This window comes from Salmo salar, chromosome ssa08, assembly GCF_905237065.1.
Source record: "Salmo salar chromosome ssa08, Ssal_v3.1, whole genome shotgun sequence".
NCBI lineage: Eukaryota > Metazoa > Chordata > Actinopteri > Salmoniformes > Salmonidae > Salmo > Salmo salar.
The window spans coordinates 19,233,360-19,377,538 of NC_059449.1; the positions used below are offsets into that span (position 1 = coordinate 19,233,360).

Sequence of the window (144,179 nt, forward strand, 5' to 3'; positions counted from 1 at the left end):
CCAGAGGTTGTTGGGCACGCCCATGCGTCTGTAGTCCGCCTGCAGGTCTAGGAAACTCCAGGACTCCTCCCTCTCCTCCTTGTTGGCGTTGGGGTTGATGGACAAGCAGTAGAGCTCGCTATATTTCTCTGGGCGAAACAGATAGAAACAAATTATCATATTTGATCATTAATCATGTTAAAATCAGCTAAAATCATGTTGGGATTGTATTGAAGGACAGAACAGTAGAGCTCACAGTAAATCTCTTGTGGACAACAGAGAAACAATACAGCAGTCTATCAAAGGATCATACTATGATTCAGATTCATTTAACCACTACACAAAAAATGTATTGGCAGCCTGGGCTGTTTCAGTAAAGTTTAACTGAAGTCACAGAAACAGGTCACTGCCATCGGCATCCATTGAACAAGTGAGTCATTCAAACAGAAGGACAGAAACCCATTTCATCAACTTTACTATCCCACTGGGGAAAGGTTTTCTTGCAGTACCGCAGATATAGACAACAAACAGCTGTTACTGCTGTTACTAGGCCACTGGTCCAACTAACCCTCCCCTTATGCCCATAACCTTTGAGGTGAACCTAACCCTGAAAACGTACAGTACACCCTCCTGACCACACTAAGCCCAGGGTCGTGATCAGCAGGGCAAACTGATCCAAGAGCATCCTGACCGCTGCTCTCTTATGTACCAAGCTACACTCTGCTGTTAAAACAACAATTCAGGTAGTATGTTTTTTTATTGTACCAGGTAAGTTGACTGAGAAGAACAGCAACGACCTGGAGGATAATTACAGGGGATGAATGAGCAATTGGAAGCTGGGAATGATTAGGTGGCCATGATGGTATGAGGGCCAGATTGGGAATTTAGCCAGGACACTTATGATCTTTAGTGACCATAGAGTAAGGACACCCGTTTAACGTCCCATCCGAAAGACGGCACCATAAACGTTAAAAGTTCCGGAACTCCAATTTGAGCAGCAGCAGCTGAAAAATGAGCTCCTACAAATATTGAAATTTACATGGTTTTTAGAGTGAAGTACATCGGAAAAAAGCAAAAGAAAACTGCAAGACTGAATAGGAGAAAAAACAAGCAACAAACAAAGAAGATAGGCTTTTGAAAAATAACTATTTTTCATAAAATTGTAGTTATCTTAGCAAGCTGAATTGTTTACCAGTTGCTAAGCAGTTGCTAGGGACTCTTTTGGAAGAAGCTAGCTAGCTAACGAAGAACAACAAAGAATATCTAGTTAACAGAAGAAAAGAAAGTGAAAATCAGGACAGAAGAAAAAGGATATCAAAGTGAAACAGTTCTCTAAAGACACAGGAGACAATAATACAAGAAACAACACTTCTGTAGCTTGTCAACTATGTGTCTGTCTATCCCTGTTCTCTCCTCTCTGCACAGGCCATACAAACGCTTCACACCGCGTGGCCGCTGCCACTCTAACCTGGTGGTCCCAGCGCGCACGACCCACGTGGAGTTCCAGGTCTCCGGCAGCCTCTGGAACTGCCGGTCTGCAGCCAACAAGGCTGAGTTCATCTCAGCCTATGCTACCCTCCAGTCCCTAGACTTCCTGGCGCTGACGGAAACATGGATTACCACAGATAACACTGCTACTCCTACTGCTCTCTCTTCGTCTGCCCACGTTTTCTCGCATACACCTAGAGCATCGAGCCAGCGGGGTGGTGGCACTGGAATCCTCATCTCTCCCAAGTGGACATTCTCTCTTTCTCCCCTGACCCATCTGTCTATCTCCTCATTTGAATTCCATGCTGTCACAGTTACCAGCCCTTTCAAGCTTAACATCCTTATCATTTATCGCCCTCCAGGTTCCCTTGGAGAGTTCATCAATGAGCTTGACGCCTTGATAAGTTCCTTTCCTGAGGATGGCTCACCTCTCACAGTTCTGGGTGACTTTAACCTCCCCACGTCTACCTTTGACTCATTCCTCTCTGCCTCCTTCTTTCCACTCCTCTCCTCTTTTGACCTCACCCTCTCACCTTCCCCCCCCTACTCACAAGGCAGGCAATACGCTTGACCTCATCTTTACTAGATGCTGTTCTTCCACTAATCTCATTGCAACTCCCCTCCAAATCTCCGACCACTACCTTGTATCCTTTTCCCTCTTGCTCTCATCCAATACTTCTCACTCTGCCCCTACTCGGATGGTATTGCGCCGTCCCAACCTTCGCTCTCTCTCTCCCGCTACTCTCTCCTCTTCCATCCTATCATCTCTTCCCTCTGCTCAAACCTTCTCCAACCTATCTCCTGATTCTGCCTCCTCAACCCTCCTCTCCTCCCTTTCTGCATCCTTTGATTTTCTCTGTCCCCTATCCTCCAGGCCGGCTCGGTCCTCCCCGTCCTGCTCCGTGGCTCGACGACTCACTACGAGCTCACAGAACAAGGCTCCGGGCAGCCGAGCGGAAATGGAGGAAAACTTCGCCTCCCCTGCGGACCTGGCATCCTTTCACTCACTCCTCTCTACATTCTCCTCTTCTGTCTCTGCTGCTAAAGCCACTTTCTACCACTCTGAATTCCAAGCATCTGCCTCTAACCCTAGGAAGCTCTTTGCTACCTTCTCCTCCCTCCTGAATCCTCCTTCCCAAGCCCCTCCTCCCTCTCTGCGGATGACTTCGTCAACCATTTTGAAAAGAAGGTTGACGATATCCGATCCTCGTTTGCTAAGTCAAACGACACCGCTGGTCCTGCTCACACTGCCCTACCCTGTGCTTTGACCTCTTTCTCCCCTCTCTCTCCAGATGAAATCTCGCGTCTTGTGACGGCCGGCCGCCCAACAACCTGCCCACTTGACCCTATCCCCTCCTCTCTTCTCCAGACCATTTCCGGAGACCTTCTCACCTCGCTCATCAACTCATCCTTGACCGCTGGCTACGTCCCTTCCGTCTTCAAGAGAGCGAGAGTTGCACCCCTTCTGAAAAAACCTACACTCGATCCCTCCGATGTCAACAACTACAGACCAGTATCCCTTCTTTCTTTTCTCTCCAAAACTCTTGAACGTGCCGTCCTTGGCCAGCTCTCCTGCTATCTCTCTCAGAATGACCTTCTTGATCCTAATCAGTCAGGTTTCAAGACTGCGCATTCAACTGAGACTGCTCTTCTCTGTGTCACGGAGGCTCTCCACACTGCTATAGCTAACTCTCTCTCCTCTGCTCTCATCCTTCTAGACCTATCTGCTGCCTTTGATACTGTGAACCATCAGATCCTCCTCTCCACCCTCTCCGAGTTGGGCATCTCCGGCGCGGCCCACGCTTGGATTGCGTCCTACCTGACAGGTCGCTCCTACCAGGTGGCGTGGCGAGAATCTGTCTCCGCACCATGCGCTCTCACCACTGGTGTCCCCCAGGGCTCTGTTCTAGGCCCTCTCCTATTCTCGCTATACACCAAGTCACTTGGCTCTGTCATATCCTCACATGGTCTCTCCTATCATTGCTATGCAGACGACACACAATTAATCTTCTCCTTTCCCCCTTCTGATAACCAGGCGGTGAATCGCATCTCTGCATGTTTGTCAGACATATCAGTGTGGATGACGGATCACCAGCTCAAGCTGAACCTCGGCAAGACGGAGCTGCTCTTCCTCCCGGGGAAGGACTGCCCGTTCCATGATCTCGCCATCACGGTTGACAACTCCCTTGTGTCCTCCTCCCAGAGTGCTAAGAACCTTGGCGTGATCCTGGACAACACCCTGTCGTTCTCCACTAACATCAAGGCGGTGACCCGATCCTGTAGGTTCATGCTCTACAACATTCGCAGAGTACGACCCTGCCTCACACAGGAAGCGGCGCAGGTCCTAATCCAGGCACTTGTCATCTCCCGTCTGGATTACTGCAACTCGCTGTTGGCTGGGCTCCCTGCCTGTGCCATTAAACCCCTACAACTCATCCAGAACGCCGCAGCCCGTCTGGTGTTCAACCTTCCCAAGTTCTCTCACGTCACCCCGCTCCTCCGCTCTCTCCACTGGCTTCCAGTTGAAGCTCGCATCCGCTACAAGACCATGGTGATTGCCTACGGAGCTGTGAAGGGAACGGCACCTCCATACCTTCAGGCTCTGATCAGGCCCTACACCCAAACAAGGGCACTGCGTTCATCCACCACTGGCCTGCTGGCCCCCCTACCTCTGAGGAAGCACAGTTCCCGCTCAGCCCAGTCAAAACTGTTCGCTGCTCTGGCACCCCAATGGTGGAACAAGCTCCCTCACGACGCCAGGACAGCGGAGTCAATCACCACCTTCCGGAGACACCTGAAACCCCACCTCTTTAAGGAATACCTAGGATAGGATAAAGTAACCCTTCTAACCCCCCCCCCTTAAAAGATTTAGATGCACTATTGTAAAGTGGTTGTTCCACTGGATATCATAAGGTGAATGCACCATTTTGTAAGTCGCTCTGGATAAGAGCGTCTGCTAAATGACTTAAATGTAATGTAAATGTAATAAACAGGGCAATGTCCCTGGGGCATTGGGATAAAATATGTTTTTTTATATATTCAGTGCATTCGAAAAGTATTCAGACCCCTTGACTTTTTCCATATTTTGTTACGTTAGTCCTATTCTAAAATTGATTAAATTGTATTTTTTCCTCATAAATCTACATACAATACCCCATAATGACAAAGCAAAAACAGTGTTTTCAGGATGTTTGCATATGTTTTAAAAATAAAAAACTGAAATATCACATTTACATAAGTATACAGACAATTTACTTAGGACTTTGTTGAAACACCTTTGGCAGCGATTACAGCCTCAAGTCTTCTTGGGTATGATGCTACAAGTTTGGCAAAACTGTATTTGGGGAGTTTCTCCCATTCTTCACTGCAGATCCTCTCAAGCTCTGTCAGGTTGGATGGGGAGCATCGCTGCACAGCTATTTTACGGTCTTTCCAGAGATGTTCGATTGGGTTCAAGTCCGGGCTCTGGCTAGGCCACTCAAGGATATTCACAGACTTGTCCCAAAGCCACTCCTGCATTGTCTTGGCTTTGTGCTTAGGGTTGTTGTCCTGTTGGAAGGTGAACCTTCAGCCCAGTCTGAGGTCCTGAGCGCTCTGTAGCAGGTTGTCATCAAGGATCTCTCTGTACTTTGCTCCGTTCATCTGACTTGTCTCCCAGTCCCTGCCGCTGAAAAACATCACCACAGCATGATGCTGCCACCACCATGCTTCACCGTAAGGATGGTGCCAGGTTTCCTCCAGACGTAACGCTTGGCATTCAGGCCAAAGAGTTAAATCTTGGTTTCATCAGACCAGAGAATCTTGTTCATCATGGTCTAAGAGTCTTTAGGTGCCTTTTGGCAAACTCCAAGCGGGCTGTCATGTGCCTTTTACTGAGAAGTGACTTCTGTCTGGCCACTCTACCGTTAAGGTCTGATTGGTGGCGAGCTGCAGAGATGGTTGTCCTTCTGGAAGGTTCTCCCATCTCCACAGAGGAACTCTGGAGCTTTGTCAGAGTGACCATCGGGTTCTTGTTCACCTCCCTGACCAAGGCCCTTCTCCCCTGATTGCTCAGTTTGGCTGGGCGGCCAGCTCTAGGAAGACTCTTGGTGGTTCCAAACTTCTTCCATTTTTAGAATGATGGAGGCCACTGTTCTTTTTGGTACCCTTCCCCAGACCTCATGGCTTGGTTTTTGCTCTGACATGCACTGTCAACTGTGGGACCTTACATAGACAGGTGTGTCCCTTCCAAATCATGTCCAATCAATTGAATTTACCACAACCTGTTTCCGCTTTGTCATTATGGGGTATTGTGTGTAGATTGATGAGGGAAAAAAATTATTGAATCCATTTTAGAACAATGCTGTAACGTAATAAAATGTGGAAAAAGTCAAGGGGTCTGAATACTTTCCGAATGCACTGTATATATATATACACTGCTCAAAAAAATAAAGGGAACACTTAAACAACACAATGTAACTCCAAGTCAATCACACTTCTGTGAAATCAAACTGTCCACTTAGGAAGCAACACTGATTGACAATAAATTTCACATGCTGTTGTGCAAATGGAATAGACAACAGGTGGAAATTATAGGCAATTAGCAAGACACCCCCAATAAAGGAGTGGTTCTGCAGGTGGGGACCACAGACCACTTCTCAGTTCCTATGCTTCCTGGCTGATGTTTTGGTCACTTTTGAATGCTGGCAGTGCTTTCACTCTAGTGGTGCATGAGACGGAGTCTACAACCCACACAAGTGGCTCAGGTAGTGCAGCTCATCCAGGATGGCACATCAATGCGAGCTGTGGCAAGAAGGTTTGCTGTGTCTGTCAGCGTAGTGTCCAGAGCATGGAGGCGCTACCAGGAGACAGGCCAGTACATCAGGAGACGTGGAGGAGGCCGTAGGAGGGCAACAACCCAGCAGCAGGACCGCTACCTCCGCCTTTGTGCAAGGAAGAGCAGGAGAAGCACTGCCAGAGCCCTACAAAATGACCTCCAGCAGGCCACAAATGTGCATGTGTCTACTCAAACGGTCAGAAACAGACTCCATGAGGGTGGTATGAGGGCCCGACGTCCACAGGTGGGGGTTGTGCTTACAGCTCAACACCGTGCAGGACGTTTGGCATTTGCCAGAGAACACCAAGATTGGCAAATTCGCCACTGGCGCCCTGTGCTCTTCACAGATGAAAGCAGGTTCACACTGAGCACGTGACAGAGGTGACAGAGTCTGGAGATGCCGTAGAGAACGTTCTGCTGCCTGCAACATCCTCCAGCATGACCGGTTTGGCGGTGGGTCAGTCATGGTGTAGGGTGGCATTTCTTTGGGGGGGCCGCACAGCTCTCCATGTGCTCGCCAGATGTAGCCTGACTGCCATTAGGTACCGAGATGAGATCCTCAGACCCCTTGTGAGACCATATGCTGGTGCGGTTGGCCCTAGGTTCCTCCTAATGCAAGACAATGCTAGACCTCATGTGGCTGGAGTGTGTCAGCAGTTCCTGCAAGAGGAAGGCATTGATGCTATGGACTGGCCCGCCCGTTCCCCAGACCTGAATCCAATTGAGCACATCTGGGACATCATGTCTCGCTCCATCCACCAACGCCACGTTGCACCACAGTCTGTCCAGGAGTTGGCGGATGCTTTAGTCCAGGTCTGGGAGGAGATCCCTCAGGAGACCATCCGCCACCTCATCAGGAGCATGCCCAGGCGTTGTAGGGAGGTCATACAGGCACGTGGAGGCCACACACACACTACTGAGCCTCATTTTGACTTGTTTTAAGGACATTACATCAAAGTTGGATCAGCCTGTAGTGTGGTTTTCCACTTTAATTTTGAGCGTGACTCCAAATCCAGACCTCCATGGGTTGATAAATTGGATTTCCAATGATTATTTTTGTGTGATTTTGTTGTCAGCACATTCAACTATGTAAAGAAAAAAGTATTTAATAAGATTATTTCTTTCATTCAGATCTAGGATGTGTTGTTTAAGTGTTCCCTTTATTTTTTTGAGCAGTGTATTTAAAAAAATAATAATTTACCAGAGGAAAAAGGGCCTCCTACTGGCCCTCCAACACCACTTCCAGCAGCATCTGGTCTCCCATCCAGGACCAACCCTGCTTAACTTCAGAGGCAAGCCAGCAGTGGCCAGGTGGTATGCTCCTGGCAGTACCTCCTTGTTCCATTCCAATTCAGAGTTTTCTCCCTACTGAACAGGACCCAGGTGAATGGGTTCTTAGAGGTGATAGTCTCTCTCACCTGGGTGAGACAGGCGTGCGAGCGAGGCCTGGACATCCATGGCGTCCCTCTCCTGGGGGATGAGCAGCTGAACCACCTGGAAGTTCTTAGTGTGGACGACCAGGTGGCTTCCTGAAGGGGTGGTTGGCGGCCGCTCCACACTGGCCACCATGCTGTGGAGCACCTGTCAATGACAACCGAGAACTCTCACAGACGGTCCCAATTGGCTCCCCTCCCCTTGGCAACAACTAACCCTTTGACGTTTGCAGATCTGTAAGGGGATGGCAATATGGTGGAAGCTCTACCACTACACTGCTGATACCTATCCAGATCCCTCAGATCTGCAAACATCAAAGGGTTAGGGCCAATGGTAAGGGGGCCGGCTGTCACAGTGGCATCTATTGCTAAGTTGAAAACACAAGTTCTGGAAGTGGAAGGGTAGGCAAGTTTTTCTTTAGTTTTTACTTTTCACTCAGATTACTCAACCACATCAGTCATCTGTCAATAATGGACAGCATACATTATTACATAAGTATTTGTTTAGTGTTATCATAAGCAATGCATTTAATAACTGACAAATGACATTTTTACTAAACTATAGTTTTCATGAGGCTAAGAGAACATGTTGCAGTTTTAAAGCAAATTTCCTGCATTTCTACACTTTTTTGGCTTGGGGCTGGGAAGAAAATGTTCTATTTTATAGCTCATCATGCCTTTGTTCATATTATGCCATGAGGCTGAGAATTTGTTTTTCAGTTTTAAAGCAAATTTCCTGCTATTCTACACATTTGTCATGAGGCTGAGAGACAATTTAGATGATTTTAAAGCTGATTTCCTGTAATTCTACAAATGTTGCTATTATATGCTATCTGGGGGCCCACGACCTCCAGGGGGGCCCCAACCATCTGTGCCTGTTCGGGAATCCGGCCCTGAGAAAAGGGTTCCACTCCTGTTCACTTCAGTAGGCCTAAATACACAGACAAATCTCACATCATGTGTATGAAGGAGATATCCATTAAAGAGGAAATGTATTGGATGCGGTCCATTGACTTGAGGTGAGTCTCCAAAGTGCCCCAGCAAATCAATACTATCTTTCTGAGAAGGCAGGAAGGAAGCCACACACAGGGTAGATAGGGGGGTTGTGTCAGAACAGTGTCAGGCCAGACGACTTGTGATAGGTCTCGTGTCAGAATGGGGTCTGTCTAAACAACTGGTATCACTTCCTGGCTCCTACCCAAGTCTCTCTGCGTGTCTCTGGGTTGTTCTCCACGAAGATGGTGTGTGTGGCGGAGAGGTACAGCGTCCCCACCGTGGCTTTCCTAGGGGCCGTACGGTCAATCAGGCGGACATTCTCCACCTATAGGGCCACAGACACAAAAACACACAAGTATAAATGGGGTCAAAACGGCATGTAATCATATCTATAGGCTATAAGTGTGTGACTGACTGTATTGGTGGAGGCATATATTCTCATAAAAACAAGGTTATTATAGAACTACAGCTTCCCTGTAGAGCATGGTGTTTGCAACGCCAGGGTTGTGGGTTCGATTCCCACGGGGGGCCAGCCCAGAAAAAAAATGTATGAAATGTATGCATTCACTACTGTAAGTCGCTCTGGATAAGAGCGTCTGCTAAATGACTAAAATGTAAACTCATTGTTTACACATGTTGTCGTTGTAGATATGAATGTCTGAGATTCTGCAATGTTCTAACTGTTTCATTGAAGTAACCTACCGCAGGATTCTGTAACAATGTGTCCTTATTGAGGCCTATTGCCTTTATACTAGAATCCACTGTGGATAAATGCCCGCGGCAGACTAGAATAAACATCAAGAAGCCAGATAAAGAATGAAACGGATTGTGCAAATTCTAATGTCAAGATTTACAGGCATGCCATCATATGAGCAATGTTTTTGAGTGTTAATTTTTGCAACAGTTTAACCAGGAAAATACATTGCGGAGAATATAATGGTAATCTTTTCAGGAACCCTGAATGTACGGGCCGTTGGTGGATACATGAGAAAGGGGATGGCACGAATCAGCAACGTTGTCACATCTTTAGAAGACGCAACTGAAATGCGGTTTCATTTAGGAATAGGACTAACTATACTCAAAGAATAGGATGGAAATGAAAATATAGGGTTTGCTTACCTTTGGCGTTCGGATGTGCTCCATCATGGACCGCTTCGATCAAAATGGTGCGCGTGGAAATAATCCGAGGTCCTGGTTTTGTGTTTTAAAAATAGAGGATCTTGGCTCAGCACAAAAATCGCGCACAATTCATATTCTCTGTGCGTTGGTTATTAGATGGGGCGCCTCGCAAGTATGCCATGGTTCCCCCTATCCTATTCTGTACAATAGGAGAATCACCCTGCATCCACTCGGGTACGGTCGTCACTAGTTACCACAGCCACAAAGTCATAAACCCCGCCTATTTCTACAATTTATCTGATTAAAATGTGATTTTAAACTTGACCTTAACCGTAACTTTAACCATGATGCTAACCTTATGCCTAACCCTGACCTTGAATGAGGACCAAAATGCTCATTTTTGTTTTCATACATTTTTACGATATAACTTTGTGGCTGTGCTATCTAGTGGAAACCCAACAACACAGATCTTATTGGCAAGTATTGGCCGTGTTCGAGAGCATCAAAACGACTGCAGGCGACTGCCGACTGACTTATCTACAAATCACGTTTCATCATAAATAACGACTCACTACTAATTGTAGATCATTCAGTCGATATTTACCCATGATACATTGCGATGTTGATCCTCTCGAACACGGCCATTACCTCCCAACGGCGCCTGCGCACATCACATCACTATACGCAATCTTTGGGACGTTCCTACCCTAAATCCTTACCTTACCCTAACCATTTTAAATGTAAACTTCGGAGGGGATCAGCTCATATCCCAGGGCGATTATTATTAATTTTTTTTAAAATAAAAGTATTCTAAAGAATACCTTTACATTTTGAGATGAATGACCCAAATTTAAATGTGAAATGTATCAATATATTTTGCCGTTTAGCCTATTTAATCTTTATAGTTACGTTATTCAAATATTAGCCTGTCTGTGTGTGTACACGTGTACGTGTGCATGCCTACGTGTGTGTATGTGTACGTGTGTGTTTGGCCATGACCTGCTTCTGCTATCAGGTTGATTGTTTACGTGCTTTCAGGCGTTGTGGGAGAAGCACATGCTTTCATGTGGAAGTGGACGAAGTCACACACACCCAGAGCCGGCCTTGAGTACTACAAATTCAGATAGCTGGCTAGACTCATTTTCCAATCTAAAAATTGTTCGCTGACATGGCTAATTTGAGTGACTGTCCGTTTTTTAAATATATATATTGTAACGACCCTGGGTTTATAAGCGCGGAAATCGACTCTGCCGCTCGAGCATCCTTTTGCGGCACAGTCGATAGCGCGCCGGACTTCGGGTTTGAAGGTCGAGGGTTCGAGACCTGCTCCCTGCTGTTTCATTACATTGGTGTCAGAAGTGGTACAATACCTTTATTTAAGTAGGCAAATTAGTTAAGAACAAATTCATATTTACAATGACGGCCTACCTTTGACCAAACCCGGACGACGCTGGGCCAACTGTGCACCGCCCTATGGGACTCCCAATCATGGCCAGTTGTGATACAGCCGGGAATCAAACCAGGATCTGTGATGACGCTGCTCGCACTGAGAAACAGTGACTTAGACCGCTGCGCCACTCGGGACTGTCAATGACCTACTTAACAGGAGAAAAACTGCTGAGGCACAGCCAGATTTAGAACTACCACTTTGTGTATTCTGCTGTTCTAACTCAACAGTACATTGAGTTCCTGATTATTGTTTATTTGTTTTTTTGCCGGACAGGGACACTAGTGGCCGGGGCCCTACCGTTTATGTCGCTTATGCCTGGAGGCCACCCACACCCAATATGTGTTACATAACATGTTATTGGAATGTAAACCTGCTCAGAAACAAAGTTATTACATGGAACTACAGTCTATTATGTCATTTTAGCCTGTGATCGGTTGGAATTTTGGAGGAATTGGGGACGTTGTATGATTAGATTAGATATATCTTTTAAAGTGTGATTGGCTCACAAGATAAGGATGTGTGCCAATGACTAGAGAGCATTTCTACATATTCCATGAATCTGATAAAGATGCACAATTTATCCAACGGTTAGATCCATGAAATATACATTTTTGTATGATGGTTAAGCCTTTAACCCTTCAATTGCAATGCAAAGATTATTCTCCAATAGAACAGTTCAACATTTCTATTATTTCACCTTTTTATTTTTATGGGGAAAGCCATGCTTGTATTATCTGTAATCCAGTCAACTCTATACTGTATTCTGACCAATGGCGCTGATTTGACACGGACTGTATTTGTCCACTAGATGGCAGCCGAGATCGAGAAATGACCTCTGCCTGCAGCATAGCATACCGCATACCACCACCATAAGAGGCTGCTACACCAACTTTTCAGTTCAATATGCCCGGTTTTTATCAACTTTTTCTTATTACTGTAGGACGTCACCTACTAATCTATAAAATCCTGCGTTTTTATCTGAATTCCGCGAAGGTTAAAAGGTTACAATGCCGCCATAGTCTGCACAGGTGAACAGTGCAGAGAACGGATTCCATGACTTTGTCATTTCTCTGGCCGCTGTCTTGTCGTGGAGTCTCTGGTAAGTTTTGCCCATTTGAGTCAAAAGTTTTGACTAACGTGCTGTTGTAGCGTTCAGTTGTAATAAAACTCTTGTTATTTGTTAGCAAATGTTAGGAAATGTTTTGTTTTCAGTGCCAAACTGATAGAAATGTTCATGGGCTAATGTGTGTTTATTACTGTGTAACTTGGTTCAAGTCTATCTGTCATGGCTTGTCTTGAAATGGAGACACTTTCTTGGAGCCACTGTGTATGTAGCCGACAGTTAGTTCACTCTGAGGCTGTGTGGCGGTCTGTTGTCCTTAGGAGCTGAGTAGAAACAGATATGGGTTGTGCTAAGTAAATTTGCTCAATAAAAATACAGCATTGAATGTGTTTTGCTAAAATGTGCACTAGTAACCCAGCTGTCTGGTGTGTGGTGTGTGTGTGTGTGTGTGTGTGTGTGTAGCTGCTTGTCCTCTGTCTAGTTCTACGCCCCTGTTCAGCAGTCTACACCCTTTGGTGGTATCACTTTTGTCGTCATTAGTGAATGAAAGTATTAAAGTGATTCCATGCCCCACTCTTTGATCACAAGATGTCAAACACTCACCTAACTAAATAGTGAAATGTCAAGAGCATAATGGTTTTGAGTTAAACACTACATCTGGAAAGATGATCCTACTATAGCCTTAGATAATCTAGGCCTGTCAGGAGATCTACAATACAATATGCTGCCAGTGGCAATAAATAGATTATTGACTTACAGTATACAAAAGTAATTAAGTAAGCCTTGTATAAGTAAGCCTTGTCTGAGCCAGAACGGCCCGAGGGGCTGGAGCCTATCTCCTCCTGTTTCAGTAGCATGAGGCAGCTTGATGTACGAGTACACCCTCTGGACAGGACGCTAGTCCAGCTCCTGTTTCAGTAGCGTGAGGCAGCTTGATGTACAAGTACACCCTCTGGACAGGACGCTAGTCCAGCTCCTGTTTCAGTAGCGTGAGGCAGCTTGATGTACGAGTACACCCTCTGGACAGGACGCTAGTCCAGCTCCTGTTTCAGTAGCATGAGGCAGCTTGATGTACGAGTACATCCTCCGGACAGGACGCTAGTCCAGCTACTGTTTCAGTAGCATGAGGCAGCTTGATGTACGAGTACACCCTCTGGACAGGAAGCTAGTCCAGCTCCTGTTTCAGTAGCATGAGGCAGCTTGATGTACGAGTACACCCTGTGGACAGGACGCTAGTCCAGCTTGATGTACATTAGTGTTTGGAGCCTGGGTATTCAAAAGCTCTATGTTGACATTGAACCTTCTAACCTGCTACCTGAACATTCACTATGTACAGTCAGTACCCTTCCTTTGGCAGTGAATACATTTGTGCATTGACGTAGAAGGTGTGTTATGCCAAGCCTGGTTTTATCCCAGGGCCAATACATGGTCAGTTTGTCATGACTGGGCATTCCTGCCATAACGCCATCATCTTCTGGGCTGCTGAGACAAGAATTACATCATGACATAATGTCCATGCCATCGCATCACACTGATGGCTTGGACTGGGAGGAAGAGGAAGTGAGTGCAGTGGTGTGTGTGTGTGTGTGTGTGTGTGTGTGTGTGTGTGTGTGTGTGTGTGTGTGTGTGTGTGTGTGTGTGTGTGTGTGTGTGTGTGTGTGTGTGTGTGTGTGTGTGTGTGTGTGTGTGTGTGTGTGTGTGTGTGTGTGTGTGTGTGTGTGTGTGTGGTAGAGCACTTGGCTGCCACTGCGGCAATGTCTCCTCTTGGGACTGTAGGGGAAACTATAGGGTAAACCTGGAGGTTAAACTAAATACTCTCTCACTGCAGTGGAGAAAGGGCAGTCTGTCTGTGATGAATAAGCCTTCTGTTTGACTACCTGAGTGAAGGGGGATGAGAGGGAGAAAGAGGGGGATGGGGTAGGCATACTCTGTATATATGGGTATTTGCCATTTAGCTAAAAACGAAAGTGGAAAAATATTTTTTCTAAAATTAAAGTAAAAAAACTCTGCAAAAAAAGAAACATCTTCCCACTGTCAACTGCGTTTATTTTCAGCAAACTTAACATGTGTAAATATGTGTATGAACATAACAAGATTCAGCAACAAGATTCAACAACTGAGACATAAACTGAACAAGTTCCACAGACATGTGACTAACAGAAATGGAATAATGTGTCCCTGAACAAAGGGGGGGGTGAAAAAGTAACAGTCAGTATCTGGTGTGGCCACCAGCTGCATTAAGTACTGCAGTGCATCTCCTCCTCAGGGACTGCACCAGAGTTGCCAGTTCTTGCTGTGAGATGTTACCCCACTCTTCCACCAAGGCACCTGTAAGTTCCCGGACATTTCTGGGGGGAATGGCCCTAGCCCTCACCCTCTGCTCCAACAGGTCCCAGACGTGCTCAATGGGATTGAGATCCGGGCACTTCGCTAGCCATGGTAGAACACTGACATTCCTGTCTTGCAGGAAATCACTCACAGAATGAGCAGTATGGCCGGTGGCATTGTCATGCTGGAGGGTCATGTCAGGATGAGCCTGCAGGAAGGGTACCACATGAGGGAGGAGGATGTCTTCCCTGTAACGCACAGCGTTGAGATTGCCTGCATTGACAACAAGCTCAGTCCGATGATGCTGTGACACACCGCCCCAGGCCATGACGGACCCTCCACCTCCAAATCGACCCCGAGACAAAACCGCGACTCGTCAGTGAAGAGCACTTTTTGCCAGTCCTGTCTGGTCCAGTGACGGTGGGTTTGTGCCCATAGGCGACGTTGTTGCTGGTGATGTCTGGTGAGGACCTGCCTTATAACAGGCCTACAAGCCCTCAGTCCAGCTTCTCTCAGCCTATTGTGGACAGTCTGAGCACTGATGGAGGGATTGTGCGTTCCTGGTGTAGCTCGGGCAGTTGTTGTTACCATCCTGTATCTGTCCCGCAGGTGTGATGTTCGGATGGACCGATCCTGTGCAGGTGTTGTTACACGTGGTCTGCCACTGCGAGGACGATCAGCTGTCCGTCCTGTCTCCCTGTAGCGCTGTCTTAGGCGTCTCACAGTACGGACATAGCAATTTATTGCCATGGCCACATCCGCAGTCCTCATGCCTCATTGCAGCATGCCTAAGGCACGTTCACACAGATGAGCAGGGACCCTGGGCATCTTTCTTTTGGTGTTTTTCAGAGTCAGTAGAAAGGCCTCTTTAGTGTCCTAAGTTTTCATAACTGTGACCTTAATTGCCTACCGTCTGTAAGCTGTTAGTGTCTTAACAACTGTTCCACAGGTGCATGTTCATTCATTGTTTGTGGTTCACTGATCTAGCATGGGAAACAGTGTTCAAACCCTTTTACAATGAAGATCTGTAAAGTTATTTTGATTTTTACGAATTATCTTTGAAAGACAGGGTCCTGAAAAAGGGAGGTTTCTTTTTTTGCTGAGTTTAGTTGTCTAAACAATTCTAAATGTTCTGCCACCTCCGACTCCCATTTCCTGCATCAGAGCCTTGAATTTGTCCTCTGGTGTGACATCATCATCTATGCTAATATAGGGCTAAAGGTTTCATGATTCTCAAATAGACAAGACAATTATTTGACTTATTATTCGTTACTTATGTTTTTAAATCGGTAATCATATTCTGGAAATTCTATTGAAAAACACAGAATTTACTTGTGTAATGATGGTAACCAAGTGTCTCCCCATTCTCATTTTGCGAATCATTCAGTCATTTGCCAAACATTTAGATTGTGTATATTATGATGATGTTACCTGCCTCATGCTTAACAATCATTTTTACATTTTGTTCAAGACAACTTTTTTCCCTTCTTATTTGCTGGCTTCACCCCATAGGACATTATGTCACCCCATAGGACATTGTCACCCCATAGGACAATACACAACAGGAAGTCAAATTTTACCATTAAAACGTAGTTAATGACACTTTCAGAAGTTTTCTGACCACTGTGAAATGCAACTTCTACCCATAAGTAATGGATCATTAAAGAATTTAAAATGTACTCATTCCAACTGAAGGGCCTCGAGTCCTGTATTGTTATTTTTCGTCACTACCTCTCCGAGTCGGAGTGGGTCATTTGCCCGCCTGTTTCCTTCCCTGGATGTGGTAGCTGTTTCTTAGGCTCCCTCCCTGGAATCTAACCCGGATTCCCTGTCACCATGGTAGGCACAGAAAGTACCATTGAAAGTTGATAGGGCAGACATTCAAATTAGACGTCACCAGTCGAAGTTATAGAGTCACCAAAAGCGTTTGTGGTGCCCGAGAGTACCCTGCATGGGTCTGAATAAGTGTTTGTTGTGCCAGAGAGTACCCTGCATGGGTCTGAATAAGTGTTTGTTGTGCCAGAGAGTACCCTGCATGGGTCTGAATAAGTGTTTGTTGTGCCAGAGAGTACCCTGCATGGGTCTGAATAAGTGTTTGTTGTGCCAGAGAGTACCCTGCATGGGTCTGAATAAGTGTTTGTTGTGCCAGAGAGTACCCTGCATGGGTCTGAATAAGTGTTTGTTGTGCCAGAGAGTACCCTGCATGGGTCTGAATAAGTGTTTGTTGTGCCAAGTATTTGTGCCCGAGAGTACCCTGCATGGGTCTGAATAAGTGTTTGTTGTGCCAGAGAGTACCCTGCATGGGTCTGAATAAGTGTTTGTTGTGCCAGAGAGTACCCTGCATGGGTCTGAATAAGTGTTTGTTGTGCCCGAGAGTACCCTGCATGGGTCTGAATAAGTGTTTGTGGTGCCCGAGAGTACCCTGCATGGGTCTGAATAAGTGTTTGTGGTGCCCGAGAGTACCCTGCATGGGTCTGAATAAGTGCACGCCTCCCCAAAGGTCAGCACCCGTAGACATTTATTAGCTCTATAACTGCTGCAGTCATCCAAGTAACGTTTGAGCAATCAAAGGAACCGTAACTGATTTAATGACCCATTTTGACGTTTCACTGTACCGGCTGTGTGTACTAAGACTTGCACGGCTTAATCTTTGAGACAAGACTGGCAGGATGACTCAGGTAGACCCCCACAACATGGAGGTGTACCTGGCCAAGCAGTGAGGCGCAGTCCTCTAGTGATGGAGGTGACCAAAGCACACCCGTGTTCACCCAGTGGGAGGCCCCAACGCCGTGAGAGCCGAGGCACCGCTCAGGAGGTGTTCTGCCAGAGTTTTTTTATATATGTGTGTGTGTGTGTGTGTGTGTGTGTGTGTGTGTGTATAAATGTCTAAGCTGTTACCCCAGGGGGCTAGTTACCATATCTGTTTCTACTCAGCTCCTAAGGACAACAGACCGCCACACAGCCTCAGACTGAACTAACTGTCGGCTACAAACACAGTGGCTCCAAGAAAGTGTCTCCATTTCAAGACAAGCCATGACAGATAGACTTGAACCAAGTTACACAGTAATAAACACACATTAGCCCATGAACATTTCTATCTGTTTGGCACTGAAAACAAAACATTTCCCAACATTTGTTAACAGAAAACAGACTTGTTTTCAATTGATTGCTGCTAAGGTTGATGGCTCAATCCTGACGCACTTCTGAAAATCAGACCGCTCGAACTATATTTGACAAGACTCATCGTTGTTCATCTACATTTTCCTGTTGTCGCTCTTGTATGACGTGCTCAGACTTCTTAAAGTTCATCTGGATGAAAACACTGACACCATGTTTACGATAGTAACAGTCAGAGCCCCATCCTTAGCCATAGGGTGGTAACTTTCCCCGACTGTTACATGTGTGTCGTATGCATTGCACTGCACTTTAATCAACTGTCAAGACTGCAACAAGCAAGGTCAACATAGCCGCTCCTTATTCAAACTCATCTAACTTTGCCTGGGCTTGTTGAGTTACGCAATAGCCATTTCTGATTGATTGGCATCATTGTTTCTTAAGAGGTCTTACCAGCCATTCAATTCTTTATTTACCCTAGAATTTAGCTATATTTTGAAACATTTATAACACGATGTAAAGAGTTAAACTGCTAAATCTAGTTCCGTTTTTCAATAACGGAGGCCAAGCCTCTCCCATTGTTATAGTATTTACTGTTTTACTCTTAAAAGTCATAGATCAAGTACCAAAACAGCCAGCGACATGTAATTCCGGTTTAAAATAAAAATGTTGGTCTAATTATCTAACTATTTACTGACCCTAAGCATTGAGACAGGGTAGTTTACTAGCCTTAGTATAGATTGACTGGAGCTCTCTCTAGATGTATTAGCTGCTTGTCCTGTTTTAGTTCTACCATTTAGGGAGTTATCACTCTTCCTCCTCACACTCTACTGTCTGTGTTGACTCCATCCCCTCACTCTGGTCTATTTTGGGTCCATAACCCGTCAGGCATTCTAAGCAGCCACCCAAGCTGCGTAGGCTATGCCAGGTGGAGAACGCTGCATCGTGGATGTTTGTGGCGAGGAATTGCACCAGGGTCACTCAAAATGAATGGTCCTTCAGTGTTTCCCCTGTATGCATTTAGCAGCTACACACCGCCGCTGCTAAATCGAGGCCGCCACTGCAACAAAATAAATAAATATATATATATATATTAATTAGTGCCTTCGGAATGTATTCAGACCCCTTTACTTTACAGCCATATTCAACAATTTATTACATTTGATTGAAATTGAAGCAAATTTCTGTTTTATTTCTGTTATATAAAACAGAAATATAACATTTGCATAATTATTCAGACCCTTTACTCAGTACTTTGTTGGAGCACCTTTGGCGGCAATTACAGCCTTAAGTCTTCTTGGGTATGACGCTACAAACTTGGCACACCTGCGTTTGGGGTGTTGCGCCTATTCTTCTCTGCAGATTCTCTCAAGCTCTGTCAGGTTGGACGGGGAACGTTGCTCCAAAGCTATTTTCAGGTCACTCCAGAGATGTTTAAGTCCGGGCTCTGTCTAGGCCACTCAAGGACATTCAGAGACTTGTCCCGATGCCACTCCTGTGTGCTTAGGGTCGTTGTCCTTTTGGAAGGTGAACCTTCGCCCCAGTCTGAGGTCCTGAGCGCTCTGTAGCAGGTTGTCATCAAGGATCTCTCTGTACTTTGCTCTGTTCATCTGTGCCTCGAACCTGACAAGTCTCCCAGTCCCTGCCACTGAAAAACATCCCCACAGCATGATGCTGCCACCATCATGCTTCACCGTAGGGATGCTGCCAGGTTTCCTCCAGACGTGACGCTTGGCATTCAGGCCAAAGAGTTCAATCTTGGTTTCATCAGACCAGAGAATCTTGTTTCTCATGGTCTAAGAGTTTAGGTGCCTGTTGGCAAACTCATAGCGGGCTGTCATATGCCTTTTACTGAGGAGTGGCTTCCGTCTGGCCACTCTACCATGAAGGCCTAATTGGTGGAGTGCTGCAGAGATGGTTGTCCTTCTGGAAGGTTCTCCCATCTCCACAGACTAACTCTGTCAGAGTGACAATCGGGTTCTTGTTCACCTCCCTGACCAAGGCCCTTCTCCCCTGATTGCTCAGTTTGGCCGGGCGGCCAGCTCTAGGAAGAGTCTTTGTGGTTCCAAACTTCTTCCTTTTAAGAATGATGGAGGCCACTGTGTTCTTGGGGACCTTCAATGCTGCAGAAATGTCTTGGTACCCTTCCCCAGATCTGTGCCTCGACACAATCCTGTCTCTGAGCTCTACGAACACTGCCTTCGACCTCATGGCTTGGTTTTTGCTCTGGTGTGCACTGTCAACTGAGGGACCTAATATAGACAGGTGTGTGCCTTTCCAAATCATGTCCAATCAATATAATTTACCACAAGAGGACTCCAATCAAGTTGTAGAAACATCTCAAGGATGATCAATGGAAACAGGATGCAACTGAGTTCAATTTCGAGTCTTATAGCAAAGGGTCTGAATACTTATGTAGAAATGTTTTGTTTTTGGGAAATTTATTAAAAACAATTTTCGCTTTGTCATCATGCAGTATTGTGTTTAGATTGCTGAGGAAATTGTTTTATTTAATCCAATTTAGATAAAGGCTGTAACGTAACAAAATGTTTAAAAAGTCAAGGGCTCTGAATATTTTCCGATGGCACTGTATATTTATTTTATTTATAATGTAGATGTGTGCCCCAGGAAAACCCTATTCCCTGCCCCGCTAACTCTGCCACCACTGCTGAAAACAATCCTAGGGGAAACACTGGTCCTTGCATTTTGTAGTACATTCCAAATAGTCCAGCTATTTGTTTACCTACACCTGAGTTTAGTTCCATTCCGTTTAGGCTTGTCACATCCTGACCATAGAAAACTTTTATTTTCTATGGTAGAGTAGGTCAGGGCGTGACTGGGGGGTTAGTCTAGTTTGTTATTTCTATGTGGGGTTCTAGGTTTGTTTTTCTATGTTGGTGATTGTGTATGATTCCCAGTCAGAGGCAGCTGGTAATCGTTGTCTCTAATTGGGGATCATACTTAAGTAGCATGTTTTCCACCTGTGGGTTATGGGATATTGTGTTTATGTGTAGTTGCATTGTCGTCACATTTCGTTTATTCTTTATTGTTTTCGTATTTTGCTTAGTTTCACTTTTTAATAAAAGATGTGGAACGCTACTCACGCTGCGCCTTGGTCTGATCATTCCAACGAACGTGACAAGGCTGGGGAGGCACAAAATGGCAACCGTCTTTCTTTGACCGCTTCTTCTGGGTTCAGTCTCACTGGCAGGTTAATGGCGTCTCATAAAAACCTGATACGGTGCAATCACGTTAGGTGGGTCCGGTGTAGACTCAACATGCCTGTTAGGGTGGTATGTTGCGGGTGCTCTCTCTGACTCCCTCGCTCACTGGCAGAGCACTGAGACATCCGATATAGCTGCTCACTTAATTCGGTCATGTTTCACTCACACAAAGACTGTAATTTTATTCCGATCTCCAAACTAAACTTCATACTACTGAGTATACAGTGATGTGTTGGCTAGGCAGGTAAGATGAAATACTAGTGCACCTTCAGCGGGCAAACAGTGTGGAACTTTGCAGATAGAAATGTCATGGATAGAGTTGATGTGATATAAACGCAACACGTAAAGTGTTGGTCCCATGTTTCATGAGCTTAAAGTATCCCCAAAATGTTCCATATGCACAAAAAGCTTATTTCTCTCAAATGTTGTGCTCAAATTTGTTTACATCCCTGTTAGTGAGCATTTCACCTTTGCCAAGATAATTCATCCACCTGACAGGTGTGGCATATCAAGAAGTTGATTAAACATGATCATTACTCAGGTGCACTTTGCGCTGGGGACAATAAAATAAAATGTGCAGTTTTGTCACACAACACAATGCCACAGATGTCTCAGGTTTTGAGGGAGCGTGGAACTGACATGCTGACTACAGGAATGTCCACCAGAGCGGTTGCCGCCTCCAACTTCATTTGAGAGAATTTGGCAGTACGTCCAACCGGCCTTACAACCACAGACCAGGTGTAACCACGCCAGCCCAGGACCTCCACATCCGGCTTCTTCACCTGCGGGATCATCTGAGACCAGCCACCCGGACAGCTGATGAAACTGAGGAGTATTTCTGTCTGTAATAAAGCCCTTTTGTGGGGAAAAACTCATTCTGATTGGCTGTGCCCATACCCAGTCATGTGAAATCCATAGATTAGGGCCTGATATTCATTTCAATTGACTGATTTCCATATATGAACTGTAACTCAGTAAAATCATTGAAATTGTTGCATATGTTTGTTCAGTATACATGCCAGAGAGGCATGAATGTCGTTCGTACTGTATTTCTATCTAAACGTTCCACAACGTTGTGGTCTGTTGGGTGGGAGATGGACTGTGATGACCCACCTGTGAGCTATTTGTTTAGTCTGATAGTCTGCCTTGGTTGAAGCTAACAGCTGAGCTATGTGAGGACTCTGAATGACTCCAGAGGGAATAGATGTCACAGCCTCCCCAGGCTGTCTGGAATACCCCCTCTAACCACTAGGCCTAATGCTTGCTGGGTGGCTTGTCAAGAGCACTTAGCTTAAATGTTTACACCCACCACATAATTGAGAAAGTGGTCTAATGGCTCAGTGTGGTTGGTGGTGAATGGTAGATGTTGCATTTGTGTAGTGTAAATACCTACTTCAAATACCATTGTCTACCTTTTCACCATATAGCCTATATTGTATAAATGCCTTATGTACGTACAGTGACATCAATTATTCAGACTACTTCCCTTTTTCCACATTTTTTTTACGTTACAGCCTTGTACTAAAATTGATATAAATTACTTTTTTACCTCATAATGACAAATCAAAACAGGTTTTTCGTTTTTTTTTTGCAAATGTATAAAAAAATAATAAACAGATACCTTATTTGCATAAGTATTGAGACCCTTTGCTATGGGATGTGATATTGAGGTCAGGTGCACCCTGTTTCAATTGATCATCCTTAAGATGTTTCTACAACTTGATTGGAGTCCACTTGTGGTAAATTCAATTGATTGGACATGATTTTGAAAGGCACACACCTGTCTATATAAGGTCCCTCATTTGACAGTGCATGTCAGAGCAAAAACCAAGCCATGAGGTCAAAGGAATTGTCTGTAGAGCTCAGAGACAGGATTGTGTCGAGAAACAGATCTGGGGAAGGGTTCCAAAACATTTCTGCAGCATTGAAGTTCCCCAAGAACACAGTGGCCTCCATCATTCTTAAATGGAAGATGTTTGGAACCACAAAGACTCTTTGTAGTGCTGTCCGCCAGGCCAAACTGAGCAATCGGGGGAGAATGGGCTTGGTCATGGAGGTGACCAAGAACCTGATGGTCACTTTGATTGAGCTCCAGAAGTACAACCATCTCTGCAGCACTCCACCAATCAGGCCTTTATGGTAGAGTGGCCAGGTGGAAGCCACTCCTCAGTAAAAGGCACTTGACAGCCCTTTGGAGTTTGCCAAAAGGCATCTAAAGGACTCTCAGACCATCAGAAACAAGATTCTCTGGTCTGATGAGACCAATATTGAACTCTTTGGCCTGAATGCCAAGCGTCACATCTGGAGGGAACCTGGCACCATCCCTACGGTGCGGAATGGTGGGTGTAGCATCATGCTGTGGGGCTGTTTTTCAGCGGCAGGTACTGGGAGACTAGTCAGGATCGAGGGAAAGATGAACGGAGCAAAGCACAGAGAGATCCTTGATGGAAACCGGCTCCAGAGCGCTCAGGACCTCAGACTGGGGCAAAGGTTCACCTTCCAACATTACAACGACCCAAAGCACATAGCCAAGACAACGCAGGAGGGGCTTCGGGACAAGTCTATGAATGTCTTTGAGTGGCCTAGCCAGAGCCCGGACTTGAACCCGATCTAACATCTCTAGAGAGACCTGAAAATAGAAGAGCTTGAGAGGATCTGCAGAGAATGTGAGAAACTCCCCAAATACAGTTTTGCCAAGCTTTTAGCATCATACCTAAGAAGACTCGAGGCTGTAATCACTACCAAAGGTGCTTCAACAAAGTACTGAATAAAAGGTCTGAATACGTATGTAAATGTCATATTTCAGTTTTTTTTTTTTTTTCATACATATGCAAACATTTCTAAAAACCTGTTTTTGCTTTGTCGTTATGGGTTATTTTGAGTAGATTAATGAGAAGGAAAAAAAAAAAAAATTTAATGAGTTTTAGAATAAGACTGTAACGTAACAAAATATGGAAAAAGTCACGGGGTCTAAACACTTTCTGAATGCATTGTATGTCACAAGTCTGAATAGTTACAGAATACTGACCTATTTCTTCCGTTTAGCTCCTGGTGGAGCAAGGGGCCTCCCAGGTCTAAATGATGGTTCTGGGTCTTTAGACCAGCCGGGCTGAGGGCCCCTTAGTCCCCAAAGAGGTCCTGAGTTCTGGTGGCCTGACAGGGGCAGCCTGGGAAGAATGTGTTCCCTTGTCGAAGAGGGTACGTGCCGGCTGGGTGGTCCATGATACGTTGACTGTGTGTGGTCCTAGTATTGAAATATGTATTTCAAACAAGATTAGGCAGATTTTTAAGTAGCTGGCTGTGATGTTTTGCAGTCCCGATTCAAATACATTATGTATTTTATTGGTGTGCTCCTGTTTAGTACATTTAGTCTACCACATCCCAAGTCATTGCTTTCATCAAAACATGTTGTTTGGTTATTTAGCCCATCAGTTGTTATTTATAGTAGTCTTCACTTGGTGTACTTGTCCTGTTGACCAGCCCATAGACCCTGTCCTGTTGACCAGCCCATAGACCCTGTCCTGTTGACCAGCCCATATACCCTGTCCTGTTGACCAGCCCATATACCCTGTCCTGTTGACCAGCCCGTAGACCCTGTCCTGTTGACCAGCCCGTAGACCCTGTCCTGTTGACCAGCCCGTAGACCCTGTCCTGTTGACCAGCCCGTAGACCCTGTCCTGTTGACCAGCCCGTATACCTTGTCCTGTTGACCAGCCCGTAGACCCTGTCCTGTTGACCAGCCCGTAGACCCTGTCCTGTTGACCAGCCCGTAGACCCTGTCCTGTTGACCAGCCCGTAGACCCTGTCCTGTTGACCAGCCCGTAGACCCTGTCCTGTTGACCAGCCCGTATACCTTGTCCTGTTGACCAGCCCGTAGACCCTGTCCTGTTGACCAGCCCGTATACCTTGTCCTGTTGACCAGCCCGTAGACCCTGTCCTGTTGACCAGCCCGTAGACCCTGTCCTGTTGACCAGCCCGTAGACCCTGTCCTGTTGACCAGCCCGTAGACCCTGTCCTGTTGACCAGCCCGTAGACCCTGTCCTGTTGACCAGCCCGTAGACCCTGTCCTGTTGACCAGCCCGTAGACCCTGTCCTGTTGACCAGCCCGTAGACCCTGTCCTGTTGACCAGCCCGTATACCCTGTCCTGTTGACCAGCCCGTAGACCTTGTCCTGTTGACCAGCCCGTAGACCCTGTCCTGTTGACCAGCCCGTAGACCCTGTCCTGTTGACCAGCCCGTAGACCCTGTCCTGTTGACCAGCCCGTAGACCCTGTCCTGTTGACCAGCCCGTAGACCCTGTCCTGTTGACCAGCCCGTAGACCCTGTCCTGTTGACCAGCCCGTAGACCCTGTCCTGTTGACCAGCCCGTATACCCTGTCCTGTTGACCAGCCCGTAGACCTTGTCCTGTTGACCAGCCCGTAGACCCTGTCCTGTTGACCAGCCCGTAGACCCTGTCCTGTTGACCAGCCCGTAGACCTTGTCCTGTTGACCAGCCCGTAGACCCTGTCCTGTTGACCAGCCCGTATACCCTGTCCTGTTGACCAGCCCGTAGACCTTGTCCTGTTGACCAGCCCGTAGACCCTGTCCTGTTGACCAGCCCGTAGACCCTGTCCTGTTGACCAGCCCGTAGACCTTGTCCTGTTGACCAGCCCGTAGACCCTGTCCTGTTGACCAGCCCGTATACCCTGTCCTGCTGACCAGCCCGTAGACCCTGTCCTGTTGACCAGCCCGTATACCCTGTCCTGTTGACCAGCCCGTAGACCCTGTCCTGTTGACCAGCCCGTATACCTTGTCCTGTTGACCAGCCCGTAGACCCTGTCCTGTTGACCAGCCCGTAGACCCTGTCCTGTTGACCAGCCCGTAGACCCTGTCCTGTTGACCAGCCCGTATACCCTGTCCTGCTGACCAGCCCGTATACCCTGTCCTGCTGACCAGCCCGTAGACCCTGTCCTGTTGACCAGCCCGTAGACCAGTACATGTGTGAGAGGAGCCAGGAGAGATAAAGGTCTAAATCTGTGTGTTATCAGTGACAGCTGGCTCCATGTAGTGCACACACACACACACACACACACACACACACACACACACACACACACACACACACACACACACACACACACACACACACACACACACACACACACACTGTCGGTGTAAAGAGACTTATCACTCTTAACTGTGTTCTCAGTCAGACAAGGATTGATTAGAACTTGTATTTTGAGTCTGGTCAACACTGGAATGTTGCAAATGGTTTCTGTTCTGGAACTTTCTGTGCTAGAACTATTTAAGTTACAGAGAAATGTTGTCAATCAAAGATGCAAAGATGGGGAGAGTTCTCTATGAGCTGTGTGAAGTTATTGATGACAAGGAAGTTCATGTCATTTTCACTAGGTTACAAGGAGACACCAACATACAGACACACCCTAGCTCTCTCTGCCTGTCATTTCCATGGCTAAGTGAAAGGTTATATGAGGGTTTGCATGCCACCAGGAAGCCAGGCTCTCATCCCGGAGAAACATTTCCTCAACGTTCATATCATACCAAACAAACATTACCTCAACGTTTCTTCATACGCCTGAACAGTATAGTTACTCTAATCCCCTTGTGTGTGTTTCCCCTCTGATCTTGTGATTCCATAGCCTTTAACTCTGACCTGAGCTTTAACATAAGAAATGCTGGCTTGGCTTTGAATTCTTCAGCATCCTTTTTAATTTAATCAAAAATAAATCTGATTATTTTCGACACAACTATAACATGCCTGGACTGGAAGAAAATGTATCTGAAAGTAGTGATTATGGTTTGTGTTTTTGCAGTTGCTTCAGTCAATGTTTTTATATATTGACCCGTTATTTAATCAGATAAGTCATGGAATGATTGGTTGATGATGCCATTCTCCACATATATATGACAGTTTTCAAGCCTTAAACGTTTCCATCCATTGATCTTTGTGTGAATGAATTTAAACCACTTGGTCTGTAGCTGCTGCCTGCTTACCCCTGAACTACATGCTGGCTGATTCCCTTCCCACCCCTATGTGCTTATTGAAGTGGGAAAGTTCTGGAATGATTTTCAGTTCTAAGCTGCAGTATGCGTGGCGGATGTTGGATGTCCGAACTTCATTCTTGTCAAACATCTAGTGTTTGTTCATTCCAGACTTAGTTAGATACAGTAGGGTGAAGGAGACCTATCGGGAGAACCCAAAATCTCTCTTTCTTTCCTCTAGTTATCCTTCTCTCGTTCTCTCTTTCTATCTCCCTTTCGTGTAAAGTCTCTACATTTTCACCCTGTGGGAAGAATGAGTGTTGGGTGTGTGTTGCTCTTTGCTCGGACAAATCCGCGTGGGCTCTGCTTATTTACATTGTCTCCTTCCTTTTGTGTTCTCTGTGTGTGTTATGCAATCGATTTGCCATTTCAATGGCATCCAATTTCCAGAGACTGTCTTCATTTGAAATGTTGCTGTGATCCAGATATGCAGCAAGGACATTAACAGTGTGTGTGTGTGTTCTCATAAGATACCATGGAATAATTCATTTCTGGAGATATCAAGTGAGTCCGTCGTCATGGAGATGTTTTCCTGAATACAGAGTTGTCTCTGTCTTCTTCTTGGAGAGAAAGTCTTCATATCGCCATGGCGTTCTGATGGTTCCACTGAGCCTGCCAACGCTGGTTAGGGCAGTGGACATGTCACATGCAGCGTCCGTCCGACCGACCGACCCTGTTCCTCCTATTTAAGTAGCATTAGCGTAGGCCGACGATGCAGTTGCTGTAATATTTAGCTACTGTTGTTGATCATAAGTCAGTCTTACTGTGTAGATCCTCCTGTATTTATACTGTATTTGTCCACATGCTGGAGTTCATGACCTCTGTGTGCTGGGTTTGGGTTCAGAGGTCAGATATCTAAGGTAGCTCCCCTGTTAGAAGTGTGTGTGTCACCGGTATAGGCGTTATCCTGAGTGACCTGTATATGTGTGTGGGCACATGCATGTGTGCATAAAACTAGCAGTCGTGCATGGATAAGGCTCTTTGCAATCTCTCTATTTACACAGGACTAGCTGGTCAATAGCCATGTGTACATTTACATTTAAGTCATTTAGCAGACGCTCTTATCCAGAGCGACTTACAGTAGTGAATGCATACATTTCATAAATGTTTTCGCCGTACTGGTCCCCCGTGGGAATCGAACCCACAACCCTGGCGTTGTAAACACCATGCTCTACCAACTGAGCCACACGGGACCCGTATCGGCATGTCACATGTTGTAATCTATTTACACGGGACTAGCAGGTCAGTAGCCCTGTGTATCGGCATGTCACATGTTGTAATCTATTTACACGGGACTAGCTGGTCAGTAGCCCTGTGTATCGGCATGTCACATATTGTAATCTATTTACACGGGACTAGCTGGTCAGTAGCCCTGTGTATCGGCATGTCACATGTTGTAATCTATTTACACGGGACTAGCTGGTCAGTAGCCCTGTGTATCGGCATGTCACATGTTGTAATCTATTTACACGGGACTAGCTGGTCAGTAGCCCTGTGTATCGGCATGTCACATGTTGTAATCTATTTACACGGGACTAGCTGGTCAGTAGCCCTGTGTATCGGCATGTCACATATTGTAATCTATTTACACGGGACTAGCTGGTCAGTAGCCCTGTGTATCGGCATGTCACATATTGTAATCTATTTACACGGGACTAGCTGGTCAGTAGCCCTGTGTATCGGCATGTCACATATTGTAATCTATTTACACGGGACTAGCTGGTCAGTAGCCCTGTGTATCGGCATGTCACATATTGTAATCTATTTACACGGGACTAGCTGGTCAGTAGCCCTGTGTATCGGCATGTCACATATTGTAATCTATTTACACGGGACTAGCTGGTCAGTAGCCCTGTGTATCGGCATGTCACATATTGTAATCTATTTACACGGGACTAGCTGGTCAGTAGCCCTGTGTATCGGCATGTCACATATTGTAATCTATTTACACGGGACTAGCTGGTCAGTAGCCCTGTGTATCGGCATGTCACATATTGTAATCTATTTACACGGGACTAGCTGGTCAGTAGCCCTGTGTATCGGCATGTCACATGTTGTAATCTATTTACACGGGACTAGCTGGTCAGTAGCCCTGTGTATCGGCATGTCACATGTTGTAATCTATTTACACGGGACTAGCAGGTCAGTAGCCCTGTGTATCGGCATGTCACATGTTGTAATCTATTTACACGGGACTAGCAGGTCAGTAGCCCTGTGTATCGGCATGTCACATATTGTAATCGTCTGCTGTATTTTCCTGTCCCTCCAGAACCTGCCGCTACTTTTCTGCTGCAGCAAATAAGGGTGGGAGACTTTGGCTGCTTAGCAACAGTGAATTCTGATTTGGCTTGGTGGGAAAAGTCTCCTCCCACTTTGGGGGGGGGGCAGCATTCTGACCAGGTTACCTGCTCACTCTCACACACACACACCCCCACACACACACACATTCATTCCTCTCCAACAGTGTCAACAGAACTGAACTCTCCCCTCCCACTCTAAGTTAGACCTTGAACATGCCTGGCTGTGTGTGTGTGCTTTAGGAGGAGGCGTGTGTGTGTGTGCGTGTGTGTGTGTGTGTCATGGAGCGAGTTGAGGAGAGCTGCTGCTGCTGGCATGAGGTGCTCATGGTAAGGGGGGAAAACACATTCCATCGCTGCCTTACACACAGACACTACTCCCCCCGGTCGTCCCGTCCCCCGTCCCTCTCTCTCTGAGAAGCTTTGGGGTTACTTACTGCAGTACTGCCGAGCTGAGCCTCAGAACTGAAGGGGAGGGGTGGTTCTAACTCTCTCTCTGAACCTCGTCAGTCTGAGGAGAACACTGATAGTATCGGACACAGCGGGGACAACTCTCCCACCACATCAACTGTGCAGCAGCACGCGTGTGTGTGTGGTAGCGCTAAAGGGAGAGCGCTAAGTGTGTGCCAGAAAAAAGGAGGAGTGTGTAAAAGGAGAAGCAGCACCATTCTGGCTGTGTTTTCTCTCAGTGTACAGAGGGGCTGGATGTCTGGGTAAGTCATGGCTGGAGCAGCAGTACTTTGTATGATGGAGTTGTGTGTGTGTGTGTGTGTGTGAAGGGGAGGTAGATAACATGTAAAGATAACTTTGCCTTGACTCTGGGGCATATTTCAGCCTGGGTATTTGGATAGTATGTTATTAGTAAACTGAAACAAGTTGGTCAGTATGTTATTACTAATTTGACATTTCCATAATTACCCATGTTCCAGTAAATTTGACATTTTAGTCATTTAGCAGACACTCCTATCCAGTATCTTGCTCAAGGGCACATCGACAATGTTTCACCCAGTCGGCTTGGGGATTCGAACCAGCGACCTTTTGGCTACTGGCATGCTCTTAAATGCTCTTAACCGCTAGGCTACCTGACGTCAGTACTATTGTTGTAGTTAGCTATACTGTAGTAAGCTATCACTTAATATTGACTCTCTTGTACATAAGATTAATGTCCTTTATTAGCATGTCACATAAGACTGACTCAGATGTTTTTAACAGACTGACTGACTGAACATCAGATGTTTTTAACAGACTGACTGACTGAACATCAGATGTTTTTAACAGACTGACTGACTGAACATCAGATGTTTTTAACAGAATGACTGAACATCAGATGTTTTTAACAGAATGACTGAACATCAGAGGTTTTTAACAGACTGACTGAACATCAGATGTTTTTAATCAGCCTGCCTAGGGGCATGGATTCCATCAGCATGTTTGGTGAATTGTATAGAGTTGCGGTCCGGTCCATATATTAGCTATGAGCTCTGTACTGTAGTGATCTGCTCTGTAGGTATCTGGTTTGGCAGCTATCCAGCACCTCTCTCTGACATTATTAAGAGACTAGATTGATTGGGTGTGTGTGTGTGTGTGTGTGTGTGTGTGGCCGGGACACGCGTCACTGTTACACAGCACAAGGCCATTTACACCGGGTCAACACACTTGTTAATGATATCGCCAGGGGAAAACAGTGTGACGTGCACACACACCCCTTAACAGTCAGATAGTGTCGCAATCACACACACACTCCAAATACTGTCTACCTCTTAAAACAGTGTTAGATTTCTCACACACACACACACACACACACAGCCTGTAGTTGCATTTGTTTCTTTCCGACCCCACAGATACAGCGGTGTTTGTATTCTGTTAGGGCACCATTCTCCTGAAACGTCTCGTCCTTGGTCTGTGGGTGACTAAGCACGCTGCTCATTCCTATGGCAACCATTTTTGTTCTGACAGCGTTCTCAGCTAGACCGAGGTGCTGTCCTGGGAATCTAAAGACAGCATTATGAAGTATCTGACTGCTACATTCCTTGGTGCCGTCTGACTTCCTGATTAGACAGAGCCTGTTGTTGCCATATAGATAGAATCAGAGTATCTAATCATTTTATTGTTTCCACAGTCCTAGAGCTGGCAGATCTATAGCTGTGAGACGCATTAACGATGAATTGACATGATTACCGACATGTCAGTAATTAACAAGCTCAGGGTGAGTTTTAGTTCAGACAGGCAGTGGATCTGCAGAGGGGGGGGGTGTCGAAATGCAGGGCTTCAAGGTACGGTCTGATATCAGTAGTCATGGTGTGGTGTCATACAGCAGAAAGCAAAGGCCTGACCAAGGTTTTTTCCCGTGAGGATAAGGTGTGCATTTCAGATAGATCTGCTGTGCTGTGCTCTTCTCGGCAAGTAATCAACACTTTTGGGTAATTGTGTTCCGTTTCTGATTTGTTTAAATTATGGGAAAGTACAGGTGTTGTGACCAAGCATATGTAACGATTTCTAAGACTGTTGTGAAGTCTGGTAACATTTATGTAAATCAGCCTACAGGAAAGATAAATGCTGACAAGTATTGATTGTCCCCATGCGCCTGTACTAGGAACGTTGATGCCTCCTATGGAAAGTCTAAGCTGAAAAATATGAATGGCTTATCCATTAAATGGTTTAAATCGGAGAAAGGACCATGCGTTGTAATTAAAATATGAATGAATACCCCAATACAAAGCAGCTTAGCAGTCTTAGTAGCTTCCGACAGGACGTACTGTAATACACTGTGGCTGGCACTGACCAGTGTGACAGGGATTATAGCCCAGGGAATAGCCACTCACAGGGAGGTGACCCAACCTGCTGCTGATCCTACAGTAAGTCTGCACCATTCCTCCGGCTGATGCTGTTTCCACCACACGCAAAAGAGGAGAGGGAGGAAGAGGAGAGGGGCAAGGTGTAGGTGAGGAAGAGAGGGTGGGGGAGGAAGAGAGTGAGAGTAAGAGGGAGGGAGAGAGAGAGTGGGTGAATAGAGATAGTTGTAACACTTTATGGTCCGGCCCCCAGCATGGAAAGAGCATTCCCAACCTCCATTTCTGGAACTGCTGTACCCCGAAGCCCTGACTGACTGACTGCGCTCACTGACGGTTAGTGCAAGTGGGGACGCTGTGGAACCAGCTTTAGGGCTGGTACTTATCTCCAGTCAGATTAGTGACGGTGAAAGCAAGGTGTCTTTAGCCTTACAAGTGCATGACAACCAACCGGGTAAAGAGGAAACCTAGACTAATCTTCCTGGAATGAGAGGCAGGTTTTCTGTTGAGGCTGTGGAGAGGGATAACGAGAGAGAGGAAGGTTCATAATAGAAGTTTTTATATTTTTCTGTATTAGTTTATGATGATTTACTTTCACCTCTTTATTTTGTTTTTCATTAAGCTTAGATGCTGAAGTAACTGCCAAAGTTTGAGTCTCGGCTCCAACAGGAAGTGATGTTGTTTGGTCTGATTGCGTATTGTCCAGGAGCCTTGGGAGGTAGGCTGTATCATATGATTTGGACCTATGCTGTGTAACTTTAGCCTGTGTTATAGTCTATTATTGATCTGTAACGTTAGCCTGTGTTATAGTCTATTATTGATCTGTAACTTTAGCCTGTGTTATAGTCTATTATTGATCTGTAACTTTAGCCTGTGTTATAGTCTATTATTGATCTGTAACTTTAGCCTGTGTTATAGTCTATTATTGATCTGTAACTTTAGCCTGTGTTATAGTCTATTATTGATCTGTAACTTTAGCCTGTGTTATAGTCTATTATTGATCTGTAACGTTAGCCTGTGTTATAGTCTATTATTGATCTGTAACGTTAGCCTGTGTTATAGTCTATTATTGATCTGTAACGTTAGCCTGTGTTATAGTCTATTATTGATCTGTAACGTTAGCCTGTGTTATAGTCTATTATTGATCTGTAACGTTAGCCTGTGTTATAGTCTATTATTGATCTGTAACGTTAGCCTGTGTTATAGTCTATTATTGATCTGTAACTTTAGCCTGTGTTATAGTCTATTATTGATCTGTAACTTTAGCCTGTGTTATAGTCTATTATTGATCTGTAACTTTAGCCTGTGTTATAGTCTATTATTGATCTGTAACGTTAGCCTGTGTTATAGTCTATTATTGATCTGTAACTTTAGCCTGTGTTATAGTCTATTTTTTGTGTATTTTTTACCCCTTTTTTTCTCCCCAATTTCATGGTATCCAATTGGTAGTAGTTACAGTCTTGTCTCATCGCTGCAACTCCCGTACGGACTCAGGAGAGGCGAAGGTCGAGTGCCATGAGTCCTCCGAAACACAACCCAACCAGCACTGATTCTTCACACAATGCCCACTTAACCCGGAAGCCAGCCGCACCAATGTGTCGGAGGAAACACCATACACCTGGCGACCGTGTCAGCGTGCACTGCGCCCGGCCCGCCACAGGAGTCGCTACTGTGCGATGAGACAAGGACATCCCTGCCGGCCAAACCCTTCCTAATCCGGATGACGCTGGGCCAATTGTGCGCCGCCCCATGGGCCTCCCGGTCGCGGCCGGCTGCGACAGGGCCTGGACTCGAACTCAGAAACTCTAGTGGCACTCGGGACCACTGCGCCACTCAGGAGGCTTGTTATAGTTGTCGTGTCTTTGGCATCATTAAACTGAAGAGTTATTTAGTTTATCAAATCAATTCTCTGTAATTATTATTACGTGATTAACTAATCAGGTAGATGTAATTAATTAGGAAGTCGGGGCACCAAGGAAAATATTCAGATTACAAAGTTATAATTTTCCTAATATAACTTTCAGATATTTTAATATCTGATCAATTAGTCTCCTGATTAATGAATTATTCTTTACCTCACGTTAGTCTCATTCCAAACGTCGTAAATTGTTGGTTATCTGCACGAACCCAGTCTTCACTATGAGTCATCATGCATCAATTGTCTTAAATCATTTATTTACTAACTAAATAATCACAGAAATGCACAAACAGACAGTAGATATAGTTACAAGGAAATGATAGTGGAGTTTCCCTAGTGGGATAAACCGGTATCGCAGCTTGGTGGACAAAAGGGAAGTGGGGGTCGACTGAGATAAAAGACACTACAAAGTTGATAATTATAACAATTGAAATGCTAACCCTTTGCACCTGAACGCTCACTCATTCGGGAATAATTGCAATCAATATATATATTTACTCTCAGTGTGTCGTCGTGATCTCTGTGGGAAAGTTTGTTTCTGTTGGAGAGTTTGTCCGCCCTCTCTCTCTCTGCTGTGGTTAGAATGGTGAGTTCAGAGTAACATTCAGCAATGTTCTTATAGAATAGATGTTTCGGCGGTTGTTGGTCCTCGCGTTCACGGGTACATAATTATTAGCTGCAGACTAGTAATTAATATCAAAGATTTGTTCTTATTCTGTCGGTTCGATAGTCTCAGAGTTTAACCATGTGGTATGGTTAAGAATTCAGCAATGGGCTCAAACCTTAGCCCTCTCGTAATTGAGAGAAGCATGGTCTAAAGATAAATTCCCAAGGTGGGGGTTATATTCGGAAGAGCAGAAAGGGGCTGTCCCACGACACCAGATCAATGTCTGTGCTCATGGGGCGGGCCTATGATTTAGTTAAACTCCAAAGGGAATTGGAGTTTCCTTCATTAAACAGTTTAAAATCACATGACATCATTTCACAAATAGTTTCATCTTTACTCATTCCTTTTATACAACAATTAGATGCAAGCCTCATAACTGAGACTCTTGTATAAACATGATTACGGTAATGTGGCTGTATTGACTCTCATGAGTTTCACAAAATTGTACCAAACTGACCAGTTCATAGCTGGCTACTTCACCGACCGTTTATACATTCTCCAGAACATGAATATTGTTCAGTTCTCAAGGTCTGTGAGGTGGAAGAAGTTCCTTTGTTCTCTCTATCTCTCTCTCTCTCTCTCTCTCTATATATATATATATATATATATACACACACACACACACACTGTCTGGCCATGAGGAAGAATCTCTTCCAGGAATTTACAACCTGAGATAACAGCAGCCTGGGTGTAAGAGAGGAGGGGAGGGGGGATGGTGCCTGCTGTACCCAAAGAGGGCAACGTCATGACATAGTCTATTATTGATCTGTAACTTTAGCCTGTGTTATAGTCTATTATTGATGGAGGTCAATTAACCAGTCATTGGTATAGCCATTGATTAAATCTGTGTGTGGAGCATCAAGATCGTCAAGTGTGCTGGAGTTGGTTTTCAATGTACTCCGTTATTGTCATTTGACCAATAGTCAAATTAAACTAATCACGTTAAAGGTTACTTCCTGGTTAGTGAACTCTTGCTCCACTGTAATACCAGTTGTGGATAAAGTGTCAAATTTACATGATTACACTGCAGCAGCCAGGCAGGAAGACCGTGTGAGGACCACAGTCTCATCTCTCTCATCTTAGTTCCTTGTTGTTCCAATCATCACTGTCCATCTAGGCTGTGTGTGTGTGTGTGTGTGTACACGGCAACTCGGATAGTGTCTGTTTTTGATACCTAATCTCCTATTGACACGTAAAGATTACCTTTTAGCTTGTTGTTGATTCTACCTCTGCTAAGTCTGTCATGTTGATGCTACCTCTGCTAAGTCTGTCATGTTGATGCTACCTCTGCTAAGTCTGTCATGTTGATTCTACCTCTGCTAAGTCTGTCATGTTGATGCTACCTCTGCTAAGTCTGTCATGTTGATGCTACCTCTGCTAAGTCTGTCATGTTGATGCTACCTCTGCTAAGTCTGTCATGTTGATGCTACCTCTGCTAAGTCTGTCATGTTGATGCTACCTCTGCTAAGTCTGTCATGTTGATTCTACCTCTGCTAAGTCTGTCATGTTGATGCTACCTCTGCTAAGTCTGTCATGTTGATGCTACCTCTGCTAAGTCTGTCATGTTGATTCTACCTCTGCTAAGTCTGTCATGTTGATTCTACCTCTGCTAAGTCTGTCATGTTGATGCTACCTCTGCTAAGTCTGTCATGTTGATGCTACCTCTGCTAAGTCTGTCATGTTGATGCTACCTCTGCTAAGTCTGTCATGTTGATTCTACCTCTGCTAAGTCTGTCATGTTGATGCTACCTCTGCTAAGTCTGTCATGTTGATTCTACCTCTGCTAAGTCTGTCATGTTGATGCTACCTCTGCTAAGTCTGTCATGTTGATGCTACCTCTGCTAAGTCTGTCATGTTGATTCTACCTCTGCTAAGTCTGTCATGTTGATGCTACCTCTGCTAAGTCTGTCATGTTGATGCTACCTCTGCTAAGTCTGTCATGTTGATGCTACCTCTGCTAAGTCTGTCATGTTGATGCTACCTCTGCTAAGTCTGTCATGTTGATGCTACCTCTGCTAAGTCTGTCATGTTGATGCTACCTCTGCTAAGTCTGTCATGTTGTCTCAATCTAAAGTTGGCTTGCGTACCTTTCTAGTTTTCATCCCTAGTCAGGTTATGAGTTCTAGGTTAATAGTTCAGTGGTGCCTTTTTAAACCTCTGAATCTCTCAACTTCCCCTCCACATCTCCATCCCCTCCCTCTCTTTATAGTACTCGACAGGCGTGCACTAAAACGTGCCAGTGTCTCTCTCCCCACAAAGACCTAAGAGCGTAACGTGAACGGACACCAACTCTTAGATGTGGGGAATGCGCAGCTCTGACTGAAGCCCAGAATGTCAGTCGGAGTCCCACATGGCACACTATTCCCTAAGTGCACTACTTTTGACCGGGGCTCATAGGGTTACCCATAGGACTCTGGTCAAAAGTAGTGCACTATATAGGGGACTGTTTGGGACTCGGACTCCGTTCAAGAGCCTTTTGACCAAACGTTCCACTCGCTGTTTCCTTAATTGTAATGATCATGTATAGGCCAGTGTGTAGAGATGGGAGGATTGGAGTGTGGGTGTCACTGTTACTAAATGGAGTTGATCCAGTGATATGTAAGGATCTATTGGATCGTACATTGTAGAGGGCTGTAGTCTCTTTCTAAGCGGTCCACTCTACTTGAACTAGGTGGGTCTTTCACACTACTGTGTCAACTCTAACAGTGCACTTTTAGTGTGGTTGGGATGGTAGTCTGTTAAGTAAGTATGCTTGCTCAAATTCATACTCCCCAGGGGCCTCATTTATAAATGTTGTGTGCGCACAAAATATGCCCCAAAACAATTGTACACCAAGTAGGCATTTAGAAAAACTGATCTTGACGTGAGATTGTGCTTATCCTCCTGCAGACTACCGGTATTTTTAAGTATTACATTTACGTCATTTAGCAGACACTCTTATCCAGAGCGACTTACAGTAGTGAATGCATACATTTCATACATTTTTCCCCCGTACTGGTCCCCCATGGGAATCGAACCCACAACCCTGGCGTTGCAAACACCATGCTCTACCAACTGAGCCACACAGGACCATGCCAGCCAATGCTCTATGCAAGCCAATCCGAAGTGCTAGAACAGACAGTTCACCTTTTCCATTGATGTTTGTAGGCTACGTCTGAATAGCCTACTGTGATGTAAAATTCATCGAGTAGCCTAGGCATTTCATTTACAAACACAATACATGTCATAAGCATTGCAGAATAAATTCCATCACCTTTTCTGACCATGATGAGTCCATAAGTAGCCGTACAGCAAATTACCATGCGCATCTCTAATTTAATTGGGCCTATTAGATATTATAATTGAACGTTTTTGCTCCATGCATCTGAAAGGGAGCGCGGTTTATAACATGCAGGTGAACAGACACTTGATATTTTGCATCGAAGTGTGTAGGTAGCTATGCTAAGTAGGCCTACTGTAGTTTAAGAAAAATCAATCAAAAACCAATTTTTCTGAATTTGTGGGAATTTAGGTTCGGAGAAAGTAAATGCAAAACATTTTATTGATTTCAAACGATCTGTTCACAGGTAAAAAATAATCAGCATTTTTTTTTCTGTTTTAGAAATGGTCAGATAGCCTACAGCAAATGTCTTGGCCTAATTCCAATACTTCCAAAGTATACAGCAAAAAGGGCGTTATTGTCACCGTACAAGGTGAATGATGGGCATTATTCAGGCGGAGTTTAAATGCTTGTTCACTCGCGTACAGTTTTACGACAGGTCTGTTTTATAACGGGAAACATGCGTAAATATTTAGTTTTATTGCATTTTTGTATATTTTTTACAATTGTCTTTAACCACCACTGCATTTCAAAACTGTCAAACAAGTCAGTTGGATGGTTGGTTGGTTTGGCTGGCTAGCTGGCTAGCTGGCTAGCTGGCTAGCTAGCTAGCTAATTAGCAGCTGGCTAGCTGGATGTTTTTGAGTTCAAGGTTGAGCGGAGAAGCCTGAAGCAAGAGCCAAGAGAAGACACCTGAGATGACAGAGGACGAGTACAGATGCTCGGGAGTACTACAAGGTTACTTTGGACAATTGTCGCCGTACGGTGAGCATAGCTACCCGGCTACAGAGACCAGTCATCATTGATCCGGGTCCAGACCTGTCTGACCCTGTCCCTGACCAAGGCTCCTGAGTCTGTTACCTGGCTGTGACCGACTGATGCTCCCTCCCTCCACACAGACATGTATCACACCATGTCACATGATTCATTTGTTTATTTAATGATTGTTTATTTATTTAGATCGATTGCACATCCGCTCTTAGCTGACAATGTTGTACACCTTGACGATAAACTAAACCTTAATGTAGCATCCACGAAGCCTTCAAAACACTCTTGTCATAGGAAACACACAATTCTCTTGACATTAAAGCTCAGCTCTAACAACCCTTTAACACCCCCCCCCCACAGCATGGCAGAGCTGTACAATGCTACAGTGGTACCTCCCTCCCTCCCTCTCAGGTGACCTGTTCTGTATTGAGGTAAATACCAAAGGGCAGTGGCTCTATAATGGACTCTGTCTCAGGTGTACCAGCTCACCTGTCAGCTAGCGTTCCCACAACTGCAGAGGGCTAATGCATGTTTGATAAGGCCAGTGTGATATATATATATATATATATTATTCACACACACACACACACACACACACACACACACACACACACACACACACACACACACACTCAGGTCTGCAGTCGCCCGCCCAGCCCTAACTCACGCATTAGCAATGAGACAGGGTCACACTCCATGGCACGGGGATGAGTCACCACAACACCAGTAACACAACTCAGAACAGCAGAGGGAAGAGTCACCACAACACCAGTAACAACTCAGAACAGCAGAGGGAAGAGTCACCACAACACCAGTAACAACTCAGAACAGCAGAGGGAAGAGTCACCACAACACCAGTAACACAACTCAGAACATCAGGGATGAGTCACCACAACACCAGTAACACAACTCAGAACAGCAGAGGGAAGAGTCACCACAACACCAGTAACAACTCAGAACAGCAGAGGGAAGAGTCACCACAACACCAATAACAACTCAGAACAGCAGAGGGAAGAGTCACCACAACACCAGTAACACAACTCAGAACAGCAGAGGGAAGAGTCACCACAACACCAGTAACAACTCAGAACAGCAGAGGGAAGAGTCACCACAACACCAGTAACAACTCAGAACAGCAGAGGGAAGAGTCACCACAACACCAGTAACAACTCAGAACAGCAGAGGGAAGAGTCACCACACACACACACACACACACACACACACACACACTCAGGTCTGCAGTCGCCCGCCCAGCCCTAACTCACGCATTAGCAATGAGACAGGGTCACACTCCATGGCACGGGGATGAGTCACCACAACACCAGTAACACAACTCAGAACAGCAGAGGGAAGAGTCACCACAACACCAGTAACAACTCAGAACAGCAGAGGGAAGAGTCACCACAACACCAGTAACAACTCAGAACAGCAGAGGGAAGAGTCACCACAACACCAGTAACACAACTCAGAACAGCAGGGATGAGTCACCACAACACCAGTAACACAACTCAGAACAGCAGAGGGAAGAGTCACCACAACACCAGTAACAACTCAGAACAGCAGAGGGAAGAGTCACCACAACACCAATAACAACTCAGAACAGCAGAGGGAAGAGTCACCACAACACCAGTAACACAACTCAGAACAGCAGAGGGAAGAGTCACCACAACACCAGTAACAACTCAGAACAGCAGAGGGAAGAGTCACCACAACACCAGTAACAACTCAGAACAGCAGAGGGAAGAGTCACCACAACACCAGTAACAACTCAGAACAGCAGAGGGAAGAGTCACCACACACACACACCACCACACACACACACACTCAGGTCTGCAGTGGGTAACTCCATTAGCAAGAGATACACCGCACGGGGATGAGTCACCACAACACCAGTAACACAACTCAGAACAGCAGAGGGAAGAGTCACCACAACACCAGTAACACACTCAGAACAGCAGAGGGAAGAGTCACCACAACACCAGTAACACACTCAGAACAGCAGAGGGAAGAGTCACCACAACACCAGTAACACAACTCAGAACAGCAGGGATGAGTCACCACAACACCAGTAACACAACTCAGAACAGCAGAGGGAAGAGTCACCACAACACCAGTAACAACTCAGAACAGCAGAGGGAAGAGTCACCACAACACCAATAACAACTCAGAACAGCAGAGGGAAGAGTCACCACAACACCAGTAACACAACTCAGAACAGCAGAGGGAAGAGTCACCACAACACCAGTAACAACTCAGAACAGCAGAGGGAAGAGTCACCACAACACCAGTAACAACTCAGAACAGCAGAGGGAAGAGTCACCACAACACCAGTAACAACTCAGAACAGCAGAGGGAAGAGTCACCACAACACCAGTAACACAACTCAGAACAGCAGAGGGAAGAGTCACCACAACACCAGTAACACAACTCAGAACAGCAGAGGGAAGAGTCACCACAACACCAGTAACACAACTCAGAACAGCAGAGGGAAGAGTCACCACAACACCAGTAACACAACTCAGAACAGCAGAGGGAAGAGTCACCACAACACCAGTAACACAACTCAGAACAGCAGAGGGAAGAGTCACCACAACACCAGTAACACAACTCAGAACAGCAGAGGGAAGAGTCACCACAACACCAGTAACACAACTCAGAACAGCAGAGGGAAGAGTCACCACAACACCAGTAACACAACTCAGAACAGCAGAGGGAAGAGTCACCACAACACCAGTAACACAACTCAGAACAGCAGAGGGAAGAGTCACCACAACACCAGTAACACAACTCAGAACAGCAGAGGGAAGAGTCACCACAACACCAGTAACACAACTCAGAACAGCAGAGGGAAGAGTCACCACAACACCAGTAACACAACTCAGAACAGCAGGGATGAGTCACCACAACACCAGTAACACAACTCAGAACAGCAGAGGGAAGAGTCACCACAACACCAGTAACAACTCAGAACAGCAGAGGGAAGAGTCACCACAACACCAGTAACAACTCAGAACAGCAGAGGGAAGAGTCACCACAACACCAGTAACACAACTCAGAACAGCAGAGGGAAGAGTCACCACAACACCAGTAACAACTCAGAACAGCAGAGGGAAGAGTCACCACAACACCAGTAACAACTCAGAACAGCAGAGGGAAGAGTCACCACAACACCAGTAACAACTCAGAACAGCAGAGGGAAGAGTCACCACAACACCAGTAACACAACTCAGAACAGCAGAGGGAAGAGTCACCACAACACCAGTAACACACTCAGAACAGCAGAGGGAAGAGTCACCACAACACCAGTAACAACTCAGAACAGCAGAGGGAAGAGTCACCACAACACCAGTAACACAACTCAGAACAGCAGAGGGAAGAGTCACCACAACACCAGTAACACAACTCAGAACAGCAGAGGGAAGAGTCACCACAACACCAGTAACACAACTCAGAACAGCAGAGGGAAGAGTCACCACAACACCAGTAACACAACTCAGAACAGCAGAGGGAAGAGTCACCACAACACCAGTAACACAACTCAGAACAGCAGAGGGAAGAGTCACCACAACACCAGTAACACAACTCAGAACAGCAGAGGGAAGAGTCACCACAACACCAGTAACACAACTCAGAACAGCAGAGGGAAGAGTCACCACAACACCAGTAACACAACTCAGAACAGCAGAGGGAAGAGTCACCACAACACCAGTAACAACTCAGAACAGCAGAGGGAAGAGTCACCACAACACCAGTAACACAACTCAGAACAGCAGAGGGAAGAGTCACCACAACACCAGTAACACAACTCAGAACAGCAGAGGGAAGAGTCACCACAACACCAGTAACACAACTCAGAACAGCAGAGGGAAGAGTCACCACAACACCAGTAACACAACTCAGAACAGCAGAGGGAAGAGTCACCACAACACCAGTAACACAACTCAGAACAGCAGGGAAGAGTCACCCCAACACCAGTAACACAACTCAGAACAGCAGAGGGAAGAGTCACCACAACACCAGTAACACAACTCAGAACAGCAGAGGGAAGAGTCACCACAACACCAGTAACAACTCAGAACAGCAGAGGGAAGAGTCACCACAACACCAGTAACACAACTCAGAACAGCAGAGGGAAGAGTCACCACAACACCAGTAACACAACTCAGAACAGCAGAGGGAAGAGTCACCACAACACCAGTAACACAACTCAGAACAGCAGAGGGAAGAGTCACCACAACACCAGTAACACAACTCAGAACAGCAGAGGGAAGAGTCACCACAACACCAGTAACACAACTCAGAACAGCAGGGAAGAGTCACCCCAACACCAGTAACACAACTCAGAACAGCAGAGGGAAGAGTCACCACAACACCAGTAACACAACTCAGAACAGCAGAGGGAAGAGTCACCACAACACCAGTAACAACTCAGAACAGCAGAGGGAAGAGTCACCACAACACCAGTAACACAACTCAGAACAGCAGAGGGAAGAGTCACCACAACACCAGTAACACAACTCAGAACAGCAGAGGGAAGAGTCACCACAACACCAGTAACACAACTCAGAACAGCAGAGGGAAGAGTCACCACAACACCAGTAACAACTCAGAACAGCAGAGGGAAGAGTCACCACAACACCAGTAACACAACTCAGAACAGCAGAGGGAAGAGTCACCACAACACCAGTAACACACTCAGAACAGCAGAGGGAAGAGTCACCACAACACCAGTAACACAACTCAGAACAGCAGAGGGAAGAGTCACCACAACACCAGTAACACACTCAGAACAGCAGAGGGAAGAGTCACCACAACACCAGTAACACAACTCAGAACAGCAGAGGGAAGAGTCACCACAACACCAGTAACACAACTCAGAACAGCAGAGGGAAGAGTCACCACAACACCAGTAACACAACTCAGAACAGCAGAGGGAAGAGTCACCACAACTCCAGTAACACAACTCAGAACAGCAGAGGGAAGAGTCACCCCAACACCAGTAACACAACTCAGAACAGCAGAGGGAAGAGTCACCACAACACCAGTAACAACTCAGAACAGCAGGGGGAAGAGTCACCACAACACCAGTAACACAACTCAGAACAGCAGAGGGAAGAGTCACCACAACACCAGTAACACAACTCAGAACAGCAGAGGGAAGAGTCACCACAACACCAGTAACACAACTCAGAACAGCAGAGGGAAGAGTCACCACAACACCAGTAACACAACTCAGAACAGCAGGGAAGAGGATACATGGTTAGACATGGTCACTGACTGGATAACAATGTAGTGAATGCAGTCTTCACTTACTGCTACCTGCGTCCCACACATCAGATTAACCGTGATGGCATGACATCAAAGAGATGGCATTTAGAATAACCTATTAGCCTGCTGAATGAAGTGGTTAATGCCATCACTGTGCATTTGAATGGTTTCCTGAATCTTATTTATTCAACCTATATTCAGTTAAAGATGCACTATGCAGAAATAGCTCTGCCATTTCCTGGTTGCTAAAATTCCAAAATTTGCCTAATTTCAATTTATGTGACAAAAAAATCAAGTGTAATGTGTAGTCATTGTACCATCTAAACCGCTGTGAAATATATTTTCTATAACCAAAAATATTGTATTTTCAGCTGTTTTGAAGCTGGTGTACAAAAGTAAGACTAAACTTAAATCCGGGAAGCATAGAAATAGCACACATAGAACAGATCTACCGCTTAGACTTCGATGCGAATGACCGATCTATCAATTACATTTCTATGTGAATTTGGTCAAGTCGCCCAAGAAGTTACATATTTCTGCTTTTAAGAACTAATTATCACATACCAAGGCAACCTGACAAGTATTGGGTTGGTTGATGATTTTTTGAGTGTGCAGTAGGTTGTTGTTGGAGTGAATAGGGGTAGAGTTTTATCGAGAACACGCTAGGTAAGGCAGTACTATCGGTTACTCTCACTGTTGTCTAGGTGTAGTAGTGAGCTCAGTCTCTATAGGCTTCCTATTGTCACTGGGCCATTCATTGGTGAAGCACTGTCCTGGATATGAAAATAAAACTGATCCTTTTTATAGCCCCTCTCTTTCTCACTCTGACCCAGATTAACACACACACACACACACACACTGACAGGCAGGTGGGAGTCTTTTAGCCTGTATACCACAAGCTATCTGTCTTAGTTTTTGGATATGGAGCTGCAGTTTGTTCCTCGTTTAGACCAAGCTCTCGCATCGTGTTCCCAGAGGACTGCTAGGTAAATGGAGGTTCCTCTCTCTCTCTCTCTCTCTCTCTCTCTCTCGGATCTTTCCCTGTCAGGAACCCGCTGCATATCTGTTGTTTACGTGGAAAAAGCAAAGTGACTCCATCTGGTGTTTCAGTATCTCAGCAAGCGAACACTTTCCCCTTCAACGTTATCATGTGCACAAGATCTGGGGTGTGTTCATTCAACAAAAAAACAAGTGTTTCTTATTGGACAAGTTCAGGCCGTCCTGCCATGTTTCAGTCCGTTTTCTGATGTTTGGTGCCTAATGAATGCCACCCTGATCTTTTCTGTTTCTCCACTTAATTCAGTTTAGTCTCTGCATTCACCCTCGTACTGTAGAGTTGTGGGCCTCTGGCACATCCCAAATGGCACTATAGCAGTTTTCCCCAGCTCCAGTCCTCCAGTACCCTAAACAGCACACATGTTTGTTGTAGTCCCCCAGACAAACTCACCTGGTTCAACTCATTGAGGGCTTGATGATTAGTTGACAAGTTGAATTAGATGTGGTTGTCCTGGGCTACAGCAGAAATGTGTACTGTTGAGGGTAATGGAGGATTCCCTACACCACTACCTTTGACCAGAGCCCTATGGGGCCTGCTCAAAAGTAGTTCACTAAAAGGGGAATAGGGTGCCATTGGGATGCACTCTACTGTAGGTCTATGGCCTTTCTAACATTGCTTAAACTTAAACGGAGATATTGTTTGTAGCTTTTCAATACTACAGAGACCAACTTGCGTCTTTATTTTCCCCTTGGTTATGAGTATCAAAGCCAGTTTCATTAATTACAGACAATATTTCATCCTAAGACGGTTGACCTCATTGGTTTAAATGGCAACAGATTCTTAACGCCATATTAATGACTTTTAGTGGAAACTAGGACGGCTTTCTGCGTATTGTAATGCCACCTACTGTATGAATGGCAGGGTATCAATCCTTCCAAGAGAAAAGGTTTTTGAATTTGGGATTCAAGCATTACATGAGTTTCCACATCATAACCAATTAGGTTATGTTGGTACACTGTGTGCTCTTGTTGAAATGTTTTGTGTTGTGGTGCATTTTTTTGGGTGGCGTAATATCCTGTTTAATCACTTCCTGTGTTTGACCAACAGAGGGCAGCAGAGGTCTCGCTGTCTCTCTCTTTCTGTCTGCTTCTGTCTTTCTGTCTCTGTTTTATGATACTGTTATGTTAATATTGTAGACACTGTCAAATAAAGTATTTTCAACATTGGAGATAATAACTGTGATGTCATATTGATGCCTGTGTTTCCTTGTCGTTGTGTTTTCCAGAGGTTTTCAGAGGAGGAGCTCTGAAGAGTATGGACTCCACTCCAGTGACTGAACTAAAGGGTCAGCTGAAGGGGCCTTAGAATGGGACCACTCCTCACTTCCTCACTTGTCCAAAAGTGCACTTCAATATCTACCTCTCAGTGACTCTGTGACTCCTAGGCCTATAGGGACTGCTGACTACTTATCACTGGTATTGCGTTGATCTGAGTCAGCTTTAATCAATGAAACACCTTGCTCAGTAGACGTCTCCCCACATATATAAACAGTTGTAAGCATGGAGTTCTCTGTGGTTTGACCTTGTTTTGAGGTCTTTAGCAGTTAGCGACATTAGCTTTCCCCACGCACTCCCGGAGACCAGAGATGAGTGTGTCTCAGCCCGGGGAACGCGTCCCCATCGGGGGCATGAACGGCTCCGCAATGAAGCTCCCTCTCCTCCGCACCGGTGACCGAAATGGCAATGCTTTCCCTGTCTCCTCTTCCTCCTCCTCTTCCTCCCCAGACTCCCTGCAGAGTCTGAGCAGCCTGGATGTCGACATGGAATGCGTGATGTCGTCCCAAATCAAAATGGGCGCTATCTCACCCGCTGGGGAACTGCCTCAGACTGAGTTCTCGGAATCCAACGACAACTCGGTGTCCGTCTACGTGGACGCTGATGAGGACTCCTGGAACGACAACCTGACCCTCGCCATGAGCATTGCTGGGATACGGGAGCATAGCAATGGTAGCCAAGGCGATCTCCATGACAACGTTAGCAGTGTGGCGAGCAACAGCGGTGGGAGAAGGGACTCTTCTCCGGACTCGGCGGCCACGGAGATCCCCGGTGACGATGATGATGTTGAAGATGATGAGGAAGGGTCGTTCCTGTCGGTGAGCTCGGACATGGTGATGAGGAGAATCAGCCTGAGCGACTCGGAGCGGCTCCCCAGCAGCGGGGTGTCCATCCTGGAGGACTCGGACACGGCCTCCCCCTCCACCACGGCTCCCATCCAGGCTCCACACTCCGCCCCATTGCCTGACCTCTGTAAGGGCCTCGAGGGGAGGAAGAGTCCTCATGCTGGGACCGTCACCATGGAACTCCAGAACCTCCAGACCGGGGCTAGCAGCTCACCAGATCTGCCCGATAGAGAGGCGCTTCAGGTGGGGGTGGATCTGCCCGAGGAGGCCTGCACTCTGGATGTTCTCCCCATGGTGGAGGCAGCGGACACCGAGCCTGGTGTGGCACTAGAGGTTCTTCTCAGTGAGACTATAGTGTCTCCAGGTTCTGAAGGCTTCACTGTAATCTCCCAGACCTCCACCTCAGTACAAGTCTCCAAGGGTGTGGATTTAGCAGTGTCCCCCGTTACCATTCCCCAGTCTCCAAACAAAGGGTCCAAAGGTGCGAGCCCCGCCTTCCGCAAGACCAAGGAACACCCGTGTGCAACTCGGGTCAAACCGAACGCCGCCATCGCCAAGACGGCGGTCACCACGACATCCAAACCTGGTAGGACCGACGTCAAGAGGTTCCCCAAACCTGACCTGAAGAATGTCAAGTCTAAGGTCATGTCCAGGCCTGCCTCTACAACCAGAACAGCCAATCAGACACAGGGAAAAACTGTTCCGGCCAATGAAAAGAAAGCCCCAGACGGAGTCAAAAGGCAAAAGTCGTCTTTGGGTCAAACCAAAGTAGCTTCGCTGAAGCCGAGCCCCAGACCCAGACCCAATCAAAACGCAGAGCCCAGAGTCTCTAACCAATCTGAGAAGAGGAGGAAGGGCACTTTAGGCAATGGCATTCGCTCCACCTCCAGCAGCTCTCTGGGTTCAGAGTTGGCTGTGGATGGGCACCAGAGGACCACTCCAAATGGAGAAGAGGAGGGTACTACAGGAAGGTGTACTACAGGGGACACTACAGAGGGAGCAGGGGGTGAGACACCTGTAGGACAAAGGAGAAGCAACGGCACAGTAAGTAGCCCTGTGTGTGTGTGTGTGTGTGTGTGTGTGTGTGTGTGTGGGGGGGGTTCTATTACGGCCCTGTTTGAATAGTTTGAAAATCTTTCCTTCGTTCCTCCCTCTCTTCCTTGATGTAATCACTGATCTGCATGTCACATGATATAAGACCACACACCAGACTGCCCTCACCCAATTCAACTTGGCCAGATCAGTGACTTCCTCCAAGAAGTTAGGAAGGATATATTTTTAGTATCCACAACAGGGCCTGTTAGTGAACTGACTGAGATTTCCAGTCACCAGGAACATACTGTACTTTATCAGGATGATATGACGCGTGTATAGACCAAGCCCAAGGCTGGTTTCATCTCTAAACGGTGGGAGCAGTGGTTTTAGGTGAGGGAGTGGCAGTGGTTTGTTGTTGGTATTTTGCCTTTAAAACCATTGACAGGTTTCAACTCTTCCTGTGTTTGTTAGTGGCGTGATTGAGTAGTTCCTCAGGCAAGTCTGGCTGCGAGCATGTCATCACATGATTTAACTATGTTGTTATTCAGGCTTAAGTAATCCATGGCTAAAGGAGGGCTTTGGGTTTACATGTCAACTGTATTGTTCACTGCAGTATACTGCTGAACATTGAACACAGAGCAGTTTTGGGGTTCTGTTGAATGACAACATGAAATGCAGCGAGTCAAATCATTTTTTGTGGAATGTCTTGACATCTGCAGGGGTGTGTGTGTGTGTGTGTGACACGTCGGTTGTTGAATGTTCCGCCACATTCTGTTCTCAGTTTGAAACTGTCCTCAGAACAGATTTGTTTCTCAGACACTTCTCATATGAAGGCAAAAGCCATTTGTCAAACTGTTCGGAACAGCATAAGAATAGTCTGAACATTTATAGTAGTCAAGTCTTTTCTTTGAAAACTCGCCTGCAAACTCACTCCATATGTGCCCTGTGTTTACAGAAGACGAAAGAGGGAGGAAAGAGGGGGAGGAAATAAAGAGGGAGGGAATAAAGAGGGAGAGAGAAACTGGTCCCAGCAGTGAATCCCAGAGGGAATGTAGTACAATAGCAACTTTTTTACCTCAGAGTTCCAGCCTACTCCTATTTCCTCTCTCTCTCTCTCTCTCTCTCTCTCTCTCTCTCTCTCTCTCTCTCTCTCTGTCTCTCTCTCTCCTCCCCCTCCTTCTCACTCCTCCTGCCTGTGTGCGTCTACTTCCACATTTCTGCCTACGACTCTGGAATGGCCAACACCATGGTCTCGGTGCGCAGCTCCGAGCTGGGCCCCATGGGCTGGGACGCGGTAACTAAACGACAGCTCTTTCTGCAGAAGGTCTCCTCCAAGCTGGGGCCCTCATCGGTCAGACAGCTGCCCCAGGTCAAGGTCAGGGGGGCCGTGGGAGCGAGCAACACCGGGGGACCCTCCCTGTCTCCCACCTCTCCAGCTCCAGTAGGAGGGAGTTCTGGCTCCAGGCTGCCCCCTCCCGCTCCTCCTACGACGGGGAAGGACGGCCAGACCACTGGGAGTGTGTCTCCACCGAGAGAACGACCAAGTCAGCCAGCTGGTGACTACACACACACACACACACACACACACACACACACACACACACACACACACACGTCTTTCTGTGTGTCAGCAACTTGATAAAGTGAATAAATGACAAAGTGTAGAAAACAGACATTGCTGTGTGTGTAGAGACTTGAAACTGTGTGTGAGCGCGTGTGAGTGAGGTTTGTGAGTGAGGTGTAGTGGAATGTGAAAGGCATTCTCAGCTCTGCAGTGTCAGCCTGCTCATTGCCTGCTGCTGCTGCAGAGATGAGGGCACTTAAACACACACTGGTTTGGGAGAACAAGACACACACACACACACACACACACACACACACACACACACACACACACACACACACACACACACACACACACACACACACTCAATACAGATCAGAACAAGACAATCAGACAGAAACAAATACATGGAGCAACAGAGAGATTGTGTGTGTGGACGTGTTTAACCAGAAGTCCCCACAAGAATAGTAAACAAACAAAAATTTGACTAACTGCGGACATTTTGTTGGTCCCCACAAGGTCAAATGCTATTTCTATGGGGTTTAGGGTTAAGGTTAAAATTAGTGTTAGGGTTAGAATTAGAGGTTGACAGAATAATCAAATGTTTAATAACAATCGGTAATCGGCATTTTGGGATGCCGATTATGGCCGATTACATTGCACTCCATGAGGAGACTGCGTGGCAGGCTGACCACCTGTTACGCGAGTGCAGGAAGGAGCCAAGGTAAGTTGCTAGCTAGCATTAAACTTATCTTATAAAAAACAAGCAATCTTAACATAATCACTAGTTAACTACACATGGTTGATATTACTAGTTTAACTAGCTTGTCCTGCGTTGCAAATAATCAATGTGGTGCCTGATAATTTATCATAGAGTCATAGCCTACCTCGCCAAATGGGTGATGATTTAACAAGCGCGTTTGCTGAAAAAGCACTGTCGTTGCACCAATGTACCTAACCATAAACATCAACGCCTTTCTTAAAATCAATACACAAGTATATTTTTTCAAACCTGCATATTTAGTTAAAAGAAATTCATGTTAGCAGGCAATATTAACAAGGGAAATTGTCACTTCTCTTGCGTTCTGTGCAAGCAGAGTCAGGGTATATGCAGCAGTTTGGGCCGCCTGGCTCGTTGCGAACTGTGTGAAGACCATTTCTTCCTAACAAAGACTGTAATTAATTTGCCAGAATTGTACATAATTATGACATAACATTAAAGGTTGTGCAATGTAACACCAATATTTAGACTTATGGATGCCACCCGTTCGATAAAATACAGAACGGTTCCGTATTTCCGTGAAAGAATAAACGTTTAGTTTTTTCGAAATGATAGTTTCCGGATTTGACCATATTAATGACCAAAGGCTCGTATTTCTGTGTGTTTATTATATTATAATTAAGTCTATGATTTGATAGAGCAGTCTGACTGAGCGGTGGTAGGCAGAAGCAGGCTCATAAGCGTTCATTCAAACAGCACTTTCCTGCATTTGCCAGCAGCTCTTCGCAATGCTTGAAGCACAGCTCTGTTAATGACTTCAAGCCTATCAACTCCTGAGATTAGGCTGGCAATACTATAGTGCCTATAAGAACATCCAATTGTTACGGGAATTAAGTTATCAATGTTCTTAAACCGAACTTCAATTAAACTACTCAGTCTGCCCCCCAGAGGGTATAAGATTCTGGTTGAATGAAGCAGACTGAGACCCAGCCAACAATGATCAGAACGTTTATTTACGAGAGCTCTAAAATCCATACAATGCACACAGCCTTTTATATCACACATTTCGTCATACAAATTAACTTGCATCAGTAGAGAACTCCACACCGCTTTAGGCGGCTGTATTTTTTTCACAGTACACAGACCACCTGTCTCCTTATCTTTTGCCAGCCTAGCCGTTTTCGGGCAGTTGTTCCCCTCCCTAACTTAGGGAGGCCCATTTTCCTGTTCCTTTCACAAGGTTGTCTTATCAACTATGCCCTGCTCATTTTGAAATAGTAACAGTGTCTTAGTCTTAAACAGTCTACTCACACACATTAGTACATTAACATTATAATCACTCGGTTATACATTTTCAGGGTGAAATCATTTAGTCAAACCTAATTTCCATTACAATCCAATAGTCAAAGGCATATGAAATACAAATGGTATAGAGAGAAATAGTCCTATAATAACTACAACCTAAAACTTCTTAACTGGGAATATTGAAGACTAATGTTAAAAGTCCCACTGTAGCTCAGTTGGTAGAGCATGGCACTTGCAACGCCAGGGTTGTGGGTTCGATTCCCACGGGGGGCCAGTATTTAAAATGTAATAAAAATGTATGCACTTTACTGTAAGTCCCTCTAGATAAGAGTGTCTGCTAATTGACTAAAATGTAAATGTAAAAGGAATCACCAGCTTTCATATGTTCTCATGTTCTGAGCAAGGAACTTAAATGTTTTTTACATGGCACATATTACACTTACTTTCTTCTCCAACACTGTTTTTGCATTATTTAAACCAAATTGAACATGTTTCATTATTTATTTGAGACTAAATTGATTTTATTTATGTATTATATTAAGTTAAAATAAAAGTGTTCATTTAGTATTGTTGAATGAGTAATTGTCATTATTACAAATATATATAAACCGGACAATTTGTTTTATCGGTATCGGCTTATTTTTTGGGGCCCTCCAATAATCGGTATCGGCGTTGAAAAAGCATAATCGGTCGACCTCCAGTTAGAATTAAGTTTAGGGTTAGGAGCTATGGTTATTTTTAGGGCTAGACGCTAGTGTTAGGTTTAGGGTTAAGGTACGGGTTAGGGTTAAGGAAAATAGGATTTTGAATGGGACTGAATTGTATGACCCCACAAGGTTAGCTGCGCAAGTGTGTGTGTGTGTGTGTGTGTGTGTGTGTGTGTGTGTGTGTGTGTGTGTGTGTGTGTGTGTGTCGATCTCCAGACTGTGTGTTTCTGCTTGGATCTGTCTCAGTTCTGCTCAGAGTTACATAAGATAACTCGCTCTCTCTCTATTTTCATCTCACTCTCTCTCATCATGTTCCCTCACCACATGTAACCTACTGCATCTTTTAAAAGCCATTTAAAATGGGAGACTGACGGACTGTGTGCTGTGCGTGTGACCATGCGTGTCTGCGCTCTAATTTTACTCTAACTTCCCTCTGTGTGTCCTCAGAGGAAGTTGAAAAGCATATGCAACCCTCTCTCTCTCTCTCTCTCTCTCTTCTCTCTCTCGCGCTCTCTCTCTTTTTGGGTCTTTCTCTCCTTCTTCCTTCTTTCGGGTCCTCTCTTCCTTCTGCCAGAGGGGTTGGATCTAATGTTTGGTTCTCTCGGTCCCCATACACACAAAAGGCTTTTCTTGTGTGAGAAAATTGAGACTACTGTTAGCGTGACGTGGGTCATTGGGAGTAAGTCCCAAATGCCACCCTATTCCCTATATAGTGCACTTCTTTTGACAAAAGCCATATGAGCCCTGGTAAAAAAGTAGTCCACTACATAGGGAATAGGGTGTCTTGGGACGTAGTCTTAGTTACGCGAGACATCAAGATGTTGTCTTCCATCAAGTCTTCAGACGTAGAAAATGTACGCCTTTCCTACGCACTTCTCAGTGTTTGGTATTCAGACGTACCTTATTCAGTCACGTAACGCGCTCTGCAGGTGTGGCTGAATACATTTTCTTCAACCGCTGAAAACCCTCCCACTTGCTGGCCAACAGATTTTCTCGTGGCATTTTCATTCAATGGGGGTTTCAGTACATTTATCTTAAGCCATCCCTTTAAATACGCTGTATCTTTGATTTAGAATTCTGTTGACCGACTCACTAGAATATATGGAGAGAACAGGTTCAGAATTTTAGGGATCAATGAAAGAAAGCCATCTAAATGAATGCATTTTCATCTCTGTTTTACATTTTAGTCATTTAGCAGACGCTTTTATCCAGAGTGACTTACAGGAGCAATTAGGGTTAAGTGCCTTGCTCAAGTGCATATCTACAGATTTTTCACGTAGTCGGGACGGGGATTTGAACCAGCGACCTTTTGGTTAACGGCCCAACGCTCTTAATCGCTTGGCTACCTGCCACCTTGTTTTAGCACCAATTGGCAGATTTAAAAATAGTCAGATTTTTGTTGATTTATTTAGGGTTAAGAAAGTGTTTATGAGTCATAAAACAGGTTTGGAGAGCCTTTAATCAAAAATACTGTGGTTTGATTCATCCTGAAAATTGCCACCTTCAGTTTGTCAACCCATGGTAATGTTGCATGATTAGTGTCCATAGAGTTATAACAGGGAGAATAATGTACAATAGTAGGCTATACCCTCACCTATAGCCTCCACTAACCATCCGGTTCTAACTGTTACGGCTTGGCCTGCACTCCGCTCCATAACAGTTTACTTAGCCTACATGTAAAACAATTACGGACGTGACGGCGTTTACAGAGGATGATAATGAATGTAAACGAAACAATGGAATGATAATGTAGGCTATACCACCTGAAGGGAACTAACAGTAAATTGGCGGTTGAATATGTGTGGTTATTAGGTCTACTGATGGTCGATACTGATAGTGGCTAATATTTAACATGATAGAAATGGGAAACAGAGAAAGTCGGGGTAGCCTATAATTAAGACATTCCAGAGTAACCATCCCTGCAAGTTAAAATACGGTACAATTAAAATTCGGAATAATGCCAAAGCATTTCATAAACTTTACTGTGGGAAAGTTGATTTGTTGATAATGCTTCAGGTTGCTGCCAAGTGACTGGTTTAACGTTTGTCTCCAGCGACTATAATGTAAAATAGATCTAAAACAAATCATTTATATTTACAATCCCCTGACCCAAACGGATGACTCATTTACCTAGCTCTTATCAATAGCTCTTATCAAGTTGTAAATGACAATGTATGGAGAATGGTTTTATTTCTGTCTGAAAAAAGAAAGTAGAGTCTTTTTCCACTTGTAACGGGTAGGTAGACATTCATGGTTTCCTTGCGAGTAAAGATTGTGAAATTCTGAGGGAATTAAGTCAAGGTCAGAATACAGCATATCTGTAGACACACCTCCTCCACACCTTCATTTATTCAAGCTCCAGCCCCAATGAATACCGTGTGAATATAATGCTATTCTCATGCTTAAGTTTAAGGTCAATATATGCATGGAGAGAAAAGTGCATAAAACAAAGGAATTGCATTCCATTTACACACGCTTAACCCTGGCCGGAATTCCATCACAATAGCCTGTCTGTAATTTACCTATTTGTTTCTATAGCCACTAGGCTGCAGTGTGTGATTTGGGACAGTTGAGATTCGGGGGCGGATTGAATATGAGGGTGTGTGTGTGTGTGTGTGGAAGAATGAATCTATCAGAAAACCAGATCTGCGTCTTGTCAGAAAAGGTCAAATTCTGAGCGGACAATAGTTTGCTTGTTTCTGAAAAACAGTGCCAAATTTGATCCCGAACTCTGGCCATGTTGAAAAGGCGTCTTTGAGAAGCACATTCAGAAACCTTCTCCACCCAAATAAGAGTTCAAAGGCTGTCTGTTACTCAATCACCATCAAATGTTATTTGGTCACATACACGTGTTTAGCAGATGTTATTGCAGGTGTAGCGAAATGCTTGTGTTTCTAGCTCCGACAGTGCCGTAATATCTAACAAGTAATATCTAACAATTTCGCAGCAATACACAGAAATCTAAGAAAAGGAATGGAATTAAGAATATGTCAATATTTGGACGAGCAATGTCAGAGCGGCATAGACTAAGATGCAGTTGAATAGTATAGAATACAGTATATACTGAGATGAGTAATACAAACTATGTAAACATTATTAAAGTAACTAGTGTTCCATTTATGGCCTGTGATTTCAAGTCTATGTATGTAGGCAGCAGCCTCTAATGTGCTAGTGATGGCTATTTAACAGTCTGATGGCCTTGAGATAGAAGCTGTTTTTCAGCCTCTCGGTCCCAGCTTTGATGCACCTGTACTGACCTCGCCTTCTGGATGATAACGGGGTGAACAGGCAGTGGCTCGGGTGGTTGTTGTCCTTGATGATCTTTTTGTCCTTCCTATGGCATCAGGTGCTGTAGGTGTCCTGGAGGGCAGGTAGTTTGCCCCCGGTGATGCGTTGGGCAGACCGCACCAACCTCTGGAGAGCCTTGTGATTTGCGGGTGGTGCAGATCAAATCAAACTTTTTGTCACATGCGCCGAATACAACGAGTGTAGTCCTTACCGTGAAATGCTTACTTACAAACCCTTAACCGACAGTGCAGTTCAAGAAGAGTTAAGAAAATATTTACCAAATAAACTAAAGTAAAATAATTATAAAAAGTAACACAATAACAGTAATGAGGCTATATAAAGGGGCTACCGGTACTGAGTCAGTGTGTGGGGGTACAGGTTAGAGGTCATTTGTACATGTAGATAGGGGTGAAGTGACTATACATAGATAATAAACAGCGAGTAGCAGCAGTGTACAAAACAAATGGAGGGGAGGGGGGTGGGGTCAATGTAAATAGTCCGGTGGCCATTTGATTAATTGTTCAGTCTTATGGCTTGGGGGTTAGAAGCTGTTAAGGAGCCTTTTGGTCCTAGACTTGGCGCTCCGGTACCACTTGCCGTGCGTTAGCAGAGAAAACAGTCTATGACTTGGGTGACTGGAGTCTCCGGCAATTTTATGGGCTTTCCTCTGACACCGCCTATTATATAGGTCCTGGATTGCAGGAAGCTTGGCCCCAGTGATGTACTGGGCTGTTTGCACTAGCCTCTGTAGCGCCTTACAGTCAGATGCCAAGCAGTTGCCATGCTAGGCGGCGATGCAACCGGTCAGGATGCTCTCCATGGTGCAGCTGTAGAAGTTTTTGAGGATCTGGAGACCCATGCCAAATCTTTTCAGTCTCCTGAGGGGGAAAAAGTTTTGTTGTGCCCTCTTCACGACTGTCTTGGTGTGTTTGGACCATGATAGTTTGTTGGTGATGTGGACACCAAGGAACTTGAAACTCTCCACTACAGCCCCATCAATGTTAATGGGGGCCTGTTCGGCCCGCCTTTTCCTGTAGTCCACGATCAGCTCCTTTGTCTTGTTCACATTGAGGGAGAGGTTGTTGTCCTGGCACCACACTGCCAGTTGGTTTGGTGTAAAAAGCGTTGTCGTACCAGGAGGTGATACAGGATGCTCTCAATTCTGCATCTATAAAAGTTTGAGAGGGTTTTTGGTGCCAAGCCAAATGTTTTCAGCCCCCTGAGGTTGAAGAGGCGATGTTGCCCTATCTTCACCACATTGTCTGTGTGGGTGGACCATTTCAGTTGGTCAGTGATGAGTACGCCCAGGAACTTCTCCACTGCGGTCCAGTCGATGTTGATAGGGGGGTGCTCCCTCTGCTGTTTCCTGAAGTCCACGATCATCTCCTTTGTTTTGTTTTGTTGAGTGAGAGGTTATTTTCCTGGCACCACTCTCCCAGAGCCCTCACCGGTCTCGTCGTTGTTGGTAATCAAGCCCACTACTGTTGTGTCGTCTCCAAACTTGATGATTGAGTTGGAGGCGTGCTTGGCCTAATGTCTTATGTGGTTACTGAGGCAACATGCTTGTGTTCAAAGACATGCTTGTTCTTGTGTTCATTCTTACCTTGTTGTAAACACTCACCGCAAGGTGAACACACAACTCCTAATGTTGCCTAGGTAACATAAACATGTATATGTGTATCTTCCTAAGACATTCAGGCAACCAACACACAGCTATAAGTTCTCAATTATACACTGAGTGTACAAAACGTTATGCTCTTTCCATGACGTAGACTGACCAGGTGAATCCAGGTGAAAGCTATGATCCCTTATTGATGTCACTTGTTAAATTCACTTCAATCAGTGTAGATGAAGAAGGATTTTTAAGCCTTGAGACATGGATTGTGTATGTGTGCCATTCCGAGGGTGAATGGGCAAGACAAAATATTTAAGTGCCTTTGAACGGGGCATGGTAGTAGGTGCAAGGCACACCAGTTTGTATCAAGAACTGCAGCGATGCTGGGTTTTTCACACTCTAAAGTTTCCTCGTATTTATCAAGAATGGTCCACCACCCAAAGGATGTCCAGCCAACTTGACACAACTGTGGGAAGCATTGGAGTCAACACGGGCCAGCATCCCTGTGGAATGCTGTCAACACCTTGTACTATAGAGGACGAATTGAGGCTGTTCTGAGGGCGAAAGGGAGGGGTGCAACTCAATATTAGGAAGGTGTTCCTAACGTTTGGTATACTGAGTGTATAATACAGTATGTATTTGCTGTCAAAGGGCTATTTTGGTGGTACTGCAGTAACTAAAACGGTACACAGGAGGTCTATTCAGTGGTGTTACTGTACTATCCAACAGCTTGAGCTAGACGTTTCCTGTACACACAGATCCAGGACCAGCTTGCCCTGCTCCAGTCCTAACCCTGACCATCATGAGGGAAACCGTCAAACTGACCATACAGTAGATCATTGTTATCCTACTACTAATCTCTACACAGCAGTGCTCTTCCTCTCTTTCCTGTCTCTGATGAGCAAAGCCGACGGTGGCGAAACCCACAGGTCCACTCAGGGCGTTGTCCTGGATACACATGTACACATCCTTGAGTTTTGACACGCACAAACAACATCTCTGCTATTGTCTCTCTCTCTCTCACACAACACACACACACACACACACACACACACACACACACACACACACACACACACACACACACACACACAGGGCAGTGGTGTGAAAAGGAAAGAGCCATAGGCCCTTCCTACTGATAGGGAAGCATGTTTTGATTAAGTACTGGAAAAAATAAAAAGGAGGGGAAGAGGAGGAGGGAGGAGGATGTGTTAGTTCCCACCAAGCCCTCCCCTAAGCTGGACAACAGCCCAGAGGTTACCAGACCTGGGTCAAATTAAACTACAGCATTAGGCTCCGTGGGTCATTGACAGACATTGTACCAGACATTGGTCAAATGAATATGTCAGAAAGTATTAGCGCTGTGCGTGTGATTCATCTTGTGTGGGCGCTAAATCCAAACGCAGCTCAAGTATTTGAAGGTATCTGGAATGGCCTTTATGATCCAGGTTCCTGTTCAATAGCAGCTAGTAGAAACCATTTGAAACGGAGTGAAACGGGAAAGTACTTAATTAACTTGTACCATAAGACTAAGAATTTAGTTTCCGTGTTTACATTTTTTTAATTTAACCTTTATTTAACTAGGCACGTGTCGCCACATGTGTTGTTACGTTGTGGCCCACTGAACATGGCCCAGGTCTGCTCTGAGGTGTAAGACTAGCCATGTATCCAGATAGTTCATATCATGTTATTAGACAGTGCTGTTAGCGTCACCGCAGTTTATTATGTTAAGGAGACGCGGCCCAGTCACTACATGGTATTCAGCAACACTACAGGGGCCAGCCAATAGGAACATAACCCCTGTCTCTGTGAAAGACCAACCCTGTTCTATTTCAGAACCTTTGACTGGAGGTCACAAACCTCATTCACCTCAGAGAGAGAGATTTGTCTAAAACTTGCTGATATGTCTGTATATGTCCATCAGTGTCACCCTACAGTATGTCCACTTACTTTGTGCTGATATGTCTGTATATGTCCATCAGTGTCACCCTACAGTATGTCCACTTACTTTGTGCTGATATGGGCACTTCTCTATACGTCTCTCTGTATGTACGCAGTGCCAGGGGGGTTCGCTCTCTCTCTCCCTGTCTCTCTGTCTCTCTCTGTCTCTCCCTGTCTCTCTCCCTGTCTCTCTCTCTCTCTCTCTCTCTCTGTCTCTCTCTGTCTCTCTCTCTCTCCCTGTCTCTCTCTCTGTCTCTCTCTGTCTCTCTCTCTCTCTCTCTGTCTCTCTCTCTCTCTCTCTGTCTCTCTCTGTCTCTCTCTCTCTCCCTGTCTCTCTGTCTCTCTCTCTCTCCTATTCATCCTTCCTCTGCTAGCTCAGCTGTCACTAGATAAATAAATATGTATCTTCTAGTAGGGCATGTTTATACACACACACATCCTGACTAGTGGTTTATGTGTTCTGCAGATGCTGAGAAAGCTTTGATCTTAAAGGCACAACTGATCCTAAATCAGCATTCTTATAAATACTGCCCCTGATCTTTTGAATTGATATGATACTGATATCTTATGTTAGAATTTTCAGTGTACTGACATATTGATATTATGGACATTGATTCATACACTGATAGACGTGAATACTTCTCCCAATACCTGAAACTGATGAACCCTGTTGGTCCTTTCCTACATTTCCCAGGTATCCCCAAGCCGCGTGTCACAGACAGACCCTCGGGATTGCCTGGGCCTACTGTGGTGACCTCTAACCCAAAGCCATCCGTCAACCAGGGGTCAGGTGCTGCTCGGCCTTCGGCTGCCGCCGCCGCGTCCAAACTGCCCGTGAAGAACCTACCCACAAGCCTTAGCTCCTCTTCTCTGGGCAGCGCCGCCAGTGAGAGTAATGGATCTTCAGCAGCCCCCAGCAAACGTGAGACTGTGTGTTGTGTATGTGTGTGCGTATTGAGTTATTCTTCCTACATTACGGCACCACAAAAGGCCTTCACACAAACACACAGCACACTCAGTGTGCAAGCAGTGGGTTTCATTGGTGTGGTCTTCCGGTTGCTGGTGATTCACATCCTCCTCTTGCCACTAGCTCTCTCAGACACACACACACTCTCTCTTCTGACCTCCCGTGACAATTCCATCAGTCTCCCCTGCCATTTGACTCTGAAGAGAATGTCCATGTGGCATTCCTGCTTTCGCCATCGAGGTCAGAGTTCACATCTGCCCAGGCTCTCTCTCTGTGTGTGTGTGTGTGTGTGTGTGTGTGTGTGTGTGTGTGTGTGTGATCAGAGAGGCGGACAGGGTACTCTCCTGTCTGGATTACATCTGGTCCTCTCTATATCTACTGTAGCTGGTGGAGGAGGGTGGTGGTTGTGTGTTGGGGAAGATGGAGGTGTGAGTGGAGGAGGGTGAAAGCTGACTCTTACTCACACACATGTATTTAACTCATTTCAGGGAGTAAATATTCGTTTCCAGAAAGTCTACATGCTTATAGTAGAGACCTGCTGTCAGGACTGATGTAATGTCCCTAGAGGTGTTAATCAGCTCCACCAGAGTGTTGGATTGCTACCCTGAACCACTCAATACTGGATCATGTACAGCTGCTGTATCTCAGTTTATCAGGAAATCTATATGGAAATGAACACCCAACACGTTGAGAGTGAGGTTTCTATTACTATCTAATAGTTTCTATTGGTTTAATGTGATAAGTCTGAATAATACTATCAACAGCATCACATGACCTCCCTGTGTGACTTGGTCTAAATGGGGATAGGTGGTCAGTGGTTGTCTTTGTTCACTACAGTACAGCCACCACTCTGTTGAAGAGAAAGAGGAGGGGAATGGGGAGGAGGGGAAAGGGGGGATGACAGAGAGATGAAGACATGGATGAGACCTGCTGTAGGAATTTCTTTGAAACCTGGAATTCCTTTCGTGACAGAACAGTAGAGAAAAGAGAGAAACACCTTTCTTCCTTCCTTCTCGCTCTCCTCTCCATCGCTCTCCTCTCCATCGCTCTCCTCTCCATCGCTCTCCTCTCCATCGCTCTCCTCTCCATCCCTCTCCTGGCTCTCCTCTCCATCCCTCTCCTGGCTCTCCTCTCCATCCCTCTCCTGGCTCTCCTCTCCATCCCTCTCCTGGCTCTCCTCTCCATCCCTCTCCTGGCTCTCCTCTCCATCACTCTCCTGGCTCTCCTCTCCATCCCTCTCCTGGCTCTCCTCTCCATCCCTCTCCTGGCTCTCCTCTCCATCCCTCTCCTGGCTCTCCTCTCCATCCCTCTCCTGGCTCTCCTCTCCATCACTCTCCTGGCTCTCCTCTCCATCCCTCTCCTGGCTCTCCTCTCCATCCTCCCGGCTCTCCTCTCCATCCCTCTCCTGGCTCTCCTCTCCATCCCTCTCCTGGCTCTCCTCTCCATCACTCTCCTGGCTCTCCTCTCCATCCCTCTCCTGGCTCTCCTCTCCATCACTCTCCTGGCTCTCCTCTCCATCCCTCTCCTGGCTCTCCTCTCCATCCCTCTCCTGGCTCTCCTCTCCATCACTCTCCTGGCTCTCCTCTCCATCCCTCTCCTGGCTCTCCTCTCCATCCCTCTCCTGGCTCTCCTCTCCATCACTCTCCTGGCTCTCCTCTCCATCCCTCTCCTGGCTCTCCTCTCCATCCCTCTCCTGGCTCTCCTCTCCATCACTCTCCTGGCTCTCCTCTCCATCGCTCTCCTCTCCATCCCTCTCCTGGCTCTCCTCTCCATCGCTCTCCTCTCCATCCCTCTCCTGGCTCTCCTCTCCATCACTCTCCATCGCTCTCCTCTCCATTGCTCTCCTCTCCATCACTCTCCTGGCTTTCATGCACTCTCTCACTCTTCTCACACTCGCTCTCTCTCCACACATGCACACTTTCGCACGCTCTCTCTCTCTCTCTCTCTCGCTCTCACACTCACTGCAATGACTCAGCGCCGAGGTAGAAGACCTATGGCTACTGTTGGATGAGCAGGTTGTCATGGTGATCGGATGACGACCAAGATACTGTTGCTATGGCGACGCACCGCCTCTGTTTACAGAGGAACTAATCACACACACACACAGTGATCACTCAAATCAATCTACCATTGCGCCTTAACTACATCAACATACTCGTTTCCCGTTGCTCTAATTGTGCTACAGGCGGCTGTCGCTAATGCAGATAATATTGTTTATGCAGCGTTTTGAGACATTTGTAATCGGTAGTCTGATGATTGTAATCATGTAGATAATTAGGACCAGAGATTATTCCCCTTTTTGGTAGGTAATTGGTGTTATGTGCATTTAGCTTAACGAGGGGAATTATGCCATGTAAACAGCGTTCTTTCTTTCTTACGTTTGGGCTGTGAGAGGTTCGCTATGTGCCCACACACGCTTCTTCACAACGGAGACCATTTCAGTTTTGATACAGTAGAACTATCGTCTTTCAGTATTGAAGTATGGAGCGCCGTTTGGGTCTTTCCGTGTCAAAAAAGATGCACGTCAAATAACACTTCTATTATAGAATGTTGTGTGTGCTGAAGTTGCACGTGCGAGCCAATCATCTTTGGGTATTGAACAGCTCAACTAAACCCAATGTAGTTGAGTGAGGTTTGAATGAGTTTCAGTCTATATCCATGTGGTTCATAGACCAATCTTTGTATTAGTTCATTCTTAATTCTAGTATTAACTGATCATCCCTGTCTTTCTCTGTCCTAGTCCCAGCTCCAGTGGTGGGTGGCTGTAAGCCAGATGAGAGGCCCAGCCAGCCTACAGCTCCAGGGGGAAGCCAGGGGTCGATTAAGGCCCCCACCACTACCAGGCCACTGGGGTTCCGAACCAGAGCCCCCTCACTACCAGGGAGAAGCACTGCAACAGGTGAACACACACACACACACACACACACACACGATACTTTCACATATCCTTGGTGTATGCTTACTTTCACTCACTAACCTTTTGATTTTGAAGCCTATCACTTTAATTCTGATGGTCTAAGCATAGTTAGCATTTAAACATGTGCAGACGTGTCTAAACATGCTCACCATCACTAGCCAGTTTCACTAATGAGCCAGTTTCCCTCTCTGTGATGCGTTTCTCTGATCAGGATCAGATGGACTAGTCTTATTTAACCCAGTTTCCCTCTCTGTGATGCGTTTCTCTGATCAGGATCAGATGGACTAGTCTTATTTAACCCAGTTTCCCTCTCTGTGATGCGTTTCTCTGATCAGGATCAGATGGACTAGTCTTATTTAACCCAGTTTCCCTCTCTGTGATGCGTTTCTCTGATCAGGATCAGATGGACTAGTCTTATTTAACCCAGTTTCCCTCTCTGTGATGCGTTTCTCTGATCAGGATCAGATGGACTAGTCTTATTTAACCCAGTTTCCCTCTCTGTGATGTGTTTCTCTGATCAGGATCAGATGGACTAGTCTTATTTAACCCAGTTTCCCTCTCTGTGATGTGTTTCTCTGATCAGGATCAGATGGACTAGTCTTATTTAACCCAGTTTCCCTCTCTGTGATGCGTTTCTCTGATCAGGATCAGATGGACTAGTCTTATTTAACCCAGTTTCCCTCTCTGTGATGCGTTTCTCTGATCAGGATCAGATGGACTAGTCTTATTTAACCCAGTTTCCCTCTCTGTGATGCGTTTCTCTGATCAGGATCAGATGGACTAGTCTTATTTAACCCAGTTTCCCTCTCTGTGATGCGTTTCTCTGATCAGGATCAGATGGACTAGTCTTATTTAACCCAGTTTCCCTCTCTGTGATGCGTTTCTCTGATCAGGATCAGATGGACTAGTCTTATTTAACCCAGTTTCCCTCTCTGTGATGCGTTTCTCTGATCAGGATCAGATGGACTAGTCTTATTTAACCCAGTTTCCCTCTCTGTGATGCGTTTCTCTGATCAGGATCAGATGGACTAGTCTTATTTAACCCAGTTTCCCTCTCTGTGATGCGTTTCTCTGATCAGGATCAGATGGACTAGTCTTATTTAACCCAGTTTCCCTCTCTGTGATGCGTTTCTCTGATCAGGATCAGATGGACTAGTCTTATTTAACCCAGTTTCCCTCTCTGTGATGCGTTTCTCTGATCAGGATCAGATGGACTAGTCTTATTTAACCCAGTTTCCCTCTCTGTGATGTGTTTCTCTGATCAGGATCAGATGAACTAGTCTTATTTAACCCAGTTTCCCTCTCTGTGATGCGTTTCTCTGATCAGGATCAGATGGACTAGTCTTATTTAACCCAGTTTCCCTCTCTGTGATGCGTTTCTCTGATCAGGATCAGATGGACTAGTCTTATTTAACCCAGTTTCCCTCTCTGTGATGCGTTTCTCTGATCAGGATCAGATGGACTAGTCTTATTTAACCCAGTTTCCCTCTCTGTGATGCGTTTCTCTGATCAGGATCAGATGGACTAGTCTTATTTAACCCAGTTTCCCTCTCTGTGATGCGTTTCTCTGATCAGGATCAGATGGACTAGTCTTATTTAACCCAGTTTCCCTCTCTGTGATGCGTTTCTCTGATCAGGATCAGATGGACTAGTCTTATTTAACCCAGTTTCCCTCTCTGTGATGCGTTTCTCTGATCAGGATCAGATGGACTAGTCTTATTTAACCCAGTTTCCCTCTCTGTGATGCGTTTCTCTGATCAGGATCAGATGGACTAGTCTTATTTAACCCAGTTTCCCTCTCTGTGATGCGTTTCTCTGATCAGGATCAGATGGACTAGTCTTATTTAACCCAGTTTCCCTCTCTGTGATGCGTTTCTCTGATCAGGATCAGATGGACTAGTCTTATTTAACCCAGTTTCCCTCTCTGTGATGCGTTTCTCTGATCAGGATCAGATGGACTAGTCTTATTTAACCCAGTTTCCCTCTCTGTGATGCGTTTCTCTGATCAGGATCAGATGGACTAGTCTTATTTAACCCAGTTTCCCTCTCTGTGATGCGTTTCTCTGATCAGGATCAGATGGACTAGTCTTATTTAACCCAGTTTCCCTCTCTGTGATGCGTTTCTCTGATCAGGATCAGATGGACTAGTCTTATTTAACCCAGTTTCCCTCTCTGTGATGCGTTTCTCTGATCAGGATCAGATGGACTAGTCTTATTTAACCCAGTTTCCCTCTCTGTGATGCGTTTCTCTGATCAGGATCAGATGGACTAGTCTTATTTAACCCAGATGATGATGATGTCTCCTCTGGTGCTTTTGATTTGCACACCACACCCTCTCCTTAACTTGAATATCTTTTAGCTAAAATATGGATATATTTGTATTCAAATGTGTTGGTTTCTTCTGATTAGACCCAATGTGTTGTTCCAACAGAACCACATAGATTGGAATATTACAGAACCAGGATTGTATTATCAACCAACCTCAGTCCCTGTGTGTGTCAGTGATTATACGACGGGTGGGTCTAATCCCAACCTCAGTCCCTGTGTGTGTCAATGATTATACAATGGGTGGGTCTAATCCCAACCTCAGTCCCTGTGTGTGTCAGTGATTATACGACGGGTGGGTCTAATCCCAACCTCAGTCCCTGTGTGTGTCAGTGATTATACGACGGGTGGGTCTAATCCCAACCTCAGTCCCTGTGTGTGTCAATGATTATACAACGGGTGGGTCTAATCCCAACCTCAGTCCCTGTGTGTGTCAATGATTATACAACGGGTGGGTCTAATCCCAACCTCAGTCCCTGTGTGTGTCAATGATTATACAACGGGTGGGTCTAATCCCAACCTCAGTCCCTGTGTGTGTCAGTGATTATACAACGGGTGGGTCTAATCCCAACCTCAGTCCCTGTGTGTGTCAGTGATTATACAACGGGTGGGTCTAATCCCAACCTCAGTCCCTGTGTGTGTCAGTGATTATACAACGGGTGGGTCTAATCCCAAACTCAGTCCCTGTGTGTGTCAGTGATTATACAACGGGTGGGTCTAATCCCAACCTCAGTCCCTGTGTGTGTCAATGATTATACAACGGGTGGGTCTAATCCCAACCTCAGTCCCTGTGTGTGTCAATGATTATACAACGGGTGGGTCTAATCCCAACCTCAGTCCCTGTGTGTGTCAGTGATTATACAACGGGTGGGTCTAATCCCAACCTCAGTCCCTGTGTGTGTCAATGATTATACAACGGGTGGGTCTAATCCCAACCTCAGTCCCTGTGTGTGTCAATGATTATACAACGGGTGGGTCTAATCCCAACCTCAGTCCCTGTGTGTGTCAGTGATTATACAACGGGTGGGTCTAATCCCAACCTCAGTCCCTGTGTGTGTCAATGATTATACAACGGGTGGGTCTAATCCCAACCTCAGTCCCTGTGTGTGTCAATGATTATACAACGGGTGGGTCTAATCCCAACCTCAGTCCCTGTGTGTGTCAGTGATTATACAACGGGTGGGTCTAATACTGAATGATGATTGGTTCATTTATAAACTTTATCTCCACTATACTGTGTGTCAATGAATATAGCGCTCCCTCATATTGGTTAGATAGAATCTCTGTTTATTTCTATGGCCTCTGGAAGGGCCCACAGGATATGAGTAATATTATCTTGGGGTAGATGGAGTACAGTACATCTGCTGTAGAGACGTCATGTTGCCATGGCAGCAGTGACCACTGACAGTTAATGGATACAGTAGTCGGTATGCTAGTTGATTTTCCCAGTGGATTTCTGCTGGGTTGAAGTGTAAACATATGAGCACCAATATGTTTTATTCCATTGTATCTAGGTCAGTCTGATTTTCTCATAGGTTTCAATTTTCTTAATTCAACTATACCGTTGACTCACACACACTCTCTCTTTCTCTCACACACACACTGCAATGACTCACCGCCGAGGTAGAATACTTTATTCCCACAAATATCTAGACCTTTTGTCCCACTATATTGTAAAATACCAAACCATATAAAGGGGGATTCCTAGTCAGTTGTATAACTGAATGTATTCAACTGAAATGTGTCTTCCGCATTTAACCCAACCCCTCTGAATCAGAGAGGTGCAGGGGGCTGCCTTAATCCACATCCACGTGTTTGGCACCCGGGGAACAGTGGGTTAACTGCCTTGCTCAGGGGCAGAACGACAGATTTTTACCTTGTGAGCTCGGGGATTCAATCCAGCAACCTTTCTTTTACTGGCCCAACGCTCCAACCACTAGGCTACCTGCATATCAACAGACTAGCTGATTTGTGATTATCTAACTGTATCTAATTTCTAAAATAATGTTTTAACATAATCGTTTTCCAACCCTGTGGCTCAAATGACCCATCATCCTCCGATTCCCATTGAGTAGGGCCCAGTTATCTATCTGGATTTCCTCAATCGGATAGGATTCAATGCGTAGAAATATAATTAATAGAATGGGAGTCCTCATTCAAGTCAATGATTCTTCTGTTCTATTAATTCTATTTCTATGGATTTAATCCTATCCAATAGAGGAAATCAATTAAACTTTTTGATAAACTGGGCCCAGGTGATTATGAGGTGTTTATTATCCACCCTCAGCTTGACCCTGTAGTAGGTGGACACAGGGGCTTGTACCCTGTAGTAGGTGGACACAGGGGCTTGTACCCTGTAGTGGGTGGACACAGGGGCTTGTACCCTGTAGTAGGTGGACACAGGGGCTTGTACCCTGTAGTGGGTGGACACAGGGGCTTGTACCCTGTAGTAGGTGGACACAGAGGCTAAATCTCTGAGCTCTCCTTCAAGACCCAAGCTCCACTACTACACAGATACTACTTCCTAAAACCACACTAGCCCTATAACCTGGTAGTCTCTGCTACAAGGCTACAGTTAGGTTTAGTCTGACTGTTGACAAGGTGTTTCACTATTTCTCTACCATAGGGCTGAAGACTCCAGCGGTGACCAGCCAGGTAGCAGGCAAGCAGGCCCAGAACCCCCTTCAGAGGGCCGGATCGGCCAGATTCAACCGCCCCACAGCTGCTGCCACAGGTAGAGTTCTGTTTGAACGTTTTGGTGTTGGGTTTTGTTCCTGGGTTCAGTCTGCTAGTGTTTAGTGTTTTTATACGTAACGGTTAGGGTTGCTTAGAAGGCACTAGAGCCAAGGATCTTGAAGTATATTTAAGCAATAAGGCCCAAGGGGGTGCTGTATATGGCCAATATACCACGGTGGAGTGTCTGGACACAGCCCTTAGCCGTGGTATATTAGCCATATATCACAAACCCCTGACGTGCCGTATTGCTGTTATAAACTGGTTACCAACGTAATTAGAACCGTAAAAATAACTGTTTTATCTTATCCGTTGTATACGCTCGAGCATTCAGGGCTGGAACCACCCAGTTTATAATTTAGTATAGTGTCTCTGAAAAAGAGACTTGAGAGCAATATGATTCTCACCCATACAGGTGTCATGGTTATTGTTGAATTGTGAGCAAACCTCCACACACCAGTTATACTTTAGCACCCACACCACAGGAGAGTGTAGGCCCCCAGTTACCATGGTAGCGCTCCAGCGTCATCACACACTGGATTTGTGTAAAACTAGACTTGGAACATTCCCGGCCTCAACCGGTTAGGGTTTTCAGCCTTGCATTTTCCTTAAATGTCAGAAGGATCCATGACAGCTTATTTAGAAAAAGAATTGCGTCCGAATGGCCTCAATATACAGTATGAAAGTGACGCATCATTTTCCAGGAAGTAGCCTTGAAGTTTTTTTACTTTAGTTTTTTAAGTTTTGTAAGCTTTTTAAATGGTCTTCAATGGGCAAAAATTGAGCGCAATGTTCTTTAGTGTAAAAACGTCATAACAGGCATCTGGCAGAAGTAAATTCATCCACAAACACAGCTATAATTGTATATACAGTACTGGTCAAAAGTTTGGACACACCTACTCATTCAAGGGTTTTTCTTTATTTGTACTATTTTATACATTGTAGAATAAAAGTAAAGACATCAAAACGATGAAATTACACATATGGAATCATGTAGTAACCAACATTTTTGGAACAAATTTATATTAGATACTTCAAAGTAGCCACACTTTGCCTTGATGACAGCTTTGCACACTCTTGGCATTCTCTCAACCAGCATCACCTGGAATGCTTTTGCAATAGTTTTGAAGGAGTTTCCACATATGTTGAGCACTTGTTGGCTGCTTTTCCTTCACTCTGTGTCTAACTCATCCCAAACCATCTCAATTGGGTTGAGGTTGGGAGATTATGGAGGCCAGGTCAACTGATGCAGCACTCCATCACTCTCCTTCTTGGTCAAATAGCCCTTACACAGCCTGGAGGTGTGTTGGGTCATTGTCCTGTTGAAAAACAAATGATAGTCCCACTAAGCGCAAAACAGATGGGATGGCATATCGCTGCAGAAAGCTGTGGTAGCCATGCTGGTTAAGTGTGCCTTGATTTCTAAATAAATCACAGACGGTGTCACCAGCAAAGCACCATCACACCTCCTCCTTCATGGTGGGAACCACACATGCGGAGATCATCCGTTCACCTACTCTGCATCTCAAAAAGACATGGCAGTTGAAACCAAAAATCTCCCATTTCGACTCATCAGACCAAAGGACAAATTTCCACCAGTCTAATGTCCATTGCTCATGTTTCTTGGCCCAAGCAAGTCTCTTCTTCTCTTCCTTTAGAAGGAGTTTCTTTGCAGCAATTGGACCATGAAAGCTTGATTCACACAGTCTCCTCTGAACAGTTGATGTTGAGATGTGTCTGTTACTTGAACTCTGTGAAGCATTTATTTGGGCTGCCATTTCTGAGGCTAGTAACTCTAGTAACTCTTATCCTCTGCAGCAGAGGTAACTCCTGGGTCTTCCTTTCCTGTGGCGGTCCTCATGAGAGCCAGTTTCATCATAGCGCTTGATGGTTTTTGCGACTGCACTTGACGAAAATCTCAAAGTTCTTGACATTTTCCGCATTGACTGAACTTCATATCTTAAAGTAATGATGGACTGTCGTTTCTCTTTGCCTATTTGAGCTGTTCTTGCCATAATATAGACTTGTTCTTTTACCAGACAGGGCTATCTTCTGTATACCACCCCTACCTTGTCACCACACAACTGATTGGCTCAAATGGATTAAGAAGGAAAGAAATTATACAAATGAACTTTTAACACAGTACAGCTGTTTAATTGAAACACATTCCAGGTGACTACCTCATGAAGCTGGTTGAGAGAATGCCAAGCGTGTGCAAAGCTGTCAACAAGGCAAAGGGTGGCTACTTTGAAGAATCTCAAGTATAAAATATATTTTTTTGTTAAAAACTCTACAGGACCGGATATCTTAAATTACCTAGTTTTCATGAATTTGATGATATAATCGTCAAGCTAGCCCATTCAAAAGATTAGGAGACAGGAACAGGAAGTATGACGTGCACTTCCCTTGACCAGTGTTGTCAAAAGTGTTGCAATGTTGTTATATCACAGATGGCTGACTGAATAATTCTAGCTCAATATACAGTATAATCCAAAAGTGTTTCAATAACTATGAACTAACTTTTACCCTCATTTCATTTCACTGAAGTTTTAAGCAGTGGTGTGAAGTACTTATGTAAAAAGAACTTTCAAGTATTACTTAAGAATATTTTTGGTACCTGTACTTTATGGTTAAGCTTTTTGAAAACTATTACTTTTACTTCACTACATTTCTAAAGAAAATAATGTACTTTTTACTCCATGCAGTTTCCCTGACACCCAAAAGTACTTGGTACATTTTGAATGCTTAGCAGGACAGGAAAATAGTCCAATTCACACACTTATCAAGAGAACATCCCTGGTCATCCCTAATACCTGATCTGGCGGATTCACTAAACACAAATGCTTTGTTTGTAAATTGCTATCAGTAAAAAAAAAAATAGAAAAAAGAATTTGGTGCCGCTGGGTTTGCTTAATATATGGAATTTGAAATGATTTATACTTTTACTTTTGATACTTAAGTACATTTGAGCAATAACATTTACATATGATACTTAAGTATATTTAAAACCAAATACATTTAGACTTTTACTCAAGTAGCATTTTACATGGTGACTTTCACTTTTACTTGAGGCATTTTCTATTAAGGTATCTCTACTTTTACTCAAGTATGACAATTGGATACTTTTTCCACCACTGATTTTAAGTCACTGGTTTTAAGTCACTGTTAAAACACAGTTGTGGACGTCTATAGCCTAATTGGGGAGATAAGAGGGAGGAAATTATAAATAGAAGAATGTAAAAACGTGTTAGCGATTTGGAAAGCATTCCCATGTGTGTGGATCATTAGGAGCGTTTGGGTTGTGCGTTCTGGCTGACTAGCTCGGAGCTCACAAGCTCGTGACAAGGGTAAACAAACACACAAAGAATGGCGTCCCGACCACTTCCTGTCATTATAGAGATACAGGGCACTGATGGAAATAACTTGGAGTGAAACTAGGCTAAACTGTTGCCTCTGTCACACACAGACCCTGTGTGCACGCATGGTAAAACAGCACCGTTGGATCCAGGCTCGTCACAGATGACGGACGGCCACGTCAGCAGTGCCCTGGCGTCGCTTCAAATACTTCTCTCACCTTTGACTGTGCGTTGTTGTGGACATGTGTGCTCTAATGTGACGATGCCCATCTGTTTTAACTGGCAGGTTGGCACCGTGTGGTGAGTCAGGAGAAGAATAGGGCGGTCGTTTGTTGAGTCCAATGTAATGTGTTGACACTAGGGCCATTCGTCCTGCGGTCTCTACTGTTGGCAACAATGCCACTACTAAGGACATGTGCTCCTATCAACAGGTCTCAGATGAATTTTTGTTGCTCAGCTCATAAGAGTTGAGGTTAGATTTGGGTTTGCGATTGCTGATCCCAAATCAGTCTTTTAAAAAGCAGAAAGTACCGTGTTTTTAGTTAACATATTTAGGCCATCTCACAGAGGCTTTGAAGTGTGGATGTGTTCCTGGAGGCCTGGTCAAGCATGGGTCTGTGGTTAGTCCCTTCCCCCAGCCTGGGCTGGTCTTGATTGGGCTAGGCCTCGGCGCCTGGATGCCTCTCTGCTGCGGTTGCGTCAGGAACTCCCACTGGGGGTTTGTGGGGAGCCACCAGTTGCAGACATGCTGTCACCCCCATCGGCATACCACCACACACACACAGTATTGCACACATAAACAGTATATACACACACACACAAAACAATGGCTTTACAGGCCAGCGGTTACAATGGCTGTTGAAGCTGTCTGGCAAGATGCCTGTTTTCAGTTGTTTTATAAGAGACTTTATTCATTCTGTTGCCCGCTGCCTAAGTTTAGATATTGGAGCAGTGCAGCGCTGCTATGGGACTATTTATACTTCAGGGCTGAGTTGTCTTGCCTCGTAGCTCAGGACATATTTCTCAAGTGGGGCTCTTACATGAAGTGACCACTTGGAGATTCTTTGAGTCTCATTCGTCAAACTAAAATACTGTTTTTGTTAGTTCTGTCACATTGTTGGATACAGGACCATGCATTTCAGGGGTGTCATTTTAGCGAAACGTAGGGTATGGCAAAGTGACAAGGAGTTGAAGCTTATTTACTGCCTTCCCTTCCGCTCCGAGGCGTCTGTATGGTCCTAAAGTCAGACTGCTCAGAGGTGGCACCACAGGTCCCAGAGTGGTGTGGTACGTAGTTTTTCCTGATCTGGTAGCCTAACCAGGTAAAACTCTGGACCTTTTACAGTATGACGTGATTAATATGATGTAAAAAGGATTCATATGGGCTATGATGGGACCAGAGTATTTCTAATCAGGTCACGGGGTTTTAAAACATTCCTGGAAAACTCCTGGCCTTGAGGAGGATGAAAACCCTGTCAAACTTCAGCAACTTTGTACTTGTTCATATGAATTATATTTTAAAGCAGAACTATGTTGGTTTCCTATACACAGACACAGAGAAGCGACATGATTGGACAATACAACTCACAGGTCTGAGCTTGCTTCATGCAGGTTGCGTATTGTCTGCCCTATGCAACTGTAGGCCTAATTACAAATCAGTCTGTCGGCTATTGTGTTTATTGACTCATTCCAGTTAATCATTTTGGATTGGAAAAAGTCTAGATAGCCTAGTCAGACCAATTTTGAATATAAACCAAATTTGATCCCATTCACATTTCCTCACGAACAAATGGGCTATAAATACACAACGTTACCGCTTCGTTTACCCTGGCCAGAGGAACGGGGTGCATAGTAGGCTAGACTATGCAGCTGTTGTTGTTAGTAGCCTAGTCTACAGTTGATCCGACTGGAAAAGAGTCTCATTTCCATGCAATACAGCATGTCAGATGGCTGGTGTTTAGGCTGCTACATTTATGTAACCGTTTTTGCTTGTGTGGGAAGTGATGTGTTATCTCGCGTACTAAATACCAGAGGAAAGTAGAGAGAGCCCCTTGAGCTTTGTGCGCTGTGCTCGGCCCGTGCGACCTGCAATTTCTGTGAATCTGATTGGTCGAGACACGCAAAGCGCTGTAGCTGAACTCCGATATGAAGGACAGAGAAATTGTGCGTTGGGTCTAAAAAACAGCACTTTGCTATTAAACTATACTGAACAAACATATAAACGCAACATGTTGTTTTGGTCCCATGAGCTGAAATTAAAGATCCCAGAAATATTCACAAAAGCAAAGCTTATTTCTCTCCAATTGTTTGCACAAATGTGTTTACATCCCTGTTTGTGAGCATTTCTCCTTTGCCAAGATAATCCATCCACCTGACAGGTGTGGCATATCAAGAAGCTGATTTAAAAAGCATGATCATTACACATCTGCACCTTGTGCTGGGGACAATAAAAGGCCACTCTAAAATGTGCAGTTTTGTTACAACACAATGCCACAGATGTCTCAAGTTTTGAGGGAGCGTGCAATTGGCATGCTGACTGCAGGAATGTCCACCAGAGCAGATAATTGAATGTTAATTTCTCTACCATAAGCCTCCTCCAACGTCGTTTTAGAGAATTTGGCAGTACTTCCAACCGGACTAAAAACCGCAGACCACGTGTAACCACGCATGTTGCGTTCATATTTTTGTTCAGTATAAATCAAAAGTGGCGCTGCCACACCTGATTTGAAAATGAAATGCCGCTTTGCCACAGATTTTCCGGCGGCCCTGAGACCACTAATACTCACTCACTCACTCACTCACACATATCACTCACTCACTCACACATATCACTCACTTACTCACTCACACATATCACACACACACATCACACAGATTTCTCTCTGGAGTGACCTTGTCCCTGTAAACTACAGCTGCCTCGGAGGAGAGGAGAGAGGGATGTGGAGGGGAGGGGAGAGATGGAGAGGGGTGTTATGAACCCATTAACTAGCCTACTAATATTGTTGCATTGGATAAGTCTTGGGGTCTTTGGCCTAGTTACATAGTTACATGGTCTGTAACCTGACTCGTTATGTCTAGGGGTCTTAGGCCTAGTTACATGGTCTGTAACCTGACTCGTTATGTCTAGGGGTCTTAGGCCTAGTTACATGGTCTGTAACCTGACTCGTTATGTCTAGGGGTCTTAGGCCTAGTTACATAGTTACATGGTCTGTAACCTGACTCGTTATGTCTAGGGGTCTTAGGCCTAGTTACATGGTCTTCCTCGTTATGTCTAGGGGTCTTAGGCCTAGTTACATGGTCTGTAACCTGACTCGTTATGTCTAGGGGTCTTAGGCCTAGTTACATAGTTACATGGTCTGTAACCTGACTCGTTATGTCTAGGGGTCTTAGGCCTAGTTACATAGTTACATGGTCTGTAACCTGACTCGTTATGTCTAGGGGTCTTAGGCCTAGTTACATGGTCTGTAACCTGACTCGTTATGTCTAGGGGTCTTAGGCCTAGTTACATGGTCTGTAACCTGACTCGTTATGTCTAGGGGTCTTTGGCCTAGTTACATAGTTACATGGTCTGTAACCTGACTCGTTATGTCTAGGGGTCTTTGGCCTAGTTACATAGTTACATGGTCTGTAACCTGACTCGTTATGTCTAGGGGTCTTTGGCCTAGTTACATAGTTACATGGTCTGTAACCTGAATGAATGTGTGCATTTGTGAGAAATCAGCGTATGCATCTAGATGTTGAATGTACTGTGCCCAGGGAGAGCAACCTTACCTTGGTCCAGGGCCAGCTCTGTCTCTCTTGACCTCTGGGTCGGCCAGTCCAAGCAAATTATTATTTCTTCAGATGGTGCTGAAACTTAAATATGTACAAAAAGGAAAACACTGAGGGCTTCCCAAACTAAAGACTCAAAAAACAAATGAAAGCCCTCAACAAAACGAGTAGGTTCCCCAAGCTGCCACTGTGACATCACCTTAATTGTCAGCACCTGATGTGCTTATCAAGCCCTGGCTCAGCACCTAGACCTGGTTGCTGCCCCCTGGTGGTGGAGTGTGAAAGTATATCCTGGAGAGTGTGTTTGTCTATGTCCTAACACTAACCTTCCCCTCCACATCATAACAGGGGGAGGAGGAGGAAGTGCCATCATGTGACTGACACCCCCTGACTCACATTTGATCGTATGCCCCATTCAGTACCACACCCTACAATGTGCTCCAATGCATATCTTGTCAACTATCTATTAGCATGAATTAAATTCATAAACCCCCAACAGAATGTCAGTCGCGTTGAATCCCAGCCATCTCTAAGGTCCAGTGTTTATCTGTGCCTCATCATCCATACCCCCTGTGGTGTGTATTCCATGCTGATTCTCCAGACAGTGAAAAGAGCAGCTGAACGATGGAAATGGACAGCCATTCACAGGCTGCCTGTACAGCCACCCCGTAGAACAGTGTCACTCATCAATATTCTGAGGCGTGTGGGTGTGTTTGTGTGTGTGTTTGTTTTATGTGTGACAAATGCATCCTTTCAGACGCCATCCCAGTGAATAGGCTTAACACAGCACCTGCCACAGAGGGAGAGATGGAGATAGAAGGAATAGAAAGAGAGAGAGGGGTGGAGAGAGGGTGATGGAGCGGGAGAGAGAGATGACGGAGCGGGAGAGAGAGGAGTGATGGAGAGGGGTGGGGCCTCCTGCTTTCAAGGATCCACATTTTTCTTCTCTCCTTTATCTCTGCTCTCCCATCAGTTGGAACCTCGGTATGAACCATCTGCATCCTCCCACCTTCTCTTCTCCTTTTCATCCCTCCATCCATCCTCCCCCTCACATCTTCACCCTGGGAGTGAAGGAGAGCGAGAGAGAGATATTATTCTCAGTTCCCGCCCAGTTGCCGCTCTGCGCATACTCCTCCCTCCTTCCCTCCTCCCTCCCTCCCTCCCTCCCTAGCAGCATCTCTCTGTGTGTTTTCTTTACAGTACTATCGAAAGAACCAGTGTGAGATACACAGAGATGCAGAGGCTGGGCTTTGTCAAACCGTGTGTGTGTGAGAGAGAACCTCTAACGCCTATTGGTCCCAAACGCTGCAGTGTGTGTGTGTTGCAGTGTCTGTGTCTGCGGTAGTGTGTGTGTGTGAGGCATCACTAGGGGACATAGCATGCTACCGCTGATCCTCTGAAGAAGAGGAGATAATCTTCATCATCGTCGTTTCTGCCTACATTTCCTCCTTTCTCTCTGAGGATTCTACTACAGACTAGACCTGGACTATCTCTCCATACTGTTACTGCTTCTACTGCAGGTGGCAGAAAAACAATGCTATTTTTGGCGCCATTTTCTCTTGTTTTCCATTGGCCGGGAGTACAGCTCGAGTGTATTTTTTTCCCCTACGCTCCCGCACTCATTCACAGCTCCTGTAGCTCTCTCTCTCTATCTGGGAGTGGTGTAGCTCTCTCTCTCTATCTGGGAGTGGCATAGCTCTCTCGCTCTATCTGAGAGTGGTATAGCTCTCTCCCTCTATCTGGGAGTGGTATAGCTCTCTCGCTCTATCTGGGAGTGGCGTAGCTCTCTCTCTCTATCTGAGAGTGGTGTAGCTCTCTCTCTCCCTCTATCTGAGAGTGGTGTAGCTCTCTCTCTCCCTCTATCTGAGAGTGGTGTAGCTCTCTCTCTCCCTCTATCTGAGAGTGGTGTAGCTCTCTCTCTCCCTCTATCTGAGAGTGGTGTAGCTCTCTCTCTCCCTCTATCTGAGAGTGGTGTAGCTCTCTCTCTCCCTCTATCTGAGAGTGGTGTAGCTCTCTCCCTCCCTCTATCTGGGAGTGGTGTAGCTCTCTCCCTCTATCTGGGAGTGGTGTAGCTCTCTCTCTCTCTCCCTCTATCTGGGAGTGGTGTAGCTCTCTCTCTCTCTCCCTCTATCTGGGAGTGGTGTAGCTCTCTCCCTCCCTCTATCTGGGAGTGGTGTAGCTCTCTCTCTCTATCTGGGAGTGGTGTAGCTCTCTCTCTCTATCTGGGAGTGGTGTAGCTCTCTCCCTCTATCTGGGAGTGGCGTAGCTCTCTCTCTCTATCTGGGAGTGGCATAGCTCTCTCCCTCTATCTGGGAGTGGTGTAGCTCTCTCTCTCCCTCTATCTGGGAGTGGTGTAGCTCTCTCTCTCCCTCTATCTGGGAGTGGTGTAGCTCTCTCTCTCCCTCTATCTGGGAGTGGTGTAGCTCTCTCCCTCCCTCTATCTGGGAGTGGTGTAGCTCTCTCCCTCCCTCTATCTGGGAGTGGTGTAGCTCTCTCTCTCTATCTGGGAGTGGTGTAGCTCTCTCTCTCTATCTGGGAGTGGTGTAGCTCTCTCTCTGTATCTGGGAGTGGTGTAGCTCTCTCTCTCTATCTGGGAGTGGTGTAGCTGCGCTTTTGGATTTTTTTTGGAGTATCTACCTAGAGACTAACCTAGTCTGGAGGAGTATCTACCTAGAGACTAACCTAGTCTGGAGGAGTATCTACCTAGAGACTAACCTAGTCTGGAGGAGTATCTACCTAGAGACTAACCTAGTCTGGAGGAGTATCTACCTAGAGACTAACCTAGTCTGGAGGAGTATCTACCTAGAGACTAACCTAGTCTGGAGGAGTATCTACCTAGAGACTAACCTAGTCTGGAGGAGGATCTACCTAGAGACTAACCTAGTCTGGAGGAGGATCTACCTAGAGACTAACCTAGTCTGGAGGAGGATCTACCTAGAGACTAACCTAGTCTGGAGGAGGATCTACCTAGAGACTAACCTAGTCTGGAGGAGTATCTACCTAGAGACTAACCTAGTCTGGAGGAGGATCTACCTAGAGACTAACCTAGTCTGGAGGAGTATCTACCTAGAGACTAACCTAGTCTGGAGGAGTATCTACCTAGAGACTAACCTAGTCTGGAGGAGGATCTACCTAGAGACTAACCTAGTCTGGAGGAGTATCTACCTAGAGACTAACCTAGTCTGGAGGAGTATCTACCTAGAGACTAACCTAGTCTGGAGGAGTATCTACCTAGACTAGAGACAGTGGATTTATTTTTCTCTTTCCCTCTCGTTGTTCCCTCCTTTTTTCTTTACGTCTATACTAGAGGAATCTCTCACCAGAGACATGTTATGGTCTCCTAGACTCTCTCTGTCTAACTTCCATGTGAAGTTGACAGCCAAAGGATTGTTCCGGAATCTCCAACTCCTCTCGGGATGCAAGAAGACCACTGTGGTGTTCCATGCAGGTCTGAGACACACACACACACACACACACACACACCTCATCACTCCATCCATCGTACCCCTCCTCCGTCATCTTATCTCCCACGTTCCCTATTTCCTCCCCCGCGCCGCGGCAGCCATTGTTGCCTTGCAGTCCTTCTTTACCAGGGGGTTCTCTCACTATTGTGTATAGCCGCCATGTATACAATAGAGATGCCACTCTCTCTGTGTGTGTATTTGTGTGTGTGTGTGTGTGTGTGTGTGTGTGTGTTTTCTACACTAGTGGCTCCACCATAGCGTGGTGAATAGCCGGCAAGGCAGAGGGCTCCTTCTAACCGTGACTCCCATGGTACCCAGACACACAGCCTCATCTGGCTCCTAGTAGCCTGACCATCTTTCTGTCATTAAACCACTATGTTAAGGCTGTCAGGAACAGGCCTTTTCTTTGTGTTCTGTGGCATTGTATCTATTGAAAAGCAGCACTATGGGCTGGCATGCTGGTTTTGTGTCAATCACGAGCTTGACTCCTCCCTCTATCTGTTTCAGTGGTTATACAGTTGTTTTTTCTTGCTATTTAGTCTTTGGCATTTTGTCTGTTGAAACCTGTACTTTAGCCTGACCTGCTGTTTTTGTATTCAAACTAGACTGCACATATCTGGCTGCGTACCCATTTTTGTTATTAAATGGTTATATCTATACCGGCTAGAATAATAATATTTGCCGAGCAGTGAAACGGAGTGTGTAATAGTAAAAGTGTAATATGACGTGTTGTTTTGTATCCAGGCTCAGGCTGCACGTGTCTGTCTGAGGGCGGCCTCCATCTTAGTGGTTTAGAGACCCACTTCTCTGCTGTGAGAGAAATGTAGGTTACAGCAGGCTTTAGTCACTGCCTGCTCTGCGGCAAGGTTGCCCATTCGTGCAAGAGCTAACCTCTACGTTTTTTTCAACGTTCGCCTGATGAGGGAATTTTCTGGGGACAGAATATCCCAAAGGAGGGACTAGGGAGAGATGTTCCCTTTCTGAAATCTGTCTGGTGTACTGGAGAGTTTAGTGGTATTTTGGTAACGATAAGATTATACATTCTCTAAAGGAATGTATATATTCTCTAATGAATTCAGCCAGCCATGCCTTCTGGTTCTCATATTTATGTGGCATATTTTGTGATGAACAGATATCAAATCTATTTTATTTTTATACCAGGCAACCTGTTTTTAGGGATGTAGGCTAATTTAAAACAGGTCAGTAAGCATTTCTGTACAGGCATACTGCTGGGCAGACCCAATCAGTGGAGCACTATAAGGACCCCAGTTCAGTGTTGCTAGGCACACATGTGCTAATGACACCCCATGTTCTCTCACTCACTCCACACACCGACCACAGGAGGTTGGTGGCACCTTAATTGGGGAGGACGGGCTTGTGGTCACGGCTGGTGCCGAATAGGTGGAATGGCATCAAATACATAAAACACGTGGTTTGATGCCATTCCATTGGCTCCGTTCCAGCCATTATTATGAGCCCTCCTCCCCTCAGCAGCCTCCGCTGACATCGATCTCCATGTGTTGCCATGGATACAGCCGGGCTGGGAGTTCAGTCGCCTCGTTAGGCGAGCGACGCGATCTACGAGGCCCCAGTTATTGCAGTTAATGAACTTTGACTGGACTGCAGGTGGGCCAGGGGTCCTTCTAGATTTTCTAGGAGTCTGTAGCCGTGTCACCGGGGACGTGTTCACTTGCGTCTGCATCTCAACTGACACCCTGTTCCCAATATAGGGACCTGGTCAGAAACAGTGCACTATATGGGGTACAGGGTGGTATATGAGACGTTCACGGCCTTATTGGTGGCTTGCTTTATTTACAATGTGTCTTACACTTCAGTTCTAATCATACTTATATTCCATAGTCACCTCAAGGTTGTCAAAGAGAGAACGTCTAGTACTGAGATAACCGCCGGTTAAGATGTTCTGTGAAGCCCATTATAGACCAGGCTAGCACAGACTCTCGCCCTCCTGCCTATGGCCCAGCAAGCTTTTACATGGGTGCATCCAATGCTGCTTAACGCCACATGTTCTAAGTACTGTACATCAAAATCCTCGTGTGACAAATCTGCTGCAGATGCAGTTTGAGGATTAATGCCGTCAGATTCGCACTTTTCATTTTTCCAGATTTGATGTTTCATCTGAGCACGGCAGGGGGCATCTTTAATCCCGCCCAGATTAAGACTACGGGATACCTTTTGTGTGTGTGTGTGTGCGTGTGTGTGTGCACAAGTGACGGGGACTGTTTACTGCCACTGGCTGGCACATCAAACCCTTTCTGAAACGTATTCCCCACCGAGCTGAAACCAGGTTGGTGTTTGCGGCTACTGTAGTTTGCCAGAATGTAGAGAGTGAGAGTTGGACAGAGAGCCAATCCCTCATCAACTGTACAGTATTAATTACACTCTGCTGCTCCAATGGGCTGGCAAATTAAAACACAACCCACTTCATAGGAGGGTTTAACACTGGATTACTGTGTGTGTGTGTGTGTGTGTGTGTGTGTGTGTGTGTGTGTGTAGAAGCTTTTCCACCCAGATCAGCCTTTCACAGCGTTGAGCAGTGTGCAAAAGCAGTGTGTGTGTTGGGGTGGGGGTCATAATTTTGGCAATAGCTTTTGCACACTGCTCAACGCTGTGAAAGGCTGATCTGGGTGGAAAAGCTTCTACACACACACACACACACACACACACACACACACACACACACACACACACACACACACACAGTAATCCAGTGTTAAACCCTCCTATGAAGTGGGTTGTGTTTTAATTTGCCAGCCCATTGGAGCAGCAGAGTGTAATTAATACTGTACAGTTGATGAGGGATTGGCTCTCTGTCCAACTCTCACTCTCTACATTCTGGCAAACTACAGTAGCCGCAAACACCAACCTGGTTTCAGCTCGGTGGGGAATACGTTTCAAAGGGTTTGATCTACTCAGATGACAGATCAGCCACACACACACACACACACACACACACACACACACACACACACACACACACACACACACACACACACACACACACACACACACACCATCCTCAACTAAAATACACCCTCTCTGCTCCTCTCATCCTCTTCCTCCTCTCATCCAGCCTCTCAACTCTCCCCGATATCCCTTTTAGTAGCACCTCTTAAAGTCTCCTCTAGACACTGATCCTAGATCAGTTTAGTGTTTCTCCCCATGATAGTTACGGTCATGACTTGTGGAGGAAAAGCTGATCCTAGATCAGTTTAGTGTTTCTCCCCATGATAGTTACGGTCATGACTTGTGGAGGAAAAGCTGATCCTAGATCTGTGCCCGAACCCAACTTCCATCCAGAGCAGTTTTTTTCTGACTTGTAAAATATGTTCCAAATGGCACCACCTTCCCTATATAGCGCACTGGTTAAGAGTAGTGCACTAAAGAGGGAGTAGGGTGCCATTTGGGATGCAGACGTAATATCCCACTGCATGCGAAGTGGCTAACTGACTGACTTTTCTCTCACAGACTGGGCCATGAACCTCTATCAGCCTGCATGGCAGATCCCAGGTACACACTCTGCAAAATGTCTGCTTGACTCTTTTTCCCTCCGGAAAGGAGAACGGAGAAAAAATAAGCAAGAGACATTTTGTAAAAGGTTATATGTTGCTGAATATGATGGAAGTAGCCATATCTGAAGCTCCTCCCAGTAAACAGAAATACTAGTGGCAAACATGTTATATAATACCGGTCTATATATTGGTCCAGTGACTTGTTATAGAATAGATATCTCAACATCAGCCTCTTAGGCAGATCAGATAAACCTCCATGGTCTTTGTTTTGGTTCTCTTCAGGAGTTTCCGCCCTCATTGATGTAAACCGAGATGATTGTCATGAATTACAGTTGTTTATGCTTCTGAATGGAGATTATTCGTGTGTGTGTGTGTGTGTGTGTGTGTGTGTGTGTGTGTGTGTGTGTGTGTGTGTGTGTGTGTGTGTGTGTGCGTGTGCGCCTGCTGCCTGCCTGCCTGCCTGCCTGCCGGGAGGATGTTTTGGTTTCCCCTCCCTGGTGTGTTAAAAGAGATTTAGCGATTAGCGGTCACCCTCAGGATGCCCCTGTGTGTGGTGTTGTCTTTTGGGTGCTGTGGTAGGCTGTGAAAACACAGGGTGAAAGTAGGCACCGCTCCCCCTGTTAGCTCAAGCCATGCATGGGGACATCCAGACTGGCAGTGGTGCGACATGCTCGAGGAAGCGTTGAAACTCTGTGTGTGTTACGGAAAGTCTCTAGTCGTGTGTGTGTGTATGTGTGTCTGAGGGTGTGGGGAAGTCGACCACAATGCCATTAGAAGAGGCAGACACACTGACAGAGCGCTGATTACCCACTAACACACACACACACACACACACACACACACACACACAAGTTTCATACTCAAGCATGTCCCAGTCTGTCCGGGTGTCCCTATGCACACACACACACTGATGCATTGAATTTAGAAACAGAAAATGTATATAACCCAAATGGCAGATTAGTGTCAAACTGTTAATAAATGATATGGCTGTTGACTAATAGGATAATGCAATGTAATTGGAGATTGGATTAGTAAATTGTTTGATATGAGTGTGTCTGAGCCCATTCTAGTTATTGTAGAGCTAGACAGATGGAGTTTGAGCTCCATTCTGGTTATTGTAGAGCTAGACAGATGGAGTTTGAGCTCCATTCTGGTTATTGTAGAGCTAGACAGATGGAGTTTGAGCTCCATGCTGGTTATTGTAGAGCTAGACAGATGGAGTTTGAGCTCCATTCTGGTTATTGTAGAGCTAGACAGATGGAGTTTGAGCTCCATTCTGGTTATTGTAGAGCTAGAGTGATGGTGTAGGCTGATACAGTAAATCAAATCAAATGTATTTATATAGCCCTTCTTACATCAGCTGATATCTCAAAGTGCTGTACAGAAACCCAGCCTAAAACCCCAAACAGCAAGCAATGCAGGTGTAGAAGCACGGCGGCTAGGAAAAACTCCCTAGAAAGCCAGGAACCCTAGGAAGAAACCTAGAGGAACCAGGCTATGAGGGGTGGCCAGTCCTCTTCTGGCTGTGCTGGGTGGAGATTATAACAGCACATAGCCTAGATGTTCAAATGTTCATAGATGACCAGCATGGTCAAATAATAATAATCATAGTAGTTGTTGAGGGTGCAACAAGTCAGTAACACAAGTGTAAGGGTCAGTTGGCTTTTTCATAGCCGATCTTTGAGAGTATCTCTACCGCTCCCGCTGTCTCTAGAGAGTTGAAAACAGCAGGTCTGGGACAGGTAGCACGTCCGGTGAATAGGTCAGGGTTCCAGCAGGTCTGGGACAGCAGGTCTGGGACAGGTAGCACGTCCGGTGAACAGGTCAGGGTTCCATAGCTGCGGGCAGAACAGTTGGAACTGGAGCAGCAGCACGGCCAGGTGAACTGGGGACAGCAAGGAGTCATCAAGCCAGGTAGTCCTGAGGCATGGTCCTAGGGCTCAGGTCCTTCGAGAGAGAGAGAAAGAAAGAAAGAGAGAATTAGAGAGAGCATATTTAAATTCACACAGGACACCGGAAAAGACAAGAGAAATACTCCAGATGTGACAGACTGACCCCAGCCCCCCGACACATAAACTACTGCAGCATAAATACTGGAGGCTGAGACAGGAGGGGTCAGGAGACACTGTGGCCCCATCCGATGAAACCCCCGGACAGGGCCAAACAGGTAGGATATAACCCCACCCAGTTTGCCAAAGCACAGCCTCCACACCACTGGAGGGATATCTCCAACCACCAATATACCATCCCGGGACAAGGCCGAGTATAGCCCACAAAGATCTCCGCCACGGCACAGCCCAAGGGGGGGCGCCAACCCAGACAGGACGACCACGTCAGTGACTCAACCCACTCAAGTGACGCACCCCTCCCAGGGACGGCATGGAAGAACACCAGCAAGCCAGTGACTCAGCCCCCGTAATAGGGGTAGAGGCAGAGAATCCCAGTGGAAAGAGGGGAAACCGGCCAGGCAGAGACAGCAAGGGCGGTTCGTTGCTCCAGCCTTTCCGTTCACCTTCACACCCCTGGGCCAGACTACACTTAATCATAGGACCTACTGAAGAGATATGTCTTCAGTAAAGACTTAAAGGTTGAGACTGAGTCTGCGTCTCTCACATGGGTAGGCAGACTATTCCATAAAAATGGAGCTCTATAGGAGAAAGCCCTGCCTCCAGCTGTTTGCTTAGAAATTCTAGGAACAATTAGGAGGCCCGCGTCTTGTGACCGTAGCGTACGTGTAGGTATGTACGGCAGGACCAAATCGGAAAGATAGGTAGGAGCAAGCCCATGTAATGCTTTGTAGGTTAGCAGTAAAACCTTGAAATCAGCCCTTGCCTTAACAGGAAGCCAGTGTAGGGAGGCTAGCACTGGAGTAATATGATCAAATTTTTGGTTCTTGTCAGGATTCTAGCAGCCGTATTTAGCACTAACTGAAGTGTATTTAGTGCTTTATCCTGGTAGCCGGAAAGTAGAGCATTGCAGTAGTTCAGCCTAGAAGTAACAAAGGCATGGATACATTTTTCTGCGTCATTTTTGGACAGAAAGTTTCTGATTTTTGCAATGTTACGTAGATGGAAAAAAGCTGTCCTTGAAACAGTCTTGATATGTTCTTCAAAAGAGAGATCAGGGTCCAGAGTAACGCCGGGGTCCTTCACAGTTTTATTTGAGACGACTGTACAACCATCCAGATTAATTGTCAGATTCAACAGAAGATCTCTTTGTTTCTTGTGACCTAGAACAAGCATCTCTGTTTTGTCCGAGTTTAAGAGTAGAAAGTTTGCAGCCATCCACTTCCTTATCCTCTCTGGGCTAGGTGGGACGCTTGCGTCCCACCTACTCAACAGCCAGTGTAATCCCGTGGCGCGATATTCAAATACCTTAGAAATGCTATTAGTTCAATTTCTCAAACATATGACTATTTTACACCATTTTAAAGACAAGACTCTCGTTAATCTAACCACACTGATCGATTTCAAAAAGGCTTTACAACGAAAACAAAACATTAGATTATGTCAGCAGAGTACCCAGCCAGAAATAATCAGACACCCATTTTTCAAGCTAGCATATAATGTCACATAAACCCAAACCACAGCTAAATGCAGCACTAACCTTTGATGATCTTCATCAGATGACACCCCTAGGACATTATGTTATACAATACATGCATGTTTTGTTCAATCAAGTTCATATTTATATCAAAAACCAGCTTTTTACATTAGCATGTGACTAGCATTCCCACCGAACACTTCCGGTGAATTTACTAAATTACTCACGATAAACGTTCACAAAAAACATAACAATTATTTTAAGAATTATAGATACAGAACTCCTCTATGCACTCGCTATGTCTGATTTTAAAATAGCTTTTCGGTGAAAGCACATTTTTCAATATTCTCAGTAGATAGCCCGGCATCACAGGGCTAGCTATTTAGACACCCAGCAAGTTTAGCACTCACCAAAGTCAGATTTACTATAAGAAAAATGTTATTACCTTTGCTGTTCTTCGTCGGAATGCACTCCCAGGACTTCTACTTCAATAACAAATGTTGGTTTGGTCCCAAGTAATCCATAGTTATGTCCAAATAGCGGCGTTTTGTTCGTGCATTCAAGACACTATCCGAATGGTAAAGAAGGGTGACGAGCACGACGCATTTCGTGACAAAAGAATTCTAAATATTCCATTACCGTACTTCGAAACATGTCAACCGCTGTTTAAAATCAGTTTTTATGCCATTTTTCTCGTAAAAAAGCGATAATATTCTGACCGGGAGTGGTGGTTTTCGTTCATAGAGAGAGAAAATAAAAACATCTTGTGCCCTCGTGCACGAGCCCCAGTCTGATGGTCTTCTGACAGGCCACTATCCAAACGCGCTAATGTGTTTCAGCCAGGGGCTGCCTCGATATCATTCAGCTTTTTCCCGGGTTCTGAGAGCCTATGGGAGCCGTAGGAAGTGTCACGTTACAGCAAAGATCCTCAGTCTTCAATAAAAAGAGCCAAGATGAACAAGAACTTGTCAGACAGGCCAGGAATCTTCTCAGGTTTTTGCCTGCCATATGAGTTCTGTTATACTCACAGACACCATTCAAACAGTTGTAGAAACTTTAGGGTGTTTTCTATCCAAAGCCAATAATTATATGCATATTCTAGTTACTGGGCAGGAGTAGTAACCAGATTAAATCGGGTACGTTTTTTATCCGGCCGTGTAAATACTGCCCCCTATCCCCAACAGGTTAAGTCTGAGACACAGGCTTCTAGTGAGGGCAATTTTGGGGCTTCACCATGTTTCATTGAAATGTACAGCTGTGTGTCATCCGCATAGCAGTGAAATTTAACATTATGCTTTCGAATGACATCCCCAAGAGGTAAAATATATAGTGAAAACAATAGTGGTCCTAAAACGGAACCTTGAGGAACACCGAAATGTACAGTTGATTTGTCAGAGGACAAACCATTCACAGAGACAAACTGATATCTTTCCAACAGATAAGACCTAAACCAGGCCAGAACTTGTCCATGTAGACCAATTTGGGTTTCCAATCTCTCCAAAAGAATATGGTGATCGATGGTATCAAAAGCAGCACTAAGATCTAGGAGCACGAGGACAGACGCAGAGCCTCGGTCTGACGTCATTAAAAGGTCATTTACCACCTTCACAAGTGCAGTCTCAGTGCTATGATGGGGTCTAAAACCAGACTGAAGCATTTCGTATACATTGTTTGTCTTCAGGAACTTTTTTTTCAACACCTCATACAGTACAGTGTGTGTTGTGTGTGCATGTTTTTTTTCCAGCCCAGTCTAAACTGAGGTCTAAGATTGAAGACCATGATTAGTTGATTATTAGAATCAGATGTGTTAGTGGTGGGCTGGAACAAAAACCTGCAGACACTGTATCCCTCTAGCGCCAGGACTGCCCATCAAGGTCACACATGAAGCCTGTTTCTATGACTGTGAGAGGTTATTGACAGCGTGGTGGCCATAAGGGGGCAGTATTACAGTGTTTAACCCCTTTAGGGAGAAGGTCATAGCTCAGCTGGTGTGGTGATGGGACTCGCATAGTGTTATAGCGCTCTGCCTCTCATTGAGTTGACTGTATCAGGTGGACGTCTTTACATGCAAACACTATTAAAGAGAGCTTTACTAACACAATTTATGTTTGATAGCTTTAGGGAAAGATAGATGGTTGATATGGCATTATTGATACAATTCTTAATGATGATTATGATGATCAACGTGAAGTATCAGTATCAGGGATAACTCTATTGACAGTCTGCTGTAGGGTCAAGAGCTGTGGCCAGTTTTCCCTCTTAATAAAACACAGCATGCAGCTTCAGTCAGGCATGAAATCTCCATGGTCCACTTTGCTCTGAGACAGCAAAATATATAAGAGAGGGATGGAGGGAGGGAGAGACTGATGAAAGGGAGGGAGGGGGAGAGATGGACGGAGGGGAGAGAGATGGACGGAGGGGGAGAGAGATGGACAGAGAAAGGGAGGGGGAGAGAGCTGGATGGAGGGGAGAGAGATGGACGGAGGGGGAGAGAGATGGACGGAGAAAGGGAGGGAGTGGATGGTTCCTAACTGCACTGTGGCTTGATGCTAATGCACTCCTAATGGATCCTTGGATTCTACCTAGGGGGCCATCATTACAGACCTATCCCAGCATGCACTGCTGCACAGTTTTTTTTAGCTCCACTGGGGTTTCAGTCGGTGTCTGCTCAGAGACCTTTAGGCGTATCCTCCTGCATGCTAGTGTGTCTGTGTTGTGTTTCTATGTGTTATGTTTGTGAGGGGTTGTGGAGAGTGGAATGCGAGAGACCATGCTAAACATCGTTGCCAGCACACTCAACCGACCTTGCTCTCTTTCAGTGGACAAGAACAAGGCGCGGGGGACGCCGTTGGCGAGGACCCTCTCCCAGACCAGCACCACTACTCAGGTCGGAGGACCCAGCCAACCCCAGCCGCCCCAACCAGACCTGGTCCCAGTCCCTGCCGTCCTTCTCCCAGTCCAAGGACCAGTGGTCTCGGCATCCCGCCCGGCCCGGGCTGTAGTGGAGGCTAAGCCGGCCACGGCGGCCCAGTACCGAGCCCAGTGTGAGAAGAAGAACCAGAGCCTTCAGCAGCTCCGAAGGCTCCTGGAGCAGGGCAACCGCCGGATAGAGGCCCTGGCTACCGTGGTGCAGCACCTCTTCACCGAGGTAACACTGGAATATGTCTGGGTTTTACTGTACCTTGGTGTGCTGCTCTGTCACTTTACCCTTACCTACATGTACAAATGACCTCCACTAACCTGTACCCGCGCACATTGACTTGGTACCGGTACCCCCTGTATACAGCCTCGTAATTGTTATTATTCTTTGTTTTTGTTTTGTTTATTTAGTAAATCATTTCTTAACTCTATTTTCTTAACTGCATTGTTGATTAAGGGCTTGTCAGTAAGCATTTCACAGTAAGGTCTACTACACCTGTTGTATTCGGCGCATGTGACATAAAGTGTGATTTGTTTTGTTTCTTGTAGTTAGGTGCTTGGTGAGCTAAAGGAATGTCCTCGATCTGTTTTTAGTAACTATGGCCTTGTTGTTATAGCGGTCAGAGAACCATATCTGTTCTCTGTGTGTTTGAGTAGTCCCATGGATATTATTCATGTAGCAATATAGATATAGTGGGTGTTGGTTGGTTGACTTGCAGAGCTTCTGTTTACATGACTGAGGAGGAGGAGGAGGAGGAGGCAGGAAGGACAAAGGACAGTAATCTCACCACACCCACTCACCATTTAGGGTCCATGGCTGTCATCAAATACACAGCACCTTTCCATCCAGAACTATGTATGACTATTGATGAGTGGGTGTCAACGGTATGCTGTGGTTGGCAGCATGCATGAAGTATCTGTTTTCTCTGCTGTCTTCTGTTGTCCACTGCTAAAACAAGCTGTGTGTGTGTGTGTGTGTGTGTGTGTGTGTGTGTGTGTGTGTGTGTGTGTGTGTGTGTGTGTGTGTGTGTGTGTGTGTGTGTGTGTGTGTGTGTGTGTGTGTGTGTGTGTGTGTGTGTGTGTGTGTGTGTGTGTGTGTGTGTGTGTGTGTGTGTGTGAGACTGCCGCCAGTCAAAAGCAGCCTCTCAATCGACCAAACTGAGTTCCTGTCTCTGAGGGGGTGTTCTATCAGTGTTTTAAGCCAGCGATTGGTCCAGCCAGGCGAGTGGGTGTGGCTTGTGTGGATAATCCCGCCGTGTCACTCACAGAATCCCGGACTTGGATAGGCTACTGTGTAAATATTTGCAGAGATCTTTACCCTCCTCTGTCTTCAGGACGAACGTTTGAAAACGCTCATTGTGATCGAGTGACATCTCTTGACAGCACATGTCAAACACCGTAGGAGATTTTTAATTATACGCTTTGTGTATTTAGGATTGAGAGGAATCATCCCCGAATTAAAACATGAATTATAGACCAGAATCTAACACCGAGAGAGAATGAGGTTTCACTACTCTGTAAATCCTTTCATGACAGGCATTTCCACATCAATCTTTTGTCATACTTTGAATTATTCTGGTACGGCAGGAACATGCCTGGAATAGCAGTGATAATCTGCTCCAGGTGCCGAAATCCCTGGGCGTTTATAAAGTATACTGGCTCACCTTGCTTTAACAATTTTATGAGGGCAATGTGAACTTTTCAAATTCTTCATATGTATGACAACTGGCTAGGGAATGTGCAGCTCACAACCTCTTTCCCCAGGTTCTCTCTCTTTCTCTCTACCTCTGTCTGTCTCTCTCTCTCTCTCTCTCTCTCTCTCTCTCTCTCTCTACCATCTCTCTCTCATTCTCTCTACCTCTGTCTCTCTCTCTACCTCTGTCTCTCTCTCTCTCATTCTCTCTCTCTCTCTCTCTCTCTACCATCTCTCTCTCTCATTCTCTCTACCTCTGTCTCTCTCTCTACCTCTGTCTCTCTCTCTCTCTCTCATTCTCTCTACCTCTGTCTGTCTGTCTGTCTGTCTGTCTCTCTCTCTCTCTCTCTCTCTCTCTACCATCTCTCTCTCATTCTCTCTACCTCTGTCTCTCTCTCTCTCATTCTCTCTCTCTCTCTCTACCATCTCTCTCTCTCATTCTCTCTACCTCTGTCTCTCTCTCTACCTCTGTCTCTCTCTCTCTCTCATTCTCTCTACCTCTGTCTGTCTGTCTGTCTGTCTGTCTGTCTGTCTGTCTGTCTGTCTGTCTGTCTGTCTCTCTCTCTCTCTCTCTCTCTCTCTCTACCATCTCTCTCTCTCATTCTCTCTACCTCTGTCTCTCTCTCTACCTCTGTCTCTCTCTCTCTCATTCTCTCTACCTCTGTCTGTCTGTCTGTCTGTCTGTCTCTCTCTCTCTCTCTCTCTCTCTCTCTCTCTCTACCATCTCTCTCTCTCATTCTCTCTACCTCTGTCTCTCTCTCTACCTCTGTCTCTCTCTCTCTCATTCTCTCTACCTCTGTCTCTCTCTCTCTCATTCTCTCTACCTCTGTCTCTCTCTCTCTCATTCTCTCTACCTCTGTCTCTCTCTCTCTCATTCTCTCTACCTCTGTCTCTCTCTCTCTCTCATTCTCTCTACCTCTGTCTCTCTCTCTCTCTCTCTCTCATTCTCTCTACCTCTGTCTCTCTCTCTCTCTCTCATTCTCTCTACCTCTGTCTCTCTCTCTCTCTCTCATTCTCTCTACCTCTGTCTCTCTCTCTCTCTCTCATTCTCTCTACCTCTGTCTCTCTCTCTCTCTCTCATTCTCTCTACCATGTCCTAAAGCTGATTTAGTCCTAAGTTTCTCCTCACAAATGGGACTTGCTGTCATGTTGTAAGTGTATCTGATATATTACCCCACATCTGGTATCAATGAAGAACCGTAACAGCACGGTTATGTGTTTAAAGGAGGGGGGGGGGAGAGGTGGTCTATATCCAGTCTTGTGATGTTGACCACTCCTCCCATCTGCTGACCCTACCTGACCAGAGGTGTTACACACACTGAACTTCACACTAACACACACTGACTTTCACACTAACACACACTGACCTTCACACTAACACACACTGACCTTCACACTAACACACACTGACCTTCACACTAGCACACACTTACCTTCACACTAGCACACACTGACCTTCACACTAACACACACTGACCTTCACACCAACACACACTGACCTTCACACTAACACACATGGATCTTCACATTAACACACACTGAACTTCACATTAACACACACTGAGCTTCACACTAACACACACTGAGCTTCACACTAACACACACTGATCTTCACTAACACACACTGAGCTTCACACTAACACACACTGAGCTTCACACTAACACACACTGAGCTTCACACTAACACACACTGAGCTTCACACTAACACACACTGAGCTTCACACTAACACACACTGAGCTTCACACTAACACACACTGAGCTTCACACTAACACACACTGAGCTTCACACTAACACACACTGAGCTTCACACTAACACACACTGAGCTTCACACTAACACACACCGTCTATCTCTCTGTCTGGGTGGTGTGATAGTGATGGGAGAGAACACAGTCTATCACACCACTCAGACAGAGAGATAGTGATGGGAGAGAACACAGTCTATCACACCACTCAGACAGAGAGATAGTGATGGGAGAGAACACAGTCTATCACACCACTCAGACAGAGATAGTGATGGGAGAGAACACAGTCTATCACACCACTCAGACAGAGATAGTGATGGGAGAGAACACAGTCTATCACACCACTCAGACAGAGATAGTGATGGGAGAGAACACAGTCTATCACACCACTCAGACAGAGAGATAGTGATGGGAGAGAACAGTCTATCTCCTGTAAACCTGGTTTCATCTCCTAGAGAATAGAACCACCATGTGGCTTCACCTTCCACAACATTCACTCCTCCACAGGTGCTGTTGTGTAACAGACTGAACTGAGCGGTCGTTAGATAGTAGAAAATCATCTCCAATATGCTGTTCTGAATCAGACAACGTTGGTTTCTTTATCAAGTTAACCTGTTATGGCTAGGGGGCAGTATTTTCACGGCTGGATAAAAAACGTACCCGATTTAATCTGGTTATTAGTCCTGCCCAGAAACTAGAATATGCATATAATTATTAGCTTTGGATAGAAAACACTCCAAAGTTTCTAAAACTGTTTGAATGGTGTCTGTGAGTATAACAGAACTCATTTGGCAGGCCAAAACGTGAGAAGATTCTGTACAGGAAGTACCCTGTCTGACGATTTCTTGAACTTCTTTGCCATCTCTATCCATTACAAAGGATCTCTGCTCTAATGTGACACTTCCTACGGCTTCCATGGGCGCTCAGAGCCCGGGAAAAAGCTGAATGACGTAATTCAAAGCCCTGGCTGAAACACACGAGCGCTTTTGCTAAGTGGTCTATCAGAGGACAAAGGGCTTAGGCTTGTGCACTGGCAGCCCCCCTCTTTCTGTTTTTCCCTCTATTTACCGAAAAGCAGATTCCCGGTCGGAATATTATCGCTTTTTTACGAGAAAAATGGCATAAAAATTGATTTTAAACAGCGGTTGACATGCTTCGAAGTACGGTAATGAAATATTTAGAAATCTTTTGTCACGAAATGCGCCATGCGCACGACCCTTATTTACCATTCGGATAGTGTCTAGAACGCACAAACAAAACGCCGCTATTTGGATATAACGATGGATTATTTTGGACCAAACCAACATTTGTTATTGAAGTAGAAGTCCTGGGAGTGCATTCTGACGAAGAACAGGAAAGGTAATCAAACTTTTCTAATAGTAAATCAGATATTGGTGAGTGCTAAACTTGGTGGGTGTCTAAATAGCTAGCCCTGTGATGCCAGGCTATCTACTGAGAATATTGTAAAATGTGCTTTCACCGAAAAGCTATTTTAAAATCGGACATATCGAGTGCATAGAGGAGTTCTGTATCTATAATTCTTAAAATAATTGTTATGCTTTTTGTGAACGTTTATCGTGAGTAATTTAGTAAATTCACTGGAGGTTTGCGCGGGGTATGCTAGTTCTGAACGTCACATGCTAATGTAAAAAGGCTGGTTTTTGATATAAATATGAACTTGATTGAACAAAACATGCATGCATTGTATAACATAATGTCCTAGGGTTGTCATCTGATGAAGATCATCAAAGGTTAGTGCTGCATTTAGCTGTGGTTTTGTTTTTTGTGACATTATATGCTAGCTTGAAAAATGGGTAGTCTGATTATTTCTGGCTGGGTACTCTGCTGACAAAATCTAATGTTTTGCTTTCGCTGTAAAGCCTTTTTGAAATTGGACAATGTGGTTAGATTAACGAGAGTCTTGTCTTTAAAATGCTGTAAAATAGTCATATGTTTGAAAAATGGACGTTTTCGGATTTTAGAGGAATTTGTATTTCGCGCCACGCCCATCATTGGATATTGGAGCAGGTGTTCCGCTAGCGGAACGTCTAGATGTAAGAGGTTAAGGAAATCATTCGTTGTGTCAAGTCCTGTATCAAGTCAAGGGATTGGTTTCCTTTTCCACTTTCTAACCGAACACCCCTCTAATGGAGAAGACAGACGGAATGCTTTTCTGGCTTTCTATTGATTAGAGAGATGGATTGAAGGGGAGACGGGGGAGGGAGAGAAATGGAGGAGGGACTGGGGGAGAGAGGGACTAATGCACCAGCTGCAGTGTCAAGCCTCCCTGCAGGTGGGGAGAGAAGGCAGGGACAAGGGTAAAGGGGTGGGGATGTTGGGTTCCACCACATCACCTGTGAGCTGTACATCTGGGGCTATCAATAACCCCGCCCCCCAGCCTCGGGCCTTACCGTAATCCTCCTGATAGAGGGAGAAGAGAGGTTCCTATCTGAGGAACAGCAATGAGCTCTCTGAATGTAGTAGAGGTTGTCATGCCAACTAAACATGAGAGCAAACTTAAAACTCTCTAACAAAGTACCGTAATTTCCGGACTATTAAGCGCACCTGAATATAAACCGCACCCACTGAATTAAAAAATATATATTATTTTGAACATAAATAAGCCGCACATGTCTATAAGCCGCAGGTGCCTACCGGTACATTGAAACAAATGAACTTTACACAGGCTTTAACGAAACACGGCTTGTAACAAAAATAAATAGGCTTTAACGAAACACGGCTTGTAGCAGTAAGCTTTAGTTGTCTTTTTGCACTGAGTCAATTCCTCACGCTGCTGTTTCCAACGTCTTATCATCGACTCATTAAGACCAAGCTCCCGTGCAGCAGCTCTATTTCCATTTCCAACAGCCAGATCAATCGCCTTCAACTTGAAAGCTGCATCATATGCATTTCTCCGTGTCTTTGCCATGATGAGGGTGACAAAATGACTACCGTAATCGGAATGATGGGAAGTTTGAGAGCGCTCAATTTAATCTAAACAGTAAACAAAAAAGTTGTTTGACCTTAACCCATTCGGCAATTTCATTGGTCTAATGAAATCTTCATGCCGCCAAAAAACTGAGCACGTCACAGAATGTGTTTTTTTGGAAAAAAAAATTGAAAGTGGGAAAAATCTATATTAGCCGCGTCATTGTTTAAGCCGCGAGGTTCAAAGTGTGGGAAGAAAGTTGCGGCTTATAGTCCGGAATTTACGGTAGTAATACTAATGAGTGATTAATACAATTATATTTAAAATGTCCCCCTAGATAAACCCAGGTCGCATTCATAAGGGGCACACAGTAGTGAAACGTTTGGGGGAAAAACCTAAAGCGTTGTTATAGTCCCTACCTGTTTCAGTATGTTTTCTCCCATTTGGTGCCTAATGAACACACCCATGATCTGGTGCCATCAGTTATTTTAGATTAGTCCACGTGGATATCTCCTGGTGTACATACGGTGTTGACTTGTAGTGTAATAGTGTGGATGACCGTGAAGGAGGGATGAATCCTCTTCTTTCTCCTGCTCGGGCTGTAAACGAGTGGAGAATAGCCCTCCTGTCTCATCCCTCCATCCGAGTACATTTCCGTTGTAGGGAACATTTCCTGGATAGCGTCTGGCTAGCTAGGAGGCTATTTAGAGAGTCTTGGCAGTGAAATATCTCTTCACTGATAGCATTAAGCTTTCTATTGACTCTACAGTGCCAGACTCTCTGTTTGTGTGAGTCTTATCTAAAGGGAGAATGCCAGTACTATCTTGGCCTGCCGAGAGCACTTGAAAGCACCACGTAGAAGATTCTACAGCGCAAACCAAGCCAGAAATGGAATGGATTAGCCAGCTTTGACGTTAAGGACACGAGTCAAAGATGGCATAAAAAAAACCAGTTTATTAGGCTTAATAGGACTCCGCTATACAACAGCAGTTTGAGCATCTCCACTGTAACTATGTAACAGGCTAGCTAATAGGCAATGGCCAAGCTCGCTTTGATTCCCTATAGGTCATGTCTTTTGAAAAGTAGAACCTAGTGTGTTGTTAGTGCCGCTAATGTTTATTAATGGATTAGCCCCACAGACACATGTACTGTGCTCTTTTAAAGGGACCAGAGAGGCTTGACCATGCAGCACCCGAGGCCCAGAGCAGAGGGCCTTAGCCCAGTCTGACCTCACTCTCATCTAGCCCTCTCCCTCCACCACCCCCAGCTCCAGGCCCTGTCTCTAGGGGAACTCTACGTGGGCTGGAGCTGGGCCAGGGGCGGCTGGGTTGGAGGTGGGGAGGAACTGCTAGGCAGGGCTTGATGTGCTGAGTACTCCTTGGAGAGAGAGAGAGAGAGAGAGAAAAAAGAGAGAAAGATAAAGACAGGGAGAAGTTTCTTTGATGTAGACAGACCAGCTCCCTGAGCGAGCGAGAGAGTGAGAGGTGGAGGTGGTTGGTTGGTGTTGAAGAGGGGGAGGTTCCGACCAGGCACATTGTAGTGGAGCTCCTAGCTGTAGCACTTGGCCCTTCAGCGGCCCAGGGGGAATAACATGGGCTCCTCTGGCAGCAAAGCCTGCCTGAAGACTCCTCCACATACCAGAAAGAAAGGCAAGGTGTGTTTTTCTTTCTCTCTTTCTTTCTCTCTTTCTTTCTCTCTTTCTTTCTCGCTCCGTTTGCTTAATTTTTTCCGTTGTATTTTTGTTTTGCGCATCTGTTGGCGGGCCGTTTGGCCTCTCTCTCTCTCTCTCTCTCTCTCTCTCTCTCTCTCTCTCTCTCTCTCTCTCTCTCTCTCTGTCTCTGTCTCTGTCTCTCTTATCTCTCTCTCTCTATCTTTTTCTATCTGCTGGTTCACTTACAGCTGACCGATCGGGTTCTTGACTATAATGTATGGGTGTGTGCATCATGCCATGTGTCAAATAGAGACGGTTATGAAGTGATCATTGTGTCTCTGTTTTAAAGAGTGTGGACATTTATTACAGCAGCGTCTCTGTTTGACCATTTTGAGAATCGTGTGTGTGTGTGTGTGTGTGTGTGTGTGAGAGAGCTCTAGGTTGGATTAGTACAGGGTGTAGCCTTCCATCCTTTCAGGATGTTGAGACAATGGTGATATGTATGAGAGTGTGAGTCCGTAAGAATGAACAAGTTCATGAGAGAATTTGTGTACGTGACGTCTCTGAGGAAGCATGTGTGTCTTAGTTTTAGACTATTTACTTATTAATGCGTAGGCCTGTGTCAGACGAGTTTTCATAGCACGTGTTCCCTGTTTCCAAGATGCCCTATGTCACTTCTAAGTCACCCTAAAAGTCGCCTCTCCACAGACTGATAACGGGGTGATATGGATACAGTGTCATAAGGGAAACAGTGTCTGATGTCCAGACAGCTGCTGAAAACGCTAGCCTGGTTCCCAAATCCGTTTGTGCTGTCTCGCCAACTCCTACGGACCATAGAAGATGGCAAGACGGCACTGACAGATCTGGGACCAGGCTATGAAAGTGCTGCTCTCAGAACTGTTCGGTCTCACAGTCTCTGAAGCCTACCCAGCGGGCTAATGTAGGTTATTGCAGGTTGTTCTTAGTTACAGCATTCCTCGACACGCCTATAGGAATATGTGCTGTTATTAGGTCACCATACTGAAGCCTTTAATTGTTCGAAGTCTAAGAAGCTATTGGTGCCCAGGAATGATGTTGTGGAAAGATGTCTGTCGGGCGAGTCATAATGTCTGACGTAAAACGATTGTCTGGTTCCACTTGAAACGAAAGTCTCACATAGTTTAGGAATAGTTTTTCCATGGACTTAATAACTAATCGTATCTCTCTGTCTCTCTCTCTCTCCGACAGCGTGAAGAGACATTGAAGCTGAAGAAAGGACTGTCCCTGGAGCTTTCTACCCTGCGCGATGAGCTCAGTAAGAAAAAACCACCTCAAGCATGTCTTCACTTCACCCTGCTTCTCGTCTACCCCTCTACCTCTTACATATGCACCTTTATCAGCGCATCGGTTGCTCAAGGAAGAGCAAGTGTTGCCGAAGCAGAAAATCTGTAAATCAGAAAATCATCAACAAAAACATTTAACGAAAATATTTAATCTGCCAATTGTGTCTCGTTATGAGTGAAGCAACAAGTTTTTTTTACAACACTCAATGTGAATGAACCTTCCCTCTGTTTCACTCTCATTTCCCTGACCTGTTGGCTTATCATTAAGGCCTTATCAGGTCGTCAACTGCCATCCAAAGCACGTTGTGCTGGCCAATCTCTGCCTCTGTGTAGACGTTGTTATTAGGTCCCACCCCCTAGGCATGCTGTATTTGGGAAGCGTGAATGCAAGCCTTGGCATGTTTTGCAAAAATGTGTGGGCCTGTGTGTACACCTGTTCGCGTGCAAGCATGTGTGTTTGCGAGTGTCAGGGAAATGCATTGAACTGATGTTATTGGTAGCCCGTGCAGCGGTCATAAAGCCTTAGTAATTACAGATACAGGCAGACAGTCTCCTTTGTCCGCGGTCTTCCTTCAAGCATGACTTACCGTCTTCCCTCCAAGCATTCACCATCAGTAGTTAGTGTTAGTGTTAGTCTCTCTGCAGCATCATCTTTGTTTACCCTTATGGAGACATGCTACATCACTGTGGTGACAGGACAATAGTCTTAACATAATGGGTTTGAGTGCTGTGGAACTGCTTGTCAGGGAAGGGGGTTGTTCTCTTTAGGAGGAAGTGTTCGGACTCTAATTCTGGAGAAGCGTCTGGTTGTTGTCGAGCAGGGATCAGCAACTAGATTACACCGCGTCCCGATTTATTTCTTGAGGAGATGCTCAGGGGTCCAGAACATAATTACAGATACTTTGTAGACTGCAAATTGACCGCATGAAGCCCAAACAGATATAATATTTGACTAAAACACAATCATTTCAAACCTTGCTTACATTTGGATACAATCACATATATCTATTATGCGTGGGGTATACTTATGAACAAAATAAAAATCACTTGGAGCTAATTTGCTGGTGTTTTTAGTCACTCTATGAATTTTTTACATGGGGGGCCAAATAAAATCATCTGCAGGCCAAATTCGGCCCGTGGACCGCCATTTGGGGAACCCTGTTGTAGTGCAATCTGACATTTTGACAATCTGACATTTCGATCCATGTTTCACCAGAATTTGGATGTTTAGAATGTTCAAATAATTCCAATTTTAAAAACATACATCCTTCCTCCCTTCAAGATGACCCCTGATCTAACACGACTGGATAGGTCAATAATATGTGATAGAATCCATGCTTACAGCTATCCATTTTTGTTAGTGGTGATCATTTCAAGGAAGGTGGGAAGGTGATTGTGAACATGTTGAAACATTCATTGTTCTGGATGCGTTTCATACATTACAAGGCATTCCATTCTGTTCTGTTCTGCCAATGACGCCAGAGTGGCGTTCCAGAGGAGTGGGCTTGTTCAGTTCTGTTCCTTGGACTTGGCCCAGACGCCAGATGTTGTAATGTGTTACGAAATGGAGAGGAAATGTGCGCCGTTTCACTTTACCCACGTGCCCCATGACCGTCTCAGACGTCGTGCCAGACCTCGTCAACCCTCGCCACCTGTGCAAGATGCCTTAGAGGCATCTGGTTGGAACGCCTGTACAATGTGGTTCTGATGAACAATACCAACGGTAGTGGTTCTGATGAACAATACCAACGGTAGTGGTTCTGATGAACAATACCAACGGCCGTCTGCTGTCAGGGATCTAGAGAGCTAGAAAGCCCCCTTCTCTTTTAAACAGACAGGCACACACACTCGCATGCATGATAGACACACACACAACACTCCGATTACAATTCTGTCGTTTTATTCCCTCACACACTTTTCTCTCTCACACACGTTTATACAATCAATACTTTTACTACACAGTTCTAGTGAAAACCATTCAGTCTCAACACACACACTCGTGCAAGCCCGGACACACCCTTTAACTGCCGTACCAAGCCCTCTCCCCCTAAAAGCAAACACGTGCATAGATGCACTTTTTTCCCCAGCGAACCTCAGCAGAAAATGCATCGACTACCATCTGTTTGATGAGCGGGGGGTTTGGTGTGCTTGTTGAACCTTCACCCCTGTTTTTACACATGACTGTGGAATGTATGGATCTCACTCTCACCACCTCCTTCAAAACTCTCTGTTAACGTCAGACTTGGAGAAGTGCTAACAAGTCTCTTCACTGTGTCTACTGTATGTTTGACCAGCAGAACCTGTCAATACGTTTCTCTTCAAGCTAGTGAAAGAACATTGTCAGTCTGACTTCCAGGGATTTTATTTGTCTTTCCGGACAGTTTTACAGTTAACACTTCTAGGCTCTTTATATTGAGTGGATAATGGTCACAGTTAAAATCTGCGGATTGAGTTAAAGGGATATTTCAGGTTTGGCATTGAAGCCCCGAAGTCTGATGAACTCATGGATGCCATTTTGTATGTCGCTGCTGGTTAGCGTTGGCTTGTGAAACCACCTCCAACTTCCTTCAAACTGGACACAGATACACAGAAATGGTGTCCACGAGTTCATGTTCGTCTGGGGAAGTAGATAAAGAGGATTTATTGCCAAAATCCCAAACTATCCCTTTAAGTCTGATCCTTGATCAATTTGATCTTGAGCTGATAATGGCTACAGGTAACAGGCTTGAGTAAATCCTGATCCTAGATCTGCCCTTAGATACACATTCTTTCCAGCTCCCTTCCTTGTTCCTTCTTGACCCATGATGTCGTGTTATGAAACAACTTGCATGTGGGGGCAAGCGCTGATGTTATAATACGGGGGCCACATGCCAGTCACACCTGCCCCCAATCCACACACACACACACACACACACACACACATATACACACATACCCTTTCTGTTAGTTACCCCATAATAAAGACAGGACCTGTCTGTTAACGGGCTCTCAGCTGCCGGCCTTTATGACATCATCGCCGTGGCAACAGGCCGCAGAGTTAATCCCACAGGGGAGGATATGAGGAAATGTCAAATGTCCAGGCTGCTCTGTGCTGCGCTGTGGGAATCTGGTATTATCATTACATATATGGGTCTATCATTACATATGTATTAAAATATAGTCCTGTCATTAGATGTCGATTTAAGTAGGTTATAGCCTACTAGACCCAAATGAATTCTACTCCTGGTTGGGCAAAACAATTACGTTCAATGGAGATCTGCTGTTGAAGGGGCTTTTTAGTTCAGAGCCTGGTTTACTGGGTCCGGGAATCCGGCCCTTAGTTTTCAGCGGACATGTAAAGTGTTGTGTGAAAGGGTGCATATGACTCTGATCAAGATTAGAGGTTAGGGTTGGATTGCGCAATGTTGGAACAGTCATGCGTTTTTCCAGTGCGTCGTCAGATGTTCACATCCAATTGGTGTTTATGCAACGCTGTTACAAAAACACCAATTGGCCGTTAGGAGATGTTATTCCAACACTGTCCCCCTCTTATTACAGTGAAGTCATTATTAATCATAGAGCCTCATTCCGGGTAATTGTGTTTTTAAAGTGAATTCTAAAATACAAAGTGACGATGACAGTCTCTCTCTTTCTCCATCTCTCCCTTTCCTTCTCCCCCTCCTCCCCCTCCAGTCTCCTCGTCCCAGTGCTGTGAGCGGCTGCAGAAGGAGAAGGAGGAGGTGCGGGTGTCTCTGGAGGAGACAGTGCGGAGGGTCCAGAGGGATCACCAGGCTGAGCTGACCGGCCTGGAGGAGAGGCTCAAGGCCTTCTACCAGGCAGAGTGGGACAAGGTGCACCAGGCCTATCAGGAGGAGGCGGACAAGTGCCGCGCCCTCATGGAGCAACAGGTCAGTGGCGAGGCGGTGGGGGGGGGGGGTTTGATCAAATTGTATTGGTCACATACACATGTTTAGCAGATGTTATTGCGGGTGTAGCAAAATGCCTGTGTTTCTAGCTCCAACAGTGCCGTAATATCTAACAATACACAACAATACACACATCTAAAAGTAAAATGTTTTAATTAAGAAACATATATATATATTTAGGACGAGCAATGTCAGAGTGGCATTGACTAAAATACAGTAGAATAGAATACAGTATATACACATGAGATGAGTAAAGCAGTATGTAAACATTATTAAAGTGACTAGTGTTCCATTATTAAAGTGGCTAGTGATTCCATGTCTATGTATATAGGGCAGCAGCCTCTAAGGAGCAGGGTTGAGTTGCCGGGTGGTACCAGGCTAGTGATGGCTGTTTAACAGTCTGATGGCCTTGAGATTGATGATGATGAGTTGCCTTAAGACGCAAAGACTCGCGTTGGCTCTCTGAGTTCATGCCTAGGCTTTAGCTCAGAGGGCTAACACAAGTCTTACAGAGCGGAGAAGTCCGGGTTTTGAACCCAGTAAGTCACACTTGTGTAACACAGGCAGTCAGAACAGAACATGAACAAAGGCATAGAGCCAGCGTTGCTCAACATCAGCGCACTATAAACACAGTATTGAGTTTTTAGCTGTTAGCGATTGATACGTCGCCTCTAAGGCTGCTGGGGGCCGAGGGGGATAGGGTTGGTGTGATGTCATCGTTATGACTCGCGTCCTGTGGTTCATGCCGCGTTCACGTGCTAGTCGGCACTCTGAAATGTTCAACTTGCTAACTGGTTGAACGGGGCACGTGTTTAACTACAACCTGTTAGCAAGCCGGAGTTCCCTAGTTCCGACTAGCGCGTGAACACAGCATTAGTGCACTTCTGAAACACCCCACTGGCTGTTACCTGCACCACACACAGCGCCCAACTCGTAAACGCTTCCCAAGATTTACGACCGTTGCCATGGTTATTACTCCCTGATGTCATCAGCGGGAGAACAGGACGGCATGGATGAATATGAATTGGCACAGAGTATTATTTCCTGAGTCCTCTATGGCCTACATCTAACTGGTAATTCAATCAGCGATAAATCATCCACATGAGCTTGTTCCAAATCAGATACTTTTTTGCACACGTACTCCCACACACAAAACACACACCTCATACACACGCAGACTACTGCACACACACACACACACACACACACACACACACACACACAACACAGCTCCATGTATATAGAGACATAAAACACTTCCCGTTTCTTTTACGCTGTTTTCACACTGTGTATTTAAATACTGGATTCTCCACATACTTCATTCTATTATTTCTCATTTCAACTGCTCTGTTAGGAGCTGGTGACACAAGCTTTTCACTGCACCCGCTATAACCTCTGATAAACTGTGTACCCAACCAATAACCTTTTGATTTGAAATGTGTCATAATAATGGGGGGAATCTTAGCAGTATGAATTGGAAGTATAAAGAGGAAACCTTAGACTATTGAGATTCACCCCGTAACTGAAGCTCATCATGTAATGGCGTATCACTGACTGGTGAGAGGAGCCCATGGGAATTAGAATGATCAATCAAATCCATTTTCTTCTTCTTCTCTCTGTCAGCTGGAGGAGATGAGGAGCAGACAGGAGACTCTGAGGAGAAACTCTGAGGCCAGCTACGCTCAGCAGATGGACACGCTCAGACTGACCTACGACACCGCCGTCCAAGGTGAGGACACACAACCTCACACCTTCACAGAACTCATTGAAATTCATCCCTCTATTCTTCCGTCCTAAAATGCACGTTTCAATCCACCCACCCATCCATCTCAGGCATCCACACACTTGGTTGGTTTTCACATGAGAAATTATTAATTCCAAGTTTTTTAATTTGTGAATAAGTGACTAGTTTTCCCCCATCATTGAGTGTGTTGTTGTTTTGCAGAGCTCAGGGAAACCCTGGAACAGGACTTGGAGAACCTGGACAAAACGCTGAAGGAAACGGAGGCCACTCTCACTGTAAGATCCATGTTCCCTGTACCTCCCTGATCACAGCCTTACCAACTCATTTACCCAATAAAGATACTACTACTATCTTCTGTCTGTCTTATATAGACTCAGTATCAGGGAGTAACACTGTTGTAGCGTTGACTTAACAGTCTCTCTCTCTCTCTCTCCCGCTCTCACCCACTTTCTCTCTCTCGCTCTCACCCACTTTCTGTCTCTCTCACACCCACAACAGGAGAAAATCCAGGACCTCACGTTGGAGAACGAGGCGCTGAGCGAGAAGCTGCGAGCGGAGGAGGAGAGGAGGAGGATTCTGGCAGAGAAGAACCAGGTAAAAGGAATATGATGGCACCCTATGTAGTGCCCTAATTATGACCAGAGCCCCATGGACACAGAAAGGTGCTGAAGAATGCTATTGTTCTGGTACACCGTGTACCTCAGTCAACAATACCACTGCTGTGAGACAGATGTCCCAGTTTCCTGCTTATTTTTTGTTGTTATTGGGCCTTATGGTCTTTATACTGGTGGAATACTGCCCCCTGCTGGTTGCTAATGCAGCACTGGTCATTGTGTCCGTTTCTGAGATGGCAGCGTTCGGGGATTTATCCACAGTGACTCATGCATATTTAGTTTCATTTGGAAATCAAACCCACAACTCTGGTACTGCAGTCATCCATCTTAAAGTGGGTTATTGAAAGACTGTTGTTTGTCTGGAACAACAGTTTGTAGGGGATAGAAGAGGTTAGTGATTACTCTGGTTTGTGAATGAAATTCTCTCTCTCTTCCCCTCTCCCTCTCTCTTCCCCTCCCCCCTCCCCACCTCTTCCTCTCTCTCTCTCTCTCTCTCTCCCACCTCTTCCTCTCTCTCCCCCCTCTCTCTCTCGCTCTCCCCCTCTCTCCCCCTCTCTCTCTCCCCCTCTCTCTCTCGCTCTCTCTCTCTCCCCCCCTCTCTCTCTCTCCCCATCCCCCCTCTTCCTCTCTCTCTCTTCCCCCCCTCTTCCTCTCTCTCTCTCCCCCTCTCTCCCTATAGAAGGACTCCCATGTGTTGTATCTGGGACAGGAGCTGGACAGTCTTAAGGTGGTTCTGGAGATAAAGACCAAGCAGCTTCACCAACAGGACAAGAAACTCATGCAGATGGACAAGCTGGTGAGGACGCATGCACACACACGTCAATGAAAACGCGCATACACACACACATACATGCCCTGAGCTTGCCCCTGTGTATGTTCGCTGTTGATTTTGCTGGCTTTCTCTGTACATCACTGAAAGGGTGCGCCATCTTATGTCATCCCTTGTAAGACACATACACATTCCTGTGAAGGCGGAGTGTTTTAGTAAGGGTTTGTTTTTGCCGTTCAAGCTCATGATAGATTGTCTTCAGTCTTGGGAGTCACCACATAAAGAGTCATTTCGCTGCAAAACAAAACTGCATAAATACACCACGAATATTGAGTCATGATTGGAAAGATTGAGTCTGCCTCGCCGCAGGCTTCAGAGCACGCAACCTAGTAAAACAAATACCTCTGTCTCAAAGTAATCAGAATCCTGGGCCTAAACCGTCTAGGAGCGGTGGAGACCTGCACACTGTCTAAAAAGAGATCATCCACAGCTATTGGGACATTATGGTGCCCAGAAGTTTATTGTGCATAAATAAAAGCTGAAAACAAAACACAAACGTTTCTGCATCAAGCCATCATCGGTGTTAATGGTGAGCACAGACACCAGGCTTCTATTAGAGATTCATTGCATATGTCACATGATCTAGTGAGTAAATCGCTGTATTGCATTAGTGGAAACCAAGACTCTTCCCAGGAGAATTAACTTGGCAAGTTAGGAGAATTAACATGGCAGGTTAGGCAAATTAACGTGGCAGGTTAGGAGAATTAACGTGGATGGTTAGGAGAATTAACGTGGATGGTTAGGAGAATTAACGTGGATGGTTAGGAGAATTGGGTTAAGGTTAGGAAAGGGGTTAGCTAAAATTGTCCCAGACACAACTCAAACATAGGCCTGCCCTGAGAACAGTCTTTGTTTCCATTAATACGATGCTGTGAGCAAATCTATACATGCAAACAAGTACATAGTATCATGGCATGATTCAAGTACATTTTAGTCATTTAGCAGACGCTCTTATCCAGAGCGACTTACAGTAGTGAATGCATACATTTTTTTCTCCATACTGGTCCCCCGTGGGAATTGAACCCACAACCCTGGCATTCCAAACACCATGCTCTACCAACTGAGCCACACGGGACCAGAAGTACAGGAGCAGAGAGAAATATCTCATTTGAACTTTTCCATTTGTGTTGTCTGTTTGGCGCCAGATGGAGAGCAACGTGAAGCTGGAGGAGCGTCTGAACAAAGTCCAGCAGGAGAACGAAGACTACAGGGCCCGCATGGACAAACACACCGCACTCTCCAAGTACGTACTACAGAGAGGAGTTACTCATCTCTCTCCAGAATCCTCATCTTCACCATCTGTCCTTCCAGCAGGGTTTCTATCATGCAGAATGTAGTTCTAAGAATGTGTGTCTTCCCCTCTCTGACCTCTCTCTCCTCTCTGTGTGTCTTCCCTCTCTGACCTCTCTCTCCTCTCTGTGTGTCTTCCCCTCTCTGACCGCTCTCTCCTCTCTGTGTATCTTCCCTCTCTGACCTCTCTCTCCTCTCTGTGTGTATCTTCCCCTCTCTGACCTCTCTCTCCTCTCTGTGTGTGTCTTCCCCTCTCTGACCTCTCTCTCCTCTCTGTGTGTCTTCCCCTCTCTGACCTCTCTCTCCTCTCTGTGTATCTTCCCTCTCTGACCTCTCTCTCCTCTCTGTGTGTCTTCCCTCTCTGACCTCTCTCTCCTCTCTGTGTGTCTTCCCCTCTCTGACCTCTCTCTCCTCTCTGTGTGTCTTCCCCTCTCTGACCTCTCTCTCCTCTCTGTGTATCTTCCCTCTCTGACCTCTCTCTCCTCTCTGTGTGTCTTCCCTCTCTGACCTCTCTCTCCTCTCTGTGTGTCTTCCCCTCTCTGACCTCTCTCTCCTCTCTGTGTATCTTCCCTCTCTGACCTCTCTCTCCTCTCTGTGTGTCTTCCCTCTCTGACCTCTCTCTCCACTTTGTGTGTGTGTACCCCTCTCTGACCTCTCTCTCCTCTCTGTGTGTGTCTTCCCTCTCTGACCTCTCTCCTCTGTGTCTCCTGCAGGCAGTTGTCCAGTGAGCAGGCCATGCTGCAGCAGACCCTGCAGAAGGAGTCCAAGGTCAACAAGCGTCTCTCCATGGAGAACGAGGAGCTGCTGTGGAAGCTGCACAACGGAGACCTGGCCAGCCCCCGCCGCCTCTCGCCCTCCTCGCCCTTCCACTCGCCCGGCAACTCGGCTTCCTTCCCCACCGCCGCAGCCCCACTCTCGCCCACCAGATAACCCAAACTGGACACCAAGGGGAGAGAGAGAAAGAAAGTGTGTGTGTGTGTGTGGGGAGAGTGTGTGTGTTTGTGTGGATACCCCCTCCAACACACCCTAAAGACAACCCCCCTCTACAGTCCCTTACCTCCTACCCCCCAGATCACCAACCCCAGCCTCTCAAGGAGACAAAGCTATTCCAAATACGGATGGACTACTTCATATGATGACGCTGCAGTTTTGGCTTCTGCCCACAAAGACTTGTACAGATGTTTTCTTTGCTTCCAGAAAGAGAAGACAATGTTGCACAGATGCACTTACTTAAAGCGTGGGACAATTCTGCCTTTGTTCTTTTCTGCCTGATTTCTCTCACTTTTTTCCCTTCAGCAGAGAGAAAGAACAGGCAACTTAAACCTCAGGGTTTGTACATAGCTTCTCAGCTTGATTTGATTCTCCTTCTTTTATTTGTGCATCGTGTTCCCCGCTCCCCTAATAAAGTTTGTGCGAAAAACCTTGGATGTAGTTTTGAAAATGTTAAAATGGTTTAGGCCAGAGACGGAAGTGGAAGTGAGACGTCGCATTCCCTTTTTTCTGGTTCATATACAGTCAATGAAAAAAAGAATAATATGGTAAACAGCCTGAGTGGGGCATCTTCATTTATCCGCCATCTTTGGTATAGAGCGTTTTTGAGGGTGACTTATTGAAGGGCAGAGCTTTATCCAACGAGCACTTGCTTTTGACCCCTTGTATAAACAAACAGTCCATATCTGGGCGCGGCTATTCAGAGTTAAAGTGAACTTTAATCCCAAACCTTCATCATCTCTACCTTAATAAAACTGTGGAATGTATTTACTCATCTGTGCTTTATCGCTCAGAATGTTCCCAATCCAAAACTCCAGAACTTTGTGTTGAGCCAATGTTATCTCAAACCTCTCCACTTCTCCAAGAATGCCTCAAACTGACCATCATTTTGTTTAATTTTAAAAGGTAAATAAACAAACGATAAAAAAAAAAATCAAGGTCAATTATCTTTATTATCCCTCTATAAATACATCATTAAATAGTGGATATGATTAGGGACATATAGGTATGATGTGATACATTGGAAGAGATTGGTTATACACACACAAGTCTTTTACCTGTCGAAATGATTGACCGCTATGTCGAAGCAGTGTGGGTAAGATCGATCGAGCGCGCGTTGTTGTGCAGTAGTAGCCAGAGAAGGGAATCCACCCTGGAGGGCATAGATCACCCTTTTAACACCTACCTCAGTGGCCTCAAATCTCCTCTACGACCACTCTACTTTGCTTTAACATGGAAATAATACACTCTCAAGGATCTGGTGAGGTTTTGTTGCTCTGTCTGTCTCTCTGTAATGTAATCCTGGTTTGTTTGCAGCCACTATTCAGTCATTTCTAGTGTCTTATCTCTGGCTGCACTATTAACAGGTAGAAACTAGTGAATGTTTTAAGAGTTGGCTTAAAACACGAAGAAAGTGGGCGTGTTCCAGGTTGTCTTTAGTGCAGTCGATCTGTGTAGTAGATTAGATCTCACAATGTCTGGAGAACTGTTTGTCTGAGGAAGCCCATTTTATATGATAGAGCAGTCTCTTTTGAGATTGGAATGTGCCCAGCGAGAGGGGGGGGCAATATTTATGAATATAGGCAATATTTATGTTAAAGTAAGAGTTGATCATAGATAACGTTTAATTAATTTAGTCACAATCGGAAATTATTTGAGTGGAAAGTACATAATTGTACACACATTGTACCATTATTTCTAAAAGAAAAACATGTAAAAATCGCTCAACAGTCACATTCACGCTCCGGTACATTGGAAAGTATATTTTAAACCTCCTGCTTTGGGCTGGATGTGTCGATGTGTAGTTCATATGCATATGGGCTAGCAGCAGGTGGCCTAGCAAGTTAAAATGTTGGACTAATAACCAGAAGGTTGCCAGTTGGAATCCCTGAGCCAACAAGATAAAACATCTGTTGTTCTGCCCAGTGGCGGAAATCTCGGGGGGGACACGACCCCCCCCATCCTGGGAAAAATATGATTTGTCCCCCCCAATATATCACTGAAACATAACTATGTAATTTAAATAATATTAATAATACGCAATGAAAGCAATTGTGCTGATTATAGACACTTAATAGCGCGTTCTTAAGTTTCAAAAGATTGCGACCCCCCCCCCCCACCCTTTGCCTCACAATGGTTTGATCCACTGCCAGTTCCTTAGTTTGCAAGGTAACAGAGGGGTCGTATCCACTGTCTGAAAGGCACTCAATGCACGTAACTGATGTGAGGTTAATCCAGTCAATCGCGCACACACACTAGCTGAATATGCAGAGCTAGCGCGCAAATATTAACTATTAAGCTAGCTAGTACCTATTCCATTTATGTGGCCTCATCAAAGATGGAATCTTTGCTATCGTCAATTTATTCCAAGATCAGCATGCAGATGATGTAAGTTAGTGCTTCAAAGTCCCTGTAATAAGGTTAGCGATAAACTGAAGTCCAAACTGAACAGAACTACACTCTCTTCTACCATTGTCTTAAATATATTTAATGGTCTCGTTGCAAAAGCTAAATTGTCGCAAGTGAACTTTTATTTATTTATTTTATTTCACCTTTATTTAACCCGGGTAGCAAAGATTATAGCAAACACCACTGAAACGGAATTGGTGCTTGCTAGCTTTGCAAATTCAGCTATTGTTGGAAGCCAGCCAATATGAAACAAACTAATAAAATTACAAAAGGTTGCAGCATATGTTGTGTAAATGGTGAACTCATACAGCTGTCAACTCTTGTCATTTTAATCCGTTTCACATTTGCTAGCTACCTTTTAGATCGAAGCCCAAATAGAATGATAAAAGATAAGATGATAGAAGCCCATCTCCTACTGTAAATAACCTACACACTGTGTGTGTGTGTAGCCAGCCAGCCAGCCAGCCAGGTAGAAAAATAAAAGACGGACATCAGAGTATTTTTCAGTACACCAAAACGCAAAGTAAGAACCCTAGTAGCCTAATATCTCAAAGACTAGTTGATAAAATGTTCATAAGAAAGAAATGAAATTCTAATGGAAATGTTTCACAATGATGTCATTAGGCAGAGCAGGCAACAGATGGCACACAGACAGCAGAGTTGGGGACAGATATGCAGGGACAGACTGGCAGAGACAGGGAGTCTCAGGTAAGTTTGTTGAGTCTTTGTTTGGCAACATTATGAAAGGTTCTCAATTTTTTTTAACTTGTAAAATAGGAACATAATTGGAAAATGCCATGGATACCACCCACTCTCAACTTAAACTGGTGACTGAACTAAGATTTGTTAAAGGCAATGGTATTGCTGTTGTGATTAGTTGTGTAGTTTTGGGTACCGGTAGTTAGGAGTACGGCAAACACCTTATTTCTTTGGTTCCTCAATATACATTTACCATATTACAATGTAGGCTATGTGTTACAGCACTACTTTTGGTGTCCCCCTCAGGAATTGCTCTTGAGAATTTCATATAATTGTCCCCTCCAAAGTTGATATCAGATTTTCGCCCCTGGTTCTGCCCTTGAGCAAGGCAGTGGACCCCCGCAACAACAGCCCCCCACACCTCTCTGATTCAAAGGGGTTTAAAAGCTGAAATACATTTTTGGTAAGCAATTGATGATGAAAATAAATGTAATCCTTTAATAATCTATGAGCATAATTACTGTTTTACCTCAATTAGCATCAATATTGTTATGATTGGATGTTCTCTATGATGTAACACCACCTTTAGCCTATCCTAATTGAGGCAAAACTCTAACAGGATCGATGTCGTCTGGCGATCTGGACAGTTGGACATGAGATCCAGCCGGATGGACGTCGGAGGCCCGGATCATCATGACTACGGATTTGATTGAATACCACCAGCCGTGCCAGGTGTACCAGACCACCCCGTCATCCATCACCGCTTGGTACGGCCCGTTGTAGTAGTGACCGTTCAAGTTGCCAGACGCACACCTGGTGGAGAGACACAGAATGACACCAACATCTGAGATTCATAGTGATAGGTCGCGTTCCATTGCTTGGACGTTGCCAGATCTTACAACTCCTGGATAAGTATTTTACCAGCTAACCATATCATACGTTATAGCAATCTATCAGTCAATAACACAGTTGATGGCACGCAACCATTGGTTGATTTGCTTTGGTTGTGTTTCAGATTATGTTGTGCCCAATAGAAAAGAAGGGCAAATAATGTATTGTGTCATATTGGAGTCACTTTTAGTGTAAATAAGAATATAATATTTCTCAACAATTCTACATTAACGTGGATGCTACCATGATTACGGATAATCGTGAATGAATCGTGAATAATGATTAGTGAGAAAGTTAGAGGCATAAAATCATACCCCTGAAAAAATGCTAACGTCCCCTGTTATTGGTAATGGTGAGAGGCTAGCATATTTTGGGGACATGATCTTTGTGCATCTGTAACTTTCTCACTTGTCATTATTCATGACTCATTCATGATTATCTGCGAAAAACAACCAAAACAAACTGCAAATGTATAGTCACAAGCTTGATGTAGTCATTACGGGATAGGAATATGGGACCAAATACTGAACTTGACTAAATTGTATACACTATAAGTGAATTTGTCCAAGTACTTATGACACCTTCAAATGGGGGTGCATTCATTTCTAAATGGTAAAACAGGTGTAACTTTATACTGTATCATACAAAACATTTTCTCTCAAAATGCTGGAGTATAGAGACAAATTAAAAGTTTTAGCTTCTCTGTAATGCAGAAGGTCATACTTGCTGAACCACCAGCCTGACGTGTCATGGAGGATACACTTCTCATCGTCCTTGTTGGGATGGTCGTAGGTACTAAACTTGACTCCCAGTTGACCGGCCCCTAGACTGTTCCACTGCCCACTGGGAGGGGGGTGGGCTTCGGGGAGGGCGTCCCCCGCATTGCCAGTGTAGTCACCCAGATGAAGCTTATACTGGTTCTGGAGGGGGAAGAGGAGTATTTTAGGGAGTCATTTTTTAAGTATTTTATGGAGAAATAATTCAGTGATTTTGAATATTTAACTATCACTGAACTATCCCATTTAACCTAACACCTGATCTCAAATAATCAACTAATTGTGGTCTTCAATTTAGACCTCAAACAAATGCCTACATTGGTGTGCACACTGCAGAAGTCCTGGGCCAGAATTCCCCACGCCTAGTGTAAAAGGTACCACAACTTTAGGTAATAGGCTGAAGACCAGGAGTGATAGACCAAGGTATGTAACATGCTTGTACTGTAACACAGTCAATGTTCTCCTAAACAGAGCCCTGCTGAGATGTATCTTTTTGAATACTGCTGTCTACAAATATTGATCTTGTTCCACGATGGGCTAATATGAGTAGGTGAATGAAGATTATTGCTGGTTTTCCCCAGGACCTTCCCTCAAGGACTTTCAAATCACATGTTATTTGTTCCATGCTTCGTAAACAACAGGTGTAGACTAACAGTGAAATGCTTACTCACGGGCTCTCACCCAACAATACAGAGAGGAAGAAAATAATAAAAAAGTAATAACACGTAATAATAAATACACAATGAGTAGCGATACCTTGGTACTGGTACGCCGTGTATATAGCCGAGTCGATGTGCAGGTGTTCGAGGTAGATATATACATATAGGTAGGGGTAAAGTGACTAGGTAACAGGATAGATAATAGACAGTAACAGCAGTATACTGTAGGTAGGGGTAAAGTGACTAGGTAACAGGATAGATAATAGACAGTAGCAGCAGTATACTGTAGGTAGGGGTAAAGTGACTAGGTAACAGGATAGATAATAGACAGTAGCAGCAGTATACTGTAGGTAGGGGTAAAGTGACTAGGTAACAGGATAGATAATAGACAGTAGCAGCAGTATACTGTAGGTAGGGGTAAAGTGACTAGGTAACAGGATAGATAATAGACAGTAACAGCAGTATACTGTAGGTAGGGGTAAAGTGACTAGGTAACAGGATAGATAATAGACAGTAGCAGCAGTATACTGTAGGTAAGGGTAAAGTGACTAGGTAACAGGATAGATAATAGACAGTAACAGCAGTATACTGTAGGTAGGGGTAAAGTGACTAGGTAACAGGATAGATAATAGACAGTAGCAGCAGTATACTGTAGGTAGGGGTAAAGTGACTAGGTAACAGGATAGATAATAGACAGTAACAGCAGTATACTGTAGGTAGGGGTAAAGTGACTAGGTAACAGGATAGATAATAGACAGTAACAGCAGTATACTGTAGGTAGGGGTAAAGTGACTAGGTAACAGGATAGATAATAGACAGTAGCAGCAGTATACTGTAGGTAGGGGTAAAGTGACTAGGTAACAGGATAGATAATAGACAGTAACAGCAGTATACTGTAGGTAGGGGTAAAGTGACTAGGTAACAGGATAGATAATAGACAGTAGCAGCAGTATACTGTAGGTAGGGGTAAAGTGACTAGGTAACAGGATAGATAATAAACAGTAGCAGCAGTATACTGTAGGTAGGGGTAAAGTGACTAGGTAACAGGATAGATAATAAACAGTAGCAGCAGTATACTGTAGGTAGGGGTAAAGTGACTAGGTAACAGGATAGATAATAGACAGTAGCAGCAGTATACTGTAGGTAGGGGTAAAGTGACTAGGTAACAGGATAGATAATAGACAGTAGCAGCAGTATACTGTAGGTAGGGGTAAAGTGACTAGGTAACAGGATAGATAATAGACAGTAGCAGCAGTATACTGTAGGTAGGGGTAAAGTGACTAGGTAACAGGATAGATAATAAACAGTAGCAGCAGTATACTGTAGGTAGGGGTAAAGTGACTAGGTAACAGGATAGATAATAAACAGTAGCAGCAGTATACTGTAGGTAGGAGTAAAGTGACTAGGTAACAGGATAGATAATAGACAGTAGCAGCAGTATACTGTAGGTAGGGGTAAAGTGACTAGGTAACAGGATAGATAATAAACAGTAGCAGCAGTATACTGTAGGTAGGGGTAAAGTGACTAGGTAACAGGATAGATAATAGACAGTAGCAGCAGTATACTGTAGGTAGGGGTAAAGTGACTAGGCAACAGGATAGATAATAAACAGTAGCAGCAGCGTACGTGGAGTCAAAAGAGTTAGTGCAAATGGGGGTCAATGCAGATGGTATCGGTAGCTATTTGGTTAACTATTTATCAGTCTTATGGCTTGGGGGTAGAAGCTGGTCAGGGTCCTGTTGGTTCCAGACTTGCTGCATCGGTATGGCTTGCGGTGTGGTAGCAGAGAGAACAGTCCATGACTTAGTTGGCTGAAGTGTTTTATCATTTTTAGGGCCTTCCTCTGACACCGCCTGGTATAGAGGTCCTGGACGGCCATATGCACTACCCTCTGTAGCACCTTGTGGTCGAATGCAAAGCAGTTCCCATACCAAGCAGTGATGCAGCCAGTTAAGATGCTCTCAATGGTGCAGCTGTAGAACTTCTTGAGGATCTGAGGGCCCATGACAAATCTTTTCAGCCTCCTGAGGTGGAAGAGGCATTGTCGTGCCTTCTTCAGGACTGTGTTGGTGTGCTTGGACCATGTTAATTCCTTAGTGATGTGGACACCAAGGAACTTGAAGCTCTCGACCCGCTCCACTACAGCCCCGTCAATGTGAATGGGGGCATGCATGGCCAACCGTTTCCTGGAGTCCACGATCAGCTCCTGGCTCCACACTGCCATGTCACTGACCTCCCTATAGGCCAGAGCTCACAAACCTTGTCCCTGGAGAGCTACCATCCTGTAGGTTTTCACTCCAACCATAATCTAGCACACCTGATTCTAATAATCAGCTGGTTGATTAACTGAATCAGGTGAGTTACAACTGGGGTTGGAATGAAAACCTACAGGAAGGTAGCTCTCCAGGAACCGGGTTGGAGAGCCCTGCTATAGGCTGTATCATCATCGTTGGTGATCGGGCCTACCACCGTCATGCCGTCAGCAAACTTAATGACGGTATTGGAGTTGTGCGCGGCCACGCACCCTGAGGGGCTCCCGTGTTGAGGATCAGTGTGGTGGATGTAATGTTGACAACCCTCACAACCTGAGGGCGGCCCGTCAGGAAGTCCAGGATCCAGTTGAAGAGGGAGGTGTTTAGTCCCAGGATCCTTACCTTAGTGATGAGCTTTGAGGGCACTATGATGTTGAATGCTGAGCTGTAGTCAATGAACAACATTCTCACATAGGAGTTCCTCTTATCCAAGTGGGAGAGGGCAGCGTGGAATGCAATAGAGATTATGTGGATCTGTTGGGGCGGTATGCGAATTGGAGTGGGTCCAAGGTTTCTCGGATGATGGTGTTGATGTGAGCTATGGCCAGCCTTTCAAAGCATTTCATTGGTACAGTTGTGAGTGCTACAGGGCGGTAGACATTTAGACAGGTTACCTTGGCATCCTTGGGCACAGGAACTATGGTAGTCAACTTTACAGACATGGTCAGGGAGAGGTGGAAAATGTCAGTGAAAACACTTGTCAGCTGATCAGCGCATGCTCTGTATACTCGTCCTGGTAATCTCCAGTTTATTCAGTATGAACGGTAGATTGGTTCGTTTTTTTGCGAAAAAGGACTTAAGTCAACAAAGAAAGGGAAGGGGGGGTGTTGGGTTAAAAAAGACAAAGGAAGGATACTACAAATGTCCTTGTTCTTTACGTTCTATCAATATCTCAACTGCCTTTTGTACAGTTTGAACAAGAGTAGACAAAATAGTGACGGCCAATGTTATGGGAAAACCGTGTCTGTTCCATGTGAGGACTGTCTGCAGTAAAGACCGCGGTGTTGTTCACGTGTACCTTTTCATCATCCACTTTCATGTTTTTGTACTCGGCGAAGCGCTGGTTTCCGTCAAAGTCCTCCATGTTGATCTTTAGGTTGTAGTCGCCTAGAAAACAGAGTCAAATACAGGTAATAAAGAGCCGAAATGGCCACCAATTGTCTCCCAGGTGGGTGAGTTGAGTTGCTGTGGCCTCATACAATGTAAAGCACTCAGCCATGATCAGACTTGAGATAAGTAAACTTAACATGGACTTAAGCCAATAAAAGATGGACTTATGTCAACATTTTTGGACTTGAGTCCATTTTAAGTCAACGTATCTCAAGTTGGAAATAGGGCTCTTTGAGCTCTACTATAGTTAAAAGCTCTATGTAACGTAAAAGCTATTTATTGTCATTATTAGGTACATTCCATGTGAATTTGGCCACATGCCTTCAGATGTTTTTTCTAGCCAAGTGTTGTTACCTGACTAAGAAAACTCTGGATCCTAGTTATAACCTGATTTAGGCCAGGAAGAACTCTGGGTCATATTATTATTACAGCCTGTTCCAAGGGGCCAGGAGTTTTTCCTGGTCAGATCAAGTGGTGGGAAAAAACTCTTGGCCCTAGATGTAGGTTTTCCTCTTCACCTTGAGAGGTGAGGTAGTGTAGGGGGTCGTTCCCTAGCCAGAACTCTCCGTCTGACTCGCTGTCTCCAAAACCATGCTTATACTCCACCCACGCTCTGTACAGGGAGAGAGAAACACCCACATGCAAGTGTCGCTAAACCTGAAACCAACGACGGAGCAATTCCACGCCAGCGGGAGCGGAAAATATTTTAGTATCTCAGATTGTTTTGGCAATTCTCACAAAAATGTAATTGGGAGGAAGGATGTTTGAGTTATATCATTAAAAGTACCAGAATGCCCACTCTGGAATGATGTACTTGTAGAGTATATTGTTCCAAAAATCAAAAAAGGTCGTTTTGAGATATTCAAATTCATAGTGTTGAATAAATGAATGTGAATGTCAGAGTTTGTACATATTCCATCAGTTAGATCACACTATAAAGAGTATGACGACACCATGATGTCTGTATCTGGTACAGGTCATAAGGTCTGACAGGAGACGTGTAGGTCTTACATGAAGCCACTTTAGGCCCTTTTATCACGATTTTCCAAAAAATGTAAAAAGCATGTTAAACATCATTCCTCCCAATGAAGTTTCTATGCGAGAACAATCTGAGATACCAGAAATATTTTTTTTGCTCCCAATACATGATCTGTGCTGGAGCTCAGAAAGCATACCATGACAATTTGTTGCAAACCAAAAGGTGTTAGTTAGGATATCTAATGTAAAATACATCAAACATTCATATAGTATTTGTTTATTCCTACAATTGCCCTTACAAAAATGAACAGTACTTATATTGCAGTATAACTGCAGTGCAGTGTAACTAAAATTAACTTTTTCAAATGAATTAATTTGATCAATCAACCTGTCAGTAGATGGTGTTTTCTTTCCACCTACCTGTCGAAGGACTCCGTTCCGTCCTTTCTCCTCTGGAAGACAGTCCAGCCTCCTCCATCACTCATGTCACAGAACACCATGAAGGAGGAGGGAGCCCGGTCCGGTCTGATCATATACAGGCCACTAACTGAGTTCCCATCCTTAAAGATCTCAGCGCAGTCTAAACACACAGAGGACATGGTTACAGTGCATGCACACCAAATGGCACCCGATCCATTCCTTATACAGCGCATTATCTTTGACTATTTATGTCTGTTTTAAAAACGAAATTGAATAGCTAATCAAACATGAATCACGCAAAAAAACTAAATTCAGTTCAGAAAAAATACATTCCATTGGTTCTATCCATTCTATGTTCTACCCATAGAATTCCACATCAACAACAACAGGACCTATGTGGTTCAACCCCCTGTCTGACCTTTGTACTGGCCCCCAGTCTGGAGGTGTGTTTGGGGGATCTGAGGCAGCTTCTGGGCCTGGCTGAGGTGAAGCCCCTGGATGTAGCGGTGCTGGTCGTTGATCACCCTCACCAGGTCCTCCATCTCAGCCTGCAGACGCCCCACCATCTCCCCACACTGCACTGGGGCCTAGTGGACAGGGGGACCCTGTTCACTCTCTCAGGCTATACAACTCATTTAACAAAACAGTTTTTTTAAGTCATCAGAATGGTCCGTTCTATCACAGTTTTCAAGATAAAATAAAGGAACAAGTTTGTTCATTTTATGTGTTAGCCTACAAATGCTAATCTCAGTACATTAAACAATAACATAAATAAAGAAACCTGTTATGATATAATCTGATATGAACTATATTTGGATGCAGAGACAGACACAAAACACACACAAACATACATGCAGGCAGGTGCATGCAGAATACACCAACATGGCACATAAGATGTCATCATCACAACGTATGTGGGTGTTAAGGAAGTAGAATTATGCACAATATGAACCAAAGCCAATCAAAATCTAAATAAATCTTACCGAGTGGCATTCCGTGAGGAACAAAAGCCCCAAAACTGCTATGGTGGACGTTCCTGCCATGGCGTGAGCTATGTTCAACCACCAGTGTTACTGACGCTCTGTTCACCCTACCCTCTGACAACCCACCATGGAAGACACTGGCTACATCCCAAATGGCACCTGGTCAGCAGTAGTACACTATATAGGGAATAGGGTTCCATTTGGGATGCAGCACACTAGTTTCTAAACATCGGAGTCAGCACGAGTGTTCTGCTGTACTTTGAAAAATGGCTAGTGACTTCCCACCATAGTCTGGCCATTGACCTTCTTATTAAACCTCGTTGTGTCTAGTGGTCTATTGCGTAGGAAGAGGGTTGCCTTTTGTAGTGTCTTCCCTCTATCTATCCTCCCTTCTCATAACCCAACTGGTGATACAATACCACTTTTTACTGGCGTAATCTTAAACATGGCCCTTCTGACTCTTGAGTTCAATGACTTGTAACTTTCCCTGCCTAAAGTCAACATTCCCCTTGTTTCATGTTTTAGCTCTAGTTTTGATTTACTTCTATTAATTCAATAGGCTTGATTCCGATCTTACCAATCCAGTTTATGATGGATAAATAAGGCATTTGGGCTATGTTCACACAGCCACCCCAAGAACCCAAATCAGATTTTCTTTCTGTATCCAATTTTTATGACTGTCCAAACTCAGTTTTACAGGTGACCCATATCAGCTTTCCACATTCACACTGATGTAGCCTCTGAAGTATCACACAGATGCATAGATGCGGTAGAGATCAATGGAATTCAACCAAAACAATGGAAACACCATGGAGACACCATGGAAACACCATGCACGTGAGCTCCTCGTGGGGCGAAAGATTCAATAATCTCCCCATTGCCACCCATCAAATTTAGCCTACTTTTAGGCTATTGTTTATGTGTGTATTTCGCACAATGTTGGGGTAAAAATCTTGAGGTATAATGCTTGTATGGATGTCAACCCCAATACATGTTTATATCATCATCAACAATCAAGTACATCACACTTAAAAACGGCTTAAACTCCCACCACCGATTTCTATATGCCTAGCTATGCTACCAGCTTATACAAACAAGAGTTAGCATTTAGCAGAAAACATTTCTAAACCCCAAAAAATAACAACTTTTAAATATTATGCAGCGAAAACAGCCAGCCAAATATATCCAAATATGGTGTTAGTAACCACATTGTGGGCCTGTTAGAACTCATAAATCATGACGAATTTAATAAATATCCACTTTGTTAGATCAGATTGTTTTTAATGACCGACAATGAAGGTGTTCTTGCACATTCCCCAATTGGTGTATATATGAATGGACAAAACAATCGATCACGTGACACCATTCATTCCTATTGAGAAGACTTCATAGTGCATTGAAACCAAATGAAGTTGGTTAAAATGGAGTCTCATGGAGACATAACATGAGCAGTTTGAGCTACTCCAGGAAGTGGCATTGCAGGCAAGCTCAGTGCTACCCCCTCTCAATGAGTAACTTCAGTTAAAGGCTGGCCGGAGTTCTGCAGGCTTCCATTGGCAACTCAATTATCCTTAACTTTTTCTGTGTGCCATTTTATTTTAATAATCGGTTCAAGGACATACATCTGGTGGATTAGAAGCAATTATTGGTACCATGTTGGTTTTCAAAACATTGCTTTATTTACATGAAGATTGACCATAAAATGTCAATTTTTCTATTCACTATAATGGGGGATCCAGTTTTCTGCTAGCAATGCCTGCAGTATTGCGATCAGCCTTGATTTTCCGTGGCTTCAACGAGAGTGGTCAGTTGATCTTCCCTGGCTTCCCCCCACGTTTTGCATCCCAGGGACCTCTTTACTGCATGTATGCTCATTTCCTGTCATGGTAACGGCAGGTGACCAGTAAAATAAACTAAAAAACATCAGATCTGATCGTCAGGCAGGTCATTTGTGGAGGATCTGGTTTGTATCAGGTTTGAGATCCACATATGGATGTGGTATAAATCGAAAGCTAAAAGATCATATTCCATGTGGTTTTGTGCTGTTTACACATTAGGAAAATGATCAGTTAGTTATCATATATGCAAATAATTGGCAAAAGATCTGAATTGGGCTGCCTGTGTAAACGTAGAAGCAGATTTACTAACTTAGCAACAGAAGATTTTTCAGAGGGAATTCAACATGGAAGATTGGATGAAATGGTCAAACAAAAGTGATAGTAAGTAAAAAAGTGTAACGATTAAGTAAAGTGTTACGATGTACACTGTTTTATGTTTTAGCTTGGTTTTTGAGGATATATTCCCTATTGAAGAAAATGGTACAAATTTTAGTAAACGTGACTATTCATATCAAATGGAAGGCTGAGTTTACACAGGCAGCCCAATTCTGATCTTTTGCCCAATTAATGGCAAAAGAGTTGATGTGATTAGTCAAAAGACCAATTAGTGGGGGGAATCAGAACAGGGTTTAAACGCAGCCAAAGAGTGGTATGCCGTTCCTCCACTAGAGGGCAGTCACCACTCAGCCTGGAGTAATCACACAATTGCAAACACAGCTGGTGGAAGTGTTTGTGGCTATCCTCTGTTAATTGAGTGATGTTACAACAACCCTACGATGTCATACAGATTAAAAAGTCTACACTTTCCTGACTGTCTGCCCTAAACTGTGACAAAACATTAGGTTGGCACCTCACATTTACAGGTGTCATTTCAGACTACAGTGATCTATCTTCACAAACAATTGAATGTGTTGTCGGTGAATGATGCTACTGACGTTACAGCATTGTTGCGTTAGGTTTGTTTAATTTAAATGTGTCTCTTTATAATGATGATCAGGACATGTTAGTGGTTGTTTTGTGATAACTACACTGTGATTAAAATGTTGTAAATTCTTTTTTAAAAAGACCATTGTTTTTCAGTTAGGAATTTTTTTCTTAAAGTTAACGATCCAAATTTGATGTAAAGTTTTAACGTTTAAACTAGTTTGTACACTAGGAACCCGTCTAGAATATTACCAAGTACAGGTGCTCTCCTGTGGTTTGACCCAGGTCTGAGTTGTATGCAGGGAAGGGGTTGTTTGTACACAGCAGGACCTACTGTGGTTGTATCTATGAAGGGTGCTTTCCTATAGTTTCTGTCAGTGTTATTTTTACTTAATTGGAATCCTCCTGAATGTCTCTTTGATAAAGGACCAATACAGTAATGATTATATTGCTGAACCAACTGGAAGCCCATCCATCTATAGTGTTGTGGCTTTTAAGGGAAGCCCAACATTTAACTGAAACTGTTTTGTTTGTTGGCAGAATAAGTAGAGAACTTTTTTTTACCAATTGTTGTGTGTATCTTTGCCCTTGTCCAGTATCTAAATGGTCGCTACACCAGGATGCTGAGAGGTGAAAACGGTCCCCTGGTTTCAATACCTGACCAACCAACAGCTGTAGGGAGGTCTACCCAAGATCAGTGAGAAGATCAGGGCCAGGAGGCTGATATTTGCTGGTCAGTGTGTCAGACATCCTGAGCTGGCTGCCAGCAGTCTCATACTGTGGGTTCCCTCTCATGGACGAAGACCTCTGGGAAAACCACACAAAACATACGTGGACAATATTTGTCATGGTCTCAGAACACTGGTATCAGATTCCTGGTCTCAGAACACTGGTATCAGAACAGAGGACCTTCCAGCTGTAATGAACCACAGAGAGCTATAAGTAACTCTATAGAAATGTTATGAGAGGGATTGTGTATGCACGATCACTGGTTGTTGGGGCCCTTGTTAAGGTCAACGGCATCATGAACTTTAACTAGCACCTGGAAATGTTAGATATAGGAGCCTGAAACTTGACAGCAAATGCATCTTCCAGCAAGACAATAACCCCAAGCACTCTTAAAAATCCATGTTAATTGGCCACAAAATCATCATTTTGCAATGGCCATCTCAGTCTCTGGACTTGAAACCCATTGAAAGCCTGTGGTTTGAATTGAAGAGGGCTGTTCATAAGTGCAGGCGAAGGATATCAAGGATCTGGAAGGATTCTGTGTGGAGGTATGTCTAAGAGCCCAATGTGTTCTCCAACTCATAAAACAATTTAGAAAAAGGCTCAATGCCGTTATCCTCGCAAGGTGAGGTATGGAAAACTGGGGTGTCAATAATTTTTTGAGAAAGGAAAATATTACTTGTTAGACTAAATCTTTCCCTTAGCAATTGTATTATTATAAAATAATATAATTTCCCCACTTTTGAACTAAAAGGCTAAACTGATCCTAGATCAGCACTCTGAGACACTTTGTGGATATAGACCCAGGACGTCGAAGCCAGTTCCACTTAGACCTGGGACACCAGGTGGGCGCAATTAATGATCAGGTAGAACAGAAAACCAGCAGGCTCTCAACCTTATATGGTAAGATTTGAATACCCCTGGTTCACATGATAGCTAAGGTGAGCTGAAGTAAGGTGAGTTCAGAGGTGTGGCCTGAATGGTCTGATCGCTCTAGAGGTGAGGTGTGTTTGCATTCTGATGTGATTCTGCCCAGAGGTATTTGTCTGATGTGACCAGGCCTCCAGGCAAGTGTCTGAGGGAGAGCTGGCTGGCGTAGAGATGCCATGTATCCAACTACAGCTACCTCCAATTGATGCTGGGTGACATACAGAAAGCCTGTTGATGCCGGCATTATTGACCAGCATGGCCCTGACTAGTAGAGCTCACAGGGAAACCCAATGTGGGTGTCACAGAGCTAACAGGCTGCCATCTTCAGCTCCAACATGGGCTTATTAGTGTACTCTTCAATGTTTCCTTAACTCTATCGTAGGAAGAGAAGTGAAGCGACGCTTGAGAAGCATGAAGGAGGTGTTGGCTCAGACATGAAGCTTTCGCCTTGTAAGCATTGGGTTGTCTACTATTCCCAGAGGTTTCCCTCCGTAGCCACTGCTGGTTACTGTTCTGAAACCACAGGATTTAACCAAACCTACTTATTGTGCCCTTCTATGTGTTTCAGTCCCACCCAGTGGAGCCCTCAGTGGTGAGGTAACCCTCTTCCAGAGCACAGGGTTCAAACCTACAGCCCTGTGCTTATTGGGTGAGATCCAGCCACAGACTCCTTCACGCTCGTTACACTTCTCTTTGTGGTTTAGACATCGACATTCAGTGACTAAAGCAGAAGAGAAAGACATGGGTTTTCGAACCCATAACTCATGGATGAAAAGCATGAACTCGACCCTAGAGCAACCATCTCTTTCACATTCAATAGTTTTCTTTGTCATTTTGACATTGACATTTGTGGAAATGTCCACTAAAGCACAAGAAATGGAATTTGAACCCATGAATGGAAGGCAAGGACTCTGGCCCTGAGCCACCAAGTCTATCACGTTCATCAGCCTTCTCTTCGTAATGACCGACGGACAGACAAACATAGAGAGACAGACAACCATTGATTCTGTTGTTCATTGTGACTGGCATTGTTTCTGTCTCCGTCTGTTCAGATGGCAGGCTAGAGCAAACAACTTTCCTCACAGATGAGAAGGTTAGTGTTGCTTTTGGCAGCTGTCTATATCCAAGAACCACGTCCTGCACTTGCAGCATTTGACCGGCTTCCCTTTACCATGGATGTTCATGTGACTCAAGGTCCTGAACTTCCTCCCACACAACGTGCAGACAAACTGCTTCTCGCCGGACTGAAACTTTAGGTGCATGTTGCGATTTCCGACTTGCGAAAACCCCTGCCGCACGCTTCGCACATATATGTCTTCTCCCCTGTGTACACTCTTTCATGTGCCTCTAGCACTGGGTATTGGCTTAAAGTCTTGCCGCATTGTTTGCAGTGTAGAGGTTCCTTCCCTGTCTTGGGGGAATCTGTATTGGAGCTATGCTGGCGTCGATGCAGTGGTGGTTCTGCTCTCACTGGGGTGTCTGAGAACTGCGTCGACTGTCTTCTGGTGTCTGTGGGCGTAGGAACACGAAGAGTCTTCGGCGTCTGGGGCAGAGAGGCCGAATAAAAATAAAAAATCGGGTTCAGACTTAGGAAGACACCTTCACTGTGTTCAGCTCCTGACTGCTGTTTTGTCTGGATCATTCCCTCAGTGTCTGCCTCTGACTTGAGAGCAGTGTTGGTCCCACTGCTCATTGTGCCCATTTCATGAATACCGTCCCAACATGCAACATGTTCTTGTTTGACTCCTGGGAATTTGGCGCTTACCTCCTGTAGAAATAAACAACAGATAGTTTTTCATTCATGAACATTATTCTGATATTTTCAAGTGAAATATTATGGATAGTCATATAAAGTGATGTAGTGGATAAAAAAACAATTGTTCACAACAACAAAAAGTGATGTAGTGGGCTCACCAGCACAGTGCATTCTAAAAGTGTTGTACTCATCCTCAGTCAAATTGCAAGTTTGCATGCAGAGGATTCCCTCTCCTGGAGAAAGTGAGACATTGCCTTTCTCTGTCAGAATGATGACAAATGAGTGAGTGAATCTATGTCACAAACTACAACTTCAAACCACCTGACCAATGATCAGATGTGGTTGTTTGGTTTATAAATGTATCAATAGATTAAGTTAGCATGCAAGTGGTAGCCAACTCCACATTCTGTTACTCAGATCTACTATGCTGGGACACTGGAGTTCATGGTTCTAGCTCAGGCTAATTCAAATCTGGACCTCGAATCCTGTGCTGACCTAGAAATCCACTGCTGATTTTCATTCTTTCCATCTTATCAAGGACTAATTTAGACTTTGGTGGGTGCATTCAATGGGTCTGGCAAGTTCATTGGTAGCTAGCCAGATAGGGTACACACACAGTAGACGACTAAACTCAACTCCAAGATGTACGATGGAGTTGAGCAGCGACTATTGTGGGCGGACTGGAGCTCTGACATCAAATAAAATCATTTTTTAATCAAAAACTACGGATTTCAGCACCCAAAGAATAGCTGGCGTTGCAACGTGGTCTCAGAGCATTTCGTATTATTCTGTACGTAAAGCCAAGACACTACCTTTAGTATGATATGTTATGATATGTATTTTTGGATGTCCGTAATCCATTTATTATGGTATGTTACGAATTACAATTTGTATGACAGTTATGAATTGCTAGTGCTGAGCGATTAACAACATTTCGGGGGGTTCAGTTATTAAACAACTAATTGACCAACATCAGTTAAATATGTCAGTTTGTCACTTTCACGAGATTGAAGTAATAACATGTTCAACTACTTAAGATGTTGGCTCAAATCTTGGTTGTGCCTTTAGATTTCGGGAAAATGAACAACTAAGGAAGAATTTTTCACTTCTCTCATTGACTTATCAAACACCAAAACATCAGCCTGGTCTGTTTCGCAATTCCCAGAAGTCTCGCAATGTTGTGCCTCTGGGTTTATAAACTCTGGAATTTCCATTAACCAGCTCTAAAATCATTGTAATGTTATTATTTCATAATGCATTTATTGTTGAAAAAAATATGCGAAACCGAAATGTGACTTTTTTTATAACCAAAACGACCTCAAAAAGCATTAATTGATCAGCACAACGAAATGCAATTTGTACATTATGTTAAATTGCAATTCGTACAATATGTTACAAATGTGCAAAAACGTATGATATGTTATGAATTCTAATTTGTTGTGGCTAACGTTAGCTAGCTCTAGGGGTTAGGGTTAGGATTTAGGTTATAAAGTTAAGGTTAGGGGAAGGGTTAGCTAACATGCTAAGGAGTTGAAAAGTAGCTAAACAGCAATAAGTAGTTGCAAAGTTGCCTGTGACAAGATTCAAACATGCAACCTTTTGGAAAGGCGAGACCTAGCCAGTTACACAACTGAATGCATTCAACCAAAATGTGTCTTCAGCATTTAACCCAACTCCTCTGAATCAGAGAGGTGCGGGGAGCTGCTTTAATTGACGTTTACGTCATCTGTGCCCGGGGAGCAGTTGTTGTGGGGGCAGCTAACTGCTTTGCTCAAGGGCAGAATGGCAGATTTTTCCACCTTGCCGGCTCCGGGATTCGAATAGGCAACCTTCGTTGTTTTTGCCTTAAGTAATCCATTTTATGTAACCATACCAAATTTAACATATCATAGTATTTTGAGTATCATTGATTTACGTTTACTTTGTTACGTCTAGTCTATGAGACCTGTCTGCGCATTTTAGCACCCAAGGAATAGCACGCATTTACTTTGTGTGCTGAAATCTTTTTGGTAGTTAGTCTTGTCCCATCGCCGCAACTCCCGTACGGACCTGGAAATCGTTGATTTTTATTTAAAAAAACGTGTATTTTATGTGACGTCGGAACTTGTCCGCCCACAATATTCGCCACTCAACTCCATCATGAATCTAGGAATTTAGTGTTGTCGGCTAACCGAATATAGGTTGTCACTCTGGCTGTGTGGCAAGTAGTCCTTCCATTCTCGTTTCGATTACTTCAATTAATGTTTAATTCTTCTTTCATAGCATTGTATTTCTTGAGCCATGTTTTGCTTTATTTGCAAATATGAATTGGAGGAGCCATCCTCAAAGAGCTTGCAGATTCGCTCAACATCTCCATGATCGACGCTACCGGTGTTGCAAAATGCAGTCTGAATCCGATACAGCCAGAACGTGATTCCATCTCAACATCAAAATAATGTTACCAAACAATCAGTTTATGAATGAAACCTGTCTTGTTTGGCTGAAAAACCTTACAAAGGTAGACTGTTGATTGTTTACATCTGGGGTTCTTAAACTTTTTCCGCCTGGGACCCAAATTAGAAATTGTTTATTCCTGGGAACCAAGTTTAGGAACATATGCAACTATATGTAAATATTGGTACATTTCATTGCCCTTAATCCTAAAACAAATGCAATATAGACAAAAACAAATAACAATGAAATTAAATTGCCATATAAATAGCTATTCATGTTTATTTTCACCCATTAACTCTTACATATCTGTCTAGGTTGGAACTGTTGCTGTTAAAATTCAATAAATCATTTTTATTCTGAACTGGAACAAACTGATTGATCACATCACACAGATGTATAACAGAACACACACGCAGGACTTTTGATAGTGCAACCCTAAGTAACAGTACAGTACAAAATGTTCGTCCAGGTTTGGCCGGGGTAGGCCGTCATTGTAAATAAGAATGTGTACTTAACTGACTTGCCTATTTAAATAAAGGTTCAATTTAAATAAAAAATATTTAAAAAAACAATCACACGGATGTAGAGCAGAAAACACACACACAGTCTTAATGAGAGGTGTGTGGCTGGTTGAAGTTTTCAACAAGCATGTCTATTCTGGGATCAGTTTTTGACAGAGCAACACTGAGGTCATGCTCAGCATTGAGATGTGTTTTTGAAGTACTTGTTTTTGTTTTAAGTAATTGTTTATTAAGTAATCCAGAGTTGAGAACCCTAACTGACATAGGTGTGTGGTGCCAAACTGGACCAGAACATCTACTGCTTTCTCAGTTAGGCAGGAGACCGCTTCCTGCTGTAGATGAGAAACCCAGAACTGTGTGTGTTTGCCTCAAAAAGTATCTTGCTTCAATCAGTTTCTTTCAGTTCAGAATAAAAATGATGACTTGTATTTTAACAGCAACGGTTCCAAACTAGACTTTTTTCAACAATAATTTCTACAGAAAGATGTACAGTAGGCCTGATGATTTTTCATCTTCATCTGGACTGTTATGGTTGCACTATCAGTAGCTAGTTTGCTTTCGCTAACGTTAGCTATTAGCTGTGTACAAGGCCAGGGGATTGTTTGAAAGAGAAACTCACATATACTACTATGAGATAGTATTCCCTTATTTCTGCTTATCATCACCTGTTATAAAATGACAACAATACCTTGCTAGCGGACTTACTTTTCCACCGTCGAAGCACTGTTTCCTGAAGCATTCTGCCCTGTTCTGAAAGAATTCCCTGGGTATACCGTCAGGACGTGTCGTTATATGAATATGTTCGTTTTGAATGACTCATTACTAAGCACTTCCCCGCATAAAACACATTGCGGGAGCTCCTTTTTACTTCTCGAAGTTTGTATGAAAGAGAGAGAAACTCGTCAGTGTATTGGCTTCTCATGACGATTGAGCTCAGTCAGAACTTGTTGCTAGCATGGGTCAATTTGATGGCGAGTGTGAATGACAAGTCACTGGCTGACAGCGCATCATCTGCTGCTGAACGAAGCGCTGCAGCTTGTGGGTCGCGGAGGGATCTTCAAGAAAAAAAATCAGGTTAACCGCGAAACACACCGGCATCTCCATCTCCTACACGCGCAGTTTATAAACTGAGCAGAGACCGTTGCTAAGCAGAGAGCACTTGGCCAAATTAATTCCAGTAATTCATTTAATAATTATACATTTACTCTGACACGTCGCGGACCCACCATTAACAGGTCCGCGACCCATACTTTAAGAAAGGCTGGTTTACATGGGTCGTCACTAAAGCTAGTTACCACAGCCACAAAGTCATAATAAATAATTTATTATATTTATATAGCGCTTTTTGAAATAATCTCAAAGCGCACAAAAAAGACATACTGTAATTTTATAAAAACAAGTCATTAGAAAGTTCATGGTTTAAGTGGTCATCTGAGGGAGGTGGTCAATCGGGGAGAGAAAGTCCGTTGGCAGGCAGGAAGCGCGGTCTCATAGTAGTAGGTAGTTAAGTAACGTTACTCCTTCACTATTACCAAAATGAAGCACCCGACTTGGATGGCTAAACCCCGCCTATTTCTACAATGTATCTTCATAAAATTCGATTTTAAACCTAACACTAACCTTTACCCTAACATTAAATTCAAACTAAAAGGCGAATTATTGTTTTCATAAATTTCAATAATAGCCATGGTCGGTGTCGCTTAATGATGACGTATTAACATATGTTTTAATTTACCGTAAACACATGGTATAATCCGCAGCCATGTCTTGGGTAGGGGCCTCTAAACGTTTCTAGCATGATAGATATTAAAAATAAAAAATACATTTATCGAGTTACGCATTTTATAGCACATTATTTTATTCTCCTGTACCCTGCAACTCTTCCCCGGGTGATTGGTGTACAATAAACGTTTTCTGTCAATATATAAAATATTATTTTTTTTCTTACTCAATATTACAGTTATTCATAGAGAAACAAAGAACAATCCTCAAATCACATCAGAAGACCAATTGTGAGTTCTGGGGGGAAAAAATATTGCTGGAAATCAATTGGCAGATATTGTGTTACGTTTGTCTTTTTAAGCCAAAAGTGTCTAACCAGGGGTGGGATAATGTCAATGTGGCTTTGATTGGATAGTAGCTTTGCAATGGAACACATTAATTGCTTGTCGAGCTACTCATAGGTGGGCTGCGAGTTACTGGTAGCTCGCGATATACGCTACCGTTCAAACGTTTACGGTCACTTAGAAATGTACTTGTTTTTGAAAGTAAATAAAAATATAAAAAAATCCATTTAAATAACATCAAATTGATCAGAAATACAGTGTGGACATTGTTAATGTTGTAAATGACTATTGTAGCTGGAAACGGCAGATTTTTTTATGGAATATCTGCGTAGGCTACAGAGGCCCATTATCAGCAACCATCACTCCTGTGTTCAAATGGGACATTGTGTTAGCTAATCCAAGTTTATAATTTTAAAAGGCTAATTGATCTTTAGAAAACCCTTTTGCAATTATGTTAGCACAGCTGAAAACTGTTGTGCTTATTAAAGTAGCAATACAACTGGCCTTCTTTAGACTAGTTGAGTATCTGGAGCATCAGCATTTGTGGGTTCGATTAAAGGCTCAAAATGGCCAGAAACAAAGACCTTTCTTCTGAAACTCGTCAGTCTATTCCTGTTCTGAGAAATTAAGGCTATTCCATGCGAGAAATTGCCAAGAAACTGAAGATCTCGTACAACGCTGTGTACTACTCCCTTCACAGAACAGCGCAAACTGGCTCTAACCAGAATAGAAAGAGGAGTGGGAGGCCCCGGTGCACAAGTGAGCAAGAGGACAAGTACATTAGTGTCTAGTTTGAGAAACAGTCTCAACGTGAAGAGGCGACTCCGGGATGCTGGCCTTCTAGGCAGAGTTCCTCTGTCCAGTGTCTGTGTTATTTTGCCCATCTTTAATCTTTTATTTTTATTTGCCAGTCTGAGATATGGCTTTTTCTTTGCAACTCTGCCTAGAAGACTTGGATTAGCTAACACAACGTGCCATTGGAACACAGGAGTGATGGTTGCTGATAATGGGCCTCTGTAGATATTCCATAAAATAAAAAATATGGCGTTTCCAGCTACAATAGTCACTTACAACATTAACAATGTCTACACTGTATTTCTGATCAATTTGATGTCGTTTTAATGGACACATTTGCTTTTCTTTCAAAAACAAGGACATTTCTAAGTGACCCCAAACTTTTGAAGGGTAGTGTGCCTGTTGGAGAACCGTGGTCTAGGGGCTCTATTCAATCTGTATTGCTGAAGCGTTACAGATAGCGCGTTAGAAATGTGATTTCATACTGTGCCGACATCTGCAACGTTTACAGTGAATGCAGACTCCATTAACGCGGGAACATTGCCTTTAAATTTCCATCACTCTGTAATGCTGAATTTCCACAATAGGGATTTGGTTAAGTAATGCATCCTTTCTTGTTTCCTTGAGGTTAGCACATACAGTGTGTGTGTGTGTGTATATATATATATAGACAATTGATTGGATATGTATAACCAATACAGCCAATTGGAGAGCTGTGAATACTTACAAGGAAGCAGATAAGTGATTGGTGTAAGCAATTAATAAAAATACTGCAGAAAAAAACAATCCAGGGTGCCATTTCCCATGAATTTAATTGACATTTATTTGATTTGACAGCATAAACCTGCACTTCCTCTGTCATATATTAACCCTTCTCTTGCGATACCTGATTGTGTAAACTGTCCACACACTGTGCATTTCAACGGCCGTGTTTACACAGGCAGCCCAATTCAGATCTTTTTTCCCCAACTAATTGGTCTTTTAACAAATCAGATCGGCTCTGAAAAAGATTGGATGTGAAAAGGTCTCATGTGATTGGTCAAAAGACCAATTTGGAGAAAAATATCAGAATTGGGCTGCCTGTGTAAACTGCTTCTCACCTGTGTTATACCTCAGTATTGGCCCCGTTCATGTGCTAGTCGGAACTTAAACATTTCCGACTTGCTAACTGGTTCAGCGCAGCAAGTGTATAAACACCTATGATAACTAGAGCCAATTAGCAAGTCGTAAATTTCAGCGTTTCCTACTTCCGTCTCAAATGACTCTGTCATCAAACCCCTTCAAAACATACAGGAAAACCTTTTATTAGTTGCATCGTTCATCCCTGTGATTCAGTCACACAGTGAAGTCAGCCATGCCAGACGAGGGCTCAGTCCAATCCACTGGTCTCCGTAATGTCCTGCTTCATCCTCCTGGACTTCTTCTAGTGGTACAATTATTAGATGATGTTGCAGAGTGATAAAACCATTTCCCAAGTTGGGATCAATAAAGTACTACTCTAAAAACAAGCCTTTCCCAGGGACAACCCCATCTTGCCTTATGACCAAGGTAAGATGGGATGTATTGTACTAAACAGTCACATGACACTAATGACAGTGTCATCTTTAGGTAAATATTAATTTAGAGTTAACAACATACATTTCTCAACTTCTATCTGTGGACCTATCATCCAAGAGACTAAAAGGCGAAACGTTTTGATCAGGAAACCTATAGCTAGTGTAAATCACTTCAGATACAGCTAACACATACACGTACTGTACAACACCTTTTCTACAGTCAAGCAGAGAGTTCGTTTTGAGCATGAGGCGGCTCTCCGCACCGCGACTGCTGTCTGTGTCTCCGGACACTGCAGAGTTGAGTGAAGGACTGGCCGCACCGAGAGCAGATGTAGGGTTTCTCCTGGGTGTGAACGGTCCTGTGTCTCTTAAGGTGACTTGACGAAATGAAACTCTTCCCACAGATCGAGCACCGGTACCGCCTTTCGCCACTGTGGATTAGCAGGTGCACCCGGAGGTTGTTGGGCTGCGCAAAAGACTTGCCGCAGTGTGGGCAGCTGAACGGCCGCTGTCCCGTGTGGACCCGCTGGTGCACCTCCAGGGACGCCTGGCTGTGGAAGATGCGGCCGCAGAAGTTACAGCCCATTGGCTCGTTTGCCGTCGTGGCTCCATGTGGCTGCCTCTGATTCGCTGGCGGTGCAGGAGGAGGAGGAGCTGTCATGTCAAAGGGGGCGAAGACGCCCATATCGCTGCCGGGGAACTGTCGGGACTGGCTCTCTACGTCAGCCTGGGTTTGGTAGGAGCAAGATGGATGCCCGGCGGCCTCTGCGTTTGCAGCTGCTGCCTGGGCCAAGGAAAGCCCCAGATGCCCCAGGACCCTCTCCTGCATCAGAGCCAGATCCAAACCGGGGCTATTCAGTATCTCTGTGCTGAGATCTGGTCCTGTTGGCTGTTGGGGTCTCTGGTTCACACCCTCTGTCCCCATCTCTGACTTGAGGTTAGCGTCGGATCCACTGGTCCTAGTGGGCTCAGTGGGGTCCTCTGTGGCTGCAGTGGGCGAGCTGTGAGTGTCAGCCATGTTATGTCTCTCGCTGTCATCGTCGTTGGGTTCCGGAACTACCATCAAGGATGAAAAAGGAGTCATCAACACAATGATCAGACATTCCTAATCATATACAACAGGTTGTCTTTAAACACAGCACATTTTTCACATTTCAACTAAGTCCTAAGAGTTGATGTCTTCAGCTAAGTCCTAAGAGTTGATGTCTTCAGCTAAGGGCTAAGAATTGATGTCTTCAGCTAAGGTCAGTAGTAGCCTGTGTGTTGGGTATTTCAACAGTGAGTGGATTGTAAATAAAACTGTTCTATGTAATCAATATCTGCACTGAAACTTACCAGTGGGTCTACTCTCTGAGCTGATGTTTTGTTCTACCTTCAGGTCCACGCCGCAGCTGTCCACTCTTTCCTGCTTGATTAGGGACAATGCAGTTCTGTCTTCCTGTAAATACATTTGAAAAATACAGATTACGTTTCAGCCTATTCCATGTCATTTACGTTCATTTTGACAGCAAAAACACACCTGAGGCATGTGGTGGTATTGTGAATGGTCCTCGATTGTAGCCAGGGGGCCTCGGGACTGGTCATTACTCACTGGCATGGCAATTGAAGACACTGAAACTACGAAGCATTGTCATTATTAGGATCATTGAAATCATTGTATGAAGATCTGGGCACATATCCACAAAGTGTCTCAGAGTACGAGTGCTGATCTAGCATCAGGTGCCCTGCCCATCAGGGGCCATGCTCTTATTCATTATGACTCAGGTTAAAAGGCTAAATTGATCCTAAAATCAGCACTCCTATTCTGATATGCTTAGTGAGACAGGTCCTGGCTGACAGGAAAACATGTATAACCAGGGTTGGGGAGTAACGGATTACATGGGAAACAAACAGTTACATGTAACTGATTACAAAGAAACAAACTAATCCGTTACCAGGAAAAAATATTGTAATTAGGTTGCAGATACTTTTGAAAAACTAGGATTACTTTTAAATTCAGAAACGATGTTTGCGAGAATTTTTCTGTTCTCTCGATGATATTCAAATCAGCATTGAAAAAAGGCGCAAGTTAAGTTTGTTCCGCCTGAGCGAGTCTGACCAGAAGTCAGAGACATCTATGATGACACACAAAATGCATTTGATGGATCGCTGGAAAAGAGCAGGAATAGGCTTTTGTAGGCTACAGTCCAAGCTATGTCTTCCAATGGTGCGACTGCTGTCAGCATCCAAAGATCATCCAACTTGAATAAACGCTTGGAGGTAAGGACGACAGCAGTGTTGTAGCCTACGGACGATACGCATATCACCTAGTATTGATATTTACATAGCGCATTGATGTGAATCACACTGCTGTTCTCTCATTTAGCCATTTGCACCTTTGCCGGATTGTGGTTGATGGTCGTTCACAAATGTATACAATGCATTCAGAAAGTATTCACACCCCTTGACCTTTTCCACATTTTGTTGTGCTACAGCCTGAATTTAAAATGTATTAAATAGAGAGTTTGGTCACTGGCCTACACATAATATCCCATAATGTCAAAGTGGAAATATGTTTTTAGAAATGTTTACAAATGAATAAAACATGAAAATACATTGAATATATCCCTTTGAGCATGGTGAAGTTATTAATTACACTTGGGATGGTGTGTGAATAAACCCAGTCACTACAAAGATACAGGTGTCCTTCCTAACTCCTGCCGGAGAGGAAGGAAGCTGCTCAGGGATTTCACCATGAGGCCAATGGTGACTTTAAAAAACAGTTCAAGTTTAATGGCTGTGATAGGAGAAAACTGAGGATGGATCAACAACTACTAGCCTATTAGTTGACCATGCTGGTCATTTATGAACATTTGAACATCTTGGCCTTGTTCTGTTATAATCTCCACCCGGCACAGCCAGAAGAGGACTGGCCACCCCTCGTAGCCTGGTTCCTCTCTAGGTTTCTTCCTAGGTTTTGGCCTTTCTAGGGAGTTTTTCCTAGCCACTGTGCTTCCACGCCTGCATTGCTTGCTGTTTGGGGTTTTAGGCTGGGTTTCTGTAGAGCACTTTGATATATCAGCTGATGTAAGAAGGGCTATATAAATACATTTGATTTAGCCTAATTGATAGTGAAAAGAAGGAAGCGTGGATGGAATAAAAAATATTCCAAAACATGCATCCTGTTTGCAACAAGGCACTAAAGTAATACTGTAAAAAATGTGGCAATGCAATTCACTTTTTGGGCAAATCCAAACAACACATTACTAAGTACACAACTTCATATTTTCAAGCATAGTGATGACTGAATCATGTTATGGGTATGCTTGTAAGCATTAAGGATTGGGGAGTTTTTAAGGATAAAAAAGTATTGGAATGGAGCTAAGTACTGGCAAAATCCTAGCAGGAAACCTGGTTCAGTCTGCTTTCCACCAGACACTGGGAGATGAATCCACCTTTCAGCAGGACAATAACCTAAAACACATGGCCAAATCTACACTGGAGTTGCTTACCAAGACGACAGTGAATGTTCCTGAGTGGCCGAGTTACAGTTTTGACTTAAACCTACTTGAAAATGGTTGTCTAGCAATGATCAACAACTGATTTGACAGAGCTTGAATAATTTTTTTAATAATAAGTGGCAAATGTTTCACAATCTAGGTGTGGAAAGCTCTTAGAGACTAACCCAGAAAGACTCACCGCTGTAAACGCTGCCAAAGTTGCTTCTACAAAGTATTGACTCAGCAGTGTGAATACTTATGTAAATTAGATCTTTGTATTTAATTTTCAATAAATGTGCAAACATTTCTAAAAACATGTTTTCACTTTGTCATTATGGGGTGATGTGTGTTGATGGGTGAGAAAAAGAACATATTTAATCCATTCCGAATTCAGGCTGTAACGCAACAAAGTCGAGGGGTAGAAATACTTTCTGAAGGCAATGTATGTGTACTTTATCCCAATAATGGTTTAATCGAACAGCCAGTGAAATATGCACTCTCGCAACAGCTGCATTCTGTTGATCCCACCATATGGAATAACATTTTGAGGGAGCTCCTCCCTTCTACACTCCTCAGTGGTATTGTGCTCCATACTGTCAAACATAAGTTTAATTTAAGAAGTCCACAAGTGGGGCTTTTATTGCTCAATCTAATTTGTGCTGATTCCCAATAACTGCCCTCACAAAAAAGATTGCAGTCAGAGGGAAGTATAACTGCAGTATGTCGCAAATACTGCGTTCAAAATGACAATATTTTTTACTTCCGTAATTTTGCAGTATAACTGCAGTTACAGTGCTGTATACCTGGAGTTCAACTGCAATTACTGCGTCCAAAATACCACAGTCGACTGCACTTTTACTGCAGTTTCAAAACTGAAATCTTGTTTTGTATGAGTGTCCATAGACCTAACAGACACATGCTCAAACTCGCGCACTTTTGATAGATGTAAACAGTGGCAAATTATGGAAATATCAAAGCGTCAGCAACATTAAACATAAACATTAGGCCTATAGCAAATGTAGCATATGTCATACATTTTTCTTAAGCAAATGGCACTTTTCGGTAGTACTCAACGCATACCATTCCATGAGAGCAGCATTTATTTTTCAACTCGTAGCAATGAGGCCAATCAGTCCTCCATGACAAGTTAAACAACAGAGTAGGTTAATTAATCCTTCGTTTTGGGAAAATAGTGACTATGCCGTCGAAATGCACTGACATTTCCTTCATGTAGTGTTTTTATAAGCATTCTTAATCTGTAAATTTGATATATTAGTAAAATAAAGACAGTAGTTTTATAAATGACGTTTTAACTTCTCTAACGTATTTCACGTTTTCCGTAAAATAATTTGGCTAATATATATTTCAAGTCGTATTCTTGAAGATCATGGGGTATTCAATTAATTGGAATGACTGGAAATCGGACAGACTTTGTTTTTTAAAGTAAAGATTGTATTATTTATTATCTGTAGTAGAAAATAATGGGTTCGAAGAAGCCTACTTCGATTTATGGCCAGCTATGTAAACGCTAACATTGATTTATCCCGCAATAGCTGTTGTTCAATTGGTAATATTCATTGTTACCTTCTTCTTATGCCTCTTAAATGGAAAGTAATCAGATTACGTTAGGGAGTTTGGGCAAGCCAAACATTACGTTGCTGATTACAATTTGACAGGTAACGGATTGCATTTAGAAACCCAGCCCTGTTTATAACCCGTTTTTGCATATATATATATATTATATATATATATATATATATATAATAATCTGTCGGTACCTTCATGTGGTCTAAAATTAACTGCATGCATTTCATTCCGTAGGTCGCGTCTTCTGAGTCTTCGCTCATAGCTCCGCATCTTCACGTCCATTTCGCGTAATTTTCGTCGGAGCACATATTTCTCTTTCTCGGTTTGCTCTCTCTCCCTCTCAATTTGCACTCTTTCCTGCTCCATTTGGGAACGCAGAGAGGAATAACCATCATCAACAATTTTGCAGATCTCGACCACCGCCGAATTGGCTAGCACCTCCATTATCGAAGCTATTTGCAATTGATAACCAACACAGTCCGCCATTGTTGCCATTTCTGCTCTTCATGCACCGTTTAATCTACAACCGAAATACTTAAGCCAAATTTCCTATCGTTGCTTAAAAATGTCGGATGATTATACTAGTTTGAATACGTATGTAAAGCCCTAGCTTGTTATTGTTGAATAACGATACTGCTTCGGGTCTAGAAGGATGCTATCGTGTCGCCTGTTGATGACGTACATCTCTTCTTGTTTGACTGTGGAATAGCACATTACCGCCACCTTCCGAGCTTGAAAGTGGAGACAGGACTAAAACAGAACTATTCTAAACAAAACACTACACTGCAAGAGAGATTACACAGACAAAACCAATATTTTTAATGTAATTGTTAAACATACAAAAAAAAAAACGGGAATAAATCTTGACAACCCACGTTTGCAGAGCAGCCTTTGATGAAGTAGTAGGTTTAATAGCAATAGGCTCATCATTTAGTGACTTGGAACAGTTTTTCATTCAATGCACTGAACAAGCATGATAACTCCACATTCATTTTCAGGGGGAATGTTTTAATATGTTCACATCACACCAAGAGACAGTTTACGTCAGGCTATTATCACAAAACAAAAATGTTTACCGTGCACAATGTACAAAACTCATCTCCATAATATTTTACCAACACGATATAAACAGAATGCAGTGTCCATTAATTATTCAAGACTTAATCCTGCTTTCTACTGTGAACACTCTGGTGTCTCATTAGGTTCCCGAGCACAGAGAAACTCTTCCCGCACTGAGTGCAGCTGAACGGTCTCTCTCCGGTGTGGACGCTCTGGTGCACTTTGAGGCTACAGGATTGTGAAAACCTCTTCCCGCATACGCTGCAGCCAAACCGCTTTTCTCCTGTGTGAACACTCATGTGTCTCTTGATGTGGCTGGACTGGGAGAAGCGCTTCCCGCATTGGGAGCAGCTAAAGGGTTTCTCCCTGGTGTGTATTCTCTGGTGGGTCTTGAGCTGGTGCAGGTGGAGGAACTGCTTGTCACACTGGGCGCAGCTGAAGAGTTTCTCCCCCATGTGAATTCTTTGGTGCAGTGCGAGGTCTAGCGAGTTGGAGAACAGCCGTCCACATTCCTGGCAGTTGACCAGTCTGTTTGAGAAGAGGAGGCCCCCTTGTGTCGAGTTTGAAGGACTGACGAAACCATCGTCGCCGGGATACGAACAAGAGGTCTGCTCCTCGCCTCCAGCGCCGTCACCTCGGTGGTGAGTCTGTATCCCGGCCATTTCCGACGGAGAGAAAAAATAGTCTAAGGAGGTATCGAATCCTTTTGCATCCGGTTCGCTGGACTTGCGCCCTTCCGATGACTCACTCTCCCTTAAGTTAACGTTGCTCTGAGGACAGACGTTTGTGCCGTTCCCCAGCTGAACACCCTCCCTGTTTTTCCCAGGGATGTCAACTCCACACTGAGCAGCCAGGCCCATTCCAATATCCCTCCCTTCAGTCCAGGAGGGCATTCCTGCCTCCATTTTAAGAGTGTCAACTCCTCCGGCCTCCTGCTTCCAGCCCAGTGAGGCAGAGGAAGCCATACTGTCACACAAGGTCGTGACCCCACTCTGAGTCAAGGGCGGCTGGGCATCAAGTGGCTTAGTAGAGTCAGTTTCCACCAAATAAGAACAAGACGGATTAAGCATGTCTCTGCCATCCTCTATGCGAGAGAGGCCAGCTGCTGTATGGCTCTCTCTCTGATATGTCACACAGTCCGAGCTGTGTGTGTGCTGGCTTGCCGTGCTGTGTCTGTTTGCGGTCTGTTGGAGCCTCTGGTTGTCGCCGTCCCGCTTCTCCTCAGCTACCTCCACAGGTGAAGTTTCTGCATTCAGGATTTGATCGTTCACAGCAACAAGAGACTGAGACACACTAACTGAGGACAAGAATGAGAGAGAGAAGATAAAAACATTAATTTCATGATGCGATTGTGAACTTTTTGTAACTAGACCATTATGGCCCCATCCTATTGGTAAGTGTGATACCTACTCAGTCTCCTGGGTAGCTGGTTGTGCTTTGAGCCACAGTCTCTCAGCTCCTCTTCCAATTTCTCCTCTTTTACAACCACTACCTCAGGATGCTCTGTCGTGTCAAAGCTCTGCAAAACAAGAGGAGGAATTGGACGGAACTCTAACTGTCCTGCTGTATCCTCAAGTTTACTCCAGGAATAACCACACAGTCTATAAGTACAGTTGGAGTGCGCTCTTAAATAATTCCCCATTTATTCTCAAATAAATTGAAATTACACTTTTTTTGTCTAACTTTTGGTTACCACACCTTATTGGATTTTCAACATTGCAGAATCAATGTCATTTTTGTAAACTTAAGTTTCATTGGCCACTCCAGAACAGTCCAGCGCGCTTTGTGTGTTTGCGGTTGTTGTCCTACTGGAAGACCAATGACCTTCAACAGAGACACTGGTTGATCATTGCATTCCAAAACACCTTGATAATGTCTTGCAAACATTCAAGGCCCCCAGTGCCAGAAGCAAATTAACCCCACAGTATTGTCAATCCTCCCCATAATTGATTGTGGGGAGTGTGTTATTTTCTTTGAATGCTTGGTTTGGTCGTTGGTAAACATAGGAAAATCACACTGCTGAAGGAGACACAAAATGCCTGATTTAACTTACCAAAAATCCACCCAAATGTTCTGTGGACCAATAAAAAAAAGAAAATGGAACTCTTAGGCAATACAGATCAGCGCTGTGTTTACTGACGACCAAATTAAGCATTCAATGAAAAGAACACCCTACCTACCTCTGGTAGTGCGCAAGACATCATGACATCAGCAGATTCAGGTGTTTTGTAGTCCAATGTTAAACCCAGTGTCCAAAAACTGGGTCTCTGTTGAAGGTTATGGGTCTTCCAGCAGGACAACAACGCCAAACACACAAAAGCAACCAGGAATGGTTAAGAAGAGAGGCTGGAATGTTCTGGAGTGGCCAGCAAAGAGTCCAGATCTGAATCACCTCAAAAACCTATGGCGAGATCTAAAAACAGCAGTTGACGGAGGGCATCCCTCCAATATTAAACAATTATAGCAGTTTACAGCTGAAAGGTGAGCCAAATTGTCAGTAGAAAGGTGCAGAAAGCTCATTGATGGCTACAAGAAGCACTCGTCTAGTTATCTTGGCCAAAGGCTGTGCAACCAAGTACTAGCTCCGGGGTGCCAATAACTTTCTCCATGCCATTGTCTTTATTTTTTTAATTAACTTAAATATACAAAAATAAGCAATGTTGAAAATGTGGTGATCAAAGTACTTATTTAAGAAATGGGGAACTATTTAAGAAAAGTGCCAATATATTTGTCTGCAACTATATCAGATATGTAATGTTGAATCCATTAACCTCCTCACTGACAGTCCTAGTGCTCCTGTCCCCCAACACCACTGAACCTCCATTTCTCCTTACACTGGTGGACTGCTTCTCTTCGACTTGATCTATATCGGCGTGGAAAAACAATAGATTCATGACATGCACGGCATTGAGAACATGCAGTGCACAAATAATATTTCCTGCACCAAAACTCAAGACAGCATTGTCTATCATTGCATTGATAAACTATAGAAACTCACCTGTTCCTTGCGCACCAGAACAGCTCGACATTGGGGGTACGATGCTTCTTTTGACAGATCGTTCCCTGGAACGAACCTCCACCAGGTGTAGTTTGCTCTTCAAAGCCTGGTTTTCGCTCTGAGTCCTCGATATTTCAAGGCGTAACACGGCATAGCCATCGTCTACAAGTTGGCAGATTTCTGCCACTGCCGCGTTAGCTAATACCTCCATGATGGAGGCGAGCTGAGAGTGAAAATGTACAGAATTCGACATTATCGCTTAACGTTATTTCACTCAACGCTTACACATTAAGTGTATTGGATGAATGGTTTGTAGAGTAAAAGTATCATGTTACCAAAAAGCACTAGCTATATTTCTGTAAAAATCTCCGGCGATATTGTTTGTGTTCAGCTCGTTAGCCGTTAATGTTTCATTGTTTACTTCCGGGTGGCAGAGGTCATGACGTTAGTCTACCGTAAATACCAGTTTATCGACCCAATTGATTTAGGATGCTGTTCTACTCTGATACTGCCTCCCTGTGTAGGAGAGCTCACCATGTCACAAAAGTAAACGCATTCAGTTCCATGTGGAGAAAGTTGCTCTGTATTTACAAATCAGTAATCGCTCACTCTTTCCATAGTTGCCCTGTTTATAAAAATGAAACGTAAGTTTGGATATGTTTTTATTCAAATACGACAAGCTATTTAACAACGATGTAGCCTAAATCATGCTTTTCAAACAAAAGGAGCAATCCAATTTTGCCAAAGCCAAAAATATGGGCCCAAAAAAATGACATTAAAACCAAATATTCTTAAACTGTTAAAAATGTTCATTCAGTTGCAGCCATTTTAATTGGGTCATGTTCAGTGAAGAGCATAAATGGTAGCTAACATTCTCAGACAGAGCACACGTTAGACATCACCACGATCATTGTTCACCTCAGGTTGTGGGACCTGAACTTACCAACCAAGAACACCGATATCGGCCTTCAGGTTACTGTCAATACAAGATCATGATCAGAACACGGCTGCTCCACCTTTAGAGGGTGCTTTTCAAGATGGTGTTTTTTAAGCTGGTACTGACTTTTAAAGTCCTTGTTGCTCTCTGAGCAGCTGAAGGGCAGGTCTCCCTTGTGTCTGAGCTGATGTTTGGTGAAAGGTGATTTGAGCCTAAATACTTTGCCACAGACGTCGCAGGTATAGTGTTTCCTTTGTATTTTTCTATGTATTACCATGTGAGAGCGCATGCCATTTTGAGTCGCCCAAGTTGTTCCACATATTTCACAAGTGTATTGTATCGGTTCACTCTTTATGGGTGCCTCAGAACTCTCAGCTGACTCAGTTGGTCCTCAATGTCCTTGGACTCAGGTTCGACAGTCTGGTCCACCATTAGAGGGTGTTTTTCCAGCTGGTGTTGTGTGAGATGGTACCGTCTTTGAAAGGCTTCACTGCACTCGGAGCAGCTGTAGGGCCGGTCTCCCTTGCAAACAATGCACTCGTGCGTGTCGCGATCCTGGCGCTCCTTGAACGTCTTGCCACAGTCCGCGCACCAGTAGTCTTCTCCAATGTGTATCCGCTCATGGTAGTCACGTATTTTAGAATATAAAAACATCTTTCCGCACACAAAGCAACTGTAGGGTTTCACACTGTGTTTGAGTAGCTTGTGCTTTGTCAAGCCATTCTGATGCTTGAATTTCGCACCACAAATATCACAACTAGAAGTCCCTTCGTGTGTCATCAAGTGACTTGACATTCTGCCTTTCTTGGTCCCAGTCTTTCCACATATTTTACAGGTGTATCTTATGTTATATTTGTTCTTCTTTGTTGGTACTGCAGCATCCTCAATTGACACCAGCAACAGACTCTGTTCTTTCTTAAAGTCGTCAAGTCCAAGTTCTTTGGATCCCCTAGAGGCTTGACTTCTCTCGCCCTCATCACTTTCTCCTATGATATTCTGATTGGCCTTGTGAGTCTCTGGCATCCACACGCTGTAACCTGGAAAGGCAGTCACCAACAATACATTTTACAGGTTTGTTTCACAGTGACTCGTCATATTGTCCATTAGAAGCTAAGAGCATACAGTGCCTTCAGGAAGTATTCATACCCCTTGACTTATTCCACAATCTGTTGCCGAATTCAAAATGGATTCAATATTTGTTCTCACCCATCTACATACAATACGCCATAATGACCAAGTTTTTAATACATTTTTGCACATTTATTGAAAATGAAAACTTATTTACATCAGTATTCACACCCTTTGCTATGAAACTCAATATTGAGCTCAGGTGCATCCTGTTTCCATTGATCATCCTTGAGATGTTTCTACTACTTGATTGGAGTCCACTTGTGGTAAATTCAATTGATTGGACATGATTTGGAAAGACACCTGTCTATATAAGGTCCCACAGTTGACAGTGCATGTAAGATTAAAAAAAAACCAAGTCATGAAGTCGAAGGAATTGTCCGTAGAGCTCAGAGACAGGATTGTGTCGAGAAACAGATCTGGGGAAGGGTACCAAAACATTTCTGCAGCATTGAAGGTCCCCAAGAACACATGTCTTCCATCATTCTTAAAATGTATAATGTTTGGAACCACCAAGAGTCTTCCTAGAGCTGGCCG

General features: G+C 44.6%; 5 protein-coding genes, 1 long non-coding RNA gene and 2 other non-coding genes across 13 annotated transcripts in view; 1 reads left to right on the forward strand and 7 right to left on the reverse strand.

Moving 5' to 3' along the window:
- LOC106610403 (myotubularin-related protein 7) overlaps positions 1-10,475 on the reverse strand; it is an 18,570-nt gene extending 8,095 nt beyond the window's left edge. Inside the window, exons 1-4 of one of the 2 annotated variants that reach the window (XM_014209768.2) lie at positions 9,832-10,475; positions 8,915-9,037; positions 7,702-7,864; positions 1-128 (exon numbers count right to left, since the gene is read on the reverse strand). The exon at positions 1-128 is cut by the window's left edge and continues 30 nt beyond it. In XM_014209768.2, the coding sequence (XP_014065243.2) occupies positions 1-128; positions 7,702-7,864; positions 8,915-9,037; positions 9,832-9,858 (441 nt within the window). In that variant the 5' untranslated portion in view covers positions 9,859-10,475. The remainder of the gene's footprint in view (positions 129-7,701; positions 7,865-8,914; positions 9,038-9,831) is intronic. The other variant, XM_014209767.2, reaches the window with a different exon arrangement.
- A 1,658-nt stretch (positions 10,476-12,133) lies between these two features.
- mtus1b (microtubule associated tumor suppressor 1b) lies at positions 12,134-108,099 on the forward strand. 5 transcript variants are annotated; one of them, XM_045722933.1, is made up of 16 exons: positions 12,141-12,380; positions 32,762-32,857; positions 46,362-48,299; positions 49,612-49,846; positions 60,126-60,353; positions 63,139-63,297; positions 68,267-68,374; positions 88,857-89,185; positions 98,203-98,269; positions 101,970-102,184; positions 103,826-103,931; positions 104,148-104,221; positions 104,445-104,540; positions 105,240-105,356; positions 106,535-106,632; positions 107,393-108,099. In XM_045722933.1, the coding sequence occupies exons 3-16, from the start codon at positions 46,722-46,724 to the stop codon at positions 107,607-107,609; spliced, it is 3,627 nt and encodes a 1,208-aa protein (XP_045578889.1). In that variant the 5' UTR covers positions 12,141-12,380; positions 32,762-32,857; positions 46,362-46,721; the 3' UTR covers positions 107,610-108,099. The 5 variants fall into 5 exon arrangements, with proteins under 5 accessions (XP_045578888.1, XP_045578889.1, XP_045578890.1 ...); XM_045722931.1 differs by lacking the exon at positions 12,141-12,380 and adding an exon at positions 29,669-30,063; XM_045722932.1 differs by lacking the exon at positions 32,762-32,857 and having other exon boundaries at positions 12,134-12,380.
- On the reverse strand, positions 28,173-28,248 carry trnav-uac (transfer RNA valine (anticodon UAC)). Its single transcript has one exon. It is a non-coding gene; the product is annotated as a tRNA-Val (tRNA).
- Positions 106,391-106,466, reverse strand: trnap-ugg (transfer RNA proline (anticodon UGG)). Its single transcript has one exon. It is a non-coding gene; the product is annotated as a tRNA-Pro (tRNA).
- A 3,080-nt stretch (positions 108,100-111,179) lies between the features above and the next one.
- LOC106610397 (fibrinogen-like protein 1) lies at positions 111,180-118,489 on the reverse strand. The gene is made up of 6 exons (XM_014209757.2): positions 118,342-118,489; positions 117,924-118,083; positions 117,044-117,138; positions 116,434-116,522; positions 112,392-112,588; positions 111,180-111,590 (listed from the first exon to the last, which is right to left on the reverse strand). Exons 1-6 carry the CDS (start codon positions 118,487-118,489, stop codon positions 111,368-111,370), a joined length of 912 nt encoding a protein of 303 aa, XP_014065232.1. The 3' UTR covers positions 111,180-111,367.
- A 4,728-nt stretch (positions 118,490-123,217) lies between these two features.
- Positions 123,218-129,725, reverse strand: LOC106610395 (uncharacterized). Its single transcript, XR_001329898.2, has 3 exons — positions 128,743-129,725; positions 125,242-125,316; positions 123,218-125,095 (listed from the first exon to the last, which is right to left on the reverse strand). It is a non-coding gene; the product is annotated as an uncharacterized lncRNA (long non-coding RNA).
- A 1,961-nt stretch (positions 129,726-131,686) lies between these two features.
- LOC106610393 (zinc finger protein 792) lies at positions 131,687-138,211 on the reverse strand. Its single transcript, XM_014209754.2, has 4 exons — positions 137,712-138,211; positions 133,974-134,071; positions 133,790-133,892; positions 131,687-133,510 (listed from the first exon to the last, which is right to left on the reverse strand). Exons 1-4 carry the CDS (start codon positions 138,013-138,015, stop codon positions 132,675-132,677), a joined length of 1,341 nt encoding a protein of 446 aa, XP_014065229.1. The 5' UTR covers positions 138,016-138,211; the 3' UTR covers positions 131,687-132,674.
- A 195-nt stretch (positions 138,212-138,406) lies between these two features.
- Positions 138,407-142,016, reverse strand: LOC106610391 (zinc finger protein 90). The gene is made up of 4 exons (XM_014209753.2): positions 141,578-142,016; positions 141,351-141,442; positions 139,990-140,098; positions 138,407-139,876 (listed from the first exon to the last, which is right to left on the reverse strand). The coding sequence occupies exons 1-4, from the start codon at positions 141,828-141,830 to the stop codon at positions 138,681-138,683; spliced, it is 1,650 nt and encodes a 549-aa protein (XP_014065228.1). The 5' UTR covers positions 141,831-142,016; the 3' UTR covers positions 138,407-138,680.
- Positions 142,017-144,179: the final 2,163 nt, after the last annotated feature.

What these genes read in the sequence shown, in the direction of transcription:
- mtus1b (XM_045722932.1), top strand. Translation starts at nt 46,722, where the DNA reads ATGAGTGTGTCTCAGCCCGGGGAACGCGTCCCCATCGGGGGCATGAAC. An exon ending in TTCAGCAGCCCCCAGCAAAC is followed by an intron (nt 60,354 to 63,138) that starts GTGAGACTGTGT and finishes TCTCTGTCCTAG; the next exon opens with TCCCAGCTCCAGTGGTGGGT. An exon ending in CCCCACAGCTGCTGCCACAG is followed by an intron (nt 68,375 to 88,856) that starts GTAGAGTTCTGT and finishes GCTCTCTTTCAG; the next exon opens with TGGACAAGAACAAGGCGCGG.
- LOC106610397 (XM_014209757.2), bottom strand. Translation starts at nt 118,489, where the DNA reads ATGGTGGGGCGTCTGCAGGCTGAGATGGAGGACCTGGTGAGGGTGATC. An exon ending in TGAAAGTGGATGATGAAAAG is followed by an intron (nt 112,589 to 116,433) that starts GTACACGTGAAC and finishes TTCCCCCTCCAG; the next exon opens with AACCAGTATAAGCTTCATCT. An exon ending in TCAGGCTGGTGGTTCAGCAA is followed by an intron (nt 111,591 to 112,391) that starts GTATGACCTTCT and finishes TCTCTCCACCAG; the next exon opens with GTGTGCGTCTGGCAACTTGA.
- LOC106610393 (XM_014209754.2), bottom strand. Translation starts at nt 138,015, where the DNA reads ATGGCAACAATGGCGGACTGTGTTGGTTATCAATTGCAAATAGCTTCG. An exon ending in TAATTTTAGACCACATGAAG is followed by an intron (nt 134,072 to 137,711) that starts GTACCGACAGAT and finishes AATGCTTCGTAG; the next exon opens with TTTCAGTGTCTTCAATTGCC. An exon ending in AATACCACCACATGCCTCAG is followed by an intron (nt 133,893 to 133,973) that starts GTGTGTTTTTGC and finishes ATGTATTTACAG; the next exon opens with GAAGACAGAACTGCATTGTC.
- LOC106610391 (XM_014209753.2), bottom strand. Translation starts at nt 141,830, where the DNA reads ATGTCGAATTCTGTACATTTTCACTCTCAGCTCGCCTCCATCATGGAG. An exon ending in TTCTGGTGCGCAAGGAACAG is followed by an intron (nt 141,443 to 141,577) that starts GTGAGTTTCTAT and finishes ACGCCGATATAG; the next exon opens with ATCAAGTCGAAGAGAAGCAG. An exon ending in CCAGCTACCCAGGAGACTGA is followed by an intron (nt 139,877 to 139,989) that starts GTAGGTATCACA and finishes TCTTGTCCTCAG; the next exon opens with TTAGTGTGTCTCAGTCTCTT.